This window comes from Motacilla alba, chromosome Z (assembly GCF_015832195.1).
Source record: "Motacilla alba alba isolate MOTALB_02 chromosome Z, Motacilla_alba_V1.0_pri, whole genome shotgun sequence".
NCBI lineage: Eukaryota > Metazoa > Chordata > Aves > Passeriformes > Motacillidae > Motacilla > Motacilla alba.
Window position 1 is genome coordinate 33254803 of NC_052046.1, and position 107150 is coordinate 33361952.

General features: G+C 39.3%; 1 protein-coding gene across 3 annotated transcripts; it reads left to right on the top strand.

Annotated features, from left to right (window-relative positions):
- The first annotated feature begins 912 nt into the window (after positions 1-912).
- Positions 913-80828, top strand: PRDM6 (PR/SET domain 6). 3 transcript variants are annotated; one of them, XR_005255460.1, is made up of 9 exons: positions 913-1039; positions 1678-2202; positions 11314-11621; positions 51415-51542; positions 55162-55286; positions 58444-58786; positions 69350-69526; positions 76535-79718; positions 80494-80828. XR_005255460.1 is itself a non-coding variant. In XM_038125323.1 (8 exons), exons 2-8 carry the CDS (start codon positions 1686-1688, stop codon positions 76647-76649), a joined length of 1713 nt encoding a protein of 570 aa, XP_037981251.1. In that variant the 5' UTR covers positions 913-1039; positions 1678-1685; the 3' UTR covers positions 76650-80828. The 3 variants fall into 3 exon arrangements, 2 of the variants coding, with proteins under 2 accessions (XP_037981251.1, XP_037981252.1); XM_038125323.1 differs by having other exon boundaries at positions 76535-80828; XM_038125324.1 differs by lacking the exon at positions 913-1039 and adding an exon at positions 1285-1318 and having other exon boundaries at positions 76535-80828.
- Positions 80829-107150: the final 26322 nt, after the last annotated feature.

The following is a 107150-nucleotide window of genomic DNA, read 5'->3' on the forward strand; positions in this document are numbered from 1 at the left end:
ACGAAAAGTCACTAGAGATGAGGTGTTTCTCGCCACAGGTTGCATCTCCCTCTGGCTTATTTCTTGCACTGCGCTGTAACCAGAAGTACAAAGAGCAGGAGTGAGGCGTGCTAGTGGTGCTCGAGGATGCAAGGTCTGAGGAAGAAGAAGCTCTGGGGCGGTGGGTTCCCTCAGCTGTGTGGGACGGGTCCCAGGTGGCTGAGGGGAAAAGGAGGCGTGTCATCCAGCTCACAGGTTAAGCGAACTATTTGAGACAGTATCAAGACAGGCCGGGTAGGTGTCTAAAATCCACCCTAACCCCTGAGGGGCAAAAGCGAGTGAGGCGAGAGAGCAGCTAGCGGGAGGCTGGCCGAGTGCGCGGCGCTGGGGCCGGCGGGGTGGGGAGCTCCCGGCGCTCGCCGGGATCCCGCTCGGGAGGGCGCCGGTCCTCCGCTCCCCTCCGTCCAGGTAAAAGCCAAAAGCCCAACTCTTCTCGGGGCGATTGTGCTTCGGAGCTGGGAGGGGGAGTGGGGGGGGCGGGGAAGAGAGAAAGAAAAAGGGGGGGGGAGGAGACCGGAGGGAGGGAAACTGGAGAGAGGGAGAGAGGTAGAAGGCTGGGGGGTGGGAGGGAGGGAAGGAGGAGGGAAGGGAAGGAAGGGGCACTTTAAAAGTTGAGCAAGGAACAAAGTGGGGGAAGTTGCCAAAAAAAGAGCTCTGCATCCAGACTTACTGGTAACTTCCCGATCCCTCCCCTCCTTCTCGTACACACCACACACACTTGTATTTTGCGCTGTCGTAAAACCCACGTGTCTCGCTCAGAGCCTGCCAGAGCCGAGCCGAGCGCCCGGCCGCGACTGCGATGCGCAGCCACAGCAGAGGGAGCCCGGTGGCTCGCAGCTAGCCGTCCCTCCGGTCCCCGGAACCCGGAGAAGCATCACCCCGCTCCTGCGTGGACAAAGACCAGAGAAGTCTTTCCTCCCGGCCGTTGTCCGGCTCGAAGGCTCCCGGAACAGCCGACACCTCCGGACGCCGCCCGTGCAGCAGCGCTCACCCCGCTCAGGTAAGGCAGACCCGGCCCGGGGCCCCTCCGACTTGTCCGGCACAGCGGGGCACCTTCTCCCGGGGCAGGGCACTGCCGGCCCGCGCCCTCCGCCTGTGAGCGCCCGAGTGGAAAACAGCAGCGGCCGGAGAGGAGAGGGAAGACCCGCGCGTGTGTGCGTGTGACTGAACTTCCCTCCGCCTCCTCCTCCTCCTCCCTGTTGTCAGCGGAGAGTCGTTTGCTTCCGCGGAGAGAGGGAAGAAAGTGAAAAGAGAAGACAGTGCGTGCGCCGGGGACGGGGTGAGCAGCGCGGGCTCTGCGGCCGCGGGCCGGCGTAAGGGGCTGCCCGCCACCGCCCGCGCCCTGCCCGTGCTCCGGGGCGGGCCCCGGTGGACAGCCTTGTCGTCCCGGCTACCACGTTTCTCGTCCTGGGGCTTTTCGGGACGAGGCTTTCTCCTGACCAATCTGGCCACAGACAGGGGAAGATACGGGCGCACGGTCCCGCCGCCGATCCCGCAGAGCCGCGGCGCAGAGCCCACGCGTAGCCCAGTGTGTCCGAGCGTGTGTCCGAGCGTGTGTCCGATCGCGGGGTCGGGGCGGCCCTGCCAGGGCGGGGCGGGGGTCTCACGTCTTCTGTTCCCTTCCTCTCTGCTCCACAGGCAGAGCGATGCTGAAGCCCGGAGATCCCGGCGGATCCGCGTTCCTGAAGGTGGATCCCACCTACCTTCAGCACTGGCAGCAGCTTTTCCCGCAGAGCAGCCAGCTCAAAAGCAGCGGGCCCCTCGCCCAGCTCCAGCCACCCGAGAGAGCCGAGCCTCCGGCTGACAGCCTCCGCCAGCGCCCGACCTCCCTCTCCTCTGCCTCCTCTTCCTCCTCCACTCCGTCTTCCTCCACCTCGTCCTGCGTCGCTGCGGCGGCGGCTTCTCTGGCTGGTCTGACCTCCCTGCCTGTGACCCAGGTCCCGGTCTTCGGCCCGCTGCAGAGCTCGGAGCTCCCGGCCGGGGGAGCGCCCGCTCCCCTGCAGGGCAAGGATTTGTGCGGGGCCGGCAGCGGCGGCGGCAAATGCGGCGACCGTGGTGCCACTCGGTACCGCTGCACGGCCGAGGAGCTGGACTACTACCTGTACGGGCAGCAGCGCATGGAGATCATCCCCCTGAACCAGCACACCAGCGACCCCAATAACCGTACGTATCGTGCCCTTCTCGCACTCCGCCGCTTACCCTCCGCTGCTCCGCGCGTGGGGCCAGCCCGGGGACGCTCCGGGCTGCGGGACCGCAGCTGGTGCCTGCACCGCTCTCACTCCGCGAAGAGCATCCTCCGTGTCGCTCTTCCCTCCCTTTGGTTTTTGCGTTGTTACCTGTTGTTTCAGGAGACGGGCTGCAACCCCTCAGTAGGATCTGAAACCCAGATCCTTCCCTAGAAGGCACGCTTCACCCGAAAGGCTGTGGCGGGGGTAGATTTCTTTCGGAGGGCTGCTTAGGAAAATGGATTCAGCAAAAGTTCAGGGCAACTAGCTACAAAGCTGGTCCTTTCTTGCCTTGTGTGTCCCACTCCATTCCTGCCCGGAAAGCCCGGGCTTCGCGGAATACCCAGAAATTAATTACTCCTCCGAGGTGGGTAGGGGAGAAGTTGCAGTTTTCATCAGATGGTCTAGGGCGAAGTCTTCCTCTTTCTTATCTCGGAGTATCGTTTCCTTTCAGACCTCGTTAACACCTCGTTGGTTTTAGTTTTCAGCCCCATGGAAAAGCATAACATGGTAATTTAAAGAGAGAAGCCGATTTTCTAGACGAAAAAGTCTGCTTGAGTCAGAATTAATTTAGGACTTGGTGATTCTAAAGAATTTTATACTGCTGTTGCCAATTATACAGCTGGGAGGGTTTTTTTGTGGGGGGAGGGGGCGCCCCTATAATTAAACATCTGTACGGATGAAAGGTTTGTAATTTTAGAAACTTCTGTCTTTTTTTTTTACTCTGTATCTATCAATACGACGCAACTGAGGAAATTCACAATATGAAAAGGACTATATGAACTCCTAGAGTTCATCAGTTTTATAACTAACATTCAGAGCACACGGATCTGTCCCTCTTAAGACACATGGCTTCGGTCCATGCACTTTAAAAAAAAATACTATTGTTGTTTCAAACAGTCTCTTTTATGCTAAGGTTTCTTAAAACTCTTCTTTTTTCTTTTTTTTTTTTTTTTTTTTTTTTTTTTTTTTTTTTTTTCCTTCTCAACCACCACTCCCCAAATATTGGTTTAAGGAAGGCTGTTGAACAGAAAAAGGGTACCCCAAACCAGCAATCCTGAAACACATGGCCAAGCAAAACGCGAATTCGTTTAATTCAATTTCAGATCGGGAGCTTGTTTTGAACGTTTCCATTACATCCTGTTATGTATTAATTAAACTGCGTGGATGCTAGCACAGTCTTCAGCGCTGTGCATATGTGAGGGGGGAAAGTTGAATCGGAGTTTGGTGGAGATTTTTCCCGCCTTCTTAACATTTCAGAAGCTTCTATATTGGTTGTCGACTTTATTTTGAGCGACTTCTTCATGTTTAGTTTTACCCTGTAGTGAAACCTGTTCGTGTATTTTGTGTTCTCGGGTGAAGAAAATGTGATATTATAAATTACATTCAGGAAAATGGAATCCGAAATGCACTTCTAATCGACAACCGAACCGTTCAGACAATATATGTTTTGCTTCTCGGAGTCGCTCTGTAAATCTAAAGGGTAAAGGTTTTAAAAGGAGAAAGGAATATTAAAAAGCGTTTTAGGGGGGGGAACATTTTTAAGGACTGAGTGGAAAAACAGCACCCTGCAGTGTCGGAGGCGAAGCCTGAATAATTTCTTCCCGAGAGCGATATAAAAGGTGGATTCGGGGAAGCAAAAGGGTGGATTGCTTAAAGGACGCTTGTGAATCGCGTCCGGCTCTGACGGGGCAGCAGTCGCCGTCGGAAGGACGGGTAGGGGGCAGCCAGCGCCATCTCGACTTTTTTTAATGCTTGTTTTCCTTCAGTTAGATCTAAACATTCTTATAATCTACTTGTTTGCAGGGTGGCTTTCGCTCCAGCGGTTATTAGTTGCCTCTGAGCGAAACTTTCAACGCGAGTGTTTCAGTCTTCTGGGACCAAGCGCAGTTGCTTTGGGCAACTCGTGCTTAAAAAAAAAAATAAAGAAAAAAGTAAACTGTCAGCGAAGAAGGAGTGTCGCAGCTACAGCCTGTGCCGTGCCACGCACTCCAAGCACTCGCACGATCAAGGGAACAAGCTGCAGAGCACGGGCCTGGCTGCCCCTGCGCGGCTTCCCGAGTGCGGCCAGGGTCACGCTAGCGATCCGTGAGCAAGCGGGATCTCCAGCCGCCTTGACTCCCACCCTCACTCCCCGTTTCGGATCATTCCCACCCTCACTGCCCGTTTGAGAGGAAGGAGGTGGGGGCTGTGGGTGAGATGAGGCGCCGTCTGCTTTAGTTTGAGTCGTCCTTGCTTGCTGCACTTCCATCTCCGGACAGCCCCAAGGACACCCCGAGACGGGCTCTCCCCAGCCCGGCAGAGTCACCCGCCGGGATTAACCCCCTCCCCGGAGTGGGGCCGTCGGTCTGCTTCTCTGCCCGGCCCAGCAGGCCTCCGTCTGTTTCTCGGGCTCTAATCTTAGCTGTATCTCCTTCACAAACCGAGCGAGTGCCCCGTCTCCCCTACTTTCCCAAATAATACCCCTCTCTCTATCCCGAGCATCCCCTACTTCTCCGGGGCGCCCCGCGTGTCCCGCTCCTCGGCATGTCCCACCCGCTCGAGAGAGGCGCCGGCGAAGTTATTGTATGTATGCCCCGGTGGTTCCGCGGGCCCGCGGCGGGGCAAGGGCGGTGGCCGGGCCTGCCGGGGAGCCCGAGCGGCTGCCGAGGCTGTCCCGGCTGCCCGCCACCCCGCCGGCCCCGCTCCCCAGCGCCCGGCACGGCCCGGCGCCGGGCGGCCGCCGCGGGAAGATGGATGGGCGGCGGTTTCCCAGTAGACACACGCCTTGATCGTGAAATATCAATGAATATGGCACGGTCTTGGGCGAGGGAGGGGGCGGGGGCCGCCTAGGAGCTGTGGGTTAAGCGTCTGTGAGTAATTGTTTTAAATTGAAAGGGGGTAATCTAGGGGAAAATAATAATAAAAAAAAAGGAATCAAGAGGCAAAGTCCTAACTAGAGCCCAGCAGTCTTAACTCCCAGGGAAGTAAAGGGGATTATGCTAAAGCCCCGATAAAGTGGCAGGCGGCTGGGGACCGTTTGCTTCCCAGCGTTGAATCTGGAAGGACGAGGGTATTTCTGGGCGCTGGGGGAGGGGCGCTCGGGGGGCCAGGAGGATATCTCCTAGGGTGAGTCCGGAGGCTGCGGGACCCGCTTGTTCCCTTGGAGGCTTGCCCCTCGCTTCTGGGGAGACGCTTCCGCACTGAGAACTCTGAGACTCCTCCACCTTCGCCGGAAAGCGCCAACCTGCCACTGTAACAAATGCGCTGCGTAGAACTGAAGCGTCACGCGACCAAGCACTTCGCACGCCTTTCCCCATTCAATTTATGGGGAGACAGTGTATATATAACATGCTGTGAAGTGGATCGGTGTGGAAAATATTCGGACTTTTTTTTTTTTTTCCTCTGGACTGCTGGTAACCTGTATGATTTAGCTATTTTAAATCATTAGTTACCCAGCACCCTTAAACATAGCAGATAGCCATACATTAGATTGAGGTTAGAGAAGGTGGTGACTGTTTATTTAGGGTGATAAAATGGTCCATCAGCAGTAATCTCCATCGATATGTGCCACCAGGAGATGAAGGATGAGGGGACAAGCCACAATTAATTGCCCTATAGTTTTGTAGGAGAGAGTGGAGCCAGTGCGGACTGAACTTCGATCTCCTCTCCTGGCGCCTATTCATCATCTCTACATTGTATATGGGGGTCTCTCCGGGGCAGAGGGTGGCAAGGTTTATCTACACACAATATTCTCCTACTCTTCTCATACCTGACACGGAAATTTAATTCATTCATACCTACAGTAGAAGGCAGGGAAAAATCAAACCCACTTCCCTCAACCCGCCCCCCACTCGCCTCTTAAAAATAACCCGAAAGCCTCTCTGAAGGCGAGGCGGACATCCTAACCCACTCCGGGGCGCCTAGGCGCTCTAGAACAACCTCTTCCCCAGTGGAGCTGGCGCGGGGTGTGCCTGACCCCCGACCGGGAGTCACGGACCCCGCGGCAGCTCCTGCGCTGCTGCGGGAACAGCGCCCGTGCCGCCGGGCACCCCGCGCCGCGGCGGGAATGGCGAGGGAGTGAGAGGGGGCTAAAGCCCTGAGAGAGGGGGGCTCGGACATCCGGAACCCGATGGCAGCCGTTGGTCAGCGGGCCGGGCTTGGTCCCGCTCTCTGCAAAGGGTACTTAGAATAAATAACTAAATAAATAGAGGGCACCCGACGGGAAAGCGCATCTGTGTTTTGTACCCCCAAAAGTCTGCCTGCAGTGAGACAGTCTGAAAGAAACTGCCAATAATTTGGTGAAAGGAGGTGGATGCCAGCTCATCGATGAGCAAACTGTAGTACGAGGGAGGCTGAGCTTCGGTGGAAAGATCCAGCCCTCAGGGAACGAAGGGAAGCAGTCTCTACCAGCCCTCCCTCCTGCTTAGCTGGGTACTCGGGCCCAGACAGGGATGCAGGGCCAGCCGTAGTGATTTATACTTGCAAGTGAGTAATACCATGTGAAGTGATGGCCACTTACACTGGATACCTGCATGCTTGTGGTGAATTATGAAGCAAAGGGTCAGAGGCCGCCCTTCTTTAATACCAGCAAACTGCAGGTATCCAGCCTAACTGCACCTTTGAAGCATATTATTGCTGAGGAAAAAATGTTTTCTTTCATTTATTGTTACAGCTGGTTTGCTGGTAAAAACACTGTGTTAAACCCTAGTTTCACTGACGAAAGGTTTTTCCTTTCAGATTTGCTTTAAAGTGTGCAGTAGTAGTGTTATTTGGTGCATGTTTAAAATTACATTTTGGGGGCAGTGATATGTCCTTTTGCCTAGGTTAAGTACTTTTAAGTGTACTCACATGGAGTTATAGTATTGGCATTACACAGCTTCCATTTTTCTGGAGGCACATAAACAGTAACATATTGCAGTCCTTCCATAAGAACCATGCCAAACAGCCCCACTAGGAAATCCTTTAATTTTCTTTTTCTTGCATCTTCCTTTCCTTAATCCTCCTTATCTATAGAATATGAAGGTATAAAGAAGGAAACTGATCTCCTTCCAAAATATTTGGCTGTATCCGGGCGTGCAATGGAGTATTCACACTGACTTTACCTTCTGCATCTCTAGATTTTATCAGGACATACTCTACTCTGGCTGCAATCCTCCTTTATTTTTACATTTTCAGCAAGTCCTCCAATTTTCATACATTTCTTGCTTCTTCTTGATTTGGGGCTTGACTGATGCCATTGCAGAAAGTGGAAGTATCCATTTCAACTGTCCTCAGGGAAGCCCCGTGCTCACACTCAGCTGCTCTCTGAGGCCAAAACTGGAGGAAGGGCACAGGACAGCTCTCCTTGTCACCCTATCTGACCATCCTCTGTGAAGTTCACACTTGCAGAAGCATCCCTTTCATGTGAACTCCCCACTCCAGTGGGGGTGATAATGGCCAGTTTGGAGACTCCAGTGATGTCAGTGGACCACAACACCCTCCCTCGCAAACCCCGGCTTCTTTTCCACCTCTTATTAAGCATGTTGGTGCAGTGTGTCACATTGTGCTCTGCAGCATACACAAAGATGATGCTGTTCATCCTGCTGTGAGGCAGGATAGTGTGCAAGTCTTGGAGTTCTTGATTTTTTTTCCCCCAATACGATATGAAGGAAATCCTTCCCTTGTCCTCTAAGGCAAAGGAATACACTGCCTACTGTGATGGTCTTTAAATAGATGCTCTCACGTATTACACAAACGTTAGTTACAGAAGAAGAAAATATGCACAGTAGCTTTGTACTCCAGGCATGGTAAAATATAACTAGGATGGCTTCCATTCTTTATAATATTTATGACAATTTTTAAAGATTTTATTTGTGCAATTACATAGCAACTAAAGCTAAATGTATGAAGCGTGAAACTAAGAAGAATTCCAGTACTGCTTAGTATTAAAGACAGATTCCTCCCTTCTCATCAACAAGACATTAGCCAAAACAGTTTCAAAAGATGTTCCATTTTTTCAAATTTTTAGCTTTGGCAGGACAAAGGGGAAAGGAACACAGCAGGGGATCAGATACTGTGACTGCCAAGCATTAAGACATTACCACTGTTTTTGGACACTGGAAAATAAATATCACCATGTGTGACTTTCTGTAAGGGTAAATGACAGTGACACAGGGTTTGTTTATACGCCTTGAAAATTTCTTAGTTTCTTTTTCTTGGAAACGTAGAAATAAAATGTTTAACCTGTATTCATGCACACATATTGTCAGAATAAAATTAAGAAACTATTGTTCTAGGCAGGTACTGAAATTTTTGTGCATGAAAAGTTATATATATCTGGTGGCCGGATGCAGGAGCTTGACACTGAGTTTGTCTGACTGGAGTAAAGAAGATACTTTAGCAGGTTTAATGTAAATTTCTCCAGAGATACAGTTCCTCTAAGAAAGCCATTGTAATCAGCTAGTTATGAGGAGGGTGGCTCATCTAGAAAATATTAAAGCAGTGCAAATAATTAGAATTCAAGGGCCTACCCTGGGCGCTAACTGACATCATGGTTAGCCATCATTTCTTTAACCTCTCAGTTTTCCTGTAAGATGTTTTCTTTCTAACTTGCATGGGTAGATTGAAATCCATTGATTTCATGGAATCATAGAACAATTTGTGTTGGAAAAGATCTGTGAAGTCATCAAGTCCAACTATAGATCATAGAGTCCAGCCACAAGCTGTTTAGAGTGTATCACATAACAAACTATTTCGGATTGTGGGTTTGTTTTTTCATTGTTTCGGTTTTTTTCTTCCCTTTTCCTATTTGAGATCCTTTCCTATGTGACCTCCAGTGCCAAACTGCAGTGCTGCCCCTAACATCTTTGGATATGCCAAAACCACAGGGTTTCTTGATGGCTGGTTTTGAAGAGGAAAGGGAAGAAAAGATGCTGTGATGATACCTCACTTTCCAAACTAGCTGTGGAAATAATAACAAAAAACCGCCCCAACCACCTGGCCACCCCATTGTCTCCCTCTTCAGCATATACTTGATGCCTTTTATTCATCATGCTTCAGAATGATTGTAGAAATATCTGCTGAGTTCTTTTAGGACTCGCCAGAAATATCTTCCGTGGGGTCCTGCAAATCCCATCTTCCATCTGCCATCCACCTCTAACTGACGTGGCTGAGAGAGCAAAATCCCTCTGCAGCGGTAGTTTAGCCCAACAGAAGTCGTTTTGCTGCAGGGATTATGTCCTTAAGGCAAGGAGAAATTGCACCCTCCAGCCAAAGTCACGCTTTTGCCGACGTAAGCGCGGTCCCCACTAGGTGGCTTTGTCCTGCCGCGCCGTCCGGCGCTCCTCGGCCTCCTGCCTCCCGCCCGGACCTGTTACAGGGATGGATGGCTTGCGGCCAGTTTCACCTGCAGCCCTTCTGCAGGGGCACCCGTCAGAGTAATGCACAACCCAAGGTTTGTCTCCTTGCTTTCTGCTGGAATCTGTAACCGATTCTGTGGGTAGGGAACTTGGACAGACGAGCACCAGGTGGAGACAGGCGTTTTCTGCAAGACCCCAAGGTATAATGATCTTAAGGGAAACTAGCTTCCACGTATAACTTAGTAATAATTTCTTGTTGCTGAATGCACCACTTTTTTAATAGTAAAACTTAAAAGAGGATTACAGGAAAGAATGTTTATGTAGCGCGTCTAAAACTGGAGAATACACATAGAAGGCATAATTTAAAAATGCATCTTTTATTGTCCTTTAGCAGGTTTGCTGAAATGAGAGGAGTGTTTTCCTTTGAAGGATCTGTAGGAAAGAGCCTACTTAATACACAGTACATCCAGTTTGGAAAGAAGAACATCTGAGTCAGGGCCCCTGAGAATTGAAGCTGTGGTTGCAGGCAGTCTAGCAAGTCTAAATCTGTGGCATAGACCAAGAAACTCCTGCCTCTGTAGTGAATGGTGTGCTCTGTTTTTATAAGGAGTGGTATATAAAATTATTAGGGGAAAGATGTAGGACTTGCTACAAGAGTACTACGCCATAATTATTGGTTTTTCTTTGTATTTCTGGAATAAATTTATATGAAAACATTTATCGTGCTATGAAAATGAAATGTGAAGAAGACAGCAATTTATTTCAAGAGATTCATTGTTATGTTAACTCGGCATATCTCCAGAGAAATTAATTTCTTGAACACGAAACATTTTCCTGGAAGATGTACATTTGTGGCATGTGGACTAGTGTGCAGTGGAAAAATTTAACCGAAATTTTCTTTCCTCAGAAAAGTCATGGTAAGATCTTCCCAAAATAGAGACGTGTCAATTACTATTAACAACAGTTAGGGAAATTAACAGTTTTACAAACTGATCTTTTTCACAGGAATTGCTCATGAACTCAGATATGCTGTTTTGGTCTTTTCCTAGCTTCATTTACATGGTACAGGCAAAGAACATGAATTCTCATTCAATAAATAAAATTTCAAGTGTGTGCCCAGAAATATTTGCTGCATAATTTCAGTTTTAAGATTAGTAAAGTAAATGTGCATGCAGGCTCCAATCTGTCATTCATGAGGTTCTGGTTTGTTTATTTTATTTTCCAAACAGACAGGCATGCACACACACATGTTAATGTAAAAACCAGAATGAATGTTCTTTTAAAATAAGGATTAAATTAAGTCTTGTTCTAATTAAGCCCTTGGGCTGAGCTGTGGTAAGGCAGTTGAGAGGGACTTGTAACACGCTATGACTGTGTTTTAAAATGTCTCACTGAAACATGCTGGGATGGTTTAACTGGACTATTTCTATTAGTCAAAAAATTCATCTTTAAAAACATTGTTAAAGTAAATGAATCTTGGCAGGTTTGCGAATACACAAGGCTTGCAAATTGTCTGCAGGATTTCTGCTCAGCCTTTGGAATTTCTTATTTAAGGCTTTGGTGAGATCTGGGAAAGAGCCTAAGCAAGGCTTAAAAGGGCACGGTGTGCATGAGTACTGGCTGTACTGCCACGAAATGGCAGCTCAACACTGCATGACACGGCCCATGGCAGTGGTGATGGTGGTGGCCAGCAGCACCGCACTGACAGCTTTTCCTTCTTTGTCCCTCAGGATGTGACATGTGTGCTGATAACCGCAATGGTGAGTGCCCTATGCACGGGCCCCTGCACTCCCTGCGCCGGCTGGTGGGCACCAGCAGCGCGGCCGTGGCAGCCCCTCCGCCCGAGATCCCGGAGTGGCTCCGGGACCTGCCCCGGGAAGTGTGTCTGTGCACCAGCACGGTGCCTGGCCTGGCTTACGGCATTTGTGCAGCACAACGGATCCAGCAGGGCACCTGGATTGGGCCCTTCCAGGGAATCTTGCTCTTGCCAGAGAAGGTTCAAGCAGGTGCCATCAGGAACACTCAGCATCTCTGGGAAGTAAGTTATCATCTTTCCTTCCTTGTCAAATTTGATCTTTTTGAAGTAAACATGGAATATGACTGTATGCAGCACTAGCACCAGAACTAGCCATGAAGATAAGCAAACAAACTCACAATTCAAATAAACAAAGTAAGCAGGTTTGAAAATGTAGCCAAGTGCAAGAAAAAGCCTTGCTGTGATAAAGGTAGTCAGAAAACCAGTGAACAGCACAGAGCTCCAATTGGTCTGCATAAGAAGAGCTGACTGTTGCAGGTGCTGTAATGTGTAGTAGAGAGTCTTGATCAGAGAAGTCTGAAGCTTTTACAACGCCCAGTGCTTTCTATATTTTTGACCTGAGTTAGGAGAGCTGATGAAGCTCTCAGGTCACAGCACTAGCTGTATCATGTTAGAGCAGTGCATGTGGGTTGAGATGGAGTGCTGCACCACTGCTGTGGCCCCCAGCGAGTCCAAGAAAAGCTGCTGAAATAAGCCCAGGACCCCATTCTACAGCCTGACCCTTTGCAGAGTGACAGAGTTAGTGCTTGTTCAGTTTAGTTCAGCTCTGGTCCTGTACCTACTGTGCATTCCCCTAAGGAGGTTTCTAGTACTTTTGTGTGAAAGTCACTTTCAGACATCTCATAGCTGTTCGTTTTTCTTTTTTAAATATTTGTCACTGTTTTAGAGACGGTAACAGTAATAACTGTTACGAAAAACCCATAATCCGTGTGTGTGAGAAAGAGCTTACTCTTTTCCTAGTCTTTTGCCATTGATTTCTTCTTTGATTTGTACTGGAAGGTACAATTTTTTAGTTCTGCTTAGTCCTCTGTAGCTGCAATCTCTGCATGCCTCAAAACTAACTGCAACAGTCAGTAGAAACAGGCCCATAGATCTGTGGTACTTGATCATCTACATCAAACCCAAATCTTCAGAATATAAGGAATCCATGAAGATGCAGAGTGTTTTTGCTGTCTTCAGTGCGTGTACAGTGAAAGTGAATAGATCTTTGAAAGATATTTGGGGGTGTGGAAGAGTTGGAGCTCCTATGCTTTTCCTATGTGTAAATAAATAATATACAACACACCAGGGTCTTTGTCTCAAGATATTTACCCAAAAATGTCATTGCGGCAAGAATGTGGCAAGATTTTCACATGAAGAAGATCGGTCTCAGGACACACCTGAATGTGATCAGTAGAACTGCATGAGAATTGCAATGACTGGGAATTTTACTGCTGCCTCCAGTGGAGATAGAATTGCTCTTGTACAGCAGATATTGATAATTTGGATTTTAACCTGTTCCTACTAAAGCCCAGTGATTATAATTACAGTATTTTGGGATATGTTATCAATCAAATATTTTTTATGGAACACTTAATAATGATGTTGGAGGCTCTAATTGATAAGAAGGGTGTTGTGGTTTAGACTATTCCAATTAACAGAATATATAATAATAAAATTAGATTGCCAGATCCAGATATTATAATAAATACTGAAATTTAGATAAATTGAGTCAGATAATTTTCCATAAATATTTACAACATGTGTTTAATTGTTAAAAACACATGAATTAGTTTTATGCAAGTAAAGTTGCAAATATTGACAATATCTTTTTAAATAAGCAAGAATTTTTATCATATTTCCGGTTAACTTAAAAACTGATTTGAAGCAATGAAAGAAGCTAGGACTTTTAAAAAAAATTAAAAGCAAAACCCAAAAAGATACTAAGGAAAAAAATAACAACCAGTACCATTGTATGTACCAGATTCAGGCCATAAGTTCTTGTCGGCTGAGTTTTTGTGTGGGATTACTCTTGTGCTCTTAACACACAACGCAGATTTTCTGTTGGCTAACAAAATGAATGCATGTATTTTAATGAAATTATCTTAAAAATAAGAATTCAATTTTATTTAATAATAACATATTGCTGGGCAGCTCATGGTCTTGAATTATTTCTGTTAATGACAAAAACTGTTATCAAAGAAACACATATCCTAAGCTCTAGCTAAAATTTTGCTGTTTCTCATATTTTTTGTCTTTCAATTTGGCATACTTTATCTGTCAGAAGACCATTGTTTAATAAAGAAAAATAGATGAAAAGAAAGTAATCAGAAAGTGTAATTTTACAGAAGCTGATCTATGAAAATACATAAAAGCAAATCACAGTATATATCTAAATAGCCTGTATTCATTTAGTCTACATGGTGTAGGAGTGTGGATTAAATCACTGCGAATGATAAATAAATGTTTCATCATAGTCCCTTTATAAAGTTGTGACTTTAGTCCATTCTCTTTCACATATTACAATATTTCCCACACAGCTGCAAATGCAAGTCTGTCTACAGATCAGCTGTTCAGCATTAGGTCTTGACAGACCTTATGGAGAGAATGTCACATTTTTAATATCAAAAATTGCATTTTATTATTTTACCCTCAGCACTGTAAAGTTGATAGATATTTGTTTTAGTTTACAGTTCTTTGTGTACACCAGGCAAACAGAAGGGCTGTTGTGAACACTTTTAAGTATGGTTACTGTTTTGCTTGCTTTTTTCTTTACACTCTTTGTTGTGGGAAACATCAGAAGCACTGCATTTGATGTATAGTTCAATGCTATGGAAATATGCTTCAGCCTGTCTGCACAAGTGTTCCCACCACGCACTCAGTGTTTGCTTTGTATGTGATCCACACAGCATAATGTACAACTCAGAGTGAGTTACATACCATTCCATTACCTCACAACAGGCCTTGACACCTATGGGTGTTCATGGGAAATTATAGAGTTCTCTCACAATCGGCCAAGATAATTTTTTATAACTTACAGAAAGATCAGTCTTTCAGAAAGCCAAAAATATTAGTCATTTCAGTTGTACTGCTTTTTTTCCCCTTTGGCCCACTTCTATAACCAGAGTTTGCTTGTATTTTATAAAAATACAACAAACTCTGATTTGTTTAAAACAAAAACAGGACTGGGTGTATTAAATAAACACTCTCTTTGGTAATTCAGGCATTTATTCCAGCAGTGCTTCATAATGTTTCTGATCCCTTTTTTTTTTCTATTTTGAAGTAGTGAGAATAATCCTTTTGTTATTGCAAAGAAACAGAGACTTTCTTAGCAATTAGGTCTTACTGATGAGAATGAGATAATTTTCCGCTAATGTGTTTTCTAATAAAGAAATGGAAAGGCACACTTGATTCCAACATATATGAAAACATTATCTCAATTATTAATGTGTCCTTACTCCCTGGAGATAAATTAATCTAGTTGCACATGGTTTCCCCTTTCTGTTTAACATCAAAATTTAATAAGAGTAGACTTAAGGAATGTATACGATACACACTTAAATTCTATTAGAATAAAACACTGAGGTTTAAATGTGCATACATTTTTGTAGTCAAAATTTTTCATGCTCCCAACTTTAAACTGTGAATTCTGGAAACAGCTAATTTGTAAACAGTCTTTTCCCCTGCAAATGCAGATTAGATGAAAAAACTTTTACTGACGGACATATCAAAGGATACAGTCTTATTGTTTCCTGTTCTTCATGTGCGTGATAAAGAGTTTGCTGTATTTTTTTTTCTTAAATGAGTGGTCAAATAGCAATTTTTTTTTCTTGCAACAGCCTAAAAATTTCAAATATATGATTTTACTTCGTTTTGACTTTACTTAGTTGAAATTTAGCATTTTTAGAAGTAATTCTTTATTATATGCAACTTCTTTTTACATGGATGAGCGAAATTCTATCTATCTATCTATCTATCTATCTATCTATCTATCTATCTATCTATCTATCTAATCTATCTATCTATTTATCTATCTATCTATCTATTTAAATATGCATAGATATGTATCAGGGTGTTCATTAATAAATACAAAATGCTAAATCTGTGTAACTGATTTTCCCCCTAAAATATTCCCTCTCTCCCCTTGCTTCCTTCCCCCTCTCTCTCCCTCCTCCTGCCACCAAATTAACTGGCACAAGAAAGTGTACATGTCATCTTAATAAAGTACCAAATGGGTACTAATTGGCCTTCTTGCGTCTCAACTGAAGTGAAAGAAAACATTGCCTTTCCCTTCTTCTGGACCAAGAAGAGGCTTTTTTGCTGGGATGCACTCTGGCCAGAGCCCATGCAGCAATACTGGGCATTTTTGAACAAATTAATATGCACAGACAATCCTTGTACTCCAAATGAAGCACTCATTGCAGTTATGATGATGGATTCTTATCCAGATTCTCAAGGCTGCAGTTTTGGACTAAATTTGCTGTTACAGAAAAGCACTGGGGGATAGAATTATGTGCATGCTGTCGTTCTATTAAAGTAAAAATTATGTTTCTCAGCAATCCGTCATCTAGTATTCCAGACTGCCTGTCAGCTCTGTTTTAAATTTGTCATGTGCATGAAATTCAAGTAATTTTGTCTTGAAAAACCTCCTTAGTTACTTTCCTATTGTATCTTGTTATTCAGAGTAACAGCTGGTGCCATTCTGTTATTTTTTTTGTTTGGTCATTTCTGAGGATTTTGTGTGATGTATGGTGCTTGCTTTTACTTTCCATTGAAAAAGACCAATAATTTTTATTTTTACATGGATTTAAAGTTCCCATGCTGTGGGAAAATATCACTAATGTTGTGGTCAGTAGCATGCTAAACTGTAAGCTCACTAAGAATACTCAATTTGTGTACCTCAGAAGAAAATTGCACTAAGCATCTACAAAGCAGCCCTCTATCATTGGTATTTCTGGATCACTTACTAACACATTTTTCCAGATAACTTCTAAAGGTTACAAACTCCTTTCTTAAAGTCCATAAAAAGTTAATGTGATCACAAGTGTGGAAGATACTTTATATTTAATAATTTTAGTGCTTAGAAAAGCTAAACAAAACCCTGATGATTCTTTTAAAAGACCTGTGATTTTTTACAAGACTTTCATATGAATTATTTTAATGTATCTCTGTGTTTTTAGTATGTTCTTTCTGTCTACAGAATGTATGTATTGTATGCCTAAGCACGTGCTACAAAATTAATCTAACTTGGCATGGGGACAGATTCTCTTCCTATTGAACAAAGTGAAGTTTGGAATACACTTTGGTGTTTGGAGTTGGACACAGCCCCAGAACATTAACAGTGTTACTGAAAACAGGAATTCTGAGGACTGCATGGAACATGCACGCGTCGGGACACACACTATTCCCAGAAAAAAAAATATTTTTGAAATTGCCAGATCATGCAGGGACTATCTGTTTTTCCATGGCACATAATCTCACCTTGGAGATTTCATTATGTAATATGCAAAAATACTGGAGTGGAACACAAATAAATATAAAAGCTCAATTCTGTCCTTATTTGACCACTATCTTTCTGTGTTGCTGACTAGGCACCAGTGTAATGAAAACATTTGACCTTTTAATTTAAATAATTATAAAAGTGATTTCCACTGTTGGATGAGACTAGTTTGTAAGGCTTGAAATGGCAATTAATTTATGATACCATTAAAAGGTAATTATTTCTACTGACTTTTGATTCAAAATTGGTAAATAAAGGCAGTAGTTTAATGACCTATACAAGTGTCCAAAATGTGTTGTGGGACTGATATCAATAATGTATTTATTATAGATTTGACTAAGCAAAACCCTGCTATGTGCTTTTTCAGGTGGTAGTGATACTCAGTGTTCTGCAGAACTGCCTCAATCACTGCTCTACACACTTTAGTCTCCCAGATTCTGTGGCATCAAATGCGCATAGACTTTAAAGTGCAGACTTTTAAGTAATCCCTTAACATAAAAGCTGGAAAATTCAGCCCAGGCTATACCTTCCCTCCACGCACTTGGCACCTTTTCCAGATAAGTTACAGAATTCCATTATCCAAATTGTTACACATGTGTGACAGAGGTTGACCTTTAGTCATGTCAATCCTTTTTGCGTAGGCCTCGGGCTCCAGCCTAATGGCTCAAAGCCTGATTTACTCACTGTAATAAGGGCAGGAGGTCGAGCAATTGTCAGCTCGCCTGCTCATACTCGTCTGGGAGCCTGGTTGAAGGCTGTTAACACAAAGCTTTTCAAAGTGAATTTACAACCACCACCACTGACATAGGCCAATCAGTACACCATAAATGTCAGGTTAGTGAGATTGAGCAGTAAGTAAAGCACTGCCAGCCCACTATTGGCTGAAATCAATTGCTTAAGGTTTAACTGAGAATAGCGATGCGTGTACAACTAAGTCTGCAGAACCAGCTTCAGGGTGGAGAGTGAGTTGGAGGGCGGTTTAGGTAGAATGACCCACCAGCCACAGCCATGGCGTCCTGTCCTACATTTGTTCTCCTTCCATTTGAACAATGTCTGCCCTGATGGAATCCATGGTCAAAAAGTTGTTAGATCAGCCTTTTAGTTACAGAAATAAGATTATTCTGGTTTTTTACCTATGGAAAAAAAAAAAGGGTGGAGGGTAGAACAGTGGGCTGTCTTACCTGGACAAAGGATGCTAGGACTGGTTTAAGTGTCTCATTTCAGTAATTCTCAGCTGTTTTTACTCCTCAGCTCCCAGAAGGCTTTTTCATAAGGAAACTGTGGCTTTTTTTGCCATTGGCTTGTAACTGGAAACTATCACAGGTTTCACTAATGAGTGATTATGTACCTGATGGTCTGAATATCCATGAGATGTAGTTACCCGCAAGACTGAATGTTTTTATCATTTTGTGTAGTGACAGCTTGGACAACAATTCATTTGGCTTTGAAAGCATCAGCATTAAAACGTAGAAATCCATTAAAATGCTGTATGCCAGGATTTATAAATTAGGCAATTTCCTTGATTATTGCAATCATTTACAAAATTGATTGTCCCAGTGTGGTATAGGCAGATTTCAGCAATGATCATTGACAACAGGCACATCCTTTAATACCTATACTCATTGTTCTTTAAAAGAAAAGCCACTCTACTGCGAGGTTATTCTCCATCTCAAGGTCAATTATGCATTGAAAAAGTCTACTAATGTAGAAGATCACACATCTTTAAAGTAGAACCACATCAGCTATTTATAGCCTGTAACGATAGCCGGAACACTTATTTTTCCTTCTGTTTGTAATTTGTTTGTTGACAGCTAGGGCATTCACTTGAATGTGTAACACATATACTTTTTGTGATCTGTTATTGAAAGGTAAATAATTTTGGCAAATTGCAGCTGTAAATAATTATTTGATTGAAGATTTAAAAGTCGATAGTGCGTTTTATTTGTTGCATCTTAAAGTTCTAATTAACAAATAGATGTAGAGTACAGTAACTTGATTTGGGTCAATTATTTCTGCAAGACACAATCAAGAAATGATGTCACAAAGCAAACATGCTCTAGAATTTTTCCTATATTAAAACAAGTACAATAAAGCCACAAAATGCTAGCCACCAACCACAAAACCACAGTGCTTTCTATTTGCATGGAAATAAGCAATGTTCATGCTAAAAATCTTAAAATACAGGTGCTTTCAGGAGGTTCTTCTTGCAAATTGTACTCAAGATACAGTTGTAGCTGGCAAAAAGCTGTTTTGTATCATATGCACATCAAGACTGCTGTCCTACAGCTGTTAATCAGTCCTTGCCTAGACAAGATAGCCATTGATGTCACTAGGAACTTTGATTTAAGGAGGTCTTCAGGCATGACTGAATAACACAGTACCAGTGTAATCACAATTCTTAAATCCTTTTTTTTTAAAGATAGGTGTGTAGCTCTTTCAGATTGGCAGAACCACCCGCATATTTTGTGCTGCTGTCTACACACAACAATATTGCAGTAAGTGTAAAGGGACCCTTGTATAACCACATTCATTTGACCTAAAGACAATATTTTCCAGCGAAAAAGGGAGGTTTGCACTGCCAGTGGCTTTGTAGCCGTGCATTGTGTTTAGTTAGATGAATATTTGAATCAAACAAAACAATTTTTTTTCTGCATCTTGCAAAAAAACATGTAGGTCATAAATTTTTTGCTTGTACTAAATTGCATATTAGTTGCCTGGATTTAGCAAGATGTACATAAACAATTCTGTGTTTTATCAATAATTCAACCTGGTACTTTCTGTGCGGAGACCGACTGATGTATAAGAAAGCAAATTTATTGACCTGAGGGTATTTCTGAAGATGTTTTGATTTCATTTGTGGAACTACAAAGTAGAGAAAAAAGGTTTTATCATGACTACCAGTTCCTATGAAATAGAGGCCATAGGAAGGCTCTATTCTTCGTGTTGTACTCCTGTACTGGAGCCCTGGATTTGCAAATACAGTACTAGTCAGTGTTACAGTCCTAAACTAGTAATCCTACATTAAGTGAAGTGTCATCTAGAACGCATATGAAGTAAGCAAATCTAAGGTTCACTGTTTTTACCTAGACTAATCTTCTAGTTCTATAAAGGACACTCTTTTTGTCTTTTAAAATATTTGATATGTATTTTTTGCTTTTGCCACGTCAGCATTCACTGTGGAAAGTAGGGTATTAGTTTTTTTCAATCTATGGAAGGAATTTTATGGCAGTATGGATTGGTGACTAGCATCATTTTTAGACCATAATTTTGCAAAAGGATTTACTATTTCAGTAAAAGTAATTTTTTGGAAAATGTTCTCTTTTCTAGATTCTATTTTTATTATCTATTTCCATAGCTATTTCTGTTTCTGTTTATTTCAATTTCTCTTTCTTTTTGTATTCCTATTTCTATTTCAAACCGTCTTGAAATAGCCGTCCCCATTTCCACTGCTCCAGTAAAAGGGGATGAAAAAGATGTTCAATCACTTTGACAAATATGAGGAGAACTCAGACTGGGTTTTTTTTGTTGGTTTTTGTTGGTTGTTTTTTTTTTTTTTTTTTTTTTTTTTTTTTTTTTTTTTTTTTTTGTATAATCAGTTTCTAGTACAGCACATCTTTATTTCCAATTGGAGAAGTGAAGAGAGAGTTGTAGATTTTAGCCTGGATTTGTGTCGATTCATTTTATTGTGACCAGCAATATTTCAGTGACAGCTACAGTAACGAGGTGACATTTTTCTGCCACTAAAAAAATTATTTGTCTTTCAGAGCAAATATTATGACATTTGACATTTGATGAAAAAAATCCAAAAAAAACCCTTAAAAAAAGAAAATAAGATTCTCTTCCATGATTTAGGACCATTGGCAGGAAGACTGGTAGGATTACAAGATGACACACATTCAGAAAGTACACAGGAAGAAACAGCAACATTTAATGAACATAAATATGTTTCTTTTTAACTGATGCAAAAATATCATCACAATACTTACACAAAACACAGACCTCTGAAAAAAGGGGTTGATTTGAAAAAAGGTGTGGTTTTCATCCAAAAGTGCAAATTGCAGATTAGTTTTGACCAGCTCTAACCGAAATGCACAAAAAGTTACACAAACTTGGAAATTTCACTTGAAGCTATTGTTACCCTTTGGGGCAGTTATTGGAGTGTACCAAGCTAGGACTTCAGTTGTATTTTCAGCAGTGTTCTTTTTTCCATGGACCCAAGCCTGTGTATTATTATATACCACACCCCAATTCAGGCATTTTTCTTCCCGATAAACACGAGGTCTTCTTTCTGTGTGGGGACCGAACATTTTCACCCAGGTGAATCTCTTCTGTTGTTTATAGACCAACACGGTAGAGTTTGGTTTGCTGTGTATCTTCCAGCATGTTTAAAAGTCAGAGTTCAGAAAGCTCTGTTTCTGCTAAAATTTTATCAAAAAAGTAAGCAAAATGAAGATGAACATTGGCATTTCCTTAGACCACACATTAATCATGAAAATGTGTAGGAAAAGGATGGGTACCAAATAGATGATCAAATCTTCACATCAGGGTTGCCTCATCTGAATTTCATTCTCAATTCTGATCAAACCAGGATCACATACAAGTTACTTGGAAGGAAAGGTTGTATTTTAGGAATATTAACCTTTCTGTTTGTTTCTCCTGGATGGTGCTAATATGTCCCCAGTCTAGGGGTTTGGTGAATTTTGAGCAGTGGAGGCTCTTCAGCAGCAACCACACAGCCTGGGCTCAGGGGTGTCTGTAGCCCACCACAGGGCAGAGCCCGCATTAGAGTGAGCTATAATCTCAGCCTGGGTGGGCTCAGACTGTTACTCTGGCTGAGTGGCTGTTTGACCTTGGGGTCTGCCATTCCCAACAAAAGATGGCCGAAGGTCAGGCTGAGGTCTGTAGCCTCCCGTTCCTCCAAAGACTGTATTTATCTGCCTCTTTTCTTAACCTTTGTGAGTTTTTGTTTATTCAATGAGATGCTAATTTTATGCTGAAATTATACAAAAGTGACATGACCCAGTGGCAATAATGTTGCAGAAGTTTTCCCTCATTATCTAAACTGATTTTTTTTACTTTTGAAAATCTAATTTGTGTGCAATTTTATAGTTTGCTGCCAAGCCAAACCAGACGGTCTCTCATTCAAAGATATATAGTAACTGCCATTTTGGATCACTTTGAAGACTTAGGTAGAGTCTTACTCTCCTTAATCCTTTATTCTTGCTTTATATTTCTTCCAAATTATTACATATCTCTTCTGAAATCTCACAGGTCCATATATTATACTTTACACTAGTCATTTACACTCTGTGGCCTGCATGTTGCAGTGGCTGTATTTATGATCAGAAATAGTTAGCAATGCCTCTCAGGATGCTATCAATCACAACTGGGAATAACGAGGATAGCCACTGAAGAAGTTTGCGCAGTGCCTCCTGCCCTCTCTGAAACCGAGCAGAACACTGCTCCTGTTGTGTGCCCAGCCACTGGTTGGCAGGCTGGTTAGGAGCAATGCTCCTCCCTCTGCCACATTTGGTCTTCATTCATCTGTTTAAGGGATGAAAGACATCAAGAACTTAACGCTGCTGCTGCATCTGCAGAGAAAATAGCTGGCTGCAGTGATAGTTAAGGCAAGGCTTTTCACCATCTTGGCAATTATGATTATAGATGACTTAGTGTCTATATGGACCACCTTTGTGTCTGTTTTACTAATTTTTAAGTTTTCTTACTTTTGTTTTTTATTATTTTCTAATTTTTTATTTATTTTTTTATTAAATTGTCATTTATTTTTTTTTTTTTTCTGTAATCTGACATAAAAACTATTATTGTGATTTTTGTGCAAAAGGATATGCTTTTATTTTCGGGCTTCCTACAAAGGGAACAAACATTGGCATTTTCCTTCTGTAGTGATGGTAATTTGATTTATTTGAAGAATTAACCATAATCTTGCTGTTGAGAGCATGCATTCTAGCTGTCATCTGACATTAAATATGGAACAAAGTTTTCTCTTTCAAAAGCAAAGTTGGTCTGGATGGACATTACTATTTCTACAGGTAATTCCTTTGTTTTATTAAAATAATGCTACAGCCATTCATTACAACTTGATACAAACTTATCTGGTAAATATCTAACAGAATTAATGTTGAGAAATTTTGTATAAGAAAGCCTCTGTAGTTCAGCATCCAAGGATCAGATTGCCACAGACTGAAAGGCTGATTGAATTTCTCCCTCCTTCACACCCTTTGAAAGTCTCAGTGTGAAAATCAGAGAGCTAGATATCTTTTTCTCAGCAAATTCAAATATCTATATAGGCTGAAAAAGCAGACCTTTAGATCACAGGAAAAATTGGGACAACAGAGAGATGCAGGCTCCTAAAAAATATGTTTAAAGAAGATGAGGAATTGGACAGCAAGGCAGTGTAATGCCAATGACTTTGGAGAAAGAGACAGGGCTTTCTCTACTAAGAGTGTTGTAGAAGATCACTGCTATTTTTCTTTGCTCTCAAAGATTACAGCAAATTTTAGCACTCTTACAAACCAGACTAGTCTTGAGCATTGTTGTAGCATTAGTCGTGAGCATTGCTGATCTATTACTCAGTTTTTGTGCTGGTGCTGTCTGATGATAAGTTGTGGATATCCCACAGAAAGTCATGGGCAAAACATTAAAAAATGATAGCATTCAGAATTAGTAATTTTCACACTCATATTCTCCTATGGATTTTCCCATTCTCTTGCGGATGAATTTAAATATTTTATCTAGATCAACGTTTCAAAACCTGCAAGAACCTTAAAGGATAGCTTCATGAATATTCTTGAGCATTCAAGGTTTTCTTGAAGATCATTTAGTGTCCTCAGTGCTGTACTAGGAAACAGGGTATCCCACCAAGGGTGGACCATGGGCAGGAACACCTGAGCACCAGCTTGTTGTGTCTTTGGTCTAAGCTGACCAAACAGAAGCCTGCTGTGGACTGTAAGCCATGTGGGCAGGTGTCTGCTAGAACAGTGCCACGTCCAAGCATGCAAATCCTTGCAAGTGTAATTGTCTTAGGGGCTGAAAACCCATTGTGCCCAGACTGTGTTTGTTATGATTAGAGGGAGCTGGATTTTCATGCCTTCTGACATGACTCTGCTCTCTGCCCGTTGGAAAAAAAAATTGTGACTATTTGACCAACACCTCACTATCTTTTCTGAAAACTGAGAGATAATTTAAATCTTCCACTTATAGCTGCAGGTGATTTATCCTGCCTGTAACACTGACTGAGCTACTCAGTGGGATTAAGTTAATCAAGAGCAAAGGATACAACTGCAAATGCCAGAAGAGGTCTTATATTGTGTGCTTTATATTAGGGCAGTTTTGCATATATACACAGGCTGAATCAGTTCTAACATTTGCTCAAACTGCTCATGAATCTTATGGGTGAAAGTAGAATGGTTTCATATTAAGGTCTTCAGAGCTCCAAGTAAACTTCAATATTTAAACTAAACTAAATCACACCAAAAATCAGTTGCTGTGCCTACATACAACCAATAGGGTTAGAAGTCTCTTCTCTTGAGTGCATGACAACTATAAACACTACGAATGGAGGCCTGGGTGTTTAAGCTCATATCCGAACATGGCTGCAAAGTTCTGAGATTTCATTTATTCCTTTCAGCTTTGTTGGAAATTGGTGGTGTTGAGGAGCTTACAGAAAGTATGAAGGGGCTTCCAGAATCAGGACTTCTGAGCTCCACGCTGCTGTCAGACTGTAGGATTTTTTAGGCATTTTCATTCTATGTTTCATGGTTGCTTGTAGTTTGTAGTTAGTAAAAAGACTCCAATGTTATTTTCCATTCAAGCAAAACCAAAAATGCTAGAAGCTTCAAAAAGAGACAAATATTTAAAATTCATACATCAGTCTCTTAAACTTCTCATCCTGGAGGGAGTCTGTTGGAAAGGCACCAAGGACCAAGGAGAGAGAAGCTGGCTTTGTGCATGAGCATGGGAATTTATATTTGAGCTGCCCATGAGCATTACAGCAGTTAACTCTCCAGCAAAGGGTTATGGTAGCTATAAATTGTATAATATGACTAGTATCATATGACTGAAATGTCTTTGAAAAGTTACCTTCTGTCTAGAGACCGCAACCAGAGTACTATGGTAAAAGAGTACAAGGTGGCTGCGGAGGTGATCAGCTTCTGGAAAAAAAACGCCTTTGCCTATAGTTCTTAATGGAGCGTGACATATTGCCTTCATTATGGAAGAGGTTAGAGTTGGTTTGACTTCTTGGTTTAGACACTTACATATGTAAAAGAAAATCCAACCTGGCAAAAGGGATTTTCTCTTTAATGGATGAGACATGATAAACAAAATACCGTGGCTAGAACCTGAAGCTAGATGAAATGCATCTCAAAAGAGGAAGGTAAATATGTTTAGCAGTAAAATATAAGCATATCTCACTAAAAGACTCTGGCACCTTTGACTTTTAAAAGGTCATTAGGTGTGTCAAGTTGCACATCTTTGGATTCAACGATCTCAGCCTTGGCCTTCATGGCTTGTGAAACTCCAAAACCTTTACTTTACCTCCTGTCATGTACATGAGGAGAGCAAGACTGTTTGCATCTTCCTTGTGGTACTTTGCATAAGAATCTCATCTTTACTGGGGTGTTTTCTGAGAATTTCTTCCCTCAGCTGCCCGGATAGATTCTGCTTTCTCTGTGTTTTTTTGGGAGCCGGAGAATTGCTGCAGGACCTTGGGTCAGGGACAGTGGTGTGAGGAGATAGCCTTCTATTTCAAAGCCAGTCTGTTTCCTCCCTAGGCTGACTGCCACTGTCCTTGCACACATGTCACAATCTCTGCAGCTTCAAGCATGGCTGTCCTGGCTTTCTCTGGGCCTCAGACCATTAACTCCCTTAACAATTGCCTGGCATTATAGGGGCATCAGGTACTCATGTCACTCAGTCCTCAAGCATATACTGATCCTCTCCCTTTTTTTCTGGGTCTTTTCCTGTGGAAGTTCATGGGCCGTGAAGTCTGGAGCAAATGATCTAACAGTCCCTGCTAGCTTTGAAATTCATAAAGCTACGAAACCAACGAAGAAAAGTTACTGTGTCTGTGTAAACCTTATCAAAAATGAGTTCTGTTCATTCTCCAAAGCAAGAGTTTCTGTGCTTATAAATTCCTCTCAGCCTCCTTTTATGACAGAGTGCAGCACATCAGAGAAACTGTCTGATAAAGATGGGGAGAGAGGAGAGGGATTACGATAAAAGCTGTCCCTGTGGTTCTGCCCGGAAGTCTGCATATTTCTCTTATACATGAAGTGGCATATACAGACAGCAGCTTAACCCAGATTTCCAGAGAAATAATAATGTAGAAGAAATAGCAACAGTAGCTCTGCGTTTTCTTGCAATGATCCTATTTCAAGAATGCTGAATGGACATGCAACCACATACTGCAATCCCCACAGCTGTCACTTTGGCAAACCTTTTGATGAATTGGATCTTGATATTTACAGAATCTATTAAAATACAGCCCATCATGTGTTTGTTTATATGTTGACAACATGATGTACACCCTGCAGGTCAAGGGTGATGTGAACTGTTTTGGTGTTCTTGTCAAGGCAGCTAAAAAAAGAGCATTTAAATAATTTTTGTAGAATAATTGTCTAAGAATGTAAAAGCAACATACGAAATTCTTACTTTGAAAAAAACATCTCTACTGATCTGACACAAAAATCTGAACTTGTTATCAATCAAAAAGACTTTCCTACTTCTTCCCTAATGTGTTAGAAAATTGGCAGCTCAGATAGAAAAACAAATAGCAAAATTAAACAGAAAGGAATTGATTTAACTACTTGGGTGGGTATCCAGTACCACAGAAAATTTTTCATTTGGCCTTGTCACTTATTAAATATATTTTAACTAATAAGTCTATGCAGCACATACAAAGCCTTGCACTGTTTTGCTATAAATATTCTAAGTCAGAATTAGCTTCATAAATTTAACTTTATTTCTTTGAACATCATTCATTTATGTTTGATTTTTCCTTGCAATTAAGAAAACGCACTGTCTGAAATTCAATCATTTCAGTCTAGTAGTTCTCACAGATATGCCTTGCAATTCCAAATGTGGCTGTATCAAGGGTGTTACTTGTGTGAAATTAGACCCCAAACTCATATGCTGAAGGATTTCAGAGCAGTCTTTCAACTTCACTGCATTTTTATTAGATTTTATTCTCATCAAGCAGGCTAAGAACTAAGCCAAGTTACTGTAGAAGAATCTCTTTCCATCCCACCTTTTTAATGCTTGCTTTTTTCAGCACCTTGGAGCCACCTGCCTGATAAATATATAAATCATGTCCCAACAAAAATCTAGCTTATCATTATTTTGATGCCACAAAGGAAATAATGGAAGAGGGTAGATAAAGAGGATGAGTTTCAAGGCAACAAAAATACCCTGTTTTCTTGGGTTTGTTACGTCCAAGTTGACAGATTGTTGAGGTATTCAAATGCTTCACTGTTTTGGAAAGGAATATTGAATTCTTTATATCTATCTACATTGGGAATGCAGAGTTGAGCTGGGATGAAAAGCCTGAGAAAGAAGATAGTGTGAAGGTGAAAAAGAAGGAATAGGTGGATAAAGAGAGGGGTTGGGGAAGGAATGAAGAAATGGATCTAGGCAGTGTGAGATAGTAGGGATCAGCAGTATTGCAGATGAGAAACATGAGGTGACAGCTGGACATGAGCTGTCCTGAGATATTGTGCTGAAGAAGTGGTAGTGTTGGCCCTACTACTTGCCTTAAGAAGAGGGACCTGAGAACAGCTTGTGATATCTTGACATTTCCTCTTCCTAAAGGCAACAGGCTGTGCTGCTTCAGCTTTGGTTACAGCTTATTCCTGGGCCCTGGGGTCCCTCAGTAAGTTGCTCCTTGGATCAGGTCTGGGAAAGGATACAGGGCGGCCTCACCTTTTATTCATAGTACAAAAAGGAGTTTCAGGATTTTTTGTTTCTTTCTTTTTTGTTACAGATTTCTAAGACCATTCTGGCAAAGCAAAGTGCTTATAACTTTGTTTTGAAATGAAAGCCAAGGGACTCCATGTATCTGGAACCTTCTTTCTTCCTCTTTATTCTTCCAACTTATCTAACCATGTTCTAAAAGCATTACTGTAAACATTTTCCTCTCTCTTTCCCCCTTCCCATGTTTTGGTTTTAAATTTATTTTCTGTTGTATTGCCAACAATGAACCACTTAGAGCTAGTTGTGAGATTGCTGTGTACAGACACTTGCCTGGAGAGAACTGAGCTGATACCACCAAAACCAGAGGTTTGGTGGTCATCAGATGTTAGTGCCCCTTGGTCACCTGGGGTATATGTACCCTCTACAGTGAGGTGTTGAGCTGACTTATTTCTGAATGAGCTATTGCACCTGCATGGCACAGAACAGCTGAGTTTTCAGTGTTGCTAGCCAGGATAAATCCTTTCAGGGTGCCTGGGTGTGTGATACACTAAACTACGTTCACAGGTTAGCAAGGCTTTAGATCTGAAATCATCCAAATTAGTGATCAGGGCTCTGAGCAGAGCTTGGTAATTAAACTGAATACAAGATTTAAACGCCCTAGGAAGAAAAAAGGTGTCCTAATTTGCTTCCTGTTCTGAGCTATTATTATGATGGTACCCAATTAGATGCCAAAGATATTTCAGCTGCATTTAAGTACAAAGCTCAAGTTAGAAAATCTGAACACGAATGACAACCCTTTGAAATTTTGTGTGTGTGTTTGTGCGTGTGTGTGTGTGTGTGCACGCGTTAATCTCAAGTATCAAGCTTACAGCAGAATCTGAAATTTTTTTTATCAAACCAATAACAAAACTTTTTCTTAATTTTCTGGAATGTTACATTAAGTTTTGATGTGTGTAATTTAAAGCACTAAGCAGTACAGTGTAAAGCAAAAGAAGGAGGTAAATATGATTTGAAAATTAAAGTCTCTGCAAAAAAATCCAATGCACTTAAACTGCATTTTTTTCTATTTTATTTTTATTTACAAGGGGGTAATAAAGATTGCAGTTAATACCTCTGTAAACTGGAGCATGAATTATAGACAAGCATCACACTTGCATTACATTTTCCAGATTTTCCAAGTTTGTCAGAGTGAATGGTCTTTGGACAATGTTTCTGACAGTTTAATTAATTATAATGGAAATACAACAAAATGCTCATGCCTTTAACTGTATTCTTTGGCAAGTATTGCACTTTATGAAGAACTTAATAACTCTAAAAAGGAAGGAATCCAATATATTAGTTAAGCTTTTTCATTTTTATTAATGGCCATTGTTATGCGGTTGCTTGTGTGGGAAGCAGACTTTCAGGCAAGAAGAATGAAAAAAAATGGAAAACCAAAGAAAAAACTCTCTAGTGTCGTGCTAAAGGGCTCACATGAGCCTTATGGGCAGATTAGTTTGCATTCAGTGAATGTGCTTAGAAATAAGGAAATATGATACAGGATTTAGTCACTGGTTACTGATACATAATTGTAGGATGATTTGCTTTTGGAGGCACCTTAAAGACCTTCTGGTTCCAACCCCTCTCCCATGGGCAGGGACACCTCCACTAGACCAAGTTCCTCAAAAGCGCATCCATCCCGGCCTTGAACACTCCCCGGGTAATCCTTGGTGTTAGGGTCAGATGTTAGAAAGGAAAAAGAAGACAACCAAGTTGCTTGCTCGTAGCTGTGGCTACTTTCACCACAGGCTACTAAACTGCTGTCCACAGCTCACTGGTGGTCTGCAGGACCTTGTGAAATGTCCCGCAGATTACATGAAGGACTGTGTTCAAAGGAATCTCACTAGGTGGTATAATCATGGGCTGTATTTCAGCAGCATCATGACAGATACTTTCCATGACACAAGACAGGACCTACACCATGCCTAGCATGGGCATTCCACTATCTGTGCATTCACCAGACAACTGTTTGCAAATATCCTATTTGTGTATGCATGCTCTCAGTTTGCTTGTGAAGTTCTGCCACAGCTGAATGTGAAGTGTCAATAGAGTGTGTGGGCACAGCTCACTTCAGCAGGATAAAAAACAGCTTCCCCTGTAGCTGGTTGCACTGTCAGGATAATAAGATTATGGCATGAGTCACTAGATGACACTGTTACATGGTTTCACACAGTCATTTTTCTTAGTGGCTGTGTAAATATGCTGTACTCTCTCTTGTGTTTCAGTTCCTGTCAGTTTATACTAGTGTAAGCATGATGTCGATTTTCTCTCTAATTAAGACTTTCTGATTAGACTTTGCTGGAAGGCAGAGCTGGCACTTCATTTTGTACAAGGCTGAGTATGTTTTTTGCATCCCAAAGACCCAATTTTGACAGCAATGATTTTTCCACTGCTAAGAAAAAGATCTGCGAAGACCTCAGCTTTTGGAGAGCTCATAAGATAGTCATGTGCACCACAGGACAAGGCCGTGTTTGCACAGGGCCTGCTGGGTGACCTGGAGTGGTGTCATTGGAGACACAAGGTCAGCAAGGGGAGCCACAGCTGCTTTACCAGAATCCCACCTGCCCTCCCAGACCAACCCAGCTCTGACACGGAGTGATGGGCCCTTGGGAGCCACTGCACCAGGTACTCGTGTCAAAGGGCTCTAATTCTTCCATTTGAGGAATGAAGAGCCTCTGGTCTTTAGTAAAGGCTTTTTGCTCCTCCATTTGATGAGGATTAAGTAGTTTAGACTCACCAGGCTTTACTATTTTATGCTGCCATTTGTATTGTCAAGACTTTTCTGCAGTTCAAGCAATGGTATCCCATTCTCATCATGCTCCTGATATTCTCATATTCTCGCCACCACATTTTATCTCAAAGCTTCCGTAAAATGACTTGAGATATGCCAGCTTGTTAAGTCTTGAAATTGAAATTGAGTGGAAGAGGAACATTTTTATTTATTTGTTTGTTTATTTTAAGTTTTGAGATGTGTCTGAAAAGCTTCAAACATAGTTTTGCGAGCAATATGACCAAGAAATGTGGGTTTTCCCTTTTGCTTTTTTTTGCTTTTGCCCTGCTGTAATCATTTAGTGAGTAGGAAAGGTCATTTTAGGGAAGCAGCTTTCAGCAGTCTTAGAAATCACAGCTCTCTTAAAAACTGCTGTTACTGCTGTGTATTTAATTTTATAAAAGGAAAAAAAATGAAAGAAAGGGAAAAGCATATTTTGGAAAGAATGTTGAAAAATTAGAAAACCTCAAACTCCTGATTGGTTGACAGCATGCTTTCATAGTCATAATGGTGGCTAACTGTTTTAAGTCTGATATGATTCTATACATTTACTTAAAAATGTATTTGTATATAGAAGGTATTTTTGTTTTTCTAGTAAAAAGTGTACTACAATAGTCACACTGCAATGTTGAGATGATAAAAATTGTTCATACCCTTTTCTTCAAGAGCATGAGAAAGCAATACAAAAAATGGCTGAATTCTTTGAGTACTGGCCTCAGTAAGAGATTAGGGTCCACATCTAGGGTGTGGCAATTTACAGAAGGTTGCTCTTGCAGCATCAGGCAATAACATTGGTTATCAGTAAGCACCTCATCTAAGGGAGTTAACCTTGATTACCATGTGCTGCCCTCTGATGTTGCCTGTTTCTCTCTGCTGTCTCTACAAGGACATTGGGCAATTGAGGGAGGTTATGTACTTAACTCTAGTTGGTTATTCCTGTGTGAAACAAATCCTACTCTCAAGTGAGTAAGAAGCTTCATTTTATGCTGCATGTGGACAAACGAAATCACCAATAGTGCCTCGATACTTATTAACAGTTTCTCCTATTGCAAATTCACTCAGAACATAATTGCATTGCCTCCAAAGATGTTTCTGCACCTCTGGACAGACACAAGCCAAGTGTACATCCCCTGCTGTCATGGCCTAGGTAACTAATTTACACCCAGAAAACATACTCGTCTATATCAGTCCCAGTCACTTTGATTGCAGTGTAGATATGCTCTAAATTAGTAAGGCTTTTAATCTCTGATTATAACTGGTATATATGAAAGACTGGTATCTTTTCCTATGCAATGCATCTGACATATCTACTAAAACAAAGGCTGCTTAAATTAATTATCCTCTTTTTTGCAAATAAAAGGCTGCCAGTGTATTTATTGGGTAACATTTGTTCCCAATTTTAGCCATCAGAAGGTCAGAAGAAGTTAAAATTACATGATGGAGTTTTTTGTTTGTAAGATATAGAATTTTTATATTAATGCCATATTTGAAATGGATTTATAAAACATTGGAGCTTTGACTATTGTAGTTCAGATGTATGCAGTTTTATAACAGAGACATTTGCAAATTTACAGTTAAAACTATTTTGTCAGGAACCAAGCAGAGATGCATTTTAAAAGGAAAACTTTGGATAATTGCATCATGATGGATCTTTAGAGGCCTGTTTATTTTTGCTCTCAAGGATATTAAATCAATACAAATCTCAGAACTGACTGTATTCACTGTGTGAATGACATATGTGATGAGGTTTGGATTTTTTTCTCATTTATGTGAACAGTATATGTAGATGTAACATTAAAGTTGACAGACTGTTTAAGCAGAGTTGCAAATTTAATGGTGTGGTTTACATCAGGTGTAAAATGGGAATTGCAATACATATCTTTGTAATATTACAGGTGAAAAGTGCTGCAATAATTTGTTGTAAGTGTGGAAAGGTCTTCCTGCTGTTTTTCTCCCATCACCACTATAATTCAAAAATCTGCTAGCTATCTGCTTCTGCTGGTTATTGTTGTACCGACTTTTAGAGGATTTACATTGCAATTAAAAGACAGAAATACAGGTGCTCTGCACTGTGGAGTGTGATGCCTTTTGATGCTATTTGTAGAACTTCCATGCAATTTTGTGTTAAGAGCTGCTCGCAGTAGTACAATTTTGGGTCTCATTCAGATCGTACTTACAGTGTTCAAAACTCCAATAGAATCAGAGGGTTTTCTCTGGTCACTGCTGGTTTTGAATATTTTTGGAGAAAACACATTTTAGATTGAGAAAATGTCACAAAATGTGACACTTAAATTTATGGAAAGTATCTACAATTGAACTCTGTTATTGTTAATGATTTACCTGTAGAGATTGGAATGGACTTAATTAAGAGTAACTATATTGGTAGGAATACAGTAATTGCTCCTACATTTTCACTGATTTTGATATCATATGTAAGAAGGTAAATTTCCTGAGATGTGGAAAAAGCAGGAAAAAAGAAGAAAAGAAGAAAAGAGGAAATGTAGTTTTTGTATTTTAGAAGCGCCAGACAGTATGTATAATACAGGATATCCTGTATATATAGTGAAGTCAAATATGAGAATCACACAGGGCATACTCTTTTTGGTATTGTCATGGCAACTGTACTTTTCCAAATATGCAGCAGCTTAAATTTCCAGAGATTGAGGAAAACAATATCTGCAGTCTGGACCTATAGCCTGCACTATTGGTAAAATGCATGACATTTGGTGAGCATGTGCAAACTGTGCACCGGCACTTTTCTCTCCTGCATGGTTCCAGATTTCACCTTCTTGCTACTTCACATTTCATAAAGTGCCATCTAGAAGAAGTTGCATGCTTTTGGGATGCTTTCAAGAAAAGAAAAACCCTTTGGGGCTCAGGAAAGCTTAGTAACCCAATCTGTATCTCACTGTTAAGCAAAAGCTACTGGATATTTTTGGGAGCAATTTTAGTCACCTCTATAGCTATCTCCACTTGCACATTGCAAAGCACAGTGCCCCAGGACCCTGTTCCTCCTGCACTCAGAGAGACAGACTGCACTGCATATTTTGATCTTCTGTGTGCTGAACTTCCAGTGATAGCAGCAGTACTAAGTGCATAATAGCGGAAAAGCATTTACGTATCAGTGTATCATACACTGGAATCAGTATCAAAGTGGAGATTATTACAGCAGTGAATGTTTTGGGGACAAAAGACACACACATCCATACTAAAACCAGGCCTCATTAGTCACGCTCACTGCAAAACTACCCTTTAAAGTATGGAATGCCCTGAACGTACCTCGTTATTAAGACTCTGGTAAGTGTCTTTTCCTCTCAGTCAGTTTGTTTATTCATCCTTGATTCCAAGGATTTGCTCAATTTTCTAGTAAGTATAATATATTTCCTATCCAGATGCCACATGGGATTACTAGACAATTTACTTATCTGGACAAAATAAATGTCTTTCCTTTGAAGCCTGGAGTAACTCAGATCCTTCTCTGCTCTCTACTGGAGAATGAAAAGTGTTTGAGAAAAAGAAGCAAAATCTACCACAGTGATACATGATCATATTCTGTTGGAGGAGCCTCTGTATTTCTTGACAGAATGAGTCAGCTGAGGCTAGAATCACAGTGCATTAACCTCTCCTGTCGCACTCCTCCTATACTCCCAGTCTCATGGAGAAGTTTTAGACAAATTTGGACAGGCTAAGATGACAGTCCTGGAATTGCAGCAGCTTTTTGTCTCTGTACAGTGTCTTATCTGAAGTTGGCAGTGACTCTGTAATAGTCACTCCCTCAAAGTTAAAAAAGTTACTTTTTCAGCTTTGCCTCTTACCTTTCCCTTTGATTTTCTGCAGAAAAAACTGGCTTCTTTAGTTTACTGTTGTTAGGTGGAGTGAGTTGAAGATACTAAGCAACCAAGGATTTTGAGTTTAGGAATGTTTTCAGAATAACTATAAAATATTAAGTTTACGTTATCCACAATATGTTGGAGGTCAGTTCGCCCTCAAAACATAATGTCTGACAATTGTGCTTTCTTAGTGTGGGTTAGAAAAAGAATATAGTAGACTTAGGAAAACATCATAATTTAAGAAGTGACACATTTCAACAAAGACATAAAACTGTAGGCAGTACAGAAAAGAAGCAAAACCTTAGGAAACCATTACTTCATTAGGACAAATATTTTATGTTTTTTAAAAGACTCCTTATTAAAAAGGGTGAGCTCTAGGATGTTCATGCTTGCGTGAAATTGTAAATCTGTCAATTGAGAACAAGAAGTGCTTCTTTCTGTGGATAAATTGATTTTTATTACAGCTTCATCAAATTCTTTGAAAACAGTTAGTCTGAGGGTATTGCTAAGAATTGGCTCACAGTTATTCTTAATACAATCTCATCTTACAAATATAATGGTCAAACCAGCCTGGAAAGTCAACCACATACAGTAAGTATGCAGTCTGTGAGGCATTAAAAAAAAGATGAACTAGGAGTCATTTGTTTACTATCAGCAAGGGGTTCTTGAGAAACCCCTTGCAAAAATATCTATTTTCTACATTGTTTAGTTTCTCTACCCTTTCTTTAGTATGTATTCCCTTTGCCCTCAAATGCCTGGAGTAACGTACCTCTGACTTACACTGCCTGCCTTCCCATGTACCGGCAGTCAGGGGATAGTGGCTGGACAAGAAAGGGCTCAGCTTTTAACCCGCCTGCAGATACATCCAGGGTTTATTTTCCCCAGGAATAGGAGGGAGCTGGTAGAGATCTGAATCCTGCTGTGAAACCAAAGCTTTTCTATCAGGCAGAGGGGAAGCATGGCAATTCTTGCTTAACTCAGGAAAACTGTGAAGTCATACTCCCTATTATTCTTTTTGTATTTAAGCAGAGAATTTTTGTGATTGTGCAAGAGGGAGAAAGATGCAGGGAAGGAGTGGAGAAAGGTTACACTTTCATTGCATTTTCTGGGTCTCTCAATTCATTTCGCCTTATCTGTGTCTTCTAGATTGCAAGCTCTTAGGTGGCAGGACTGTTTTTATGCGTGTATTTAACTGGGGTACAACAGATAACTGGTTACAAATTGTTGGAGTTTCCCAAGGAAACAATTTTTTGTTTTCAAGTGAATGCTCAGAAAATAAAACATTTTGCAAAAATGTTAGTTTCATGGAAATTTCTCATGAATAAAACTTAGGGAAAAACAGTTCAAAATTATCTAAATGTGAAGTTCCTACATTTTCTAAACAAAATATGTATTTCTCAGTTCCAAATTCCTTAACTTTTTAAGACACAGTAAGCTTACAATGAAACTTTATATTTTGGTTTATAAAATCTTGAAATAATCCAAATTAAAAAAAAAAAAAAAACAAACCATAAAACTAAAAATCCTTGCTCCAAAATATTTTCTTATTGTTATTACTTTACAACCATTGTGAGGTTTTGAACAGATCCAGGAAAATAATTTTACAGGCAATCTTGCTAAAAAATTAATTTCCCCTTTGCATTAAATTTTGAAGATGTGGGAAAATCATCAGAATAATTGATTTATTTTAATTTTTTAAAAATTTAGTCTTGAGGAAAAATAAAACTTGCTTTGCATTAATCATTTTACTGTTAAAATATTCAAGATAGATTATAAACAATGATTCTATTGGTTTCAAATTATTTTATCTACCTTGAGTTTCTTTGTAAAAAAGTGGTCATTTAATGCCAGCAGATTTGCTACACAAACTACTCTACTCTTTCTACTTCATCTGTGTTGGCCTAGATAAGCCACCTATACATTTTCACTGATACCTGTTTAGGACAAAAATTTCCCTTTTACAGAGAATTATTTTTGGCACAGAGAGGAGAGTTGAGAAAAGCTGGAAGGATAAAGGTAAGGTATATGCTTTTAAAAGTGAAACAGAATGATGCAGAATAAGTAGTAGTGAAAGAGGCCAACACGAGTCTTTGGAATCAGTCCTTCATTTTCACTCTAATGAGGTATTCTTGGGTGTTTTTCTGCTGCCTGATAGGTTGAGGGACAGAAAAAAGGAACATGATGAAACAATGGCTGATGGAAGATGAGAGGCAAGTAAAGAAAGTTTTGCATAACATTGGTTAGCTAAATAAGAGAAAGTTACAATTATCAGTAAGGAAATTATTTCTTTATTGATTTGGAAATAGAGGATAGAGAAGGACCATAGCAGCATAAATTATATTCATATAACAAGGTCACCTTGTTTGGTGACCAGTGTCATGGAACCAGCATAATGCAGAGATCCAAATGTAAGAGTATATATGTGCTGCTTGCAATTTTAGGAGTGGCAGTGATTGATTCATTCCAGGAACAAGTAAGCATGCCTGCTGTTGAATTGCCAACACCATTACAAGCCAGCATCTCTGTGTTGCTCAGACATCTCCAGTACCAGCACTGCCTTTGTTAGATACCCGACAGCTTTTCAGAACTGCTGAAGCCCCTCAGAACGCAGCTTGGCTCTGTGCTAGCCTTTCAGAGAGAGTCTAATTTATATTTATTTGTAAACCTGTATCATGCTAAAATTTTTAAAATAATTGTCCATGAGTTACTTGTAGTCCAGATTAAGAGCATCTTTACCGCTTATTTCCAGATTAAATCATTCTGAATATAATCGTTTTTGGCATGGATCTACAAGGTGATTACCTAAAGGGGAAGTGCTTTGGTTTTTTTGCCATTAATGTAATTTTCCAAATTAAGTGTTTCCAGTCTCATCATTTGAGTCTCTCAGTCAGGTTTTAATTTTCACCGCATGAAGATGTGATGAATACATGAGCAGCATTCAGATTTGCTGGTCATAGTCTGAGACTAATTACAGAACACAGGTTGTAATAATGACTTTGCCAAAATCCATCAAACATTGATCCTTTTCTGTGTCAGCAAATATGCAAATGAAAAGAATTATGGAGAGCTTGAACTGAAGAATACTTGGAACCTGTTGCATTTCATCCACCTCAATAGATAGGCAAAATGTTGCAATGATGAGTTCACCCTTTATTTACTGTATACACAGTTGGTGACAGTGGTTTTTATAACTCTAAAAATTACACTTAATAAATACGAGAAGAGACAGATTTTCTTGATTACATAAACCTAAATATTTATTCAAGATTTCATGAGATGTTTGTCTTAATTTAAACAGAGCCAGGGCTGCTGAATGGGTGCCATTTTTTTGATGTGGACACAAAAAAAGTTTTAGCAATATTCACACTTATTTAACTAGTAAATGTTTTCTACTAAGGCTTTGCTTCAGCATTGCCTACTGCAATCAAAATAACACTGAAGTCAGCTTTCCATAGATCATATTTAGGGGTTTTATCCTTCATTGCATGAAGGATTGCTGGCTTTAATTAAAAAAATCAGAAGAGGCATGTAAATACTGCTGCTGTAGTTCAGAGAAATGCAGCATTACTTGTATTTTCCCTTTTGGTATTGATGTATGTGGAAGTTGGACACACTAACACATTGTGGATATTGCTGCTGAGAAGGGGAAAGGAAAAAGATAGGCTTGAAACACAGCCTGCGAGATGGCACAAAGCCAGTGCACTGAAAAATGGCAAACGTCACATTTAACAGCTGGACACAGAAATATTTCTCTTTAATTTGGAAGGAGAAAATTTTCTTCACAGCAGGGCACTCTCAAAAGAGTACAACATCAAAGAGGGTGGGTCTCCCCAGTCAAACATCATCTGGCTCCAGTGATGGAGCAAAATGAATGAACTGTCAGGACTTTTTTTCCAGTGTGTATGTTTTTGCCAAGTGAAAAGTAAAAGGTTTAGTGGCTGTTCTGATCACAGACCAAATCCTGATAATGGAAAGCTGATTCCCTAAAGTCTTCCTCTGATCAGCTGACAGGCAATGTCTGAAGAAGACCCCATATTGATTGATGGTCCACTTTGTATTGATGGCCCCTGCCACCCTTAGAGATAAGTGAGATATGCCAAATGCTTGACAGCTCTGGAGGGCTCCTGTGATTGTGTCTCAAGCAATGTTCTAATCTAATGTTATAATCCTCACAGAAACAAACACACTTCTAAAGAAACTTAGCATGATACTTACCAACACCAGACCTGCACTTGGGAATGAAAAAACCCTTTTCCACTATGAGTAGCGCTTTTCCGCTATTACACTAGCAACATCAGCACTACTTCTTACTGCATTCCTTTTGTTTGCTTCTTGACTCTGTCTTCAGCCCCAAAGAGGCTGCAAACTAACCATTCCTGTGCCAGTTCTTTCTGACAATTCTATAACTTAACAAATTTGAAGGAATAATAGACTCTAGGAATTTTTTTTATATGAAAACATGGCAACACAGTTTGTACAACCATTACTCATTTGTTTTATGAGGAATCTCAGGCACAGTTTATCATATACTTTATTACTTGACCTTTTAATCATCATCTGGGGAACTTGACATTCCAGACATTCCAAAATATTCCAAACTAAAAATATCACTGTGCCTCATTATTTAAAACTCACACAGGAATTAAGTATATTTTCTAAGGTATGTAATTTTTCCTGAAATTCCTCATTTATGGTAAGCCTTAATGAGAAGTTTAAAAAAGGATTGAAAGAATTTTATGTGGAGTCTGTATTGTAGTAGTAAATGGGTGCTCTGCTGTGATAGATGTTCTATACATACGCTGTAAACACAGTCCCTATCCATATTTACTTACAAACTCAGAGTGAAGATAAGCAAATGGTGCAGAAAAAATGTTATCAAAATCCCTGTTTTCTACAGCCACAGGATCAAGATTTTAAGTACTTGCTGTAAGCCATGTGACAAACCATTTTCATGGCAGGAGCTAAACCCAGGCATCTGCAGAGCAATTCAAGTGCCTGAATGGACGTGTTTAGTGGGATTTTAAATCCTGGAAATTATCTAAGACATACAGACAGGGCTGACAAGTAATGCTCAGAACTTTAGGACAACTGCTTGTCTTCTGGAGCAGTCACTGGAGCTTTAGTGGAATACTTGAACTCACCAGAAACACCAGTATACACACCCGAAATTAATTTTACACACTTAACCTGAACTTAAGTTTCCACATCTGAATATAACTATATAGTATTTCCCCAGTCCAGGAACAAACCCTAATCAGTGAACATAACCATTACATTAGGCACTAATACATATTTAGAACAAAGTAATGCTCTTGATATTTCTTGAAGAGGAGGCTACTTGTGGACAGGCTTTCTTTTCAGAGAGTATTTTCACATGTAGTGCATTTCTGCATTAGGGTTGGGATTTTTTTTATAAGGTTGGATGAGACCATTTCAGTCACATAGTCCAACCTCCCTGTTCAAGGAGGGTTTCCTAGAGCATGCTACTCAGGATTGTGTGCAAACAGCTTTTGAATATCTCCTTAGAAGGACACTCTGCAACCTCTTGGTTCTTCTCATTGCTCTAATGGTCAGACACCCTCATGGTAAAATTTATCTTCCTATTAATGCAGAATTTTCTGTACATCAGTTTCTGACCATTGCCTCTTGTCTTTTTGCTTGCCACCACCAAGAAGAATGACTGCGTCCTCTTGACACCCTCTCTGCAGACCCCTTAGAATCTTAAGCAGTTCTGTGCTCAAGAAGTTCCTTTATAATCTAGTTCTTAAAATACTTAAAGGAACATGACGTTGGAGCTTTTAAAAATCCTGAAGGTAAAGAAAATAATGAAAAGCCCCACATGCTGCTAACTGAAACCAAAGTCAACTGCATCATTTTGCCATATGTTCTATGCACTGTATTTCAGTATGACTGAAAATATCCCTAAGCACTGAGTCTGGGATTTGTAGATCTAAGATCTGCTACCTCCCTACAAGTACTGATTCATCCACAAAACTTTGAAAACACAGTCTGGAACAGTGTTTTGAAAAAGTGCTTTACAGACATTATAGGAATGAGGGATGAAAAGCTGTGCCACTCTTGGGCCATCAGCTTCCTATTACAAGCAAGGTAAGCCTTGAATTTGAAGAACACACTCTCCATACTTTTGGTCTTCCCTATGTTTAAGAATCAGGGCAAATTAGACTGATTTTCATTTATGAGTTTCTTTTGGTCCAGAGTGATTTCTCTGAGGATGACTCTGAGCTCTCTCAGGCGTGTATACATGCTCACTTGTTTCAGCTGCATTGTCTAGCTTGATGCTGAGTGATTAAATCTGCCAAAATCGTTCTGGGATATTTGGTTGTGTAAAGGAATGAAAAAAAAATGAAACAAACACTTTTTAATTTCACTTTTCAATGTCTAATGGTTTTGAGGACCTCCAAGAAAACAGCCTAAGCTCTGTCAAAACCTTGCAAAGGAAACAGTGCTCTGTTTTCACAGGCTCTGGGAGAAAGAAAGAATCACTGTAACTGTACTGATTCTCTGGCTCCCAATATAATTTTAGGAGCTTTATTGCTGACTAAGTTCATTGATTCTTTCCAGTCGAATGAGAGTTTTCAGTATTGGGCCCTTACTTGTAACTCCTTCCTATTATATATATTTTCAAGGATTTGCATTTACCAGTCAACAGGTGTGAGAGTCTTTTTTCTGGGTTATTCAGCTTTGATAATTTGCCTCTCTGTTCTTAAATATCTTTTCATTTTTAGTCTGGTTTCTTTCACAGTCTTTCTGAAGAGTAACCCTAGAGCCTAGATTGGTAACATTTTTCTCATCATGCTCCACGTAGAAAAGTCTGGAGAAAACTACTTCAGTCTGCTGCCTCCTCCTGGTCTTCTGCTACCAGGGCTGCAGGAGGGCAGGGTACTGAGCAGGGTGGAAATAACAGTGTTAAACAAAAATGTCTCCATTGCAGAATGACTTGTGGCTGGAGCACCACAACTTTCTTTGTCCTATCACTGGACCTGTCAGGAGAGTGCAAAACCGCACTCAGGGAAAGCCCTGTGATGTCAATGGGTACTGCAAGAGCACTGATACTTTACAGATCTGTTTACATGTATTCAAGTTCCCAGCTTCATGTGTGGAGTTTTTTTTCTGCTCTTTGTATTCCTCTCATTGCCCTGGTGTTGAGTAACACTGTTGCATTACATGAAATTCTTTCCTATTCCAGGACCTCCGCGGGCTAATGTCAAAACAAACCACAGAGACTTGACTTTAAAAAAAGTAATTTTATGAAGTCCACATAATCAGCAGGGCATTGCTTTCATGACACTTTCTGGAATAAGGCCCCAATCCTCCAACTGCTTACACAGATGCTTGATTTCACACACGGGCAGTCCCATAGAGATCAATGGGACTACAACATGTGCAGAAGTGTTTGCTGGACTGAGGTCTAAGTGAGAGATGAAGCCTTTCACCTAGCACAGACAGTTCAAACCAATGTTTATAGTTTCATATGCCATAATCCTTTGAGAAACATTAAAACTAAATAGCTTCTAATATTATTTGGCAAGTATTCTCTTTTATAAAATTTGCTAGATGATGCCTGCTAGATTAAAGAGAAAAACATTGAGTAGATATTATAAGAAGTACGCTCTGTATCAGATATGGTTAATTTTAGAAAATTGCTTTGCATTGTGTGAACAGCTAAAGAAGACCATTGGCTGTCAGGATATATTTCTGTGCTTTTTCATAGAGGGATTGCATCCAGTTGGACAAAAGTTTTCCTTCGACTTTAACTAGTGACACCTCCTGATATTCCTCCTTGCTCATTCATTTCAAATTTCTATTCTGTCAACTGCTTTGGAAAACTTGATGATACTTCTCAGTATAAAAAAATTGCATGTAATACAAATACTCCAACAAAGAAAAATCATTCTTTGAATGGGCTGTTGTATTTTCTACATGGCAAGGAGATACCATCAATTATTATTATAAAAATAGGAGCACTTCGAAACAAGTAACTAGTTATTGACATGGATTTATTTCATATAGACATGAAGACCACAGTAACTGGCTTTAATTTTCTACATAATAATAAACCAAGGCATTCTTATCTCCTCCTAAGACAACAAGCTTGAATGTTATCTGGAACATATTTATATTTTTGATTATGGGCTGTCTGCCCATAAATAACCTGAAAACATACTTTAACTGGTAAAGCAAATCAATTAGTCTTATCAAGAAACAGTGGAACATATGAGAAGAATTTATAACTAATGTCTTTCTGAAATAATGACCATGCAATTGAACAGGGAACCTGTCCAAACATTTCCACTTATAGCAGAGTGGGGTTGATGACATGTATACTATTATTGTTGCATACCAGTTTTACATGTATGTCACTATGGGACACGAAAGAACACAAACGCACACTGCTGTTCTCAAGGTGATGAAAAAAGGGAATGTTTATTTTCTGACTCTAACATTTATAGTTTTCCAAAAGTGACACTGGATTGGAGAGTGACAGTGCTACCTCTCCAATGACACCGGATAAACCAACAGTCCATCAAATTTCTCTTCCTCCATAAAGGAATGCCAAACAATGTTATTTACAGAAAGTGTGTGAGAAAGTTCATTACAAGAATGTAAACATCAGAAGGCTTAGAAAATCTTAAAAAATCAGAGCAACACATGTATAAATGATTATTAGAGATACAATAATATTTATTAGGCATCAAAACTGAATTTATCAGAATGTGATGAATATTGTCTTTATTTGGGTGGTTCAGTCTGTTCGCTGTACAGGTAATCTAAAAGATAGCACATTATTTGCAAAATATTTCAATGTTTGAAATGTGGTTTTTGCAAAAGATGTGATTATATAATATTACTATTGTCATAAATCAACATCAGCTTTTCTTTTTTTTAAACTGTGTTTGGAGAGTTTTCCATGCATTTTACTTTGTCTCTGAGCTGCATTATATTTCATTTTTCATTTATACAGTGGGACTAAAGGAAAAGCTTGCTGAATACCCTTACTTGGTTATCAAGTTAGTGAAAGAAGTGAGAAAGAAGTTATGGTCACATGCATGATTGTTTCATTCAGTGAAAGGAGAAGACACTTAGAAGGGCCCTCCTGTTCTAAAGCACATGCCCAGCTCCTAATATTAAGGCATTAAAAGTCTAAAAGCATTCATTCTTTGAACACTTGTTGCTATCAATATGAACCCAGTTGTATTTTGATTTTCAGCCTAAACTATACTCCTTAAATGTAATATTTTCAACAAATTGTTAGTATCTTCTCTCTTTCAGCTCATGCAGCATCTTCTGAATGTTTCCAACTTTCTAGATAATGAGGTTCTTTGGCAGTGTGCTGATTTCAAAGCCAGCTGCTAGGCACCTGTACACTACACAAAATCCAACCTGAATGAGTAAATTATCAAGTCATGCACAATCCAGTATGCTTTCAGTTTGACATTATTAGAAGCTCTAACAAATAAATAATGTATATGTGTCATAATAAACTCTGGAGTTCATCAGCATTTTGCTTAACAATGACTGCCTTAAGCAAGTCAAATCACTGAATTTTATTGTTCACTTATCTAAGTTTCAGGGCTTTTCAGGAAAGAGACAGCTACTTCTTCATCTTTATGGGAGACGTAACCAGCCTTATAATTTTTTCTGTTGGCTATAGAGCGGTCTTCTACCAGTAATGCCACTTAACACTCTTCCCTCGTCTAAGAAAGCCTACATGTATTCAACTTTACTCACAGTACTAGTTTATTGCAGACAATGAGTAAAATGCTGCAGAGTGAATTTAAAAAAAAAAAAGTTCAATGAAGATATGGCAGTTTCCTTAAAAGAGGATGATGCTGATGACAGGATTGAGTGTTTATGGGTAAGAACAAAGAGGAAGGCCAATATAGCAGATATTCTGGTGAGAGTATGTTTTAGACCATCCAGACAAGATGAAGAGGCAGGTGAAAGATCCCATAAGCAGCTGGGAGAAATCTCATGATTGTCACCCCTTGATCTCCTGGAAGACCTCAATTCAGCCAATGTTTGTGAAAATGGAACAGTGTAGAGGGGAAAAAAATCCAGGATGATTGTGGAGTGTGTTGAAGAGAATTTCCTGACACAGATGGTGAGGGAGTCGGCTATGGAATATGCCATGTAGTTTGTGAAGAGAGAAGGACTTACAGGTTATGTGATAGTCAGAGGCTGTCATGAGCACAACAATCACAAAATGATAGAGTTTTCAAATCTCAGAGATGTAAGGAGGAAGATCAGCAGAGCTGCCATCTTGGGCTTCTAGAAAGAAGACTCTGGCCTGTTTAGGGGACTGGCTGACAGAGTCCCTTGGGAGGCAGTCTTGAAAGGCAAGGAGTCCAGGAAGGTTGGATGTGCCTTAAGAAGGAAATCTTAAAGGAACAGGAGCAGGCTGCCCACATATGTTAAAAGATGAATTGGTGGGGAAGAAGATTAGCCTAGTCAAACAGAGAACTTTGGCTGGAAGTTAGGGTAAAAAAGTGAGTTTGTGACCTTTGGAAGAAAGGGGCAGGCAACTTCAGAGGATGTCATGAAGTTACGCAGCGAAAAAATTAGAAGGGCCAAAGCCCAAGTAGAACTTACCTGCTGGAAAAGAAAATAAGAAAGGTTTCTATAAATTGTGTAGCAATGTAAGGCAGGCCAAGTAGAATCCCTTTGGTGGATACATGAGGAAACAGGGACAAAAGATGAGGAAAAAGCTAAGGTACCTTCTTTGTCCCAGTCTTTAATAGTAAGACCAGTTCTTCTCTGAGTAACCAGTCCTCTGTGCTGTAAGATAGGTGAGGGAAGCGGAATGAAGCCCCTGTAATCAAGACAAAAGTTGTAAGAGATCTGCTCTGTTTGGACATACACAAACCTGTGGGGTCAGATGGGATTGACACAAGTCTTGAGGAGCTGGGAGAAGAGCTCACTAAGCTATTTTCAATCATTTATAAGTGGCCATGGCTCATCAGGGAGGTTCCAGTTGACCAGAGGTCAGCAGATGTAAAGCCCAGCTACAAGAGGGTCAGGAAGAAGGATGCATGGAACAACAGGCCTGTAAGCATGGTCTTGGTGCCAGAGGAGGTCATGGGGCAAATCATCTTGAGTGCCATCATGCAGACAACCAGGACTGACCACAGTCAGCATGGCTTTACAAAAGGCAGGTCCTGCTTGAATGACCTGGTCTTCTTCTGTGAAAGTGTGACATACTTCAATGATGAGGGAGAGGCAGTAGATATTATCTACCTGTTCTTCAGTGAAGCCTTGACACCATTTCCCTCAGAATTCTGCTGGAAAAACTGGATGCTGGTGGCTTGTACTCTTCAAGTAAAAAACTGAAGCTGGCTGTTTCCAGAGGATAGAGGTTAGTGGGGTTAAATCTAGCTCGTGGCCAGTCACAAGTGCTGTTCCCCAGGGCTCAGTGGTGGGGAACAGCCCTGTTCAATATCTTTATCCATTATATGGATGTGGGGATCAAGAGTACCTTTTGTCAGTCTGCAGACAGATGACACTAATTTACACAGTAGTGTTGATCTGCTGGAAGGTGGTGGATGATAGGCTCTGCAGAGGGAACTGGACAGGCTGGATTGACAGGCTGAGGCCAAGTCTGTGACATCAAACAAGGGCAAGTACCAGCACTTTGGTCACAGCAACCCTACATGATGGGACAGGCTAGGGGCAGAGAGACTGGAAAGATATCTTGGTGAAAAAAGGTCATGGTGGTGCTGGTTGACAGCAGCTGAACATGAGCCAGCTGTGCCCAGGTGGCCAAGAAGGCCAATGGCATCCTGGTTTGTGTCTGCAGTAGTGTGGCCAGCAGCAGGGCAGGGATCGTCCCCCTGTACTCGGCACTGGTGACTCCACACAAGTCCTGTGTCCAGTTCTGGGCCCCTCACTACAAAAAACACATTGAGGTGCTGCAGCACGTCCAGAGAAGGGCAATGAAGCAAGGGAAGCACAAGTCCTGTGAGAAACAGCTGAGGGAGCTGGGGCTCTTTAGTGTGGAGAAAAGGAGGATTGGGGGAATATTGTTGTCTACAACTGTCTGAAAGGAGGTTCTAGGAGTGCGCAAGTTAGGGTTGTCTCCCAAGCAACAAGCAACAGGAAAAGAGTAAACAGCCTCCAACTGTGCCAGAGAAGGTTTAAACTTGGATGTTAGGGAAAAGTTCTTCACCAAGAGGGTTGTCAAGGACTGGAATGGGCTGTTAAGGGAAGTAATAGAGTCACCTTCCCTGGAGGTATATTAAAGAAGTGTAGCTGTGGCACTTAGGGACTTAATGTACGGACTTCAACCCTGCTTGGCTTGGGAGTGCTGGGTTAAGGGTTGGATTCAATGATTTTAAAAGTCTTTTTGCAACCTAAGCAATTCTATGGCTCTATAATTGCACACCTTTTACGGACTGTCAGCTTAATAACCAGGCTTATAACCATTATCCTTTCTGGCATTGTTTTCAACTTCTGTTCAGGTTAGACACCTTTAGAAGATGTATTGTTTTCACATCATGAGCAGGGTCTCACAATAGTGAGATTTGCCTAATGTAGAGCTTATTGAGTTCTGATGTCCAAGTTAGCAAAGAAAAAACTACCAGTGTAACTGTGGCTTGTAGGTTCCTACACTGTTGCAGAAAGGATATAGCTTGTATGGATGCTACTACATCTAACATGTCTGGTTACAACTTTTTTTACCATATTACCAGTAGTTTTGGGTACATCTTTGTTATCTCTGCATTGAAGGCAAAAGTAAATCTTCTTTAGAGAGGAGAAGACTCATAGTTAGAGAATTGGAAATTCTATTATTTTATGCCTGTGATATCAATGGGAATAGCAGTGAACAGCAAACTGCAAGAGTCTCTATAATGATAAGAATTAACTCTTGCATATTTTGTGGTTTTTTTCGCATTTCTTTTGATGTCTTGCAACATAAAACAAATATTCTAATAGCTGCTTTTACAATATAAATGTAGCTGCAAAGAAACATTCTATTTTCAGGATCACTCCATTGCCTGACTGCCTGAAGTGAAAATGAGCGGCCAAATAATTATCTGTTAATACCTTTCTTACCTGAATAAATGGAAAAATAAAATGCAAGAAGAATTTCTAAAGATGTAATAGCAGGCCATGGAAAGAGAACAAGGGAAGGCAACAGATAGGGAGGAATGAACTTCAAAAAACTATTTTTGCTCTTGGTTGCTTCTGTGAAATAAGTTTTTAATTGCTTCATAACTTGGGTTTCTCTGCAGCTGTGCTGCTACATTTGAACTTCTTTAATCTAAAATTTTGTGTCATTTATACCAGAAACTGGAGCAACAGAATTAGATTTGCCCCACTGATCGAAGTGAGCAATACCGACTCTATCAGTACTGAAGTAATTGAAGCTTCTCAGAAGTCTCTTTAGCACTCCATCTTGTCTTTTGATACTGCTTAAATCTTAGATGGTTCATGTTTATATTATTTCTGTTATTTATGTTATGGCTGTTCAGAGATTTGAGACCATCACTTATATGGCATGCAGTGTGCTTTTGAAGTTATGTTATCACTGCCATTGTGTATTGCTCTTATAATTGTCATTAAAGTATCCATGCACTCCAAATAATTATCCTCAACCAATCCAGCCATTAGAAGAGGAACCTGACCTCTATTTATTTCTTGATTATTTAATAAAGTGGTGTTTGCAAGGAAGGGAACAGGAAATGCTGAAGACAGGTATTCTGATGACTATCTTGGAAAATGAAGCAGTTTCTGTTGTATTCTGAAGTCAAAGGATGAAATTCATAGAGGAGAAGTATGTATCACATTCTGAGTCTCTTGATCTGCAACATACCATTAAAATATCTGTAAACAGTCAAGAACCTATTAAGAGGATAATTAACTATAAGGCAGCTGCTAAGGGGGACCATAATGCAAGTCAGATGAAGTGAGTGCAGACCTCTTTTATCAGGTTCCAGTCTGTTCCACAATCTGGTTCATTCCATTACAAAACAAACAAAAAACCACAACAAAACCCAAACCCTTAATACCCAGCAAAATCAACAGTTATCAAGGTCCAGTATGAAGCTTAGGTAACACTTCCAAGTGCAATCAAAGCAGAAAAATGAAACAACTAATTGTGTTTCCACTACTTGGATAAGTGACTGACATGAGATACAGAAAAAATAAATGCAGAGTCTGAAGGGACTTGGAGAAATGGTATTCTATTTTGCCATGAGGCTATTGCAATGTGTGAAAATTTATGCCAGTGTAGAGGATGTAATGATCAAGCGAGGTAGTCAAAGGCTTCCAGTAACATCAGTTTATCACAGGTTTCTGCAGTATTTTCTGTAATAGATAGTACGACTGTTTAAGGACGTATGCATGTGTATAAGAGATATGGGTAAATACGTGTATCCGTTGTCTAATGTAGTGCCTGTGTTCACAGCTTGCGCTACAGGTTTGTTTTTTCTCTGCTATGGCAATTATGGTTTTCTCTCTCACGAGGTTTTCTTCAGGCAGTTATTTCTTCACTGGTTTCCTGATTCAAATAACTGTAAAGTGAATAAGAACTCCTGCATGATGGCAACATGAAAAATATAATAGCCGTATCTGAGTTTTGGGTTTTTTTCCAGATTTTAACCTGTATTGTGCAATTTGACAAACAGATTCAACACAGTATTGCTATTTACCTTCCAAGCCTAGGGCTTCTGTTTCTTTACAGAAGGGTTTACAATCCCATCTTTACAGATGGGTTTTCTTACATCCTGTAAGAACAGGGCTAAGAATGCTGTTGGATAGATTATGACCATCCAGAAATGTCAGTAATATCCTCCTAGGAAAGGAGGGCATGGTGTCACTTGATGCATCAGTACTTGCAGAATTAAGTATTTGAAAATACTTAGTCTTGCAGCACAGTCCTTCCAATTCCAGACCAAGGCCCAGGAAAGATACAGTCCTATGTTTTCATGGCAGATTTTAGTTTTTCATATCATTTAATGACTGTCTATTTATACAAAGCTGTGGGTAGGACCCTGTGTGCCAAGACATGAGTGTCACTACTGATTATGGCAGACCACTTTGTCTTTCCTGTTTCATATCATCTGGGGATTAGGAAGTTATCAGCTCTTTTATTTATGGGAATTGTTTTTGCCTCATGTTAAGACATATATTGTTATGTGAATAAGTAGCATGTAAATGGATAGGTAATAAACACTGCTGAGAATGTTTGCATAGATACTGCCAAAATGTTTTCAGCCAAGTACTGTTAGTTATTAATTTTTCCTTCTCTTCCTTTTTATACACTGATATCCTGTAGAACTTTTCCAATTTCTTCACAGATTTTTATAGATAAGCATATTTTGCTCACATATTCAACATACATTAATATGTTTGCAAAAGAATAGGTCCCTGCTGATAACCAGCATGTTATCATTTATTAAAAAATCAACTTAATCACTGCAATTGGAGTATTTGTTTACTTCTGAGAATTCCTGATTCTCTGACTTTATTCCACTCAGTGCATGTTGGGGTAGCATCTTGCTTATCCAACACAGGAGTATTTGGTCAGGTTCCACCTGGTTCTTGTCACAGACACTGAGGAAAAAAGGATAAGTATTGCGTAGATATTTGATTTCTGTGTCTCTCCTGCTCTTGCAATGGACATGTTCCTCCTGATTGCTCACAGTCCCTCTCAGCCAAAAGCAAAAGCAAGGCTGGTTCCTGATTTTGTGACTCTCCTTTGGTGGAGAAAAAAACCCTAGATTTCTATTCCTATGTATATTTTTGTGTGAACTATAGGAAACCCTCTTTTAAAAAAGTCATCAGTATCAAATATAGTCACACAATTTCTGAGATTATTCTCTTGATATTGAAATAATATTCAAGATTTTTAATCTGTATAGACTAGAAACATTCAATTCAATGTAATAAATATGCTTTCTCTTTAGTTAGAAGAACTAATACTTTCAAGAAGACATCAATTTAGTCTCATACAATTTCAAAAGGAATAACATTTTTGAGAGATATTAAAGGAAATGGTGTTCATAAAGGGGCAAAAGGCATGAAAATGAGATTTATTTCAGATAGGCACCTAACTGTTCAGAGGTATTTGTGAGGTTTGCCAAAGTAATTGTGTAACAAGTAAAACCTTGTGAGATCACACGCATTTACTAGGGTTAGACCTACCTAGATAACATTTTTAAGCAGTCAGGGGGTAGGTATACACGATGCATTTATCTTTTCATTTCAGAATCTCCAGAGCAACTCTATTCTTGACTTCAGAGGAAGAATCCACTTTTGAATAGAAATATATTAGGATTTTTAAAAAAATCACCATGACTGGCTCTCATGTCCTTAGCAGGGATGTCATGTTTAGAAAATAATGATTCCCTCAGGACTGGTTTCTCATTCAGTACTTAAAAAAAATTGTATGTCTCAAGGGAGCTCCAAAAGGCATCATCAACTCCATTTTTCCTCCTAGTCTCATTTGTTTTTGACATTATGAATCCTACAACTCCCTAACATATAATATAAGGCTGCTGAAATATATACTCTTGCTGCAACTGAGATGTGAAGGAAGGGATCCTTGTTTGGGGATTGCTACTGCCCTTGCTTAGATGTCCCAGCCATTTTATTGCACATTTTACATCCAGATTTTCTTGTTTATCTGGCAGTTCATTATTTAAGGCCAGCTTGTCAAAATAGGTTAAATATTCTTTGGGAAACATGGTCACATCTTTGAGACACCACAAATATTTTTAATATGAAAAGATTGGCTTGATAAGAGAAACAAGATAAACTTGCATCCCTTAAAATACTTTTCTGCTTTTTCGTGTATATTTCTAAAAGTATCTGTACACAGATGACAAACTTCATGGCAATAAAGTCCTGGAAAAGCCACCACCAGCAAAGAGACAGACACCAGCAAAGCAGTGAAAATGATTGCTGATGATTTGTTCTAACTACTTGACCTTGTGACATCTCCCCCAGATATATGACCAAGATGGGACACTGCAGCACTTTATCGATGGTGGAGAGCCCAGTAAGTCAAGCTGGATGAGGTATATCCGATGTGCCAGGCACTGTGGGGAGCAGAACTTAACGGTGGTTCAGTACAGGTAAAGTGATTTTTGATTCACCCAGTCACCCAAAATGGGAATGTTTTATCAGACTGTGACCATAAGGAGTACTGCTGCCTTTGATTGCAAAGACAGTGTCAGAGTTTGGAGGATGTGCTCACGTGGGGCAGCACACATGGAGTGAAGCCCCAGGGAGCGAGGGCAGCCCTGTGTCACTTGTGTGACCACCCCACCACAGAGAGCTCTCTGCACTTTCTCAAACAGTCTCATCAGAGGCAAGCCAACCCAAGCAGTTCTCCACCCTTAATAGGGATGTGTGTGATAGGGGAGGGGGAAAAGTGGCACCCAGAGGCATCCTGAGGGTCGGTCACAAGCTGTGTATACACCTCAAGCTTTTTTGTTGAGTGCACCTGCTAGCCAAGACTGCTAGAGCTTGTACCTCTTATGCTGCTGGCTAGAGAAACTCAAAATGCAAAGAAAAATGTAGAGAAATTATGGTACATTTTGCTTTGTACTTGCAGATAGGTCCAGAAAACCCAGACAACACATCACATAAATACATGATCTCAGCCATAAACAAACCTTTTGCCTTAGAATCAGAAGCGACTGTTTGGCCTTATTAAATGTGGTAGGAAGCACATCAAAGAATGACCCAGGCTTGTCAGTTGCAGTGAGCAATGATTTTTGCTGGTTGCTTTAGAGAACAGAGTTTCTTTTATTTAGGAAAAATCTTAAACTTATTTAAACTACCTTTAAAATTAAAAATAAAGCATACAAAAGCAAGCTAAAATGAAATATATAAAATTTGATTATCCCATAGGGATCCAATTTAACAATGGTAAAATTGTTCAATTGCATTTTCAACTTTTTTATTCTCTGGCCAGTTGACTAAACAATGCTGCAGTTAAAAAAATAACAATCCTATTTATACATTACAAATCTTTTATTATATGCTTAGGTATCTGCTATCTATAGCTAAAATACCATATGATTTTAAAGAAACACACTGGATAATGAATAAAGATTGTTGTGATGAAAGAGTATTTTTGTAGGTATCTTGTGGACTATTTCTCTATGTGGTGATGTGTGCGTGCACATATATATATATAAATAAGAAAAAATATATGCGTACATATATATATATATATATGACAAAATGAAATGAAAAGCGAACATGAGAAAGTCATTACACATCTGTCAATATTAAGTGGATTTTACAACTCTCCTTTCATGATGGAGTTTTTACTTAGAGTTCCCTCTGTTGATCTGTTTTCGATTACTTCAGATCTTTATAAAATGAACTACAAAAACATAATTTAAAAAACTGGCATCCATCACCAGTGACTGCATCCAAGTGTAAGAAAATAGAAAAGTTGGACACTGAAAAACCAGCCTAATTTTTATTGTACATGGACGTCCTCCTCACAGAAAGTCAGCTGGTTTAAATTCATTCTGTTATGATTTGTAATATCTAAATGGAATTTTCTTCAAAGTGCTCTTGATTGATTGACCCTTAGCTGAACGTTTTGTTTTTATTTTGAGGCTGACAATAATGTTTGTTGGCATGTGTTCTGCTTCAACTGCGTTGGGACGCCATGAAGCTATCTTTATGAGTCATCCAACCACAATACTAAATACATGTCAGCAAAGGAAATATTATCCAAAAAGGGAAAAATCCCTTTGATGTACTTCAGCATGCAGAGATTTCTGCGAGTTTTGGAAGCTCTGCACACTTGTAAGGGACGGTGTACACTTACACTTTTTTTTCCCTGCCCACTCCAAGCCCCACAGACCACCCATTGCTCAAAAACAGTTCTGCTCTTTCAGCGGCAAAGTGTGTCATTTGGTTTTAGCACATTCATTTGCTGGGCTGCTGTGTTTATGTTAAGGGAAGCCAAACTGAGAGATGAAATGTTACAAGGGTGAAGTACAAAGTAGACTCAATTTTTCTCAAGTTAAGAGATGTCGGTAATTTATAGCATGGCTCTGATTTTCATTTTTATGTAACAGTGGAAAGAATTAACAAAATGCAAAGCTCTGGGAAGAAAGAGAGAGAGAAGAAGAAGAGGAGAAGGAGGAGGAGGGAAGATGAAGGGGAGACACAAAGGGGAGAGTTTTTGTCAGATATTCATAGAAGGCTAAGAAAACCGTTCTGCTTAGCTAGCAGTGCCCTCCTGAGACAGGGTGGCAGTAAGCGAGGAAAATAACAAGATAAATGAAATTTTTGCAGCTGCTAGTAAAATATTGAGAATCTGCACTTTTTTATTGATCTTTATGATCCTGTTGCCAAGAGCCACTTTGCGGTGACAAAATATGTTGACAAGTGCATATCTCACTGCCATGAAAAATGTGGTAGAAGATTCTCCTTATGTCTGCAGTGTTATACAAGGAACAAATTGCATTGCTACAGCCAATTCTTTATATAAAGTCTAAATTTAAGGCCTACCAACCCTAAACACTTTTATCTTGAACTTCAGAATAATGTTTGTAGCAATTCTTCACTCAGAAAACTGGTTGAGGCCTAACTTTTTTTTTTTTTTTTTTTGTCTATAGATGTTTTTCTGCCTTACATAAGAGCTTATAAAAATGGTCATTTCTTGGTACTTTGACTGTATCACTTTGGTATGTAATCCTTCAGCAAGAGTGGACTGTTCTTCTTGTACATATTGAATTTCTATCCATCTCAGAGGAGTGTGTTTTACTGTTCCATGTGAAGCATAAGGGAAAAGCCACTGCAACCTGATAACATTTGTCTTTTATCTTGTGCCTGATTCTAATCTAGCACAGTTTTTGCTGCCATGTAAATGTCTTAACTGCAAAAGTATCACTCTGAAGCTGTTTACATCAGTGCAAGATCAGGATAAGGCTCTTGTTTTTATGCTAAAGACATGAGGATTTTTCCCTTTTCCCCCTCTCTGTTTCTATTTAACAGGTCTAGAAATACCCTGTCTTCCCCCACAGGAACAATGAGATACACACATATGATAACACTGATTTATACATACTAAATCATTGACACTGCCCTCACTTTCCATGTAGAGGAAGATTTTAGTGCTGCATGATCCAATTAATCCCATTTTTTTTCATTTCCCCTAAGTCAAAGTCTGTTTTTCTCAACAACCCAAGGTCTCTCTTTTGATGGTATATTACTGCCATGAAAGGTCATTCCACACTATCTCAAAGGTCTTGCTAAATGTATTTATTAATTTAATTTCTCTTCACAAAAAAGATATTGTCTACCCTAAAATATGTTAACTTTTGCAGATGAAAAATGCAAAGCTGTTTAAATGGCTGTAGTTGCTGATCTGTGTCCACTACTTAGTTGGTTATACTGTATAAGCAAAAAGTGCCATTCAAAAATCCCCCTGAAACACACATTGCAAGAAAATACCTGTGTTTTTATGGTATCTTGGTCCTTCTGGAACCTTAGCATTTAATATATTCTAGATACAACTTGTCTGTAATGGTGTTAGCCTGTGATACAGGAACAAAGTCCTTCTCTAATGACAGATTTGGTTTTAAAACAGTCAGTAGGTTGTTCATTTAGTTATCTGTAGAAATGCTTCCAAAACAACGATTTTCTACTGTAATACCAGGTACTATGAGATAAGAATGCTCTATTCCTAAATTATACCATGTTTTCTTTTTTCTTGATTAGGTCAAATATATTCTACCGGGCTTGTATAGATATTCCCAGGGGCACTGAGCTGTTAGTGTGGTACAATGACAGCTACACATCTTTCTTTGGAATCCCTCTCCAGTGCATTGCACAAGATGAAAATTGTAAGTTCTTTCTTGCATTTCTACCTGTGTAAGCCATAATTCCTCTTTCATGCCTAATCAGATACATCGTAGAGTATTTTAGAGGGGGCTCTGTCCCTGGAACTTCAACACCTGTCTAGATGGAGCTTTGAGCAATCTGTTCTGGTGGTGTCCCTGCCCATGGCAGAGGAGTTGGAGCTAGATGATCTTTAACATGCCCCTTCTAACTAAAACCATTCTATGATTCTTTGATTCTATGGCATTTAATGAAAGTTGCAGTGTATTTAAGGTGAGGCGATACACTTACACTGTGCAAAATTTTGGTATGGTTAGAATCATTGTTCTGTAAAAGTGATTAATTAATGTATTGCAAACAAATTTGTATGTTTCACCCAATTGTTACCAGACCTATCACAAGACACTGTCTTGCCAAAACAGTAATGCATTGCAAGCCCACAGGGCCTCTGTTGGTGATTCTTTTTTTCTATTACCTCTGAGCATGTTGAGAAAAGCTTTGACTGGCTGATTAAAGAGGTTAGATCCTTGTGGTTAAATACTTTTAAAAATACCAACTGAATGTAAGCACCCTGAAATGACAATAAGTCTCTATTCCATCCTGACCATTCCCATTTTAATCCATTCTTTTACCTGTTCTCAACATTTTATTTCTAGTTTGCTAGTGATCCTCACAAAACTAAGCATCAATAGTTACTTTTAACACAGACACAACCTAGTTCTGGATACCTTTGTCTGTAATAGAAAATGGGTGATCCAGGTATATCCTTCAGTTCTACTGCTTTTGTATGAGACTTGATTAGAGCTTGCATCCATTTTGGCAACTAAGTAGTGGAAGAAAACAATAATGGACCCATTGATTTTGGTCTAAAGTAACTCTGTGACTGCCCACACTTAGTAAATGATGTATAAGGTGTATGTTTTTGGTCCTGTACTTGGACACTTAAACAGCATGAACTGCTAGGAAGAACTAGTGTCTTGTAGCAACTTAAATATTGAATCCTGAAGCAATTAAACAGCAAGATAGCAGGGATTAAACTGTTGAAAATAAACATCCTTTCCCATCTTGAATTTTCAATTCTGTTGAGTTTGAGAAAAGTTTAAAAAAATTGAGTTTCTGGCAGAAATATTTACTGATGAAAGCCATGCTCTGGAGTGTACAATATAGACATATTATTTTTTCTTTTAGAAACTGAAGACTACAAAAATTTTATTTGAAAATCATTATGGATAATATCTATAAATATTGTTTCTTGGTATTTCTCTGTGAGATAAACCAGAGTTTCATCCACAGAGACACCGACATGAGTTGATGAAATTAATCTCTGACCACAGAGCCAGCTGCACACTGGTATAGGACTTCAGTCCCACTTAAACTCCCAGAATGTGCCTTCTGCTTATCTTCTGCACAAGGGTATTGTCAGCAGCACAAGTTCCTTAAGTCTTTAGTAGCCTGATCTCATTGCTTCTGTGGACTTTTATGACCAAAAGAAAAGAAAAGAAAAAGGTTTTCTCCTTCTGAGTATATTGAGGAAAAATGTTAGTACAAAAATTGCTCCTGGTACTGAAGAGACATAGAAGATGCATTCTGTGTCTGGAAACGTGTGATAGACAGCTCCATAGATGTAAACCTACTCAGAAATGAGGTTCTCAGATACTACAAAAAAAGAATAGATTAGGAAGGACCTCATTTGACATAAATTAAATATCTTCTAATAGTATAATATTGGAATTGTTATGATTGATCATAGATATTAGAACATAACTCTAAAGCAACTGGCATGACTTAAAATATTATCAGATATTAAGTTGTGGTTGTTTTGGGGATTTTTTTTTTGTTGTTTATATGTTTGTTTGGATTTTTTAAACATGAAATAATATTGGCTGATTCCAGCTTACAACTGAAATTTAATTCTCATGTTTGCTCTTAGAAATCTATCATCATGATTTACCAAAACAGAGTTGTAGTTTCTAATTATCAGTTTAATACATGCCATGTTCGCATTTTTATATATAAACCAATTGTAACTAAATTTGTGTACAGAGACTTATATGTATATAACATATTTAATTTAAAAATTTCCATTAAAATATTAGCTCACAGGCCTGAGTGTGCCAAAATTAGAAAGCATTAGAAATTACTCAATCCAGTGGACTAAATTATGTTTTATTTTTGCATTGTGGTGCGAGCTTTTGTCAGCTGACTATTTTCCACAGGACCCTTGCCTCATTCACTGTATGATCTACATGGTTCTCAAGGTGTGAGGCAGCTGTTCAATATCTTCTATTTGCTTGACCTCCTACCTTACTTATCACAAAACATTCAAATTCAGCACCATATCACTATGTGAAAAACATATTGCATTTGTCGCTGAAATATCTGAGTGCCTCATAAGCCATAGTTAATTGATGATCATAAGACTAGAAACAATTTTCATGGGACTTTAAGACATTTTTATGCCTGTTTTGTAGGTGGGAAACTGATGTACGAAGATCTCTCTGCCTGTACTTTGCAGTGTTTCATGGTGACCTACCTGCCATTAACCCCAGGCATAAGATACATGATGAAGTCCCTGGCTTCTTACTGCATTGGCAGTGTGACTATCTGTGAGATGCAACAGTATAATATCCCTAGAGGCCACCTTTTCGTAGCATAAGGGAATTATTGCTGCAGTAGATATTTAAGCCCTGTTGTATCTCAAGGAGGATCCCAGCAGGGATTTTTTTCTCCCTGTTCTCAAAATTCATGCTTGTCTGTCATATAGCATTCAGGCATGCTGACTGCAACATGCAGAGTCAGGGTATCACAAGTGGTGCAGCTTTTTCTTTCAGATGACAAACCCATAGTGTAATAAAAGTATATCACAGTCAGGCCTCTCTGGGTCCTTTCAGTCTCAGACACTCCCTTGCATGAATTTTCATTTCAGTGTCACAGAATCAGCACCATCCATTCAGATCACTGTCTAATTCAAGCCCTTCTTTTCTTTTTTTTTTCCCCTCTTTTTTTTTTTTTTTTTTTTTTTTTTGTACTTTGTTAAAATAAAATGGTTTTATTGTAGTGTCAAGAAAATGGATGTTGATTTTTTTTTGGTGTCTCCCAAAATTGCATTAGTTTTAAAAAGGCATAAAAAGGATCTTATTTACTTTTCTTGTTTTCTCCCAGTGAATGTCCCTTCGACTGTAATGGAGGCCATGTCCAGACAAGACACCCTACAGCCATTTAATAAAAGTAGCAAACTATCCCCTGCCACTCCACAGCGATCCATAGTATTTCCACAGACTCCGTGTAGCAGAAATTTTTCTCTCCTGGATAAGTCTGGGTCCATCGAGTCAGGATTTAACCAGATCAGTGTCAAAAACCAACGAGTCCTTGCAAGCCCAACTTCAACAAGCCAACTAAATTCTGAGTTCAGTGACTGGCATCTTTGGAAATGTGGGCAATGCTTTAAGACTTTCACCCAGCGGATCCTCTTACAGATGCATGTGTGTACGCAGAACCCCGACAGGTAAAGCCCAGGCGCTCTTTATTTCTGTATCTACTGATAGCCAGATACACTGCTTTCTTCTTGTATCAACCTGTTATCATTTTCAAAATCAAACCATTATTATGAGGAGCCTGTATGAAATAATTCATCTGCAGCTGCGTGAAGTAAGCTGATAAAAACTGTTGCTTGCCTTCATTATTTCTAAAAACATTCAGTGCCTAAATGTGCAGATAAAAGGAAACAGCTAAGGATATAATCTTGTTTTTAGAATGGTTTGGTACATCTGATAGAGGAACAAAATAGAATGAAAATTTATGAATATCATAGACGGGAAAAAATGAGGTCAAGATAATTAAAAGTCTCTCTGTCTTCCAAAGATAATCTAACTTGCTGCTCAGTGGCTGTCACAGTCATTTCAGGGTTCACCTATAGTGTGCAATGTGTATGAACTTAATTAAGTACTAAGAGGTAATGAATTGGAATTTTTTGCTTAGTACTATTTTTCTTCATAGCATGCAAACCCATAAATCGTACAAAGCTGTCAAAAGGAAATACCTACTCCACCAGTGATGTGGAGGAAAACAGATGCCACTTATTCAATAAACTAATATCCACACAGAAGAAAAATGTTGACTAGATACCTCAGAGTCAAAGTTGGTTTGAAAGTTTGTCAATACAGAATTTTATGGCTGTGAACTGAGGATGAAATTTAGCTGAACAAGTGAATTAAAATTTCAGGTACTCTGACCGGTGGCACAGTAAATATAATGGAACCATTATTTATGAATCAAAGCTGGTTTATTTGACAATTTTGATAGCTGGCAGGACAAAAGACCAAAATCAAATTAATTCAATAAAAAAGGCTGCCTGTATTTTGTCTCTTCTTCAGCTGTGCAGATTTGAACATAACAGCTGAATCCCTGAAAGCTTGTTCTAAAAGCAGCATTTAATTGTGAATTAGAGTTGAAAAAACACTACCAAAAAAGTAGCAAAGACTGAGTCTGTGCATGTGTTTGTGTGTATGTCTATGTGTCTTCATGTACTTTGCGTACTATCTACATGTACACATATGTTTGTGTGATTCTATGTGTATGGAGAGAAAAAGTCCATTTTTCCAGAAGAAATGTCAAACATGTAAGGGACTAATTGGATTCCAAGCTAATATTAATAAAAATTAAAAATTGATAATATTGTGAATGTGAACAAGCCCTTTCAACACTTTTCTGGATTTTATGCTTGCCTCAGCAGAAGCAAATGCCTTGCTAAGGGAGCTCTAGGACAAAACTGGTAATTTAGGTGTCACAATGTAGAATATTGGTCCTGAAAGGTCTGCTCTCCTACATTCCGTGGACTTTTGTGTTTCCAGTATTAAAGTATCCTAAGCATACAGTAAAGCATAAAACAGTGCTTCCTGGGAGAGTCTAGAGTCTAAAAAAGGCATTGTGAGACCCTCCACATACTTTTTCAGTGATTCATCCAATCAGCTGTGACACTTACATTTCATCCTTCGCTTGAACCAGTGAAGAAGCAAGCTGTAGATAACAGTTAATGCAAGAAGGGTCTGTCTTAATGGTACTATTCTTCACTCTAAGTGACAGCTAAATATTAATTTTGTCAGAGAAAGAAAATGAGGATAAGTTTGTCTTACCATTAGATCTTTCATTATGGAGGTGAGAGATTAATTTTTTTAAATTAATTTTATTCTTTTTTTATTTATTTCCTCCTAAGCAGCTTGTGTCAAATATTGTCTGAAACACAGACTGAATTTCTGGTCTTCACTCTTAGAAGTGAACGTTCTCATTAGTAGGGTGCTGATTCATGGTGTCTTACCTCTCAGTCCTTCCTGTGCCTACCCAGCCAGCAGCTTCCTCAGAAAAGTTTGGAGCATTGTGGGCTCAGGATACCCTAGGGCATAGTAGGATATCATCTTGCTATGATTAAGGTCATTGCAATTCATTCCATCCTTGAAATTACCATAAATAACTGCTCTAGGATCTGGGTTATTATATCCTTGCTTAGAAACCATTACAGTTTGAGCTTACATCACAGGAAACTTTTTGTCTTTTAGCGGGTATGAATTATTTAGTGATACAGTGTCTAGAAAAAGTGGCCTTTGGTTTCTTAAACACTTTGCGTTTTTCTAGATGAAAATTTTTACGATGTTGTACAAAATTTCCAGGAGGCATGAAAATAAGGTATGATTTGTGAAAGAATACCTGCTTGCCAGCCCAAAGTACTGGATGCAGCTCTCTGGTTTTTATTTTCTCGATGATATCTGCAGCACTGCTGAAGCTGATAACTCCTCATTTATTGTCAGCAATTTGTGAGCACACCAGTCCCTGCATCTTTGATGTGACTGAAACAGCAGGATCTGTCGTCTCTAGGAAATAGACTTTAGTCTATCTCTTCTGGCATAGTATTTGATTTGCAAGAGTGCTGTGCAGGGAAAACACCTTTGAATCTATACAGGAGTCTGATTCATGGTCTGAAATACAAGAAAAGCAGACTACTTGAAGCTTGAGAAATCCAAACAAAGATAATACAACAACTGAGATTAAGAAAACATCTAAATGAGAGTAGACATAAATAGCATAATGCCATGAAGTAGTAAGAAATAAATGATCCTATTTATCAGGCAGATCACTTAATAAATAAAAATAATTAAAAACATTATGAATCCCAAATAGGAGAAATTATTAAAATAATCTGCTTTATTTTTGTTTTATTTAAAGACTAAGATTTTAATTTAAAATCACTTTTAATTGCTTACTGGTTTACTTATATACTTCTCCCTTTCCACCACAAATTTTTAGCTTGTTACATTTTTTAGGGCTTCTCTTTGAAATGAGCAGTAATTGGGGTTGAAGTGTGTGTGGGAGGTGGAAAATTAAATTTGTAAAATCTTGAACTCAGGGACCTTCTGAGCCTTTAGGACTTGCTTAAGCCTTGACCAGACAGAAGCAGTTTGAGAAGACATTTCTGGAAGCAAGAGTTGAAAATCTATTTTCATAGGGGGGTTTTTGTTTATTTTGTTGGGGTGGCTTTTTTAAAATTATTTTTAGGTTTTTTTTCATTATTATTATTTCCTCCTTTCTGCTGCAGAAATTCCCAACAATCCTGTTTGGAAGGCTCAAAAAAGGGATAACCAAAACTCTTTATTACAATAAACAATTTTTATTTTTATTTTTTTAACAGTAACCACTTTTCTGATAATGATACAGACTTTTTAAATGACATCACTCTTCTATATCACTATAATCACCAGATTTAGGATACATTGTTGTTGAGGAAAGGCAGAAGGCTTCAGTTCTCAGGACTTCTGGGTGGCATATTTTCATGTACAACCATATATCTGTATGATATATATTCTCATTGATTGTAAGGGATTCAAGCTGAGAATCCGAGGGAAAGCACACTCCATAAATGTCTTCATGGATGATAGATTATGGATGTGATCTGGCACTCACAATTCTTCTTTACTCAAAAGATATTATACTCATGTTTTGCAATATCATGTCAATATTAAATAGTAAGCATGTTTTGTTCTGTTTTGTTTTGTTTTTCTTAACAGGAAGTTGAAGTTACCAATTAATTAGATGTTTTTCTCTAATATCATGGCTTAGTCCATTTCGTGTTTATATTTTCTTTATAGGTTCTGCGTCTTTGACCTTGTTGCTCTCCCCAAGTCCACTAATTGATTTGAACCTCTTTAAAACAGACTTCAAAAATAGAAGTGTTTTGAGCAAGAATTGCCTATTTTTGTTTATTGAGTATTGCTCAGTTAAACTAAACTTCATGCTGAATTTAATGGTGGTTCTTGCACAATCTTCTCATAAAGGTTTGCCCAGTACTCAGACCTAATAACAATAACAGGTCTACAGAGCAGCAACTCTCCCTGACAGCTTCAGAAGCTTGCAGATGCTCCAAGTGTGCTGGCTTTCTGCTTTGGCTGGTTTCTTCACAAGCATTGGTAACGCATGATTGTAGAACTCCCAGCAGTTCCATCTCTGCCATCCCTGCTGCTGCATAGTGCCTGAGGTGCTCAGGACAGCAGCTGTGCTGCTTGAGGGGAGCACCAATGTGGCAGGGGATGTGGAGTCCAGAGGCAGTGAAGGTAACCCCCCATGGCTCTGCTGATGCTTGGGATGTTTCTGTGTGCAAGTCAGCAGTATTCTGAGGTGTCACTTTGCTCTTCAGCCTTATTTCAACTTGCTAGAAGAAGGCATTCCTCAAAAACACCTTCCTTTGAGAACAACTGTGACCTAACTTCTCTGACTGCAGCTGTGGTCTTAAAGTTGTGCATTATATAGAAGCCAGATCTTGAAAGCTGATGCTGGCCCCACTTCAAACTGTGCTGCTTGTGGGGTTTCTTGAAGAGGCTGTGGCATGGCAGCCTCCACCCTATAACAATGAGAAATGCTGTGCTGTGGTCAAGGAAGCCCTGTGTCCCACTCTTTGAGACCATGAGACCAATCACCTTTTTGCAGCCCAGGAGCAAAGAGGAAGTCAGGCAAAACCAGCTGGACACAGGCATGGATGAATGGGGAATTCCTGGATGAATTCAAATATGAAAAAGAAGCCTCCAGAAAATGCAAGCACAGACAGGTAGCCTGGGAGATATGCAGACAGATTGTCTAAGCAGCCAGGAATCCCTTTGGGAAAGCTAAAGCCCTGATAGGATTAAATGTGGGCAGGGACATCTAGGAAAACAAAAGCTTCTGTTGTTACATTAGTGATAAATTAGTGATAAAAGGAAGACCAGGGGAAATGTGGGATCTCTCTAAAAGGAAGCAGGAGGCCTGGTGACCTAGGACACGAGGAAAGGCTGATCTAGTCAATAACTTAACCGGCAAATGTTCCAGTCACACCACGCGTGTCACAGAAGGCAAATGCAGGGACTGGGAGAATGAAGAACTGCCAGCTGTAGAAGATCAGATTGAAGACCATCTAAAGAACTTGAAGACGTGCAAGCCCCTGGGGCATGGTGAGAAGCATGTGCATGTGCTGAGGAAAATGGTGGATGAGGTGACTAAACCACTATCTGTCATATTTGAGAAGTCATGGCAGTCTGGTGAAGTTCTGCTCATTGAAAAAGGGGTAACATAACCTCCACTGCTAAAAAGAAAAGACCTGGAGAACTGCAGGGCAGTCAGTCTCACCTTGGTACTTGGCCAAGAGCATGGAGCAAGTACCCCAGGCAACTAGGTTAAGGCACATGGAAAATAACAGGGTGACTGATGACAGCCAATGCGATTTCACTAAGGGCAAATCATGCCTGACAAATTTGGTACCTTCTACAGCAGTGTTTACAGAGTGGGTGAAAAAGGAATAGAGACTGAGGAATGTGGACCTGTGCAAAGTGTTTGCAACTAGCAGCCGTGTCTCTGAAGTGAAGAGACATGGACCTATTTGATGGTCAGATCTCTCAATAGATAAGGAATTGGCAGGAAAGTTGCACTCAAAAGAGTTGTGGTCAATGGCTCTTTGTCCAAGTGGAGACCAGGGATATTCCTTAGAGGCTGCTATTTGGGCTGATGCTATTTAGCACAGCAGTGTTTGTTGGTGACAAGGACAGTGGGATCGAGCACAGCCTCAGCGAGTTTCCTGATGACACCAGGTTTGTGGAGCAGGTGACATGCTGGAAGAAAGGAATACCATCCAGAGTGACCTTGGCAGGTTGGAAAGGTGGGACTCAGTGAACACCATGAAATCCAACAAGAGCAAGTGAAAGTGGTTCAGGGCAATCCCAAGCATAAACACAGGCTGGGTGGAGAATGGACTGAGAATATTCCTGAGGAGGACTCAGAGATTTTGGGGGATGAGAAACTGGACATGAGCCAGGTGTGCACTTGCAGCCCAGAAGGCCAAACATATCCTGGGCTCTGTCAAAAGCAGCATAGGCGGGAAGTGATTCTCCCCCTCTATTCAACTCTTGTGAAACCCCACATGGAGGGCTGCATCCAGCTCTGGGGATTCCAACATTAGAAGGATGTGGATCTCCTACAGAGAGTCCAAAGGAGAATCCCAAAGATGATCAGAGGCATGAAGACAGGTTGAGAGAGTTTGGGCTGTTCAGTGTAGAGAAAAGAAAGGCACAGGGACATCTAATATGAGCTTTCCAGTACATATAGGGGCCTGCAAGAAAGCTGGAGAGAGACTTTTTGTGAAGACATTTAGTGATAGAACAAGGTAAACTGAAAGTGGGTAAATTTAGATGGGATGTAAGAAAGAAATCCTTTAGTGTGAGGGAAATGACACAGACTTGAAATTTTCCCAGAGAAGCTGTCAATGTCCTGTCCTGGGAATGATCAAGGCCAAATAGGATGGGGCCTTGAGTGGAAGATGTCCCTGCCCATAGCATGTGGTTTGAAACAAGATGGTCTTTAAGGCCCCTTTCAACACAGACCATTCTATAACTCTATGATCATGTTGGTTTTTTACTTCTCAGTCATCAACAGGGAGAAAAGCACTTTCAGTCACATGCCAGTCTTCCCTTTCAGCCGGGGCTTTTTGAGCTCTTTCTGAGGGAACAGAATGCAGTGCTGTGCTATTTTGTCTCACAAGGCTGAGAGAGTTTCAATGACAAAGTTACAAGTATTCAGGAACTCATTCTTACAAGCAATCTCTCTTCTAAGATTACACTAGAATTCCATATACCCCTTGAAATGAGCAAATTCACTTCTGACGAGGTCGCACTAAAAATTAATCATAAAGGAAGTATTTTGAAAATGCAGTGGAAAATAATGATTGGATATTCCAAGGTTCTAATAATTCAATGAGTTAATAATTTATGATGTAGAAAATAAATTTATAACAATCAGATACACTTAGAAGTCAGAATTTGGAAAATATATTCTTTTGGCAGAGGAATAGTAAAAGACAAATAAAGCTATGTCAGTTTTGCTTAATGAAAACCTAGAAAGAATTAATCTAAATGTACAGCTGTCTGCCAGTAGCTATTTCAAATGAAAGCATATGGATTGTTCTATTCTCTTAATGTGATTTGTTAGGGGGTTCTTAACATGTTAGGGGTTCTACATTCCCTGCCCAAAGCATGAGCTTTGGTGAAGTTCAGTAAGCCATATAGGAAAGCATTACTTTTGTACTGGTCCCATACATGATGTAGTTTGAAATATCAGCTGCAAAAGTGAGAAGATTTTAAGACAGGAAAAGACCTCACCAAAGAGCAAAATCATTCAAGAGATTGTCTAGCTTAGAGAGCAAAATTTATTCCTCAGTGTTTTCATTTTGAAAAATGTGTCTTGTACAACTTCGAAAAGTTCAAATTATAAATTACCACAAAACCTAAAAACTATTACATTAGGATTGCCCTCAGAATTTCAGTTTAGATGGCCTGTGATCCTGTATGGGCCATCATAAAGTCAGAGACTGTAGGATTAAGGTCTCTAGAAAAAGCTGGTGGATTCTAAATGTCAGTAAACCTAGATAGCTTATCAATGATGCATGGGATGAATAACAACAGTGTAATTTTTCCAACAGGAAAATTTTCTGCTGGGTAAGTAGATTTCTTTTCTTTATGCTCAAAAAGAAAAATGTGGAGCTAAAAGATCCCATGTAACTAGGTGTTCAATAAAAAAACATTAGAACTACTTTTGATGGCTGTCAGAACATCATTCTCATTTGCACATGGCTGTATCTGTTTAGCTGCTCTTAACCGTAACTTAAAATTACTATCTGATAAGATTTTGATTCACATGGATACTGTGAAGCTCAAGAAAGTACAATACATGTATTGGTTGTTCCAAGGAAATGGGTTTTTCTGAGCTGGGAGTGCACTCAGTCCAGCTGTGGATTTTTGAAAGCACAGCCTAGGAAGACCAACATTTCTGTCTCTTTGTCACTGTTCCTTCTTGTCTGCAAAACTCTGTTATAGCGAGGTCACCATCTGAATTCATTGTCCCAGTGCAGACAAAAGTGATGGCAGAAGACATAACTGCTACATCAAAGGCAGGCGTGCTCTGCCCATGTCAATGTAGTCACTGAACCGAGCACTGCTCGTGTTCAGTCCTTCAGCACCACTTTCATTTTTTTTGAAAAATAACATATTGATTTTATTTTCTTCCAAGAAAAAAAATTCCGAGCACAGTAAAATTGTTACCAGAGAACAGAATGATAACTTTTGTACTTATTGAATGTAATTTTTTTTTCTCTTTGAAAAATAGTAGTATCCAAAAACTGTCAGAAGTTGGCATATTTAAATCCACAATTGTGCAAATTAGAGCATTTTTAAGATGTTACAGTATTTTAATGCATTTTTACGCATTTAAAATTAATTATGCTTTTAAAATTAATTTCGTCTAATGTGTGTCATTTATCTAAGCTTTAAAAAAATTACACCTTTTAGCATTAATTAGAATTACCTGGATATAAACTGGATAAATTCATCCTCTGCAATGAGAAGAGTACCTTCTTTAACAGTTTTTCTCCCAAGATGTGGATCAATCAGAAAAATGGAGTCAAAGTGATCTAAAAATTGGTGATCTTTTGCAGAGTGATTTACTTGAGCATAAGCCAGTGAAATATATTCTGAGTGTTTTGAAAAGAAGACATTTATTTTGAGCCAATGAACCCATATTGCTTAGCATCACAATGTTCACCTATCCCTGGTTTGAAATTTTGACTGTTTACAGACAACTTACAGTGTGAATTTTTACTGCATTAAGTTAATCACATTGATTTATTTATCACTTTAAAAAATAAAAAAATTAATTTGCATCATGTAGCATTGCATCATTTTTTGTGGTTGCTGTTAAAAAAAAGATAACCAGAGGCTAACAGATGTTAATGGTCTCCTTCACTATTAAAAAAAAATCAATGTTTCTTGGATATGGAATATATTATTGCATTATTTTGCTTTGAAGTGTTTGATTACTGCATTTACCAATTATCTCTGTTTTGCTAACTCTTGAAATTTCATACCAAATTTGATAAATATTTTCTGTGCAAATTAACTTTGGACTCCAAGAAAGGTGAAAACTGCACATGTTAGTACCTGTCTTTCAGTAAGAAAAACAGAAAAACACTTTCTTGATTTTTTGGTGGTTTGTTTGTTTGTTTGTTTGTTTGGGTGTTTGTTTGGGTTTTTTTTGGTTTTTAAAATATTATTTTACATATATCTGTGTACCTTTAAGGGCCACATCATCTAAATTACCTTCCCACAGCTTTCATATATTACTTTCAAACTTGTTGGAGAGTAGGGAGAGTAGTTAGATTTTCAAATGCAAGTAATTAAAATTGTAAGCTATTGAATTATTGATTAATACTGAGCTATTAATCAAGCTAAAAAATTCTACAATCAGGGTTCAGTGCTCTGAAGCACTGTAAAATAATAGTATTTGTGTTCAGTGATGCAAGTAGCCACAATTAAGCAGTTCACTTGACAAATGAGATAGTTCACTTTATTTTGCACTTAATTGAATTGTACATGCCTGGTCACCATTGTCTCTTTCCCTTTAGTTTTGGTTTCTAGCCATTTAAACATATACATTTATTACAGAGAGAGCAATTACGTTGTGTTGGCCATTGGCTCTGGAAATGCAGACACCAAGAGTTAAAATGTTGTGCAGGGTAAAAATCATTATTATCCCTCCAGAAAAAGATCTTAATTTTCTTAGCAGACAGTCTGATAAGCATTTAGGACTCTGCTACTAACTTAAAACAAATGCGAAAAGGAAAAAACCCTCATAGGATGTTTATATAAAGCCACTTTTACCAAAGAGAAAGTATAGACATGGTTTCTTGGCATTTTATTTTTGTTAGCATTTCAGCAGACCAGTCTCACATTGCTGTTGTGTATCCTTTCTTTTCTGTGCTTGCAGTCTGCTTGTTACGATTCTGAATTTGTATCAGTCCATTTTGTTTGTTTGTTTGTTGTGTTTCTTTTTAACGAGATGTGTTGTTGAAAACCTGAGTTCTGGGTTTCCTTTCAAGATCTCCAAAACAGGCATTTTCAATCTAGGTGGGAGAAAAAATGTTAATGAAATGTAAAGATTTTCAACTGAAATAAAAAACCAGAAAGATAATTGTAATACAGTGGTCATTTTTTCAAAGTCTCTTGTTGAAATAGGTGATCTCTAAAAACCTCCAAAGCAATATGAGGAGTTTAACTGTGAATAGCTCCAGAATAATGACAGGATGTGCCCATAGCCATCAGACATGCATTTGCAAGTAAGACTGTAGCTCACACCAATAGACAGAGTCCCTCAGGAGTCCCTCAGCTCCAATGTGTGCAGATCTTTTTTTTTTGACTAAGGAGTAGAGTTTGAGAGAATTAAGGCAGGCAGATGCGCAGTGCAGGCTGATTATGGTTTGCTATATCAGCTAGTTTGCTGATTTATGGTTTTAGGGCCCCATAGACTCTCATTTAATTCCTGCCCAAGAACTGCACATTTGTTAAAGAGATTGTGAAGTTTTGAGTTTGTGTTTCCCAAGAAAGACCCAGAGAAGTGCACCCACAGCTCTCTTTGGAAATTACTGGGAAGATCAGGAGCCCCCTCCCATGTGGTTTCCTGCCCATGCCAACAGAAAGCACTGATGGCATGCTGTTTCTCTTTCCCACTGCAGGCCCTACCAGTGTGGTCACTGCTCCCAGTCTTTCTCCCAGCCCTCGGAGCTGAGGAACCACGTCGTGACGCATTCCAGCGACAGGCCTTTCAAGTGCGGCTACTGCGGGCGTGCCTTCGCCGGTGCCACAACGCTCAACAATCACATCCGGACACACACTGGGGAAAAGCCCTTCAAGTAAGTACTTGAAGCCAGCAGCTTTTGCCAGCTGAGATTAGAGAAGGAAATGCATTACTGCTGCTCACTAGCATCGCCAGCACTCAGCAGATGTTCCCTTGAAAACCAAGGTCAAACCATGAGGTAAACCAGCTAGTGGTGCTGTTAAAATCAGAATTTATATGGGTTTGATTTTGAGTTTCTTGAAAGCCTTGCACAATTTTCTGTTCTCTAATGATACCTTGATTATTTTAATTAATAACCACAACTGAAAATATGATCAAGACTGAGACAGGCCATGCTGTAAGAACATTAATATGATTCTTAGATGTCTATATGCTGAGGTAGATGGAGCTTCACTTAAAAGCTAATTTGGCTCTAGTTATATATGGGGGAAAAATATGCACCTTCTTTTAGTCTCAGAATCACTGGAGAGAAAATGTAACTCTGAGTTGTGGCATGAGTTTTGAAAGATCATAGTAATAAATTGAAAGTGTTCAGCTGTCCAAGGTATAAGGAAAAAAAATAAGTCACCTAATAAGGATGATTTTACATTGAACAGACTTTGTTAATTTCTGAAGTTTTCAATTACTGATATTAAAGTTAAGCACATACCTGTCTCAGAAATCTTCCAGCAGTGCTCATTTCCAGCAATAGTACAGCTGATCCAGGTATATTTTACCTTCTGTTTTGCAAGACTCTACCTACTAAAGAAGAAGTGTTCTCCAAAGCAGAAGAAATATACCCCATACTTGTGTCTTTCTCTTGGCTGAACTGACAGGCTCAGAGTATGTGGTCACTGGAGCAATTCCACCTAATGTATTGATATCTCTTCTTTTGGAAGCTTCCTGGATGTTCCTAGGAGGAAGGGGAATAAGTGTAGAAGAAGGTTTGTGTGTCTCCCTGTTCTCCAAGTTCTTCAAGTCTGCTCTCTTTCTACTTTTCTCTGTTTCACTTTTTTTCTACTTTTGCCAGACAGTGCTTTTGATCTGGTTAATGTAAGAGAGCTCAGCCATGGGGCCTGTCAGAACCCCTCATAACAAGCCCGACAGAGATACTGGTGCACAAGCTTTGCCTCCATATAAGGTTGGAAGGAAGCACGGCCTCCATACATGTCTTTGCTGGGGGCAAGGGGCAAAGCCAGGAACAAAATGCTGCATATGCAGTACACAAGAAGTTGCATAGCAGAAATCATGGCTAGGATATCATGGAGACTCAGAACATCTAAGTAACAACTTCTTTGAGCCAGTCTGTTGAATGCTCAGAGCCCACGGAAAGTGAGTCAAAAATGGTGTAAGCAATCAGATTGATTTTATCTAGTTGCTGTGTAAATAGATTTTAGTAATTAATGGAAGAGGTTTCTAGGTCAAAATGGAAAATAGATTTTGTTTAATGTTAAGGTGTTACTTATGTGTAACCTTGTTGACTCCACTTAATTTTTTTCCTTAACATTCTCTTTTTGTCATGTTTCCAATAGATCTGCTATTTTGCCCCATTTAGAGTCATTATTTTTCCCCTTTGGTTTACTAATTTTTTTACCCTTTTCCAAAATGGACTTGATTACAGCAGAATTTCATTTGTGAAAGAGCTTAATGTATGTAATACAACAAGAGGTCTGGGATTTGTTTTTTGCTTTGGTTTGGTTTTTTTTGTTGGGTTTTTTTTGTTTGTTTGGGGTTTTTTTTGTTTTGGTTCTTTTGTTTGTTTCTTTTTTTTTGTTTGTTTCTTTTTTTTTTTTTTTTTTTTTGGTGGGGATTTTTTGGCTTTTGGTTTGCCTGGTTGGTTATTTTTTTCTTACGTTTTGTCCTGCTCATGTGGAAGCATTTAAGTATTACAGGATGTATCTGACTATTCCTTAAGTTGCAGGACAGAGCAACAAAAAATAAAAGTGTATACTTACACTTATACTAACTTCATGATGTATGGCACAATTTCAAATGCGCAAGGTCTTTAGTTTCTTCCTCAAGCACAAGAAACAGTAGTATCATTTTCTGTCTGGAAGGCTTGTTGAAGTATTTGCACTAAGCTGACTAGTAACTTCATGTGAAGCTGAAACTGGAGCTGCAGATCTTCCCATCCCTGCTAGTCAGATAAGAGGACAAATAAGCCTTGATCCTGTAAGCTATTCAAAAGAGCAGATTTGTCTCTCATGCAGGACTACTTGCATTTGAGAGAGGAGGGGCAGAAAATTATCCAGGAATCCATCTATTATCTCTGCTGGATGAAAAAGAAAGAGCTGCAACTCATCTTGATGTCTCATCACTGTTTGGATCCTCCTTTGGAAAAGGGTTGCACAAGATCTGGTATTAAGAAAGCTTAGGAAAAAGCCCTCAACAAATTCTATTAAGCAAGAACCATAAATAGAACAAACAAAATTTCTGTCTCTTGATCATGCAATTTAGGTTTAAAATGTTTGTTTATGGAGTAATTTTGAGTGTACGCTTACACATGCAGAAAAAAAAAGACAGAAAAGCCCACTGAGATAGCGTTTCTGTAGCTCAGAGAAGTTTGTATTTGTGGTGATGTACACATTTCTTTTAACTGATATTTTTAATATTAGAAAGAATTGCCATGCATGGATAATGATAAACTACTTAAATTTTAGCTAAGTTATTTTAAAAATAACAGGTATAATTTTAAAGATGCTTCTGCTGTGAATGCAATCTCATGATTTCTAATGCAGTAGGGCAGCTATATTCACACGTGGTATATAGACAAATTACAGTCAGCATGGATTGTCAGCAATGTTAAACACTAAGTATGTTTGTATGCATAATATTCCCAGAAGCTGATTTTAAAAATGGTGAACATTGGTGACAGTATTTTAAAAAAAATATTTCAGATTAATTGTTTTGTGAGAGGATGTTTGGCATTGGTTAAAAAGCTTTTCTGTGAGAGGACATTTTCTTTCTAGGCCCTAGGTAAATTTGGATGTACGGTGTAAGACTTTTCTATTTTCTTTTCATTAAGATAACAATGCTATCAGTGAGGTTATCTGTAGTCAAAGCTTTAGCTGAATTTGACTTTTCATGTCATCACAAGCTATCAAGCCAGCCTCACCACTGTAAAGTTTTTGTGTATTCTTATCTTACTGAAGTCTCCACTAAGGCTGCTAGTCTGGGAACAAAGATCTTAAGTAAATTAAAATGCAGAGGAAAAAGGAAAATTATTTGTCACCTCTGTTCTCTTTTCTCACCCCTCCCTGCTTCCATTTCAGCAAAATTAAAAAATAGTGAGGGGATTTGCCTACAGAATCAGGATTATTAGACCATCTAATATTTAGAAGTCAATCCAAAATAATTGAGAGGAAAGATACTTTCAGCCTCCAACAGCTCACATTTTTACATTGTTTCTTATTGAAATACAAAACTGGGGAGCATTCATTTTAGGTTGAATATGTATGTTGGACCTGCAGTGACATCTCAGTGCTGTTGAGAGGGATTCTCTTTGGTTGACAGCTTTTATTGGATTTTTGATACCCTTCCAAAGGAGTTTAAAATGTAGTGTTAAATGTACTTGTTGAATGAAATCTTAAAATGTTTATTTTGTGAGTATCAAATGATTGTCTTTTTCTCTAAAATACACCCTCAGCATTTTCTCCACCCAAAGCCTTTCACAGAGATTGACATAAATGTGCAAATTAAACCAGTCCTCACTGCCAATGTTTTGAAAACACTGTGAAGGAAACAAGCAGACCAGTAACAATGAGGGCTATCTAAACAAAATCAGAAGCGCCAGTACTGTAGAAATAGCCCAAAACTATTGGTGTACTTTGTGAACTTAAGAACAATTCTGTTTACCACCTCCACCCAAGCGAATCATACTCGGAAACCCTGTGGCAGAATGAAGCCTTGAGGCTGAGGAGGTTGAATGCCATAGTAAGTGTACACAGACATTGTAAAAGAAGGCAGCATGGATCCAGTTTTCCCTGATGGTATCTAGTTGTTTGAGGACTTTGGAATTGCTTTGGACCTATATGCATCTGGGGTTGTTTAAATTCCATTCAAATACTATCAGATGGCCCTAAGTGGAAATTAAATTGTATCTCAGTTAATAAATGTCATTATTGCCAATATATGTATCTACAGTGCAGGCTTAGCCCAAAATTTGGTAGGTCTAGCATTCAGGCTTGGGCTCAGCCCCATAGTTGCTTGGTGTGTGGTCTCTTGAGATGCGGACTCTTTTTCCTTTCTGACAATTTTGACTACTGTTGAACTTTCCAACACAACATTAAACGTGTATGGGTTACGGTACAGGATCATGCGCACAAAAACTCACCAATCTCATGGACAGAGCTTATAGGAGTGGTTATTCTGCTATGATGGGCTGGGAAAGAATGGTTAGTAGAGGGAGAGACTGCATAGAATACATCACAATCCAGCAGAAAAATATTCCTTCTCTTCTTCTCATTCCTACCTACTGTGAGACAGTAATGCTGACTGCTGTGACATTATTATCTTCACCTTTTCTATCAGTTTGTATCCAGCAACAACTTCTCTGAACCACATTGAAAAGAGGAATCAGGAGCCTAATACACATCTCTGCCCATAAGCCAGGTACTTATATATCCAAAACTATGATTCTGAAAGCACCATCCACATAATTTGGAAGTACCTAGAAAATCCCAGGCACCTTGGGTAATATCTGAAGATTATCCAGGTACAAGAGAAAGACAGGGGAATTAAGTGCCTTGTCAGAGGCTTTATTCTGACTTTTGTCCAAGGGCTGTGTAAGTGCAGACATCACAGTTTGACCAGCAGCAACACGTGGCACCTGCAGCCTTCCTATCCATAACAGTAGGTGCTTGCATCCAGAGTTTTATCCTTTTTCTGTTCTCTCTTTTGCAACCTTCTTTCCTGCGCCTTGATGTGAGTGTATCAGCCTGTAGCTGGGAAGGTAGAGCACTCCTACAACAGAGGAATCTTGTGGATGAAGGATGGGAAGTTGTATTTTAAAGAAATATGGTAAACCTTGCTCTGCACTTTCACTAGCAATGCAAGGTGCTGAGTGAATGCCTGCCCAGTTCTGGCCTCCCAGATGAGCTCCAGAAAGGATAAGGAGGCCTGCCACAACAAATTATTTTAGTGGGTAACACTATCTTTCGATCACTCTGTAGCCTTTATCTAAGTCACTAATGGTGCCTAGGCATCCTGTTAGCCTGTATTTCTTTTATTTGGCCAGGGTCTTCAAATCAGGGCTTGCCACACCTGATTTTATAGGTTATGTTGCAAATGTATCACTTACTGCTTAGTTAGGCAAGGATCCAAGCCTCCTATTACTCATCAAGCAAAAGTACTTGTATTTGTAGACATCAAAATAACCAAACTATCAAGTTCAAGTAGACAGTAATATCTCATACAGGCTAAGTTAACCCCCCAGCCTTAAAATTGATTATAATGCCTCTGTGATAGATATATATGTATGTATATAAAAATAATACAATAATTTGCAAGTTTGTCAGGCAATGAAAGGTAGTATATTTTGACACACTAATCCAGTAAGTAATCAGTTTTCTAATAAACAATCAGCAGTGCACTAATGTGTCATCAGCACTTCAGGAGCTCTGGAGAGTGGATGATCTGCACATAGACGTTAATGAATACCCCAAAAATCATTAAGTAATCAATACTTCTGAGTTATTTTCATTGAGCTGATAGGTCTGATACATTAAAGCTGACATTTTACATTTGTCAAGATCACAGTGCAGTTTTTAACAGTGGCATAGTATGCTAAAAATATTCCATGAAAGACAATCAAGGAAATACAACTTAAAAGTGTTGACATTTCCGATTGGTACAGTAATCTGGATGAATGACTCTGTAATGTCTGTGCTAAATAGTCCTGAAGCAGAAATTTATCACCAAAAATTATTAATGTGAAGAATATCCACAATTATACGTATGTGTAAATATCTTATTTTTTTTAATAAGCAGATCACTGACAGTTTACTTGCTATCATTCACCTCAGTGAAGACAGAAAGATTAATATGAATTAGATGAGTCCATTGTTTTTCTCACATCTCCTTTGAAGGTGAAGGATTCAATGCAGTGCTACTTTTATGAAAATCTTTTTTGGAGATAAAACATCATATGGTACCATTAAACCGAAGATGGCTTTTGGAGCAAGCATCATGCAAGAAGGATCCACTCCATCCATGTTTGTGACTCATCAAACCCTCCTCTAGTGTTCAGAATGCAAATCAAGAAGGCAGCATTTGGGAGATTAAATACAGTAGTTTGTCTTAAAGAGCAGGGATAAGGGCTTCATTCCAAGGCAACCATAGCCCCTATTCTATGCTCTCCAAAATTCAGTGGCTTTGTTCATTCATTCAGACAGTATTTTTCTTGCAGGTTATGGTTCTCTAAGAGACAACAGGGTAGAAAAGGAAACAATATAAAAGCGAAGCAACACTGATGGCTGTTATGAGTTCTTGCTCAACCCACAGACTTCTCAAATGATGTTAGTGTTTGCAGATTATTAAGTAACCACTATCTCTGTGTGCCTTTTAAAAATGAATCCTACTGCATGGTCAGATCAGATAAACAAAGAGTTTTCTCTTGTTCTAGGACTGAACAATTACTGCTTTGTGATTTCTCATCCTCCAATAGGCAATTGTGGATTTTAAAAAAGCAGGAGGTGAAATTCTATTTGTCATCAATTTCTCTTAGGGGATACAAAGCAGAAAACTGCAGACAAGCTGCCTCTTTGATGGCTCACTCCTAAAAATCTCTTTTTGTTCTTTATCTATTTGAACTGACAGTGATCAGAGCTACAGCAGGACAGGCCTCTCTGGAGAAATCACCTTCCCCTTGTCTATTGACAGATTCCTCTGTTCCGAATCAGACAGGCCTCGTCCCATCATAGGCATCAAGGCCTTGGAAGTAGCCACCAATTAAACCTCTTGAGCCAGTAAAATCTGAAGCCACTTTTGAGTGTCTGTTCTGATTAGGCAGGATGAGACAAAGCCCATCACCACCCCCCCTGCTGAGCAGCTCCCTGGTCTCAATTTTCTCTCTTGCCTTCACCAGGTGCGAGAGGTGTGAGAGGAGCTTCACACAAGCCACCCAGCTGAGTCGACACCAGAGGATGCCCAATGAGTGCAAGCCAATAACAGAGAGCACAGAATCAATTGAAGTGGATTAACTGATTGACTGGTTGGAATTAAACTGCAAGGAAAGTCATGATTAAATGTCACGGACACTTAAGCAAAACCAAAGATTTCCTCTGAGCAACTTTCAATCAGTCCCAGAAAACCAAAAGCAGTAATAAAATAAGTAAGATGTTAAGAGATATTGATCCTGGCATGGAAGTGAGACCAGGAAAGAGATTATTTATTTATGACTAGGGATGAGTCTTATTTCAATTGACAAGTTACTTGGGACTGTTAACATTTCAAGTCCCTTCATGTATTGCTTTAATTCTAAAAGCCTTTTTAATTGTTATTTAATGCCAAAGTGAGGAGTCTCAAGGGTTCTTCTGCTCATAGTTATGACTGAGAATGCACATGGACTTGTTTATTGTTGCACCTTTTTTTGTAGCATGACTCAAAGGACCCAGATGTAACCTGTACATTTATCTGGGCTGGGCTAAGTTGATTTTGACATGGCTGTAATAGAAATTGGTGTGTGGGATGGAAGGTGACCATGAGCCATACCTGGGTTACTGTCAGCCACCTCAGACCAAAGGGTATTCCATTTCCATAGTCTCATGCCTCACACTGTGTGCACTTTTTCATGCGACTAGTTTGCATTGTCATTGTCATAGATATTCTGGGAAAGAAAAAACAAAACCAAACAGAAAAATAATAAAAAAATGGAATGTTGTATGTCTGCAAATATACATTACACAAAGAAACAAGTAGAAAAACTGTGTTAAACTAATGGAGTTTTCAAATTCAGTCTAATAGCTATGAATGACAGAGGTGGTAAGAAACTGTTTTAAACACTAAATATTCCAGTCCATGTGTAAATCATATTACAAGGAGCAGAAAACCGAGAAGATATTTTTGGTTTCGGTAACTGATTTAATGTCATGTTGATTTCTAGGAAAACCAATCAGAAATCCAAACTCTAGTCCATTGATATTTTCAGTCTGTTATCTGGATCAAATTGGAAATGCTCCTGTATTAGATCATTAGAAACTTTCAATACAGTTCGGCTGAGCTTCAAAACAAAAGATAAATCTGAATAGAGATACTTTATCAATTTCTTGGAGGCTTCATAGCATTCACTTCATGGAAATTTGCCTGGTACAGTGAATGAAGAAAAGCCAAAATATTCCCAACGTAAATGTAAAAAGCTCAGATGCCGTTGCATTGGGTTTATTTAACAATTTCCATATTGGTTTTTTTTCCATACTTTTATCCATTATATATTTCAGATTTTACGATTTTGTCTAACCAAAATATGTTCTCACTTTTAGACACCAGTGGCATTTGTTTATATATTGATTGTCTCAATGCTAGAGGAGTAGGTTGACAAAAATATAAAATAATAAAAAAAAAAACATAAAAAAAAACTAAAAAAAAAAAAAAAAAAGAAAAAGAAAAAGAAAAAATAAAATAAATTAAAATAAAAGAAACAAAACCACAACCACCAAGAAGCAAAACCTAAACAGTCTGAGGTCATGCTTTATCGTAAGGTAAAACTTCAAAATAAAATTGTGGAGAATATGGGGATTAAAACAGAATAATTCAGTTTTGCACCAAAACTGAAGTGCTGAGTGGCTCATAAGGGCTCAGTTGATTATATTAAATATTTTAAACACATTTATGGGGATGATTTTAAATATGTAGAGAATAAAGTATCCAGTTCTGTAAAGGGCTAGACAGAATCAGCTACAAATTTGACACCAGGTTCAGACCATTTATGAATTCTGCAAAGAGCTCAAGCAGAAAAAGAGCTTACAGTAAAATTCAAATGCATTTAAAGGGAGTTTAAAAGCTAAGACATCCATTCTGTATGGTGTACATTTATTATTGTGTAAAAACTACACTGCAGAATCTGGAGTTTCCAAAGCTTCGCAGGGAATTATTTCAGGAGTATTTGTGTTTGGCCATTGAAATGTAAAAAACATTGTGAGGGAGAAAAGGATTTTTTTAATCATTGTTCTAGCAAATACCAGAGTATCTCACAAAGAAAGGTTTATTCCTTTGAGTTTTCAGCTCTATTTCTGAGTTCAGAGGTATGGGGAGCAAGCGATTCTGTCACTTGCCTGATTCTATCCTCAAAACTATGAGAGACTCTTAGCTACTATATAAGTGTGTTTGTTTTGTTTGCTTGGTTTTAGGTTCAAAGAAGCATGGGAAGCTGGGTAGGAAGACTTGTAACTTAAAGGTGACTATTTGAACATTGTTTTGTTCCTAGCAAGGTTAATGAAACAGAAGAAACCAAAACAAAATCCTAAACCTTTCAAATATTCATGCCTGGTAGCTCACATTTTCCCTTATTTAAGTGACTTAATGTAAAGTAACATTCTGGTGGGGCACCAACTTTTAGTTACTTATTTGAACAGTATCCATTGATCATTTCTGCAAGCAAACAGTTAAACAAAGAACAAGAGATCAGAAAATTTATAAATGGAGTAAGTGGGAAAATGTCATGCACTGAAAAGCAGATGTGAGCTATGTTAGATCAGTGAGTTGTGCTGCTGCATTATCTAACCCTGCTCCCATTGTCAGGGATGAAGCTTGTGGCAGTGAAGAGCACTCCACTGTATTTGAATCCTGTAGTGCAAATAGTACCTAAGTATGTGCTTACAGAAATTGCAAGTTCCCTGCTGACTGCAGGTAGGCTTACTTGTATGTTTTCATTTAATAATGTCTAAATATTCTTCTGAATGGGTGTGAAGTAAAGGTCAATTGTTTCAAGATTGTACTGGATTTTTTAAAAAATGCACTAGAGTAGTATGTCTGCAGAACTTATTTTATTTTTCTTCCAGATAATTCTTTCTAGTGTAAATCACTATGTTGTTCCGTATGCCTAAAGACAACTTCAATTATTGTATTATTTTATACACTGCATCTTCAGAACAACACATTTGGCAGCATACAAAAGCAATACAGTGAAAACCCATGATTTCATAGAGCCATTTTCTTGAGTACCACACTTGGCATTCTGTTACAGTATGGCAAATGTAAAACCAAAGTGAACACGAAATACGTTCTAGGTTTGGACTAAACAGAATTCAGTTCCTGGACTTCCCAAATACTGAGTGAGTTACACTTCATGTATCAGCAGAACAACTGTATGTTTAGGTCTATTATACATACAATATGTGTTTGCACACAGTAATCTGAAGCAGTAAGTGTAATACAATTATCTTTAAATGTAGTGATTATGTGCCTGCCATTTCAGAATTTCTGAAGTACTTGGCATCTCTGTTTTGTAGTCTGGTAAAAAAATACAAGCTTTTGGTTTTTGATTTCTTTTGTCCAACCCTGAACATGTTGGAAATCATATTTAAAAATTGTGCCTAGTTCTGATTCTTTTTCAGTGTGGAATTAAATTTTATATGTTCATAGAGTTATACCTTTCAGAAAGACTTTAGGTCCTTTATAAACCTACTTATAACCCCTAAAGATGATAATTTTAAATACAATTTGATTTTCTTCCCATGAAAGAAACCTGAATTGGGAATAATATAATAATTACAGCACATTACATTCTAGAAATCTACAAGCAATTATGTGTATACATTTTATTTTTGGTAACATCCTCTCTCCTTTAAATTCAAATTAATTTTTTTGTATGGTGCCATTGTGTTATGTGATGCTGTCTTATAGCTGAAAAAATGGTGTGATTTCAAACAAATAAATAAGTGAATGTCCAATATTAAGTCCTCATTGCTTTTAAGAGTAATTAAGTTGCTCTCATTTTTTTAGAAGTTACAATTAGAATGCTATTCTGTTCCATGCAAGTCCTTTCCGTGGATAAGACTCCAGAAAATATAATATTCTGGGACTCCATGATTTTTTTTTCCTTCCTAGATTTTGGAAGTTTCAACATCATCAAGTCAATCTGAAAAAGCCCATAAATCCACCCTATAGATGTAGAGTATGCTGAAGGGGTCCTGTGTTGTAATAAAAATAATAATGCCACTGTAATTAGAAAGATCAACAGTTTGCTTGCATTTTTTAAACTTCATTAATTGCCTCTTTTTTACTGTAAAGGACCAATTAAGTCATGCATGTAGCTGTATTCTTGTGATATCAAATGTAAAGACTGCATTGTGTTTAAATGAAAATAACAGGCACACATTTAAAAATAAGATGAAGAAATGTAAATATATTTGATTAATAAAACATTTCTATTACTGTACCCTAAGCTTTTGTCTTATGTTAATATTACTTATGGAATTTTGTCTGTGCTCTGTAGAAAATCAAATGTCCTAGAATGATTGTGCATTGAAGGTAGCCTCAAATAACCAGCATCTCTTGCTATAGTTGTCATTATCAGCTTCCAAAAGGTTTTTGCAGCTTGGAAGTTGCAAACTCTTGCAGTCAGAAGAGAATGAGATCAAGTTTAGGTTTCTTGGTCACTGAGTCTCACACCTTCTTTGGATGTATTGCTGAAAAAATGTCACCGTCGTGCTCAAGCAATTTCCCAAATGTATTTTGGAATACTTTTCTATAGGTTATGATGAAAATCATGCCACATTATAACCAGGTTTTTCTATTTTGCCTACTAAAGTGCTGTTTGTGGGCTTTTTTGTGGTTGAGCAATTTTCTTTTACTTGAATCCTGATTAAAAGGATCACCATCTAGTGGACTAAGACAGAATTTCAAAGTTCCAGTTGATGAGGACTCAGAACTCATTCATCAGAAGTCACTCTAAAACCATAGCTAAAAGCAGTAACCATGCTCCACTGCAAAGGACCTTCAGTGCCTTTTTCAGCATTATTTCACTGCCATTGTGTGTGTCAAAGGGCACCAATTAGTTTGCTAAGTTACCCCTTGTTCCACTTGAAAAAGTATCACTTGAGTATGCAAAAAGTATGTCAGTAATTTCTGTAATTTTTCATGTTGTACGATGTTTTACATAAGCACAAGAACCACCATGGTAGAATCATTGTGCAGAGCTACTGTATTTGAGAAAATACTCAGGTAAATCTGCCAGCAGACTGCCTGCTGGTTTGCAAGTAGCAGGGATAGTCAATCATTCAAGGCAAGTTTCTATACATCTGAGGAAAGTTCTTTCTCACAAGAATTGCATTGAGTCATACAATGTATGAGATTATATCACCAAACTTGCATAATCTGTCATGAGCTAATGAGACACAAATGTCTAAAGGGGGTGATGGGTGGAAGAGTTCTTTGGCTGGTGGCCCAGTCTATGATATAGAAAAGTCCTGGGGTCCACCACCTTGAAACTCTTTGGGTGCATGATTTAGAAGGGGTGAGACTCAGGTCTGCTAATATTTTTCTTTTAACTCGTTTACTGAACTTTTTTAGTGGCACTGAGGACCAGCAGTGTGCTGCTTGCTATATTTGTCTCCGTACATGTCCACTGAGATCTGGGAAAGAATCAATCCAATATTAAAGTGCAAAAGACCAGGAAAGCTAGCAGGTATCAGATTTATTGTTTGGTTTTTGTCGTTTTATTGTCCAAATAAAGTGGACACTTGCTCCCAAACAAGTCAAAAAGACATCAGCAGTAACCAAGTCTCTGCACACACTGCTTAGGTAGCCGCCTTGGCACTAAAAAGCATCTGCCAGTTAAAATAAGTCAAATGACTTTTTAACGCCACAAACCCAAGCTACACTTGAACTGATGACACACAGACGTTGAACCTGCACTCTGACCTCCAAGTACTGAGTGTCAATTTCCCCATCCTCTTCTTTACATAATTGCTCAAAGTCAGTCAGAAAAACATTTTGGGAGAGACTTGGCCAGCCTCATGTTCCATGGTTGCAGGGGATCTGACAGCCTTTTGGACTAACCAATATAATGCAGGGTGCTTAATATGCCCAGATGTCTGGTGAAAATAGATGCCAACTATTGTACAGTAATAATTAGGTCCCTAAAAACTAGAAGTGCCACAAGCCAGTGCATCAGATGAGGGATTTCTTTTTCTTCTCAGTATTTCCTGGGGGCCACCCTGAGGACAATCAGCTAGTCAAGGGACAAGCTTGTCAAGAGACAGCCACAGGTAGCTGCTTTGCTCTGAATCTGAGCCACTTATGTAGGTGTAAAATAAGGACCACAGATATCTGAACATAGCCACAGGTGATTTCATATTCATGTGAGTAAGGACATCAGAAAACTAATGGTGTAGAAGACCTAGATAACCAAATACAGTTGGAACTGGTCCAAGGACATAGGAAATGTAGAGAAGCATACAGTCTATCGCAAAAGGAATCAGAATCTTCCCACTCAGTGTGTCTCATCTTACAAGAAAGCATTGACAAACCTTAATTTTTAAAAAAAAAATATTTTTATGAAAGACAACATAACTTTGGAGACACCTGCTCTCTTGGAAAAGGATATTCATGAAGCCTGGGCCATCCATTATAGCTTTAGTTGTATCACTACCTTTCTCCCCAATGCTGTCTTCTCCACCAACCACAGTAGATGAATGATACCAATATTTCCCCATGGATTTAAACTTTTTCCAGTCTTTAGTCTTCTCCCCCCTCCCATCTTGCCTGTTATAATTTTCATCTATTATACCTCTATTCTTTTCCCCTCTGACATTACTGCATTCAATCATTCTTCTCATCTCTAGAGTTTCTCCAAATAAGTTTGCAAATGACCAGGGAAGGAACTTGTATTTGTTTATATTGGCACAACAAGTCACAGAAATACATTTTTTAAATAATCTTAGCCTCAATAGAATGAGTCAAACTATAATAGTCATGCAGAGTTTTCAACCTGGAATTTATTTTTTTTTTTGGAAGCCAAGAACATTTTAGCCTAAAGCACACACTACAGAGATCAAATAATTCTTCTGGAAGCTATTTAGCTTTTTTTCTTCTTTATTAGCATCATAACAGAACAATTGTTTTCTGTATTTCTCATGGCATAAAACTAATTAGATATGCAGTAAATAAAAATTTTCATCAGAAAAATATTTTCTATCAAGCAAAAAAAAGAGTGCAATAAATACATACACTGAACCATATTCATAATGTCTGTGTGTTTGTTTGGGTCTCTCTTAATTTTCGCTCTTTTTTTCTTTAAAATACATAAAGCCAGTTTCCTCTACTTACACATAAAATCCTCAAGAATGGGGATAAGGTATTGCTGTAATTGTAGTTGCACCACTTCTTTCTGCACAAAGAGGTTCTGCAGTACTGTCTGATCAGTTTGTGATAACACCACCATGTAACTCCCATCTCAGTTTTTGGAACAGCTTATGTGACAAAGATACATGTTCCATGACCGTAGGCAGACACAGCTGAAAACAGTATCTGACTATTAACATCAGTTTGTTGAGCTTGTTTTTATTTGAAAGCTAAAGATAGGACAATATCTGCACTCATCTTTTTTGGGAGGTAAGCAGATCTGGGGCATTTAAGCTCTGAAGGAGGTTTAGAACCATATTGTGTCTCCTCTCCATCTTCCTAGTTTTGCTTTGCTCTGTGTCAATAGCAGAGCTCCTAGAGAAAGATCTTCCTTCAACTACACATTATCAATAAAGATTTTTCAGGCTGTTTTTATTTTTTTTTCTCTCAGAATTTACTCTCTAGAGAAATAAAGGGTTTGCTTGAAGTGGGGGAAAGAGGATTAAAAAAAAAAAAAAGAGGAAAAAACAAGAGAGAAATATCTTCCATAAGTTTTAGGGAAAAATAATTTCAAATATCTCTATAAAATGGGCTGATTTGTGCAAGACTCCTCTCTTCAAGAGATAATTTTCACCTAAAAATATTTCAAGAGATGTTTCCTGTCTAGATCTAATTACTAAAGGAATAATTATGAACATTTTTATACCACAGATCATGATACTCTGTAGAGTTTAACGGCTGGTTCTTCTGTGCAAGATTTTGAGTAACATAGTTGATTTTAAAATCATTGCTTTACTTTTTACCGTGGCTGCAAAAATAATCTTTCGCTATCAGTCTTGCATGGTCATATGACCTTAATTCACCCCAAGCTAAGTCCTAATGGAGGGAATGCATTGTGCACATGACATGTATTAACAAGTTATACTGTAGATTATGGAAGAATTTTAAGCCAAGTGTGGCTTTTCTCTTCCCTCTCCTTTGTTTGCTGGCATCTTTCTAGTTTAGGATTTTCCTGTTTAAATAAGGTTGCTGGTTAGCTCCCTTTCTGCCAACAGCCTAAGCACAAGGGCTTTTGCCCCCAAAATCCCATGGCAGTTCCATGGATACCTCAGTAAGTAGCATGCTTCTAGTATGTGTCTAGATTGTCTTCAGATGTAAAAATTTCCAGATCTGCTTCCACCGCAGTAAAAAGCAGTACAGCTTCCTTTATATTATTGCCTCCTTATCAAAAACAATCCCGTGGTAATGATCCAGATGTTGGTTTTGGTCTTACCTTGTTTTCTATTGTGGTGTTTGCTACCATGGAAATCACATGATTTAGAAATTGCAGAAGAGAAAGGGAATCTGCATCAATCTTAATTTCTTCTTTGTGCCTCAATTTGGTTTGTAGCCCTCTCACATTTGAATGTGTCATTAACAGCACAAGTAAAATCACAGGAGCCAGTACAGATTACCAGATTGAATCAGGAGATAAGCCTGAATAAAACAGAACAGCAAATATATTAAATATATGTTAATATAGTAAAGACATAAAAATTATCTTTAATTTCTATTATAGCAAAGCTGAGGTGTTACTACACTGGATTTTTTTCCTAATCCCTGCAGTTTTTACACGTGTAGTAAATTATTGTCAAAGTACCTTGAGTGATGGCTTCATGTAAATTTTTTCTGGAGGGAGGGGAGCTGTTTTTCACAAAACACTCAACCTATTCAACCTACTTAGTGAGGCTGAGATGATGCAATCTATCCTCAAATCTGTCACAACCATAGCTGTAGTCATTTAAAATAACCAATCCAATCATCCAGCTCTTGATTGTTTGATGTTCTTTCTGGCGTTACACTTTTGATTAAGAGGCTCAGCAAAGAGGTGAAGTTGCAGAATAGCAAAGGGTTCCTTGACCTAAAGAACTTGAAGTCAGCAGGTCACTTATAGTGACTGTGATTTATTGAACAATAAACACAGCCTCGCCAAATCTCTTTTCTTTCCTCACTGATGTATTTTTGCAGGCAACGTATTCTTGTTCAAAGGACACATGCAATGAACTTGCAGAAAAATTATTCAGCTTCAATGTAAAATAAAATGTACCTGTGATTCTGCCTAACCATAATCATGTTAATAGACTGATCATCAGAAATTGAATAAACTAATAATAACAGTCCATGCTACTGAAGAATGCAATTATTCTGTACTAAAACAAAGAAAAACACTAGATCGCATTACATTAAAAATAAAACTTCAACAACAAATCTGTTCTGGAGACAATCACATTAAATTTTGGTCAGAGAATAAAGAACATTTTTTCTTGCATAGATTTTTTTTGTTTAGGTATTGTGCCCAGTACAAAACCGGGGATTTGCAATGAGAAAACAGAAACATACCTTTTCAAGCTAAAATATCTTTTGGGGTTTTTCTGGGGGGGAGGCATTAAAAAGCAAATAAAAGAAAGGTGGGGCGGAAAGCAACAGGAAAAAATACTAATTGCATGCATAGTTTAATTTGTAATGATTTTAAGAGATGGCTTAAACGACTCACACATAACTGAAGATCTGGGCCAGATTTAAGCCATGATGGTTTTATACTTTTCTGCCTATCATGTTTTTCTGAGTAAGTGTCTCTAGTAGTCAGTAAGTAGTCTTACTGATCTGCGTAACTCATGGATGTCACACTCTCTTCCTTGTGTGCATACAGGTATACATGCAGGCCTTCACCCTCTTTCTCCCTCTCCCTAATCTTTATTAATTCTTTCTTCTTTAAAGATTCAGACTTTTCAGAAGCGAAAAGAAAATGCAAAGGTAAGGAAATAAAGTGATGAAGTTGAGGTCTTGTAAAAACAAGAAAGAAAATTTCTACCAGGAAATCTTACTGCCTAACTTTAATAACCTTAACCAGAACATGTATATGTCACACATAAATTTTTCATTAAATTTACCTTTGAGATAAGTGTTTAAATTGTTTCTGTGTTCAACAAACTTCCTTTTGCCGTGCATTGAGCCAAGGTAATCTTCCACATGATAGGTCATCTGACTGTTCTTACACACAGACTTTTTGACAATCTTTACCCTGCATTTAAAATTAAATGCACCATAAAGAAATGAAAAATAAACTTCTTTTAGCCAAAACCTTTCCAAATGAGATGGATGACTGCTATTCTGCTCCAAGAGATTTCATCCAGCATATCCTGCCTTGGAGACAGCAATTGCGCCCTCATTGCTCAGCTGCCCTGCTCTGGGGGCTCCGTGAGCACTCTGTAACCTCTGATCTCTAACAGGGTGAAAAGCTGAATAGATTCTTTCCTAAATGTGAAACTTACAGAGCAATTAAAAGCCCAAAAAGAAGAAGACTATATTTGGTATTCAATCCCAAACTTAACCATGATCAAAAAGGATGTATATATAAAAAGATAAAGAATATCTTTTAAATATCAATTGACTAACAAAGACAACCATGTTTTCAGCAAGGATCTTCAGGGTTAGAAGCTCAAGCTTTGTCTTTATTTGTTTGCTTGCAATGGAGTTTTAAAAGCCAGTAACCCAGGGGCTGGCACCACTTTTTACCCAGGGTTTGTTTATTAATATGCCCACACATGTCACTATAGATCTGCAGTGTCTGAGAGGAAAGGTACCCAACACCAGTTCTGGGACCATTTATGTGAAATAATTTATGTTTTTAACGCTCTTCCATGGTACCCCTGTGTTTCCAAATGCTTAAAGCTACTAGAAGTAAATTATTTCTTTCCACTAAAGCTCAAAGTGCCAGAAGGCAGGAGAGATTTAAACACATCTAAGATCAACATTTTGAGTTTACTTGGCCTCCACATCTAGCAACACAGTCATAAATTTCTTAGCCTTTTTATTGGAGAATTTAAAAGGCCTTTTAGATTCAGAAAGTTTTCTATAACATTGCTTCTCTATATGGCTTATAATGTTGGAAATCCCAAGACTTGCACTGGCATTGTATTTGATCAGAGGAGTGTGGCTAACTACTTTCCCATTCAAGGGCTGTTCCACCTTTGACCAGTGCAATGGTGGCAACATCAAAATATCAAAAGCAACAAGGAATGGTGTAATTTCAATTCCCAATCTGCTTCTTTCAGGTATTGTTCATGCTTAGTAGAAATAGTTTATTTGTTTAAACATCAGATATTTTGTCCTTGGAACTACGTTCGTATGGTGCCTCTGTTGGGTACAGACATGTCTAAGAGCCTTATGACTGACTTTGCAGCACTTAAAAGCCCAGTACACTCTAGAACAGGGACACTGTCATTGACAGGAAACAAGTGGGAATCATTTTTGGTAAGGTGTCTTGATGTGATGGGGTTTATGAAAGATTCCTGTCACATTGATGATGGCAAACGCTGACTCGTATCTGTGTCAGTGAAGCACACAGCCATCCAAACACTGATGGTTGCTTTGCAGTCACTGAACTGCAAATCAATGCAATCTTTATTGCTGCACGTCATATAACCAGAGATGATGTTTTTTGGTGTCTGTGGTAACAGGCAGCTTTTGGATGGCTAGTAACACTGGTTTAATTCTATCAAAGAGCCCTTTATTATTCTAAGCCCGTGCAAGATCCTTTACCCCAAGTAGGACCACATTTTCCTCCTTAAGAAAGATTCTGTTGTTGAAGACGGTGAAGTATTTCTCCCAATTTGTGTGTTAAGCAATATGGAAAGTATTTCTCAAAGGGTCCACAATTGTTTGCTGTGGGTGACTTGGCCTCCTAAGGAAAGATAATGCCAGGTTTTTGGGAAGCATGAAGATTGCCTCAGCAGTACTGTCAAAAAAATATGACAGTAATGATTCTTCTCTCCTGTCCTGAAAAAGGGGAAAGATATTCCAAATATAGATCAACCTGATGCTGCTGAAAGTTTTTAACTGTCTTAGATAATGTTACTCAATTTCTGCTTGTCTGCTGTAAAGATCGCAATTCTGGAACTACTAGACCAGCATCACATTGTTACCTAAGAAATAGAGAAGTTTTACAAAATTACTGAAATCCTTCATGCACCCCCTTTCCTCAGCCCCCTGCTCATTTACTGAGGTACAAGAAAACTGAGCTGTGGAGTTATTTTTTGTGATCACATCCCCAGGCTTCTTAAGGCCCATGTGCAATGAAAAGGTTCAAACAACAGATACAGGAAAGCACAAAGATCATCCACCAGCATCCATTAATTTTGTTCACCCCAATGGCATTGACTTCACTCTCGGCTTCATGAGTCATCATTTATGATCTCAGTAATTTACTGCAGTGGGCATCAGATATACCACAAAATCAATGAAAACGAAGGCAAATTCAGAACTAAGATCAGGACCTGTAAGTCACTAATGTTCAAAAATGATGGAGTGAGAATTATTGCATGGATTCCTATCGGCCTCAACTGTCCATGGTATAACTTGCCTGAGTGCAGCATGCACAGATTCTTTATTGTACAGGAATCAAGCTGCAGTCACTGCTGAACCACCTGGCCTCCTTAGCACTTAAAGATGTACTGCAAATCAATTATGAAAATAGAGTTTAGTCCATATTTATGGGCTGCATGTCCCTACTAGCCAAGCTCTAGGGGACATTCAGAACAGAAATACATTTCAGCTGCTCCTTTAAATAATTAGTTTTCCTCTGTGAAATCCTCTTGATAATGCTTGGTTCCCAGCAGATATGTCTGAATTCATCATCCTGTGATACTGCAAGTACAACGAATCACAGGGTAATACTGGTGGCAGTTAAATGTCCTCTACTCATGAAAAGTGTGACCAGAAAACAAAATTTCACTGTGCAAAGAAGGCACACACCGTCTCTATTGGATAATTTTACTTGTCATTCCATAAGACTATTCTCAAAAGACCTAATTCACTGCTTATATTTTTTTCAGATGCACTTAGCAGAATAAATAAATAAATAAATAAATTGTTGTTCATAAATATCATATGAGAATAATTTGCAAATATTTTTTATTTTTTAGATTTGATTACTTCTTTATTTTAAAGAAGTAATCAAATCAGGCAAGTTTTGGATATGGTATAAGAAACGGAAATTCACCAGCCATGAGGCCACGGAAGAGTAGAGTTGCATCACTACAGTAGTATTTATCCTTGCCAGGAAAGCTGTTCCCAAATAACCCTACTCCCTAATAAGGTTACTTAGGAAGACAGAAGCAAAGGAATTAATTGAGAAGATATTTCCTAGAATTTTACGTTTTCTTCTGCTGCCAGAACAGCACAAAGCATGTTCAAACACTGTCCACAGTATGAAAGACTGGTCAGTCACTCTTTCCTCCTAATGCCAAGGCCCACCTGCGGACCTCCTCATAGAACAGAACATGCCAGAAAAGAGGGCAACGGGATGATGGTGAATCTGGTGCAAGAGAAATTCTTATTTCAGAAAGAAAGAAAGAAATGAGAAGCAGATAAAGAAACAGAAATGGAAATAGCTTAAAGAATACCTTTGAAAGGTGAAGGCTGTGGGCTGGAAGAAAGCTCTTCCAGAGGTGGAAAGAGTGTACTGTTAGGAAATAATTTAAAAGATAATATGATGGAAGAAAATGTCTTAAAATCCTGTTCAAAGCCTTATTTAACTTAATAAGGTTTAAAATAGTCCTTCAGGTTGTGGCAGGGAGAGGTGCACTGCATGGCACATGCCACAGTTTTACCTCCATTTTTGATCTGGATCAGGGATGTGGCTGGAGTGTGCAGAGGCAGAAGACCTAAATGAGGGGATTGAAGTAGGGGAAAAGGGTCCAAAAGTTCCTGGACCCCATTGCATTTCTGAGTCAGATGAGACACCTCTCATGGGAACTGGGTGCTGTTAAAACATCTCCCAGGTTGTATTGAGCCTTAGGATTGGAAGGGCTTTGTTGATTTTTCCCCTGCAATGACAGAGTATATTAAGGAAAACAAATTTCAAACTGAAAGCAACATAAGCACAATACTTTAAGAAACAAACTCTTTTCTCTTTAATAATCTGGATGCCAGATCTGTTACAGAAACTAATGGAATCCTGAAACCTGTTGTATTCTAAATTAAAAAAAAAAAAAAAGAAAAGAAAATAGGAAAAAACTGAAAAGCAAGCCCAGAGTCAGTTATCAAATGGCATAGGACAGAAGGAACTTTTGTCAACTGTCAATGGCCCTTGCAGTTCCTCTTCCATGAACAAGGTTAATCCCACTGACTTCACTGAGATTTCATGCTCTCAGGGTTATGCTGCTGCCTTCATCTGTCTGTAGGACAATAACATTTCCTGACTCAGGGCCTTCAGTCCACCTTATTGAAAGCCATCCACATGATTCAGTAAGTCATTGTGATAACCTCAACAGCAAAATTAGGTTGGTTCATAATGCCACAGAACTCTAAGGGATGCTTCAATTTATATTCTGTGCCCTAACTGTAAGATCTCTATCCAGTATTTTGAGATTATTAGAGGATTTTCATAATGGAAAACAGGCATTTGGCAAAATCACAATGAAAATTGTCCTTTTGCCTTCATTGAAAGTTACTTTTCTTAGGAATTAGCTTGCTACAGAAACAAAGAGAAAATAGAGAAAAGTACTCCTTGAGTATTTTTCTTCCAAGTTCTGATTTTCTGACTTAAAAAAAAAAAAAAAAAAAAAAAGATAAAAGGGAGTGGAAACAAATTATAATCAATATGTTTCATTTTGTACTGCAGAAAGGAAAACGACTGTTAAGAGCCTATGCATAACCTTAAGCAATACCAGATGTGGTACAGAGAGAAGTATTAACTACTACTCACAGTTTGGAGTTTCTTTCAAGACAGTTAAGAACAGGTAAATTTGATGGGTGAAAGTGTTATGCCAGAAAGAGCCAGTTAATGTTGCAGAATCAGACCTGTGAAAAAGCAAATACAATACGGGGCTCATGCAATTTGTAAAGGATTATGCTAAACCTTGGACTGGCAATTCGAAACAAGAAAAAAGTAGAGGTTATTTTTCTCAGTTTCAATCCAGCAAAAGGGAAGTTTACAGTGCTGTGAGGATATGATATAATCACATTCTCAGCCCAAATCAGACCAGCAGTGTGTTGTTTTGTGACGCATCCATTTGTCAGGAAGGATCCAGAGGGCTGAGCCTACTTAGTCCACATGGTGTGAAAAGTAAGGAGAAAAAATGCAGCGTTAATCAGGCTCTCTAAGGGATTTTTACCACCTACAGACCCTTTTTCTGGGTAGGCACTGTGGTGACTTTCCTGAAGTCCATTCCCATGTGACCTAGAAGCAATCAAGACAGAAGGATCTGCAGGCATTTTGAAGGTTCTTTTAAGTGTTTTGGTTCTTTGTGGGGTTTTTGTTGTTGTTGTTGTTGTTTGTTTGTTGTTTTATTTTGGTGGGGGTTTTTTTGTTTTGTTTTGGTTTTGGTTTTTTTGGGTTTTTTGAGGGGTTTTTGGTTTGTTTGTTTGATTTGTTTTGCTTTGATTTCCCCCCCCCCCCCCACTTTATGAGATGTGAAAGATGTTGCTGTGTTGTAGTTGTAATTGTGGTTTGGACACTGCTCATGTGTGATTCAATATTCTGAAGGACTGGAAAGTGCTACTACAGCACAAATACTAAATTACAGCCTCTATTGTGATGCATTATTCACATGTCATGCAGTGAATAGTCCTTCATTCTCACCCAGGTGGAAATCAACTCAGACAGTGGTTAACAGATTCTTCAGATCTGTCTGAAGCATGGGTTATCACAAAAATAAATTGCCATGCAAATGTTCTCCCATACCAAGGCATAGAGAGGGGTTCTAGACAACTGCGTAAATTCTAGTGTGTTTCATCCAGACAAAATAAAACAGCAACAACCAAAAATAAAAATCCAAATCAAGCCCTTCTCTTAAATAGCAGACTTCTCTGGACAAACTTTCCCCTTTTCACTAGTTCTAGATTGTGTTATGAAGTCTACAAAAACAGACTCTAGGGAACGATCCTTCACAAACAGGCAGCCAAGCTAAATGAGGAAAGATTTTTGCCAGCTGTAATTTTTCTGATCTGTGATCTGTGCAGTATATTCTAAAAAGCCAAAAATATCCACATACTCTCAGAGGATAGGTCAGATCTAGATGGAAGGCCAAGAAAACTCCAAACATTTCAACTTCAAAGCTAGCCAAAACAGAGGAGTTCAAGTTTACTAGATCTCTGGCTTTAACATTCAATTTCTTCAAAGCCCCTGTCTGTAGCCCTCTCATCTTTTCTTCTCTCCCATCCTGAGTTAACCACTGCAGCTCCCACTGTTTTTAACAAATGGCAACCAAAATCAGGAAAATCTCTAACAGTGGCTGGGCACAGAAAGGGATGTGAATCTGCACAATAATGCAAAATTAGAGTAACTCCAATATGGCTAGAGAACAGCTTGTAAAACCTACTAAATGACCTTCTGTAGGACAGCAGTCAGTGAGCACTTCTGTTCCACTCCCAGGGCTTTACTCAGCCTTACTGGTGGTATAGCCTGAGAGACCTGCACCAACTGTGGACTTGGCTGTACATGCAAAGTCTTTTAAAGACTCCTCTCATTTTTCCTCTGTAATTTAAAAAATGCACCCCAGTGCATTTTAATACTGTTGCAGTAGGTCAGCAGCCCAGCAAAACACACGGAATCCCACTAAATGTAATGAATTGGAGTCATCATTCCCTTCATATATATTTGTGACAGGCCTGTATTTGTGTGGTCCTGCTTCTAGTCAGAGGAAAGTACTAAATAATTCCTGTGTATTCACATAACTTCACGACTGCCAGAACTTGTTTACTCACTGACCACTCCCAGCATGTTGCGTAGGCTATATTTCTTTCAAAAGGCTCATTTCCTATCTTTTACCTCATGTCTACATTTGAGAAGTGATTATTCTAAATCATGTCACTGAAGTTGTTATCATCCTCCCAAATTTTATTTGAAAAAATTTGGAGATCTTTATACAGGAAATCATATCTAAATGCTATTCAAGATATTCAGCTTGAATCCTGCGGTCCTCATTCAATCTTTATCCTGGCACAGCTTTTACTGAGGTCAATGGGCTTATAGCCTGAATAAAGACTAAAAGCTGTGAGATGGGGCCCACTGGGCAAAATTACTAGAGATGGACAAATTAGTTTGGATAGACTAGCATTGAAACAAAATATATGCTCAAATCCTACACTGAGCTGAAGCCAGTCCTTTGCATTTAGCTGTGTGTACAACTTCTGTGAATATTCATATTCACAGCTTGGGTCCCTACATCCTGGCCTCCAGAATGTGTGAGTTGCTACAGCCATCCTTTCTTCCTACCATGGAGGCCCCATCGCAGGAGAAGGGTTCCTCCCCGCAGGAGTTCAGCTCAGTAGACAGACAGTTCCAGGGCATGAACAAGGCAGCTCTTACGGCAGGGTTTTGGGTTGGTCTTCTCCCTGCAAAAATGTTGTTTTAGAGAGCCCTAAAAAAACCAACTATCTGGATTCCTACTAAAGAGTGATTGAAGTACACCTCGCTTAACATGGCCGCTGCGCTTGCTTCTCTTCCATATTCACACAATTCTGCCACACCCCTAGAGATTCCAAGGCTGTCTTGGGAGGTCTCTTCATGCCTCTGCAGCTTGCAGCCTGAAGCAGGAAATTTGCTTTCTTCCAGGTCAGGGCACGGGAGGGAGCTCTTCCCTCCACGGTCAGGGCACAGGAGAGTCCTGCTGAAGCACCACCAGCTTGTGGCAATGTCAGGTGTCAAGAGACTTTTACTGCCAAAAGCAGCATGCGTACACCGCTTTGTCTTTCATGAATGTCATTTGTCTGTTGAAGAGGACATGTCTCTGCCTGCACACACTTGCCTTAACTTAGAATGGAGTGTTGAGCCCTAAAGCCTTTATTCATGTACTCACTCACCTTTGCACCCAGCAGTGGATGTGAGACTACAAAATCCTTCTGCTGTTGGTAGGGCCTCCACGACAGACAGATCTCTTCACAAAAAACCAGGAAATTCAGATGAAGTCTAGTTGTTGTGAAAAGTCTATTTTGTGACCAACATGTTTGTACAGGATATAGGAAAACATCAGACCCGTGAGTGTTTTGAAAATCAGTATACACCATGGCCTGATTTTTGACATTTTTCTAAATGTTACATTACTCCATCTGTGGACTCTACAGGCAGCACAAAGATAGCCAGGGTTAGTTTTCATGCTCTCTTGGTGGTGTGAAAGAACATCAGATAATTTATGTAATTTCTAGTTGGAAAACTTCCTTTTAAAGTCTGATTTTGTGGTTGAGTGACTGGAAAACATTCATTAGTATTTTTGAAAATATTGGAGCAAGTACCATAACTTTGATTTTCAGATATTACGGATCTATGGCGATAAAATTTAAAAATAAATAATGAAGCATCTCCTCTGGATTATTTAAACTGCAAAGGCAAAGGTACCTCCTATATATCAACACTGTCAGCCACCTAGGCATTACAGTGGATTTTTAATGTGTTTCATCAAAACACTTAAAGGCACTTTTAAAAATATATGACCCACTAAATAAAAAAACATAGGACGTAATCTTCAAGGCACACTGATTAATGCAAAATTGACTTCAGCAAATGCAGCTTATGGCCATAGTCCAGGAAGCTCTCTTCATGCTAAAGAGTTTCATACAATAGTTTTCCATTTTCAAAATCACATCAATTTTTACTTACAACATTTTGAAAACAGGTACAGCAACTTTCAATCAACTGTCCAGCAATAATTTAAAATCCCTTACTATTAAATTGTAAAAGTTTGAGTCATGGGAATGGGACAATGGTGTAGAGAACTGATTTCCTGACTGTCTCCAACCCGGGCTGTCAACTGCTGTGCAGTATTGCCTGTACAGAGTAGAGATGGAGCGAAGCAAATTATTCACTGTGGATTAGTTGTGTGATTAATTTTTCTCATTTCCTTCTTTTTTTTTCTGTGTTTCTGATTTCTTCAGATATTCTCATGAGAGATAGACTCAAAATATTTATGCTGTCAAAACTCATAGTAGGATTTGTGCTGAAATACCCATGTGTCAACAAATGCTAAATGAGTATATTACAGTAATCAAATCATATGAAAGGCTCTCTGCTTTACCTATGCAGCACCACCTTGGGGAAAATAGCTGTAATTCTTTTCTATCATTATTTCCTGTAGTAATATTTGATTGCCACCACTCAAAAGCAGACACTCAGCTACTGGGTATAACACAAGCAGGCATAAACACTGCTTTTCTCCCAATAAGAAAGACTTCAGTTAAAAAAAAAAAAGCTTAACCACCATGCAAATATTGGGAAAATATAGCTAAATATTTCCTGAATACTGCCTTCATGTAATAAGATAGTCACAATCAGGGTGCATGCACCCTGTGCCCAGTGCTGGGGCTTCGGGGCTGCTTGTGAAAACACCGGCAGCTCTTGCAGGCTGCAGCATGAGGCAAGGTGGGGCTCAGCCAGGTTGACAACTGGACAACTGTCTTCTATTTCCCTATTGAAGGGAAAATTAATTGAAATACAAAAGGACACCACCTACTCTGTGTATTGGCTGGAGTATCTTGTGATGATACTGGCACAAGCACTTCACAGAAAGAATGTTTTTCTTGCAAAGACAGTGGGAAGGTGATTCAGTGTGCACCATTCTTACGATGCTCTTTCAAGAAGCGTTAAAAATGGTAGAGGAGTTGGAATTGCCGTATTTCTCCCCACCTAATCTCATGTTCTTCCTTAGCTTTGGGTGATGCAGAGGACCAAAGATGACATTTCTCTGTCACAGCTTCTAAGAGGTCATGGCTTCCTGGTGACCTCCTGGTAGAAATCAGAGATAGGCAACATGGAGGTGTTATTTGAGGCACCTCACCCATAAGTGGATCAAAAAGCATTAAAGGTCTCATGAAAGCACTCACCACAAAGAAAGAAAAGAAAAACAGGAAATGAAAAGAGAAGCAGAGAAAATAAAAGTTCACATGAAGTTTTCAGGGTTCCAGCATCAATATTCTTTTTATAAGACAAAAATGTTTGAGAGCTTTTTTTATGAAAAGGAAAGCCTGTTTTATTGACTGATGAAAGCTTTATGATAGCTCTATGATCTGGTCTATAATTTCTAAATTGTTCCTAAAACTTTTCCCTTCAGAGAGTCTCTGATGGCAGCCTGGGGAACTCAACCTCTAAGGCTAACAACATCCCTGCCACCACCATACTTCTGAAAGAGGGGTTGTGGTGTGAGCACAGCTGTGTGTTGCTCATTCAACCTGTACTGAACACATAGCATAGGAAAAGATGTGGGCAGTGTTATGTTCAGTGGGGTCTTGCCAAACAGAAATGATGTTCCTCTTGGTAAGTGGAATTGCTGCAAGGCTGCTGCAGGGTTTGGTTTGCCAGCAATCTGTTTCCCATGCAAGAAGGAGACTCACATTTTTGTCATGTTTTCTATGTGAGGAAAGATGGAAAAAGTTTGAGCCAGGGCAGGTGAACCCTTCTAAAATGAGGTTTGCAATGAGGCTTAAAAATCATACAATCGTAAAATATCCTGAGTTGACAGGGATCCATAAGGATCATCAAAATTGAGCTCCTGGCCCTACAGAGGACAACCCCAAGATTCACGCCATGTGACCAAGAATGTTGTCCAAATTCTTCTTGAAAAAGAATTTCTTCTCTGGTGCTATCAGGCTGGTGCTGTGACCACTTACATGGGGAGAACCTCCCCTGACAAAACTTCAGGCCATTCTCTCAGGTCCTGTCACTGTCACCACAGAGAAGAGATCAGCCTGCCCCTCCTCTTCTCCTCATGAGGAAGTTGTAGCTGCAGTGAGGTCTCCCCTCAGTCTCCTCTTCTCCAGGCTGAACAGACCAAGTGACCTCAGCCACTCCTCACAGGGCTTCACCCCAAGGTCCTTCACCATCCTCGTGGCCTCCTTTGGACACTCTCTAACAGCTCAATGTCTTTTTTGTGTTGTGGCACCCAAAACTGCACAAAATACTGAACATGAGGCCACACCAGTGCAGAGCAGAGCAGGACAATCACCTCTTTCAAGTATTTTTCATTTACTACCAGAATAATCTTCTCTGTGTTTTTACCAGAAACTGAAGTGAATCTGACAGGCCTGTAGTCACCTCTCTTGCTTCTCCAGAAACAGCTAACACTCTCCATGACCAAAGCAACATCTATGCACTTGGGAATAATCAGAGCTGTTATCTTGTGAAATACAATCTGTGGCTATTTAAGCATTTTTGAGAATGAAACTGGCTACTTTAAAACTGATGGAAGTATCTTATATGCAAGCAACATATACACTGGGAGTTTACCAGCCTACAGGGTTACCCTGTGTGGGGACCAGGAAAGCTTTGAAACTTAAAGTCTGTAATAAAGAACTTGTCCTCACTGGGTCAGACTTTTCAAAAAAACATGCAGTAAGGACATATACTTCACAATGATTCACAGCTGCCTCTGGCAGTCACTGAAATAGACTGGAAGAACAATCTTGACTATCACAGCCCAAGTAGTGGGTGGGAACCAGGGGTCATTCCATCAAAACCCCTTACTCTGCTGTGCTGGATCACAAGAGCTGAACACTGGAGTTGAGACAAGAGCTACAAAGCTCCTCTTTGCACAAAATGTGTTGTTTAGATCCCCTCACTGCCCATGAACATGAACAATTCTGAAAAAATGGCATGAGGCTTCTACACTGCTTCAGAAAATTTGAGGGGGAGAGAAGGTAGAGACAGTATACATTTTTTCATTTTCCACTGATAAGTTTCCAGTCCATGGGAAACCATCAGGATTTTATTTTGTGCATGTGTGGTGTGAGAATGAAGACATCTATCTTCACAATGGAAATGCTTTTTTTTTGGTACTGGCACAGTAATAGATGTGTCCTCCAATTTACCCCAGTGCTGTAATCTTTTTCTCTAGTGATTTGTGTGTTCTTCTAGGTTTTGAACTTACAAAAAACTGGTAACGTTGTGCATATTCTACTCATTATTTTATACAGGGAGGTTAATGAGTGTATGCAACATGATAACTATGGCAGAGGACCTTCGTGGGCAGTTGCCAGCTCAAACACCAGTTGATCCAGATCAAATAAAGTTGTTCTTTAGCATCTTGAATTATATTATGTACTTAGGAAAAGAAAAAACCAAGAAAACCCAACAATTTCCCTTGCAGAAAGGAGTTTACAAAGGGTGTGAGATTTCCAGGAGCATTTGGGGACCCCTAGGGCATGGCTGATGCCTGGGTGCTGAAGCACAGCACAGATGAAGATCGAAAACTTCATAGCGATGGTGTGTTTGGGTCCAAGGCTGCAGCCACAGAGGCTACCTCTATCTCCACTGAGCAGGGAAGTGGTGGGCTTGTGCTGTGGAAAAAGGTCAGGACTGTCTTTCTGCCTCCCTGCTGTGCATGCACAGCACTAGGCTCTGAGCACTACTTTTGGCTCCTCTGAGTTCAGTGAGGAGAGCAGTTTTCAGCTAGTCAAGAGATTAGTTTTTTCCCCCCAAGGTCATTATTACCTTTCATCCAATAAAACAGTTTTCATTTCAATGTAGGACTACAAACATGAATTAAAGACTCTATGGTGCAGCTTGGTAAGTGCATAGGATGGTTCTTATGCTTAAGATAGCAGTCTTGAAACTCTCTCTAAATGTGGCTTGAACTGCTGCTGAGACACCCTTATGTTCATTATTTCAATGGGGAAAAATGAGCTGGAAGTAGCTAAACTTATAGAATGTTTTTCTTTCCTTCCCCTGCCCCCATCTCTCCAAACCTTACATTCTTTTGTGTTGTTCAAGTTCCCCAGTGCTTTATATGAGGATTCAGAAGTCTGGTTCTCTGGAAACAATTGTTATGTCAGCTGACATTAACACAGCAAGCACTTTAACTATTTTTCCAACATATCCATCAAGTTCAATGGCCAAAACATTAATTCTCATTAAGCTTCAACAAAGTTTCTCATTTTCCTTTAATTCTGTCACCATACTGCCTCCATGCAAGACTGCTTTACAAATATATGCAGTCATTTAACTAAAAGAACTTATGGAAGCTTTATTTTCAGTGACTTTATATAAGTCACTGAAAATAAAGCCCATATATTTGTGAGTGTTCTAGGCCATTTAGACACAAATTTGAGCCTCTCCTGTTCTAAGCTTAAAAAAGGCATACATGTTTTAAATTAGCCAAAAAAGTGAAATTATATATTGTTGTTACTAGCTTGGAAACTAGGCATAGCCCACCAGAATTATCAGAAAATATGAAGAAAAAATAGATATTAACTCAGCTGCTGAAACTTGGATGAAAACTTCCTTGTTGCCGACAAGGGCAAGGACTACCCCTAAAGATTCATCAGCTGGCTTCAGAAGTTTTAGTTTTGGTTTTGTGCTCACTGGACAAAAGAAGACATTGTTCAAGGATGCTGAGCAAGCACACTGTTCAAGAGAATACAAAAGATGGAGTGTTACTCTTTTTTTAGTCACTATTAAACAGTTATAGATGCATATCTCTGAATAATGAAGATAGGCTACTCTAATGTTTCAGAGTTGTAAGTGGGCTGGTCTAAGGCCATTACCTGGATGAAAACCTATCCACTAATAAATAATGGATATCCACTATAAGATATCATAGTTTCACAGTGGGTAGAGTCTAAAAAAATACTAATAATATCTCAGCTATTAGTAGAACAAATGATAAATGTTCCCATTTTAGAACTATAATGCAGTAAATGTATTAAGCAGTGTCTATGTTTTCTTTTTAAATGAAGCATGCAGCCCCATCCCACTTACCAAACCACATTTTTACCTTCAAATATCACCCAAAAATGTGTGTAAGAACCATGGCTGGGGGAAGTAAGATGCTGTTCCTGCCTCTAGAGAGAAAAATCACGACAGATTAACTCCCATGTCCTTTCTGGGTGTGCTGAAAATGTATAAAATAAATTCCCACCAACACTAAGAGAGGTTAGTATAGGTAATTGACCTTGTAAATCAAGAATAGAATAGGCCCTATAATGTATAATATTTTGAGGTATTTATCACCTTGCTGAGGCAGACAGGAATTGAGCGTGTAAATCGTTGTAATGGTAACAGTAATTCTACATCCCAGTGCCTGCACATCAGTGAGAGTGCCCCCAGGGCTGCAGGAAGGGTTTTCCCTCTGCACCCCCTCATGCAGCCCCAGCATGGCTCAGACTCAGGGCTGATGGTCCACAGAGACCAACACAAACAGGACGAAGCTGTACACTGAATTGCATCTTCTTTCTCGTTACTTCTGCAAGCGCATCTCTAACTCTCTGTGCCTTTTGATCTGCTCACCAGTTTTCTCCAGATTTCTTCCTAGCTCTGCAGGATTTTCTTTCCTAAGGAGAAGGTATATTTAGGTTATTCTCAGTTCAATCCCATATTATGATAGAAAAATTGCATGAGCCATGGCTGAATATATGTTCAAAAAATTTCAAAACATTTGAAGTGGATAAAATAAATAATCCTGAGGCAAGTGACATCTTGAAGTCTCCAATTCTTCTAATATATTCCAGAAATGCACATGACTTTAAGAATACATTACAATCTTCAGATAATTGTTAATGCATGTAAGTGTTTTGCAGGAAAACGACATTTTGTGTTATCTGCAAAAAGCCCTTTTGAGTAACAGTCCATATCTCCAGGTATTTCTTTTAAAGGGGAACAGTTTAATAAAAATAACAAAGCTAGAAACCAAGAACATTAACTTTCACTTTGCCTAGCTACATGCTAGTACTCTTGCTGTAATTATAACACAGAGGTCATTCCAAAGGAATTACCAGCCTTCAAATGATATGAGACAATTATTCTCCAGGGAGTCGGACAAATTCGTAAGACAAATACAGTTGAAATTTCAGACATCAATCTCTTTTTTAACATAGCATGGGAACAAGGGAGCTGTGAAATGTAATTTTACCCTAAGGCCCAACAAATGATCGCATTAAAATGATTTAAAAAAAAGACTTCACATCTATTATACCTCAGAAGTGAATGTAGTGTTAGATTTTTCTAAGGCTTCCTGTGAATAACAGTATTTAATAGAATGTGTAAAAAACCCTTTACAGATGCCCGTGTTTTTGGCTGGCGGGGCTGTCACAGAAGGCAGCCCCACATGCTGTGCACCAGCCTGATGCCACCAGCCTGCTCCCACTCCCCAGGTACCCCCTGGCTGTGGGAGCTCATGCTGGACCCCACCACACCACCTCCCAGCTGACACCTACTGCTTGGGGTAGCTCTGCACAAGAGGGGATTCCCCAAAGCAGCTCTTTTTATCCTGCCCAAATGGTTCCCAAACAGAAGGAAGCTGAGCCAGTCTCATGCACACCTGTGGCAAGAAGCTGTGCTGGGTGGGAGCCTCATTTCCCTCGTACTGACAACCATAAGCAGAAATTTAAAGGGAAAAGTACTTACAGCCATCTCAAAAGCACCTTGAAGAGCTTTCAGTGATCACTCATTGTGAACCCCAAGAACACCCACTAATGGTATGGATTGCCTGGAAGTGCAGGAGGGGTGATAGAAAACCAAAAGATGGCAGCTGTGGATCCACTGCTTTTTTTATAATTCAGTCCATCAGATTTAGATCACTTCCCACAAGCTTGGTTTACCTAGAACCCTGTAAGGCTTGAGCCCATCTGGAAGATAAATTTGGGACTGGTACCACTTCCAATATTTCTGTGCAGAAAGCAGCAAACCCCTCTATTCCTGCTTGTGTGGATTCTCTCAAGCTATCTTCTACATTTGCCCGGGGCTGGTCATGCCGGCACGAATTTGAGAGCTGCTTGTGTGAACTGGGCGGGATTTTGCCCAGTGTGTGTGCCACAGTCAAAGTGTTGAAGTGGAAAATGGATATTAAAGAACTTCTCTTTGGCTAGGGTTTGATTTACAGAAACCTATAACAGTCTCATTCTTCAGATAAGTGCATTTCTCCAACTGCTATTACTCAAGAAAACAGGCTCCTTAGAAATCTTTACAGCCGACACATTGCAATGTGACCTTGCACAACTTGGCAGTGAAGCTCTGCATGTTTTTATTTATTTAAATAGCACCATTAGTTTTATTCATATGAGGAAGTTAAAGTTTAGCTTATGTGACATTCTAGCACTACACATGCACTGAGTTCATGTGTGCCCCTGTAGGGGCAGGGTTTCTGAGGAGCAGAGGAAAGAAGGGGTGTGTGAGGAAGAGTGCGTAAGTTTGTGCCCACGCAAATGTGCATGAGTTTTTTTCCAAGGATGTATTCCTGTCCCTGTGAAACTATGAGCAACCACTGCCTGAATTATCCTATTAGACACAGCCTCCGCAAATATTTGTGAAAGAATGCTTCCCAAATGGAAGCTGACAAATTAATGAGAAATGCAAACACATCCTGGATTAAATGAGTGCAAAAGTAGAGCAGCACCTGTCTGTTTGATGAGGATGCTTGACAGGAGATCTCTGCTGAGCTTCTGTGGTATTTAGGATGAGGAAAGTGATCAAAACTTCACATTTCCATTTACCAGACCAAAACATTTCATTCTACTCCCACAACAGTTTTCTAAGGTAAACTTTCCCAAGAGATATGGTGAATTGTAAGGAAAAAATTAGAACACTGGTACAATGAGTGATAGACATCTCAAAGTTGCCACATGACGTCTCACCGGCAAACACTTAGTCCACCTTATTGTGGGAACACTTTGAGTGTCTCGGAGTGTTCCCAGAAGAATACAAAGTTATGAGTCCCTTATGCTACATAGTTTCCTAAGTTAGCTTTAAACTAACACGGTTTTGTATTATTAGTCAGGCAAAAAATGAAGGGGGTAACACACGCCAGTAAAAAAAAATATCCAGACATGCATATACATATTTCATACATACATATATCTTACCTCATGACACAGGTGGCAAATCATTCATCGTTTACCTCCTGTCTGCATTTTATTTTGAGGGCACAGAAAGTCCAACATACTGCCAGTATACCCAGTAGCCTTGAGAGCTGGGAACAAAGAGTTCACCTCTCGTCCATGGGAAGGACCAAATGAAAAGTGAATGTCACTGTATGGCAACAGCAGAACACATGGAAACACAAGAGTGAGGTATCACATGAGGCCTACAGATGATAAAACAAAATTGTGTGAAGATTTCTTTGTAGTAAATCCAAAACTAAGTTAGTTAATCTCACCAGGTTCTCTTGCCCATGACAAGTAAACTGCAAGATCTAAATAAAAAACTGTCATGCCTCCTCACTGCTGATCAGGAGGAATACGGATGACGTCTTTGCTCATTACTCTTGCCATTTTCATCTGATTCCTAAAGTATGTCTCCATTGCACACTCTCATTTGTTTCCATCACCTTTTGCTCTATTCAAATATATCAATATACATCAAGTACTTGTTTGCCATGAGAGGGATTGGGGAAGGAGAACTACCTGAAAGCCCTGGAAACGCCAGTCTTACAACAGTCAGAGCCATAAGGACTCCAGAATTCAATAGAAAGCAAAGCAGTTTAAATGAACAGATTTTATTATTTATTCTTATAGAAAAAGAGGAAAAACTGGGGAAAAAATATTGAAAGACTGATTTCATTGTAAACCAGTACAAACAGATTCAAAAACTGCTGTACTTGGATTGAGGGTGTATCTAAACCATAGTCAACCCAAAAGTTTAATTTTCAAAACTTGGCTTTTAACATTGGAGGCATGAGATCAAGCCAAGACACACTGCCAATAAAAGGCTGGAGCTCAAAGCCGGTGTTGAATTACAGAGCCCAGAAGGTTTACGGAAGTGTTTAGTGAAAATTGTTTGCAAATGGGTTTAGAAAAATTTTCTCCCTCCTGCTGGCTGTTTCAGGATCTGACCCTCTCAGATTTACTGAAGAATTCTCATCCCATCAACCTGGCAGGGATACATAGGATTTACATGTGAGCAGGCAGGATGCTTAGCGCCTAAACTCGTGTCCTCAAATTAAGCTAGAGAATGTTTCTAGAAGATATGGTTAAGTCAAAGCAAGTGTTCTCCAGCCAAAGGGACCACTGGGCCCTATCCAAGTATAGCTAGATTAAATAGAAAGCCCCCTGACAAGCAAAAATGAGGTTGCATGATCTAATGGTCCCTTCTGAACTGAAATATTCCACCAAGACTGGAATATTTAGGACTTTTTTCCCCATTTATCAGATGCATTGTTAATTGGAATAGTTCTACAAGCCACAGGAATAAGCTATGAACACAGAGTTTTGCCCTGAGCAAAGAAGATTTGTATTTGATTTCACAACTTTGTTTTTGTACCTGATATCCATTTAAAAAAAAATCATAGGGCCCACAGGAATTGTGCTAATCAATGGCCAGTAAATGCATACTTTTAAACAGCTTTGTTGTCTCTGCAACCCATACAGTCATCACATACATCAGGATTTGCACAGAAATGCATTTTACAGTACCTCTGCTTTAGAAGAGACATGGAATGAGGTTGCTATTGTTAAATGCAGAGTCCCAGTTCTTTTTAGGGCAGATGAGAATACAGACACACAGCAAGATATGCAGATCCTAGGGGTCACAGAGAAACATATTTTCACCTCACTGAGATGCACTGATTTCTATTCCCTTGGTCAGTGGTTCAGGAAGGTGCCTTCTAGTAAAACTAAATGTGTTTGGCTTGTGAAAGCAGCTACAGATTCATGATTGCTGCCCTCTGGTTTCTAGTGAGTTTTTTGTTCTATTTTGTGTTTTGGTTGTTTTGGTTGTGTGTGGGTTTTTTCACCTGGAATTTTGTTTTGAGATTTCTTGCTGTCTTTATACTTACTGAGCTCATATATTTAATTTAAACTTGTAGAAATACACTAAAAAACCCAACCTACTCCTGCCCTCTAATGAAAGCCCCAAATTTGGTGCAGTGTCTAACATTCATAAGAGCCCATTCACTGTGCTGTGAAGATAGAGACCTTATTAACCATGCATGAGGTATCTTCTGCCAAGAGTCCTTAGGGAATCTCTCAGAAGTGCTGACATAGCTCAGATCCAGGGTTGTCTATGAGAATTTCTTAAAATAACTCTGGGGATTCTCTGAAACATTCAGCTGGTTGAGGAGTTATTATTGTTTACTGCTTATTTCTCTGTATTTGTTCTGCTAGGACTGTTAAGCATCCATTTGTTTCTCAACATGAATTCTCTAGGATCCAAATTAATAGAGTAGGACATTGCTGTACAAATAATGCAATAGGATTTCTAGATTTCTCCAGTTAAATCATGGCTGGTCCCAGACATGAAAAATTCATTCTTATTTGTATCCTTGGAAAAATACAGAGAGATGTGTTTCCAGCACTCTGCCAGCGTGAATTGGCACCAACTGAGCAAGGAGTGTCTAAGTTACAGATATTTGTACTTCTTAAGCCAGAAAAAGTGGTATCTAGGCTGGTAGCACTGAGCAATCAGCCTGGCATCTGTCAGGTCTGCATTACTTTGAGGGGTGGAAACCCCTGAACACCTTGTTTCTTTCTTAGCCAGGTGCGCAAAACGGAGACTGTAAATTCTGTGGTTTTCACCCAAAGTGTCATCAAAGTATCATTGGGCTTTTCACACTGACAACAATCTAAAGGATCCTCCTAGGAACTCAAGAAAGAGTTTGGAGGGATGAGAGGTGAGCACTAGAGCTGCAGACTTCTGCTGCAATCCAAATAAAGTCATACGACTATTAATCACTGTTCTGTCACTAAAAATTTTACTCTCCTCTGACCCTGGACAGGATGAAAAATACATCAGAGAGGAATTGTGCACTATCAGTACCAAGCAACAGTAGCAGGCTTTGAAAACCAAACATCACTGGAGCCACACTGCTAAAATACATCCTGGTGATCACTGTGTGGTGGCACTGGTCTTGTCACATCCTCCACATGCCTGTGTTGACACTCAGATCACTTTGGTAGCAGGCTCAGTCTCCTCCTCCAGGAAACCAGTCCTCACTGAAGAGGAAAAACCCAAGTCAAGAGCACTCTTCCAAGTGAGTAATCAATGCTGAGCTGTGCCAGGCAATCTCTTAAGCTGAAACCTTTTAGTCTAACAAAGAGTAAATGAGACTGTCCCAACAACACTCCATCTGTTTAAAGCCAGCTGTGCACCTAAGTACTTTCCCAAATAATGGATCTTAAGGATAATGGTTGAAAGAGCCACACACCAATCACAAGCATGTTCTGCTAACGCAGTATTTCTTCTCTCCTTGAGTAAAGGAATGCTTGTTATTAAATGAAAGTTATGTTTAAACTTCAGTCATGGGCTGAGTAGCTGCCTGCTATTTTACACTAGAAAACACATTGCATGCTTACCTGCAGTTCTGTTCTCTATAATTGATTCTTTCCTAAAGGTATTTCCCACTACTCCACCTCCTTCCTTTGCTTGGATTAACAATTGTAGCATGATCTCATCAGGCCTCGACAAGTATTGATGGACCACAGTATCATGAGGCTAATAAAGTGTGTTACCCACTATTTTCTGG

Bases quoted from the DNA above. Each gene is read 5' to 3' on its own strand.
- PRDM6 (XM_038125323.1), top strand. From the start codon at position 1,686: ATGCTGAAGCCCGGAGATCCCGGCGGATCCGCGTTCCTGAAGGTGGAT. The intron at 11,622-51,414 runs GTAAGTTATCAT...CATCTCCCCCAG, and splicing joins ACACTCAGCATCTCTGGGAA to ATATATGACCAAGATGGGAC. The intron at 58,787-69,349 runs GTAAAGCCCAGG...TTCCCACTGCAG, and splicing joins TGTACGCAGAACCCCGACAG to GCCCTACCAGTGTGGTCACT.